The following is a 137,003-nucleotide window of genomic DNA, read 5'->3' as shown; positions in this document are numbered from 1 at the left end:
TCTTGGAAACCTTAAAATTCGTTTAGCTCTATTGACACAAAAATTTTGAATTTTACTAATCTATATAATTACATATTTATTTTTCTCATAATGTAACAAATAATAATGACACAAGTTCTCAACCATTCATAATCCTCTTTTAAAAGCAGCTCCAAATGAGATGTTCAAATTAACAATAACAGTAACAAAAAATAATATTAATGTTTTCCAACCAATAAGCCAAATCTGATGTGGTATGATATGGATTGACATTTCTTCCTTTTGCAACCAAATTTGACAGCACATTCAAAATTTTTTAATTAATTATTAAATGCTTTTTATTTATTTTTTATTGGTTTAAACAATTATCTCTTTGTTTCTTTTCATTTCCAATGCAAAGAAAATACATATGAATTATTATTTTATGTTTAAAAATTGACATATCGGTTGGAGATCAAAAGTTTCAAAGATGCCAAAATGCCAAGTAAGCCATCAAATTTAAATTTTAGGTTTAAAGCTTGACATCTCCTTTAAAATGTTGTAAGTCTTCAAAATATTATCTAACAAAACCAGATTTTGTCCCAAATTCTGCAGCATAACCAGAGCCCACAAATATTCAACTTCCCGCAGCCCCAAGAGCCACGAAGAAATTTTCAATGAACGCTCCTATATTAAAACTAAAAGCAAATGACTTGGAAAAGTTGATATTTTGCTTCAGTCCATTTGGACAACTATGCCAAAAACAAACCGATCACATCCGCTCAAGAGTTGGACATGATAAGGCACTATGAATGTAGTATTATTATAAATTAGTACTCACAAAATTTGAGGTGATACTTACTTTAGTTGTAAAAATATGATAACCTAAATTAATTTTTAACCTACTGCTGCTGTCTATCCAAAAGAAAATTTTAAACTTGAATTTTAAATTTAACAGTTACGTGACATATTTTAATATCTTTTAAAATTTTACTCGTAAAATTTTATGCACAAATTTTAAATTATAACAAATGTTGTGAACCAATAAAAAGTATGGTCAGTCAACACGTTTTAAACCAATAAAAAAACTAATAAACAAACTTTAATAATTAATTAAAATTAATTTGAAGCTGCCGTGAAATTTGACAATAACTATTTTTGTTGTTAATCTACCTCATGCTAAATAAGAATTGGTATTCCGAATTGAAAAAAATACTAATATTGTGTTGGTTTTACTTTTCTTGCTAATATGTACTATTTAACATTATATTTGGAGACACTCTTGGTAATTATCATAAACTTTCGTTATAACTTAAAGTAGTTAATGATCTACAGTAATTTTGCCTTTAAACCGGATATTTTTATCTTTCGAAGTAGACGAACATGAACCGACTAGTTTAGGAATAAAATACTTCAAACAGATATTACAACCAAAATTAAAAACTTCAAACAGATAATAAGGAGCTGGGTCCTACTAGTTTGGTGAGCTATGACCTGGTGCATCCAATGTTCCATCCACAACTGTGACCAAATGCAAATTCTAACAAATTTGAGAATGATTATTTTATTTAAAAGTTTAAACAACTTTCTGGCCGGTAGATCGGGTGACTTGAGCCCGTGGTTCAGTCTTCGTCAACCAATAAATTTTTGGGTTTGCATGAATGAAGGAGACCTATTTGTCGCTTTCTTTTCCCGAAATTGTATTGAGCTACCAAATTTTTCCTTTTAAATTTTATTTTAAAATGATTATCTATCTGAACTTTTATAATTAATATTTTCATTGACAATAAATTTTGAATTTTTTTATCCAATTTTCAATTCATCTAGGTTAGGCAGACATCACATGATAATTGTATGAAGACAAAATTGTTGTTTTGTTTTGATAATTTGGGCACAAAACCAATACTTTGCAGTTGCTAATTGGACTACCATGGCCAATTCAAACATAAACTGTACGGAGTCAACTAGCGGAAGAGAAGTTCGACAAAAAAAATTAGTGGAAGAGAATATGTTGTCAACATCAAAAATAAAATTACTTTATTGCCCTCAAGCATTTTCCAAGTGACCAAAATGAATAGAAAATTGGATAATTTTTTTTTAAAATTAAATATTAGAGGAAATTAGCTAATTATAAAAGTTCACCGGAATAATCAGTTAAAATTAAAGTTTAGGGCATGAATCGAAAAATACCTGATAAAGAATGATGGACAAGATCATACAAAAGGCAAGTCGACATTAGGGGTAATTTTTGGTCGAATCGGATTGGAAGTAAGCATTCCAATGCGAATTCAAAAATGTTTCGGAATCAAATATTATTTCCAATTTTGAAATTTTGGATTGCCGAAATTATCAAAAATTTTGGAATCAGTTTTATATTGAAATTTTCAGAATATAATGCGGATTTTCTAAATTTTGTAAGACTTCGAAACTTTTCAAACTTTTATGTAACCACCATTCAATATATTTGTCTGAATTTTTACTATATTTGTAAGCCAGTATGTGTGTATATGACATAAAATCATATTAGACAAGATAAAATAAGGGAAGTGTTATTAGGACTCCAAAAATCTCATTCTACACTCCTGACAAGTGTATTTTTCTTCCCAAATATAGAAAGTTTGGAGTGTAGAATAAAATAAAAAGCATATACATAAGTCGTTGGTTGCTAGACTTTTCCCTTGGAGTACATTTGGGTTTTTTTTTTTTTTTTTTTTTAAACGAATGATATTATCTGCAGGGAGGGGAGTGGGTTTAGCCTCACAATAAGCTAGCAATAATGTGATTAAAATTCGTCTTTGGCAAGAATCAAACCTAAGACTTCTCACTTACAAGTGAAAAGGAATACCACTAGACTGTTTTATTAAGTGGCACGTTTGGATTATTAAGGGTTTGTTTGTAAGTGCTTTTAAAATGATTGAAAATGCTTTTGGTGAAATATTTTTGAAACTAATCCTTAGTAAAAATCCAAGTAGATCTTGGAAAAGCATATAGCTGATGCTTCTTCCAAAAGGCACTTAAAAGTGCTTTTGAAATCCAAAATCAATTTCATCAAAAATATTTTCACTTATTGTAAAAATACACTTCCAAACGAGCCCTGAATCATTTAAATGTCGTGCCAAAGGACCTACATATTCAGAATTCAAAGAGCAAGACACACACACACACACATATACATATGTGATAAATAACCTTGCTTAACCAATTTAGAATGTACATGACTATTGCAGGGTTAAAATCCTACGTTTTCAGTGAAGATAGGATTATAAAATAATACCATCGTGATGTTGACATGACTTACTTTTAACTTTAGATACTGTAATTTTAAAATACGTCAAACTATTAATTTTATAATTAAAACCTAAAGGGAGTTGGACGTTGGAAGCAACTTGGAAATATATAATGCAAGTTGATCTGGAGCAATCTGATCTACATAAATTTCTTCTATATATATATATTTGGGTAGAGAATATATATTTTTGATGTGATCAAATGTCTAGCCTATTTTTTTGAAAGGAAATAAGAAATCGTCCAAATTAGTGGAAGCCCAACTAGGATTAAGGCTTTTGTTTTATTTTTCAGTGAGAAATTTAAGATAAAAGTTGTTGGGAGTACTAAATACATATTCCATCTGTGTCACATACACATAGTACACAGTACTACACAAGGTTTCTAAAAGTCTTAATATTGATTTTTTTTTATTTGCATTAATATACTCCTAAATTTAACAAAATAAAATAAAATGTAGACCAACGATGCAACACATTGTTAAGTTTGAGAATTAAAAAAACTAATACGAGGATTCGAAAACTAAAATTAAACTAAAAATAAAGTTCATGAGACTATTACTACAATTAAGTCTGTTAGAACTTTAGACTGTCAATTTCATTACAAGTTGGAAGTACTTGTACCTTATCCATATTCAATATTGATGCAAATTAAAGCAAAAGTGCAAACAACTTTACATATGCCTTAATTTTTGTCCCAAATTCTGCAGACCCAAGAGCCACGAAGAAATTTTCAATGATCGCTCCCTATATTAAAACTAAAAGCAAATGACTTGGAAAAGTTGATATTTTGCTTCAGTCCATTTCGACAACTATGCCAAAAACAAACCGATCACATCCGCTCAAGAGTTGGACATGATAAGGCACTATGAATGTAGTATTATTATAAATTAGTACTCACAAAATTTGAGGTGATACTTACTTTAGTTGTAAAAATATGATAACGTAAATTAATTTTAACCTACTGCTGCTGTGTATCCCAAAAGAAAATTTTATACTTGAATTTTAAATTTAACAGTTATTTGACATATTTTAATATCTTTTAAAATTTTACTCGTAAAATTTTATACACAAAATTTAAATTATAAAAAATGTTGTGAACCAATAAAAAGTATGGTCAGTCAACACGTTTTAAACCAATAAAAAAACTAATAAACAAACTTTAATAATTAATTAAAATTAATTTGAAGCTGCCGTCAAATTTGACAATAACTGTTTTTGCTGTTAATCTACCTCATGCTAAATAAGAATTGGTATTCCGAATTGAAAAAATACTAATATTGTGTTGGTTTTACTTTTCTTGCTAATATGTACTATTTAACATTATATTTGGAGATACTCTTGGTAATTATCATAAACTTTCGTTATAACTTAGTTAATGATCTACAGTAATTTTGCCTTTAAACCGGATATTTTTATCTTTCGAAGTAGACGAACATGAACCGACTAGTTTAGGAATAAAATACTTCAAACAGATATTACAACCAAAATTAAAAACTTCAAACAGATAATAAGGAGCTGGGTCCTACTAGTTTGGTGAGCTATGACCTGGTGCATCCAATGTTCCATCCACAACTGTGACCAAATGCAAATTCTAACAAATTTGAGAATGATTATTTTATTTAAAAGTTTAAACGACTTTCTGGCCGGCAGATCGGGTGACTTGAACCCGTGGTTCAGTCTTCGTCAACCATTAAATTTTTGGGTTTAATGAATGAAGGAGACCTATTTGTCGCTTTCTTCTCCCGAAATTGTATTGAGCTACCAAATTTTTCCTTTTAAATTTTGTTTTTAACTGATTATCTATCTGAACTTTTATAATTAATATTTTCATTGATAATAAATTTTGAATTTTTTATCCACTTTTCAATTCATCTAGGTCAGGTAGACATCACATGGTAACTGTATGAAGGTAAAAAGGTTGTTTTTTTTTTGATAATTTGGGCACAAAACCAATACTTTGCAATTGCTAATTGGACTACCATGGCCAATTCAAACATAAATTGTACGGAGTCAACTAGCGGAAGAGAAGTTCGACAAAAAAAAAAAAATTAGTGGAAGAGAATATGTTATCAACATCAGAAATAAAATTACTTTATTGCCCTTAAGCATTTTCCATGTGACCAAAATAAATAGAGAATTGGATAAATTTTTTTTCAAAATTAAATGTTAGAGGAAATTAGCTAATTATAAAAGTCCACAGGAATAATCGGTTAAAATTAAAATTCAGGGCATGAATCGAAAAATACCTGATAAAGAATAATGGACAAGATCATACAAAAGGCAAGTCCACATTAGGGGTCAATTTTGGTCGAATCGGATTGGAAATAAGCATTCCAATGCAAATTAAAAAATGATTGGAAATCAAATATTATTTCCAATTTCGAAATTTTGGATTGTCGAAATTATCAAACATTTTTTAATCAGTTTTATATTGAAATTTTCGGAATATAATGCGGATCTCCTAAATTTTGCAAGACTTTGAAAGTTTTCAAACTTTTATGTACCCACCATTCAATATATTTTTCTGAATTTTTGCAATATTTGTAAGCCATTACGCGTATATATGACATAAAATCATATTAGAAGCCATTACGTGTGTGTCACATCCCGACCCGGGGCAGACCACTTCCAGGGCCTGCGCCACCACCGTAGCACGATATTGTCCGCTTTGGGCCCCGACCACGCCCTCACGGTTTTGTTTCTGGGAACTCACACGAGAACTTCCCAGTGGGTCACCCATCATGGGATTGCTCTCGCGCGCTACTCGCTTAACTTCGGAGTTCCCATGGAACCCGAAGCCAGTGAGCTCCCAAAAGGCCTCGCGCTAGGTAGGGATGGGAATATACATTTAAGGATCACTCCCCTAGGCGATGTGGGATGTCACAATCCACCCCCCTTAAGGGCCCGACGTCCTCGTCGGCACACTACGACCAAGGTTAGGCTCTGATACCAAATTGTCACATCCCCGCCCGGGGCGGACCACTTCCCGGGCCCGCTCCACCACCGTAGCACAATATTGTCCGCTTTGGGCCCCGACCACGCCCTCACGGTTTTGTTTCTGGGAACTCACACGAGAACTTCCCAGTGGGTCACCCATCATGGGATTGCTCTCGCGCGCTACTCGCTTAACTTCGGAGTTCCCATGGAACCCGAAGCCAGTGAGCTCCCAAAAGGCCTCGTGCTAGGTAGGGATGAGAATATACATTTAAGGATCACTCTCCTGGGCGATGTGGGATGTCACATGTGTATATAACATAAAATCATATTAGACAAGATAAAATAATACCAATTACCATCCAAATTTTTTGAAAATTTTCAGAATCAGAAATGTAGAGACTCGGAACGAAAATCGTTGGTTCATATTAGAAGTTCCAATCCAATTAAGTTGCACCCGTAGTCTACACTAACAAATATGAAGATATATATACTTATATATTGCACATGAGAAGAAATAATATCGAAAAGTTAAAATTTAGGGTAAAGTACAAAAAACTACGTCAACTGTTGGTGTCACGACACTTTTATACCTCATCTTTTAAAATTGACAATGTCATGCCTCATCTTTAGAATTTGGTCCAATGTTATACCTTCCGTTACTTGGCAGTTTACTTTTCAGTTAAATGCTGACGTGGCTTGATCCGGGTCCCACTTTCTATTAAAAAATTAATAAATATTACTAAAAAAATCATTTAATAATTTTTAAATATTAAAATAATAAAGAAAAGTTGAAAAAAAAAAGAACCTTTTGTTTGTACCCAGAAAAAAAAGGAGGAGGAAAAAGAAGAAGAAAAAAAAAAAAACCGAATCTGCAACCCAGAAGAAGAAGAAGGGGGAAGAAGAAGAAGAAGGAGGAGGAAGAAGAAGAAGAAGAAGAAGGAGGAGGAAGAAGGAGGAGGAGGAAGAAGAAGAAGGAAAAAAAAAAAACCCAAATTTGCAAAAGAAGGAGGAGGAGGAAGAAGAAGAAGAAGAAGAAGAAAAAAAAACCCTAAATCTGCAAAAGAAGAAGGAGGAAGAAGGAGGAGGAGGAAGAAGAAGAAGAAGAAAAAAAAAATTAAATAAATAAAAAACCCAAATCTGCAAAAGAAAAAGAAGGAAGAAGGAGGAGGAAAAAAAAAAAACCCCAGATCCCGTTGAGGTGGAATCGAGAAACCTTCGTGACCTTCTTCTTCTTCTTCTTCTTCTTCCTCTTCCTCCTTCTTCCTCTTCTTCTTTGGGGGGTTACTAAGGGGCTTTTTTTTTTTTTTTTTTTTTTTGTACTTTTCTTTTAATATTTAAAAATTATTAAATAATTTTTTTTTAGTTTTTAATAATATTTTATTAATTTTTTAATAGAAAGTGGGATCCGGATCAAGCCACATCAGCATTTAACTGAAAAGTAAACGGCCAGACCAAATTCTAAAAATGAGATATGAAAATGTCGTGACACCAATAGTTAAGGTAGTTTTTTGTACTTTATCCTAAAATTTATGTAGGTTACTTACCCAAACAAAATGGTGATAAAGATAGTGGTTGCTTGCTTCAAAGTTCAAACAAGGTCTTCTGGTTTTAGGGGATATATCCAAATTAAAAAGCATATAGAAAAGTCGTTGGTTGCTAGACTTTTCCCGTGGAGTACATTTGGGTTTTTTTTTTTTAAACAAATGATATTATCTGCAGGAAGGGGAGTGAGTTTAACCTCATAATAGGTTAGCAATAATGTGATTCAAATTCGTTTTTGGCGAGAATCAAATCTAAGACTCTCACTTACAAGTAAAAATGAATAACGTTAGATTGTTTTATTAAGTGGCACTTTTGGATTATTAAGGGCTCGCTTGAAAGTGCTTTTAAAATGATTGAAAATACTTTTGGTGAAATATTTTTGAAATTAATCCTTAGTAAAAATCCAAGTGGATAATGGAAAAGCACATAGCTAGTGCTTCTTCCAAAAGGCACTTAAAGGTACTTTTGAAATCCAAAATCAATTTCACCAAAAATATTTTCAATCATTGTAAAAGTACACTTTCAAACAAGCCCTGAGTCATTTAGATGTTGTGCCAAAGGACCTACATATTCAGAATTTGAAGAGCAAGACTAACACACACACACACACACACACACACACACACACACACACACACATATATATATATATATATATATATATGTAGATAAATAACCTTACTTCACCAATTTAGAATGTACATGACTATTGCAGGGTTAAAATCCTACGTTTTCAGTGAAGATAGGATGATAAACTAAAACCATCGTGATGTTGACATGACTTACTTATAACTGTAGATACTGTCGTTTGTTAAGAAAAGAAAAAAAAAAAAAAAAAAATAGAGTATGTATATTGAGTATGGACCACTCAACCTTCCTTAATTGCAACTTCAGTCATCTATGTAACTATTGAGTATTCATATTTGACAGGCTAATCTGTAATTTTAAAATACATCAAACTATTAATTTTAAGCACAGTCATCATGTTTGTATATTGAGTATTGACCACTCAACCTTCCTTAATTGCAACTTCAGTCATCTAAGTAACTCTTGAGTATTCATATTTGACAGGCTAATCTGTAATTTTAAAATACGTCAAACTATTAATTTTATAATTAAGACCTAAAGGGAGTTGGACGTTAGAAGCTACTTGGAAATGTATAATGCAAGTTGATCTGGAGCAATCTGATCTACATAAATTTCTTTTATATATATTTGGGTAGAGAATATATTTTTTTAATGTGATCAAATGTCTAGCCTTTTTTAAAGGAAATAAGAAATCGTCCAAATTTGTGGAAGCCCAACTAGGATTAAGGCTTTTGTTTTATTTTTCAGTGAGAAATTTAAGATAAAAGTTGTTGGGAGTACTAAATACATATTCCATCACTATCACATACACATAGTACACAGTACTACACAAGATTTCTAAAAGTCTTAATATTGAATTTTTTTGTTTTATTTGCATTAATATACTCCTAAATTTAACGAAAAAAATAAACTATAGACCAACGATGCAACACATTGTTAAGTTTGAGAGTTAAAAAAAATTAATATGAGGGTTCAACAACTAAAATTAAACTAAAAGTGAAGTTCATGAGACCATTACTACAATTAAGTATGTTAGAACTTTAGACTGTCAATTTCATTACAAGTTGGAAATACTCGTACCTCATCCATATTCAATATTGATGCAAATTAAAGCGAAGTGCACACAACTTCACATTTGCCTTTATTTTTTCCCCTAGGATTCTCCCATACCGAAACCCTCTTTCAAAAAAAGTCGCAATGAGAAGGGAAGAAGGAGAAGCACCTCTGCGGTTCCTCCTCTCCTCCACTCTCTCATTTCCTTTGTCTCATTTGTGGTAAATAATAATTTGAAAACTTTGGATACAGTCTCTAACCACTAATACTCATTGATTAAAATTTTAGTGGTTTTCAATTTTTTATCAGAGTTTTTTGACTTTGTACACCTCAACATATTAATATTAATGTATTTCCATGTCAACAATAAGACTTGAGATTTTATGGTATTTAAAATCTGACATCTAATGAGCTATTAAAAAAAGGGCCAACAAAAAATATGGAAATTTTTTCAAAATTTTGATTGAATAAAAAATAAATATAACAATATAATTCCTTTTGAAAATGTATATTAATAGATGTTAAGTACATGTACGCAAATATATATATATATATATATATATATATATATTATATGTAACAATCAATTGGAAATAGTGCTAAAAAAAATGCCAAAAGAATGTATCCAACATTGTTATGAATTCAACCAAAAGAAAACATTGTTATGAATGATACAATAGTTGTCACATGTCAAAAGAATGTACCCGTACATTCGCCATATATAATTATCTATGGGGTACCATTTCAACATTGTTCCAAAAGTAAAATGTTTTAATATGTAACCCAAAAAAATGTTTAAAAAGAATGTACCGATATAATTATATGAGTACAATGGTGCACGTAATTATAAATTTAAAAAATGTGGGTTCATTTTATACAAAAAATGGGGAAGTTTTATATTAAAAAAATGGGTACATTTTATATAGAAAACAATGCGTACATTTTATATAAACAATAATGTATACATTTTAGATATAAACAAATAAATAGATTTACATTAAAAATGGGTAAATTTTACATATAACAAGTGGTAATTTATATAAAAGAATACGCTAGCTAGCGCGCTAGAACTAGCATCGCCTCAAACAACCACCCCTTCCTCCTTTGGTGGCTCTGCAGCCTGTGCCTGCCTCCCTGAGCTCCAATTGCTTACAAAGCAACATCGATTGATGAGTTTGGAGCCCGCCCTTCTCCTTGACTTATATTACCCTCCTCAACCACTGCCAACCTGTAAGGTCGCTCTCAAAGAAGTCTCGCCTCACCTACACAATTATGCTATGCCTTGAGCTGACCTGGTACGACCGAAGTGAATGTAGGAAGTGCAGACAATGGATTGGGTGTGAACATTCAACCAAAGGCGTCTTGGGTATCGGCAATAGCTAAGCATTGTGGCCATCACAGTTCAAGCTACATATGGCTGGCGTACAACCTACGGGCTTCTTAGCCAAAAGAAAAACAACAAAAAAGGATGCCCGGTTTGGTACCTTTAGTCTAAGATTAGACAAAGAGCAAGGAGGATATGAAGCACTGCCGAGTAGACCATGGCTCCAACATGGGTACATTGTAAATAAATTATGGGTACAAATAAAATGAGAAAAATTTATGAGTACAAATAAAAAATTTTAAAATATGGGAACAAAAAAAATAATATATGGGTACAAATTAAAACTGGAAAGAAAATTAGTACAAATTAAAAAAAGAGTTGCAAATTAAAAATAGGTACAAACTAAAAATAAAAATATATGATACAAAGTTTAGTAATAATATAAATATACCAAATGTAATGTTTCTAACACTAAATGAATATATTACTACATGAATATATTTATTAATAAAATTTAATTATCTTGACATGTAAATATTTTATTATTGAAATAATGACATTCATTAAAACCTAAGGACCTTGATCAAAGGTTGAAAATGAATAAGGTTTTAATCAATGAAATAAGGGAAAAAAGGATGGAAACCTAATTTCTCCATAATATTTCTTTTGTGATGCCTTAGCCATTGTCCAGCCAAGCCTCCTTTGGAAGATCCACTCATCAATATATGAATCACACTGATGTATCATTTCATGTGAAGTGAATACAACTAATTGGCATGATATGCACAAATCATTTGCCACATAAAATTAAACTATACACCAATATGGTACACAAATGTGGTCTCAATAACATTTGAATATGAAATTCGCCATTATAGTTTCACTCATGTTATTTAGTCAATTGATAACCATTTCCTTTTCATTTTTTAAAACTAAAAACTTGTTTAATAACTTTGCTTTCAAAAAAAAAAAAAAAATATCCAAATCTAAAAGCTACATTTATCATATTTCAAATTATAGCTTTTTAATGCCAGTTAGTATCATGATATAACAATATTCTTCATTACTGGTAAATGAGAAGTCTTAGAGTCAAATCTCATGGATGACGAATTCGAAACCAATTTATCCTACCACTAAGTAGGTTAATTACACTAACATCCACTGAGGTTTTTCATGTTCCACAAAAACCCCTCACGTTTGATAAATATCACTAATACCCCTGAGGTTTTAATTCACTTTCACTTATCCCCTCTAAACACGTATATACCCTTGTAGTTAATTACTTAAAATAAAAATTCTTTAAAAATAAATAGAAAAAGAAACCAAATTAAAAAGAATCACATTAAACATTAAAAATGGCCAACTTGTAGAATTCTTATTGGCTTTGAATTCTGGGGTGCGTGTGTGTTGGGGTTTTGGTTCTAGTATTTGACTATTGGAGGCTTCCTTCAATATTTTCAAGTTTCATAATTATTCTCTTTATATTTTTTGGGTCTAATCTAATTTCATACTTACTTTGAGAGAATAGAAGTAGAAGGAAGAAGAACATATACTACGACAATGAAAAATTCTCCTAATATTGTTTATAATTTACCGGAAACAAAGATTTCATTTGATCATTTTTAATTTCTAGAAATAAAAAATCCACCAAAATACATAACAAAAAAAAAAAGGGAATTGCAAAGACAAGTGTTTTCCACTTTGATATGACGACAGTGGCCAAAGTGGTGGTGTTGAAGAAGCAATTGCAGAGGCTGGCGAGGGAAATCTTCCACAATAAAGAACAACGAGTTGAATGGTGTATTTATATAAAAATGGTTTGTGCATTGGGTCTGCGGGTTTTCTTCACTAAATGAGGGTGATTCTGATCGAATCGTGGGTAAGAAACAATGGATAATTTGGCTGACCGCCTTACAAATGTGTCAGACTGCCAATGGTCTGTGCGGCATCATTATAGTTAAATATCAGAGTGCGGAACAAACAAGATTACAAAATAATAAGAATATTATTAAACAAACTAGAATGCCAAAACAGCTACAAAATCCCAAAAAGCTATATCGTGACTAACTTGTTCTTGACTGAATAACAAGCATGCTATTTATAATAAACCAACCATAATCCTAAAAGGTAAGAAATCAAAATTCTAATGCTAACGGGCTAAGCCCAGAAAACTAAACATTCAATTAAACCAAAATACTAATATTTTCCAACAGTTGTTGGGTTTTTGGAATGTTCTTGTGATCCATTTGCGGTGATGACTTAATGACGGGGACCAGATCCTTTGAAAAGAATGCCGATCTTGAAGCATCTCATAAGAAGATGACTTCCTAGGGTTTCTTTTGTTTTATTTAATGGTGTTTCATGTAATTTTATTTAATTTAACATTTTTCTAGACTTATTTCATTTGTTTATAAAGATTTTTTTATTTTAAGTAATTAATTACAAGTGTATATTTGTCTTTAAAGGGGGTTATGTGAGAGTGAATTAAAACATCAGGGGATGTTAGTGATATTTCTCAAACGTAAGGGGTTCTTGTGAAAACACAAAAAATCTCAGAGGGTGCTGGTGTAATTAACCGTATAAATATATCATTGTTTCAAAAAAAAAAAAAAAAAAAGGCTTTCAATATTCAAAGTAGTAACTAAATAGGTTTTCAATTTCATAAAAAATAAAAAATAAAAACAAAACTGATTATTAAATGGACTCATAAAAGACACTCTATAAAGACGAAAACTGGCCGCACAATATACGATAAACGGACACGATTTGAAGATTCCCGGAATAAGGATCCTCATTCAATCCAAACACCTCCTTCTTGCTTTTTTTTTTTTTTTTTTTTTTCCTTCCTTTAAGTCCTTTGTGGAGCCAAAAATAATCAAGAGACGACACGTGGATTCTAGGATAAAAATGACAAAATTACCCTCGAGGAACACTGGAATTCCTGCGCGCGAGCAGTAGACAATCATCCCACAATCAAGTCAAAAGTTCCCAAAATAGGTATTTATTCACAACCTATTTCATCCATCCTCATCAAATCTTCTCCACAAGGTAACCCTCAAAATATTCCTTTCAAATTATATTACTTAGCTAATTAATTGATTTATTACCTAATTAATCTATTAATTGGCTAATTAACTACCAATTACACCCAAAAATGCCAACAGAGGGCCGATTACCATCTCTCCAAAGGGGGCCGGCCATGCTCTATATATACTACCCATTTTCCTCTAAAAATCTAAGTCCAACTCTCTTGCAAAATTCTCTAAATTCTTCAAACACTTTTCCCTCAAAATTCTAACTTTGGCATCGAAGGTTCTTCTGCCAAAACCCCCCTTCATCGTGGGTGCGTGAGGCTTTTGACCTTGACCTAAGGTGTTATTTGTTTTGCAGGTACAATTTTGAATAAGAACAAGGAGGAAGAAATTTGCATCCACAAATTGGTGCTTTCATTGAGAGTTGAGTCACACGCTCATAGAAGACTCTTGCATCTAAAGTTTCTTATTTCTTTGCCCATTTGTAGATTTTTCGTACGTTCTTATTCTAGGAATTTTTATTTCTAAAAATCCTTTGATAAAATGTAAAAGAAAAGTACAATGGCAAGAGATTTGAAAACCTCGACAAACGGAAATTCCAACATTCAAGGATTAGGACCGCAGCAATCTACAAGGCTTAACATAGCGGTGAGTAGAGCAGCACCTCCACGAGGCACCATCGTGGCAACCACCATGATAACCACCACAACAACCATATTTGGCAAATCCCATGGCTCTAAAGCCATGGCCCAAGCCGTGCCATTTCAATTTTCCAGGGCCCAAGCCCAAGTCAAGCCGGCTCGTGCCGTCCAAACCCAACGTGAGCCCAATGTGTTACCAAGCCGAGCCCTAGCCTCGCACCCACGTGCGCCATAAGCTGAGCAACCAACTTTCATGGTCCAGCTTGCTCCTAACAAGCAGCCCACTCCCGTGGCCCAGCCTGCTCCTGTGGACTTCCAAGCAGCCCAAATCGGTCTAAAATTAGTTCCACCGTCCCGGTTTTAAGTTTCTGGGCCTACGATTGAACCAGGGGCATTTTCACCATACTTATCCGTGGATTTGACATTCCCCAATTCGAATCTCGCACCCAGAGTCTACCACACTTCCACTGCTCAAGGAGATGCATTCTTTCCAAGCTCTTCCAATCCGAATGGCAAACAACACTTGTCCCGACAAGTCATAGAGTTGACGAGCACCCTCACATAACAAACGACCTTGGTGAATCAGCTCTTGCAACGCATTGAGATGTAACGTGCCCCAGACGAGGTGTCCCGAAGTAGGACAAGGGCAGACGAAGAACCTCTCCAGCAGCGTCCCGACAAGCAGTTACTCGACTAGTCACGAACTGAGCGTTCCGATAGAGTACACTCCCGACTGGGCCCCCAAGATAACGTATATTCCCGTTTTAGCACGTGGATGAGTGTGTACTCTCTGTTAGGCCCACGGACAAGCATACACTCATGGTTGAGACCACACTCTGATGAACAACATGGACAACCTTCCAGGCAAAGTGTTCATTCGCGGTTAGGCCCGCAAGAAGCATCCTCCACCTCACATTGGAGTAGGCAGAACGACGGACAGAGAGAAGCAGTCACTTAATCCAGCTCAAGTTCAACCGGTAGCTTGCGAAGAATTATCTCGCCTACTAGGAACGAACCACATGCACCGCAGCCACGGCATAGACGAGCCGAGCATGTAGAAGAGTAGCCTAGACCAACATGTCATGATAAGGGGCAGCCGAGAACTCCACTACCCCCAACAAAGGCAAATTTAGGAAGAAGTAGAAACATTATTGACCGAGCGATTGTGCGATTTCTAACGCAATGAGGTCACCGACGAGGCACTACGACAAAACATAACCCACATACGTAGGTCACCCTTCACGGACAAGATCGAGTAGGCAGAGCCTCTACACAAGTTTAGCATGCCACATTTCACATCCTTCAAAGAAGATAGAGACCTGGAGAGACACTTGAACCACTACCGAAGCGCAATGATTCTCTATCAAAACAATGACGATCTCATGTGCAAGATATTCGCCACCACTCTACAAGGCAAGGCGCAAGATTGGTTCTACACCCTGCTACCATAATACATCTGGACTTTTGACGAACTTTCTTTGGTTTTCACCAAATAATATTCATCCTATCACTTGATTAAGAAGAAGTTTGACCACTTGTTCAACGTCAGGAAGAACCCAAAGGAGTCGCTTTTCGACTATATGAAGAGGTTCAATGTAAAGAAGGCAAGGATAGTCGGATGCAATGACTCGATAGCTAGAGCAGCCTTCCAAAAAGAACTTCCAGCAGACCACCCGCTGTTCAGAAAATTGATCATGAAAAAAAATCTAACTCTGGCAGACTTTTTAGCTGTAGCAGAGAAGCATGCACTTTGGGATGAGGCTCGCTGATGCACATTCAAAAACTTGAAGAAGTACCTGACATCACCTCCTTACTATCCAAACAAGAAGCAGCGGAGGACTTATTTGCATGTTTGACGGTATTTTAAGCAGCAATACCATCATACGAAAAGAGTTGGGGGCCCGACTACCTGTATTTCACAGTTCAAAAGCTATCTTTGATGCTGCCAGAAATTCAAAAGCTAACTTTGGCGACAGTTGTTGCAACTCAGAAGCTCAAGTTTTACCTTCAGACGCACACAATCATCTTCATGACGCACTATTCTGCCCAATCCAGAAGCGCAACAATAAAAGCATAGACACTGGCGGATGCAAATTTTTTTGACGAACGCAACAAACTCAGCCCAAAATGCGCGCCAAGGGAAGATGAACACTAGAATGACATACTTGGAAGCAGGTTTTGTCCTCGTTGCCCCAAAATCTACATAGGAGCAACATTTACCAGTAGTTAAGCATCTCTTGCTGGGTGTAACAGGGCGACCCAACGATGGCTCCACGGCTCCCTACAGCACCTTTACGCCTAGCCTAGGCGACGCAACAAAGCAACCCAACAACACCCCAGAGGTAGCTGAACACGCCCTAGCCACACCTGATGGAGATTTCTGGCATTTGCATGTCGACAGCGCATCCAACTACAAAGGTTTGGGAGCAGACGTGGTCTTTGTCACCCTAGACGGTTTGATGCCCGAGCAGTCAATCACTCTAGGCTTCAAAGCATCCAACAAGACGATTCTCAACTGCCTCAAGAAATCCCTCACCTACAAGAAGGGAAAATGGCCAAACGATTTCCCCAGATGTGTATAGGCATATCACACCACTAAAAGACAATCAACTGATGAGATTCATTTCTCTTTGGCATTTGATTCAGAAACAATCATTCCTCCCAAATGTCACCGTGCCAAGTATCAACACTCTACTGCCAAGCATTAAGCAGAACAATAAGTAGTTGGCCATAAGCTTAAATCTGGCAAAAGCGCGAGTAGACCATCGTAGCCTACCAATAGCAGCTCATCTCCAGCTACAACAAAAGGGCTAAGATCTGATAGTTCCAACATGGAGATCTAGTCCTAAGAAAAGCTTTCATCACTACCTGTAGAGAAGGCTCCAAAAGACGGATCCCATCTGGGAATGTCTGTATAAGATTAGCAGAATAAGAGGCAAGAGTAGCTACACCTATGCCACCACGAATGACAAAGAGATCGAAAAGCATTGGAACACCTACAATCTGAGGAAATGCCATGTGTGACCTCTCGCAACACCAAAGCCCGAAGACTCAGGTAGCTCGACGGGCACCATCTTACCAGCCGAGGACTATCCAGTTGTTATGCAATTCCTACCTTACAATTAAGTTCTCGTTCGTTTCACTAGTTTTTTCGATGAGGAATTCAGAAGTAATCTACAATTAGCTTAGCTACATGCTTACAACAATTAATCACTCATGCACTTCAAAAGAAGATCACGCCCTTCTTAGGGACACATCGTAGGAATTGCGCCCCTCAATGAACCAACCATGCTCTCCAGTACGAGAGGGTAAGCCAATTCCCCAACACCCATATGGGTATGCTCTCCAGTGTGAGAGGACAAACTAATTGCTCTCCAGTGTGAGAGGGTAAACCAATTCCCTGACACTCACATGGGTCTGATCTCCAAGGTGGTAGGATAAACTTACACTTTGAATATCCAGACGTGGATGAGCCGGGCTGCCCTAGTATAACTAGGTGCACGATGGCTTACGCCGGGATTCCTAGAAGTAGCCACAATAGTCTTTTTTCAAGGCTTAGCTAACAGAAGAATTTTGGGTCTCTTAGCCTAATCCGCGGGGAACCGGGCCTCAGAGACTGAAGAGGCACATTATGCAATACGCCCCATGAATGGCTGCCCTGGAACCCTAAAGCTGCTACCAAGTGCACTAAGTTAGCCTATGGTTTCCAAAAGACTGCCTATGGCTTGCCCTTCGAGTAGTAAAGTCATACTAGACTTATACAACCGCACATTCTTGTGAAAGGTTTTAAGCAAAAGAAAAACACTTTACATCAACTTTAGTGGCGACGAAGTCGCCTGAGAGGAATGTTTGAATAGCATAATTATAAAGGCAAAAAATGATGATCGACATGCCACCTCGGATCCCCAATATCGTGAATGAAACAAGACTTCATCGCTTTGATGATTTCCCTTACTCTTGAACGTTATTGCTGGCAGAATTCAGCATGCAAATGTTTAAGGCACAACAACTATGGGTGCCACACTAACCTGCGTATATACTACAGTCCTTTTTTTTTATTATTATTAGGATGCTTGCTTATGAATTGCATGATTTATTATGAACTGATGTTCATTAATTTGAGACCAAACATTGAAAATATAAAATTAAGCTAGGTTTATGAATTAAGATCGAGAACCCAAGATCACATGGGTTAAGACCGAATTAAGATCAAAAGCCCCAGATCAAATAGGTTAAGACCGAATTAAGATCGAGAACCCAAGATCAATCAAATGGGTTAAGACTGAATTAAGATCGAAAGCCCCAGATCGAACAGGTTAAGACCAAATTAAGATCGAGAACCCATGATCCAATGAGTTAAGACCAAATTAAGATTGAAAACCCAAGATGGAATGGGTTAAGACTGAGTTAAGATCGAGAACCCAAGATCAAATGAGTTAAGACCAAATTAAGATCGAGAACCCAAGATCAAATGGGTTAAGACCGAATTAAGATCGAAAGCCCCAGATCAAATGGGTTAAAACCAAATTAAGATCAATAAACCAAGATCAAATGGGTTAAGACCGAATTTAAATCAAAATCCAAGAAGGAATGGGGTCAAAAGGCTCAAGACATAACATAAATATAGGTTGCAAAACCCAAAGATTAAAAAGGCCAAAGACGAGGGTTCAAGTCCCTAGACCGAATTATGGCCGAAGCCCAGGATTGACTGCGAAGACCATATGATCGTAGCCGAAGGCTAAACTATTGATGAAATCTTAAGTCGAATGAATTTTTACAAAGAATTATTTTTCCTCTACAAACCCTAAACGATATATGTTTGTAAAGAAAAAAGTGGGGCAATGTGGGAGCCAAAAATGATTCCTCCACTACATAAGCTGTAACATCCCACATCGCCTAGGGGAGTGGATCTTGTAAGCTTTATATGTATATTCCCATCTTTACCTAGCACAACGCATTTTGGGAGCTCACTGGCTTCGGGTTCCATCGAAACTCCGAAGTTAAGCGAGTTCGCGTGAGAGCAATCCCAGGATGGGTGACCCACTGGGAAGTTTTAATGTGAGTTCCCATAAACAAAATCGTGAAGGCATGGTCGAGGCCCAAAGCAGACAATATCGTGCTACGGTGGAATCGAGCCCGGGATGTGGTGGGGCCCGGGCTTGGATATGACATAAGCCACCAGCACACCAAACATGAGGAGTGGAGCTACAATGAAGCAACATAATACCCACTACATGGAACATGGAGAAATAGAAGGAGAGTGGAACTTGGAGCCCAAGACTTGAATGCCTATAAAAGGGCAATAATCCCATCAGCATGAGGGGAGAAAAGAAAGGTATAAGATAGTTTTATATTTTATAAGCATTTTGAACAAATACTGACTTGAGCGTTGGAGTGTTTTTTTTTTTAAGGTCCCCTCCTCCCTCATTGATGGCGAGCGAAGATGGTGTTGTGGGCTTCTCAACATGATTACAAGGTTTACTACTCGGAGGATTGGAGGAACCAAAATTTTCCGTTCCAACAGAGCCAAATGAAAAAAAATGATGGAAGGGAATGATAAAATAAGGATGGAGGACACAGATGATTGGGGATTAGGGCTCAAAATGGTGAGATCACAGGCAAGGAGAGGAAGATAGAGAGAGAGAGAGCAGAGGAAATCGTGATGATCAGTGATGGTGAAAAGTGTAGGCAATAGGAAGAGAAGAAAAGGGGAAAAACCAAAGGAAAAACATGGTGAAAAGTGATAGAGCTGCCACCGACTCTAGCCACAACTAGAGCTGGCGGTGATACGAATCAATGGAAATGAAAACCACTCAACCAGAGATGAATCTCTCACAGAAGGAGAGAAAACTTTTTTTGTTTAAAACCCTAATTTTCTCACTCCATTGTGTTTGAACAAACAGTCCCTGCTTTTCTATTAGAGGATATCATTGTAAGTTATGGGGGTTTTTGAAAGTAATTAGTTGTCTAGTACAAGGTAGATTATTAGGGGCCACACATATATTTTGCATGAAGTTTGAATAGTATATTGCCCTCAATTTTAAAGTTCGTTGTTAGATTTTTTTTTTTTTCTCTGTTTTTAAATGTTAATAATGTGTGAAATGTGATTGATATTATTTTAGTTTCCACCTTCTAATCAAAACCACCACTGAGTTTTTTTTTTTTTTTTTTTTTTTTTTTTTTTTTTAAACAAAAAACAAAAAACAAAAAAATCTCTAGCCTGCATGGTGATGCGATCCGGTCTGTGTAACAGAAAGCCCAATCGTCACAAATGGGTCTGATTTGGGCTTGAATCTGACCGATCTAGACCCACATCGTCACTTCGCGTTTCAAGCTTCGAAGCTCAAAAGTTTGAAACAAGGAAAAGGGAGCAAACCACCAACAAGAACACACACTCTGAATACACAAACGTCCTTGGCTTTAGCAAGGTGTCGGGAACAACAGGACCGCCGGGGTCATAGCTACTTTTCAGAAACTTCGGCGGCGGTGTTATATGATTTTTGGCTTTGTTATCAGTCCCAATACGATCACAAAATTATGCATAATATCATGCAAGTTCTATATTAACGATGCAAACGCATGCTTCATAGAATTCCGTTCTCTTGCTCTCGTTAGTGTCATAAGATAAGCCAAACAAGGTAATCGTCATTTCGACATGCACATACATATAGGGGAAACTCGGATTATTCTTATTCATGTACCGAAAAACCTAAAACCCTAATCTAATCAAAACTGACTTTGATGTAAATTGAATATTAAAATCGTTATAAGGTTGCCATCAAAAATCAAGAAACTTCATAAATTAACATGTCATATGCAGATTCGGCAATACTTTATTGTTGAATCAAAAACTCAAATACTGATAAAGTAGCCAACATCATGATATAGCTGACATGCATATTTGATTCCATCAAAATTCAGTCTTAAAATGGAAAATTATGAGAGTTCTCAATCTTGCTCTGATACCACATGTAAATTTAAAATTGGGTAAACTTACAAGACCCAATTCATGAACCAAAATCTTGAACTTCATGATCTTCGCAAACAATAATTGCGGAATGCGTAATTCACATACGTACATAGATAATTAGTTGTTACTTGAGTCATCTATAGATGAGGCGTCAGTATGGAGGAAATTAGGTTTCTATCTATAGCATTGCTTGCACGTTAGAATCCTAATACATGTTTTGTATTAGTATACACATTAGATGGGTATAGGCATTATTATGGGTAGAGAGAGGACCCGTTTGGTAATGAAGCCCATAACTAATTACTACCCAATACAGTAATAAAATAGGAAACCAATTCTCATAATTTGACCAATAGAATTGTTTCCAAAACAATATTCATTAAACCGTATATATAACAGAGGGACCAAATCATGTAGGGCACATCAAAATATTGAAGTATTTTTACAAGCAAGGTATGGTGTTGTGATGTCATCTCGTAATACGGTCTAATAATATTTCTCTTCACTTGAAAGGGAGAGTTATTAGGTTCGATTGTATCCAAAGTTGAATTTGAATCACATTATAACTAGTTTATTGTGAGGCTTAGCCCACTCCCCCACCCTCTTAGAAGTGTGGATAATATTGTTTTTTCAAAGAAAAAAACAAAAGAAAATGTGTGGTGTTGTGATGGAAATTTTATTTAAACCCATAAACATTTCTCTACACCCAACTTAAACTTTAAATGTGAAATGTCTTTATTACCCTATTACATAATTACCATCAACTACAAGATGAAATTAACAATAAAAATAAGATTTATCAATAAACCCACACCCAAATTTTTTCTTTTTGTTTTTGAACAAACAATAGTATTTACACTAAGAGAGTGGGGGAGTGGGCTAAACCTTACAATAGGCTTGTCATAATTATGTGGTTCAAATTCGCCTTTGTCGATCATCGAATTTAAGACTTCTCACTTATAAGTGAAGAAAAATATCACTAGACCGCAGTACTAAAACCTCTTACTTACAAGTGAATAGGAATATCATTAAACCCTAAAAAAAAATGACAGCACCCAGTACAAGTCATGTTATTAAAAAATTGATCAGCAATACAATTTTGATGTTTATGTTCTTACTTCTTTCTGTTATAACAAAAATGACAGCACCCAGTACAAATGAACAAGAAGTTTTCTCACCAAATGGAGTTGCTTTCAACTATCCTTTCTTCTACCTTCCTTCGAACTGCTTCTAGGTGCAAATATATGCATACACCGATGAGTGTGCTAGAGAAGCCAAAATAAATATATGCAAGAGGGTAGTTTAGAAGGGACAACTTGTTTGACATGGGTACGCCAAGTAACTTGGGGTTTATCGAGAGCAAGAGAAGAGAATACTTTGATTTTGATTTTGATTTTTTATTTTTCAAATGGGTGTAAAGATAGAATTACATATTATATTAGGTTTGCGAGAGTAGTTTAAGTAATAAATTTAAGTTTATACAGATGTTGATGATGTATGAATTTGCTGAGTCACGCATAAAAACCTGTAATTGAATAGTCGTTGAGTATTTGGATCTGGTAAAATGAAAAGAGTTTGAAAACTTTGAGTTTTAACGATAAGGACAAAATAAAAGGTAAAGTGAATAGTATTACCAGGTTTGACTTTTTAATATAAAAATGTGGTTTTTCGTTAAAGTGAATAATACCACAAACTTTTCGTTAAAACTCTCAAAAACTTATTGGTGTTTATTTGAACATAGGGGGCCTGAAGGATAATTTCTCGGCCTGAAGCTCCAGGGCAGCTGTATCTCCTCCTTTACGCTTTCAGAGAGCTCGTCCTGCTGCGAGTCATCCTTACCCATCTGCAGGAGTCCATAGGTAACAACCCCTGTAATTGTAAATTCATTATTCTGCGTTTTACTTGGTGTGATGTTTTTTACCTTTGCTATCAGTCTCAATGCCGTAACAAAATTCTTTTGGTGTAAGTTTAATCCATATGAATAGGAACTTTAACGAAAAGCTTTCGATACTGTTTACTTTAATGAAAAATTACATTTTTACATTAAAAAGTCAATTCTGATACTATTCCCTTTACCCTTTATTTTATCGTTACCGTTAAAACTTAAAGTTTTTTCTTGTATGAATATGCCATAGTAAAATGTGGTGTTGCTAAATATGATTAACGTGTGTATGTGTTGAGTCGTGCATAAAAACCAATACTAATAGACTCGTTGAGTACCTTGGTCGTGTATATACTGTTCTGTTACATGCTCAGACCTTAATGAATAGCAACATTGATTTTATGCGCCTTGAAAGATGACAAAGGTCAATAATCACCTTTTGATGGGTCTTATGCTACTGGTCGAATTTTTCCTCAGAAACATGACATTGGTCGAGTCCTGAAATGAACATGTTTAAGAATAACCTTGTCTAGGTGATAGCCTTACAATATATAAAATTATTATAATACTTATATACTACTTAGGTAAAAGAATCAAGCAAGCATGTCAAGCAATCAATTATATACTACGTAAAATTAGCAAAATTTTATAAAATAAAAAAAAAAACCTATACAAAACAACGCCCTTTTTTGGTTTGGAAAGTTTTTTTTTTTTTTTTTTTTTTTTTTATAATTCAGATATCTAGGCCACCTAGGCGCCTGAGGCCATAGCCTAGGCACCTGAGGCCATAGCCTAGGCTGGTCTATAGCCCACCTTTGCGGGGTCAAAAATTCAACATGGTTATTAGATTAAGTCAAGTATTATATTGTTTCCACTTTTATTTCTTTTATACTTTTTTTTTTTAAATATTAGAGATAAATTAAAATCTACTTAATCTATTGTAACAACAACCTAATATGCCAATACAAATCTATCTGCACATACGACCCTACTCAAATAACAAATATATGAATGTATATCTATGAGCGAGATTTTAAACCTAACTAAAAGGTAGAAAAAACATAATATATCTACAAATAAGACACATTAATCTGTGATACAGGTTGATTATAAAAAGAAGAATAAATATAAGTAGATAAATATAATTAACTTGTGATATAGGTTGATTATAAATATTAAAAATAAAACCTATAAATGGGGTTTAATGCGGGAGGAAGAACAAGAAATAACCAAAAAAAAGAAAATAATTGAAGAGATAATTAGAACAAAATTTAATTTTTATAGTAGATCTTATCTTTAAAGAGATCTTTATTAATAATAAAATAATTAAATTTAATGAATTGAACTTATTTTAATAAACTGGACTATTTCTACTTACTGTCTAAAAGAATTGGACTTATATCAAATTTCCTCTTTTTTAAAACACGGACTAAGACTAATGAAGTTGTCCAAGAAAATTCACATTTTCCTTGAGATGACTATAAAACTTAAAGACTTAATAAGAAAGTGTTATTACTGTACTGGCTAGATTATAGCCACTTCGATAAATTATTTCCGATTTTGCAAGGGCTTCTTGCCAACCTTTCAAATCTTTATGCAGATGTTTGAACCTACTCGACATAGATGGCTCAGTTCGGGATGTTCCTTGACTCTGCTCGACAAATTGTGCATGAACTTCTTTCACATTTGTTGCACTTTCATCTCATTCTGTGATCGGGTAATGAGTAACAAGCACCCAAGCATGAAGCAAAGTAACGTCTTCCTCTATCAATCAATTTGCCTTCTCACTCATTTTTGTTGGTAACAAAAGGATTTGGGAAGTAGAAAACAAATATAGAAAATTGTAGTGAAAATAAATATTGAGTTGTGGTGTGGTGAATGAATAAGATGGCTGAGTATTTATAAAAAAAAATTAAAAAAATAAAAAATTTTGAGTATTCTTTCGTTTTTTTTATTTTTTATTTTTTTGGTAATTTTAAGATTTTTTACTGTTGGATAATCTTGGTCGTTGATTTTTATGGCACATCATAATGGTTTTGAAAATTAGCCCAGGAAAAACGAGTTGTGGCTCAGTTAGGTGCACACGGAGAAATTTTTCTAGATGACCGGAACACTTGCTGACCTGGAGTTTCACTTATTAACATTTGACACCTAAGTTGACAACTTGACATCATCTTTTATAGTGACAACTAATATTTATTTTAAGAATATAATTTAAATTAATTAAATGAAGAACACAGATTCCTCTCTACTCCATCGTGTCTTCTATTACGCCTCCGCGCCCATACCCATTCCACCCTTTTCCATCATCTGTTCATGTTTTTTTTTTCTTTCTCAAATAAAACTTGTGAATTTGATTGTTTTTGTTGGGGTGTGATTTGGTTTTTTGATTAATTGGTGGTTAATCACTGAATTTTGATGGGTTTTTTTTTATCAAATTTAGTATCACGCCGTATTTAAAAAAAATTAAGGCTATCTTATCGTAGCAACTCAATCTTAAACAAAAATCAATCAGCTGGCCCATAACACTTCAAACTTTTTTCCTTTGAGTAAAGAAATAAAACTATATTTAGATCTTTGCCCAACTAAGAAATAATAGCCCAGCCTCCTAAAATTTCTAGTTCTGCCCTTGTTAATGGAGATGAATGATAATAATATAGGTGTTTCATCACAAATAGGTGTTACAAAAGTTGAAGAGGTAGGCTTAATATCAGTAGGGAAACATAATTGGTCACTGGTGGTCAGTACCAAATTATTTCCAAAGCTTGAACAAACTCTACTAGCAGCAAATTAAACTCGAACAAAGCAAGGGAAGTAATGTGTGACACGATAATATAAACTCTAATTTGATACTAATTTGACAAAGTTAGATTTGATTATTGTTTAAAGTAAGAAGAATTAGATGATCAAATTTCCATGTCACTGCAAGCCTAACATTACATGCAGACTCAGTTTGGGATTGAGATGATTAAAAAAAAAGTTAGGATGAAAAAAAGCTGGTAAGGATTTTGGTGTTTGGTAAACATCCCAAAACTACTTTATTTCAAAGTTTCACATGAAAAAAAGCCAAAAAGTGGAAGCTGCATTTTGCAGCTTCCAAGAAGCCGCTTATTTTTCCAAAACACGGAGCTATAGTACCCAATTAATGAATTTTTTCAATTTACCAAAACTGCCCCCTCCTTTCTCCTTTCTCCTTCTCCCGATCCTACACTCTGCACTCTCTCTTTCTCTCTCGCAAAAAACTCCTACGCCCCTCTTCCCTCCCGCCGCTGCACCTCTTCCTCCTCCTCCTTTTCGTTTCTCTCCGTCACTCTCAACGCCACACCGCCGTCGCCTTCCAGGTACCAGCTACTCGACTTGCTTTCAATTTTTGCTATAATTAATTAATTTAATTTTTAGGTTAGGGTTTGGCTGCTCTCTGATGAGAACCCATGTTTTGGGGTTTTCTGAAATAGGGTTTTGTGTGGCAACCAACAAACGAGCTCGATCTCATTGATTAGGTAAACATAACTCTTTCTGAAACAAGGTTTGGTGTTTGAATTAATGTTCTAATTTTCAGTTTTGGGGTTATGTTCTAATTTTCAATTTTGGGGTTTGAATTAATTCTCTAAATTTCAGTTTTGGGGTTTGAATTAAGGTTATTATCATGAGATCCATGAAGCAATTTCAGTTCTTAGGGTTTGATTGGCAACGATGGTGTTGCTTTATTTGTTGGAGTTTTAACTTTGTTTGTTAGTTGTAACTTTGCGTTAGATTGATGTGACTAGTTTTTCTTCACGGAAACACCAGACAAACTTAAATCTTGGAGAAGAGCCTTATAAACCACATGTTATAGCAAAGAGGGCAAACAGCCCCTACATTCCAAGTGGGTGTTAACTGTTAATAGAACCAGACTATGACAAAAGCACACAATCACAAACATACACATCATTTTGAAATGTACATGGTGCAGAGATAAAATTGTTAAGAGAAAATTATAGATGAGAAGAAGAGACTTCAATTGCGTAGCTACATAAATTCTTACTTACAAGGACGTCGGAATTTGGATATGATGATATGGTTTCTCATAGCATTTGTTAAGTCAGGAATACATCATTTTATTAATCAGATGTTGCTATGGCTTCCTCTGCAAAGCTTGTAATTTGTAGGGTAAAACTTTTTATTTTTAGCGTCTGACTAAGCTTGTATACTAGCCTGTGTTTTCTCTTGGTATGCAGAAATTTGGCTACTGCATTTTCGGTTAGATCACAAAAGCTTTTTGAAATAATTTGAAGGTGCAATGATCATATTTTCTTTTGCAAGTCTAATCAATTATATTACATGTTAGTTAAAGGTCCAAAAGTCAAACAATTTTTTTAATTTTCGGGGAATCCAAACTTAATCGTTTAATTGGCTTGTTTGTTATCCTGTAAAATAGATATGCATGGCTTTGTAGTTCCATAGAAAACATGCTGCTAACTGGCCTTCTCTCTTTAACCTTGTTCTGGCTTTCTAGTTTCATATATATATACTGAAGTTGGCTTCTAGAAATAGTTGGGGAGAGAAGAGAAAGGAAAAAGAAAATTTGAGAACTAGTGATTGGTCTTCTTGTGGAATACGAGCACTTTAGCTTAAGCTGGACAGTTGTATAGGCTCGTACTTTTTTTCTCAAATTGTTACATGTGGGATCCCTACCTAAAATTAAAAAAAGGCAAAAGAAAATGTCAAAATCTGATCCCCAGTTGAAGCAAAAGCTTGTCATTTGCACCTTTCACTCACTCTTTTGGCTCCAGTTTCATGTGACCGTTCACGTTCACTTCACTCCAACAAAACAAGAGAAAAAAATAAGCAAATATATGAAAATTTAGAACCTTCCCCTCCCCCCTCCAATCTTCTTCTTCTTCCTCCTCCTCTCTCTCTCTCTCTCTCTCTCTCTCTCTCTCTCTCTAGTTCACTTCCAAAAATCTCTCAAGCCCTCAAGTTAGTTTGACCTAAATCTTGACCAAGTAGTTGTATGAAACCGTTGAGATGTGAGGAAAAGGCTTTTTAATGGCTGATATGTATTGTGTGCCACCTAATGCAGAAACAGGATATACCTGCTCACCAATATAAGACAGTTGATTCCACAAGTCTTGTACAGAGCTGAACAAGCATGCATAAGAAATTGAACTTTATGGGGCTTCAATACACAATTAGCCATGGAAAGTTCACTACACTCTACAAATCATTTTTCAACTGAAAAGAAACATTTCGTTCACTAAGCTCAGTGAAGCTACTAAAAGACGCTTATAATTGACTTATGACCTCGGATGTTTAATTTGGTTTTGTTTTTTTTAATTAAAGTTGTGCCACAATGTTGGTGGACATCTTTTTCGCTGAGTCTTTATACCGTGTTTTATAATGATTATTCACTAATATTTGGTTCTCATATTCCTAGTTTTTATCTGAGTAGGACTCCAAACTAATAGTCTATGATAAAGATGTCTGTCATGATGCAACTTCCATGTGAAAATGATGAATGCAAAGAATTACCTTGACAATCTTGGCACCAGTGTTATATGCAGACAATATCTGCAAGTAGCAAATTGGTTAAGGAAAAGTTGATCAGTCTTTGCAATGTCCATCACAATACCATGATATGTAAAATGCATTTAGATTTTCAAGTATAATGACAAGAGTAGAGATTTTAAAAATTAAAATAGGTCAAACAGGTTCAACTGTAAATCCATGAAGCTTCAGAGATTGAAGCGAGTTACAGTTTTAAGTATAAGAAATGGCTTTACCTCTATTGGGGTCATAACACTAGGTATGTATAAAACTTCACTATACCGTAAATCATCCACAATATCCTGATGCAAATTTTTTGAGTTATTAAAAGCAATATGAGATAGATATTTGAAGACATGAACATGCAATATAACTGATAACAAATGGAAATAGTTACAAGTTACATGAGACGATGATAAGGAAAACAAAGACTGTGGTGTCTGTTAGGTTTAATACCTGTTTTCTGCTTGCGAGTTACTTCTGCTTATGTTAGGTTTACTACCTTTTTTTGCTTGGTTATATTACAATATTATTTGTTCTTGTTTTAATATATATATATATATATATATATATATATATATATATATATGTATATATACAAATCACTAGCTGGTATCAATGGCAAATAAGGGAGCATCTTCGTCAAATCCTACTGCTACATGGAATGCCCACAATATATCTATATTTTGTGATGTATGCATCAAGGAGGTTGAGGCCGGACATCGTCCGGGCACTCACTTTGACAAAGAAGGATATGCAAATATTAGAGCTAACTTCAAGGCAGAGACAGGGCATGATTATGAAAGAAAGCAACTGAAAAATAAGTGGGATGTACTTAAAAATGAGTGGAAGTTGTGGAAAGAGCTAGTTGGTAAAGAAACTGGCCTAGGGTGGAATTCGAACAAGGGTATTGTTGATGCCTCTGAGGAGTGGTGGAATAATAAAATTCAGGTTTGTGTATTTATCTTTTAATATGTATTATGATATCATGCAATATGTATTAACTATATTCTTTCTTTACTTGTAGATAAACAAAGAATATGAAAAATTGCGAAAAAATGGCATTAGTCCTGAGATGGAGGAAAAGTTAGATAGGATGTTCTCGAACACAGTTGCTACCGGTGAACATGCCTGGACACCTTCATCTGGAGTACTACCACCAGAGACAAGAGAGGAATTCATAGGACAGATTGATTTAGATGATGAGGAAGAAAGTGAGACTATGCAGGATCTAAGACAAGCTACTAGGAAGGGAAAAAAAAGAGCGGCTAACCAAGGAGAATTGCAAAAGAAGGTTGATAAGAAAGGGAAAAAAATTGGAGGCGCTGCAAAACTTTGTGGTCAAATTGACCGTCTTGTTAAAGTTTATGAAAGTAAAAGTTCTGCAAACTCATTGATGAGGCCGCTACATTTAGGCAGTAGTATTGCGGAAGTGATAGCGTCTGTTGCAAAATTGCCTGGTTGTGAGCCACCTAGCGAGTTATGGTTGTTTGCTACATGTTTATTTTGTAGTGCAGAGAAGCAAGAGATGTTTGCCACTATGAAAGATCCTGAAGTGCAGTTAACTTGGTTGAAATATATGTTCAACAAAGAACAATAAGGAGCTAAAACTATGCATTAGGACTGTGTGGTTTGTATTTATTGAATGTTGCTTGTACTTTGTGTTTATTGAATGTTGGATTATGATTTCTTATTAAACGTTGGATTATTCATGAATGTCGGATTATGATTTCTTAGTGATCGTTGGATTATGACTTGTGGAATGTTGAATTATGTGTTATGTTACAGGTGTATGTTCAATATGAACACCTATGATGATGATGATGTTGAGGATTTGGAGGATGGTCTAATTATATGTGTTGTAGCGAAAGCTGTTGAAACATATTATTTAAAATATGTCCACAAAACTCCGTGTATGAATTCTTTCCAAACAGGTAATATTTGGTTGATGGAAGTACTACAAGAACATCATGTGCGATGCTATAGAATGTTTAGGATGAACAAAGATGTCTTTTATAGATTATCCAATGACTTGCAAACTAATTATGGATTGAAAGGTTCAAGGAGAATGAGTGCAATTGAAATAATGTTCTTGCATGTGTTGGGACATGGTGTGAAAAATACATTAGCGCAAGAGAGATTTCAACATTCTGGTGAGACTGTTAGTAGATATTTTGGTGCTATGTTGGATATCGTATGTAAGATGGCAATAGATATTATCAAACCGATGGATTCGGAGTTTCGTGGCATTCCCCAAGAAATAAGGAGAGATACAAGATACATGCCTTATTTTAAGGTAAAATTTGACTCGTCTTCTAACTTATTTGCAAACTAGAAGTGTAGGTTGACGGTTTTCTTCTATGTTATTATTTTTAGGATTGTATTGGTGCTATAGATGGAGTACATGTTGAGGCTTCAATACCACCTCCGGATCAAGTTCCATACATTGGTAGGAAAGGAATACCGACTCAAAATGTTATGGCTGCATGTAATTTTGACATGCAATTCACATTTGCTTGTGCCGAATGGGAAGGCACTGCACATGATACAAGGGTTTTTCTATCCGTGCTATGGAATCCAAATTTAAACTTTTCTAAGCCTCCAAATGGTAATCTTCATACTTGCTTTGTATTATTATAACATTTTACATACTTGCTTTGTATAATTATTACAATACAAAACAAAATTTTCAATTGTCAGGAAAATATTACTTCGTAGATGCGGGTACCCACAAATGAGAGGTTATTTGGGACCATATAAAGGTGAAAGATATCATCTCCCGGACTTTCGTAGGGGTGCTGAACCAACGGGTCATAAAGAGGTATTCAACGGCATGCATTCTTCTCTTAGGAGCATCATTGAACGAACTTTTGGCGTATGGAAGAAAAGATGGGCAATTTTAAGGGATATGCCTAATTACCCGTTCAATAAGCAAGTGAAGATTGTCATTGCTACAATGGCTCTTCATAACTACATACGGAGGTATTCTGAAAGTGATCGTCATTTTGATGACCCTAGGGACTATTGTGAAGAGAGCGATAGTAGTGATGATGATGATGAAGAATACCAAAATTATGAAGTTGAAGGATCACATGAGATAGAAGCATTAAGAAATAGAATAGCGGCAAGTTTGATGAATGCATCTAATTAGATTACTTTTAAGTACATTAACAATATTGTACTAATGAATTCTAACTATTCAGTCTAAAATATTTCAATTGAAGTAGTTTGTCATACTAATTAATATTTAAGATAAAGTTTATAAATATGTTTCTTTTACAAATAAAGTATATTTAGTAATTCACCTTTATTGGTTAAGAAAATTAAATTAATGGCACATCTAGTATTATACCCTTTTTGGTCATTTTACACAGTCACAGCTGTTTTACATAAAAGTTTACCAAACACTGTCATACTGCTTTTTTTTCCAAAAGCACTTTCACAAAAAAGTTTGCCAAACACTCTGCTGCTTTTTTTCACAGCCGCTTTTTTTCACAGCACAACAGAAGCAGCTTTTTTTCAAAGCACATCAATACCAAACCAACCCGTAATCTTCCTCCTGAATATAAAACATACAGTGTACCTTCCAGAGCATGGAAGTTCCATGTCAATACAAGTCATCCAGTTGATCATTTTTAAAGAGGAACCATCCAATTCCATCCCCTTGTTGAAAAGTACGCACTAGGTTACATTTGGTCCAACTTATACATCGGGTTCCACCATTACAGAGTTTATTAGGACTTCAAAAATATTATTCAGACCAACAACTTCCAAGCTAAAAAGCAGCAGCCCACTACCTAAAGTTCTGTCTCCATTATTCACATCCTAAAATTATTAATCTGATAAAATTTGCTCCTCCCTCCCTCTTTGATATTTTCACAAATCAAAACCTTTATTTATTTATTTATTTATTTTTATTGTTTCTTTGATCCCAACTCCCCAAGTGTTCATCAAGCAAAAGAAAACATGGGAATCACCAAGATCAGCCAGAAGTTTGTGACTCAGGTGACGCCACAGAGGATGTTCAACGCCTTGATCTTGGACTCCCACAACCTCTGCCCCAAGCTCATGTTCTCATCAATTAAAAGTATTGAATTCCTTAGTGGTTCAGGAGAAGTTGGAACCATCAAACAGATCAACTTCACTGAAGGTAAATTGTTAAGCACATAAAAAGTCAAATTAGCTAAAATTAATGATCACAATCAAATCTCAATTGTCTAATTTTTGTGTTGGTTTTGTTGGGGATGTGCAGCTAGTCCTATGAAATATGTTAAGCACAGGATTGATGCTTTGGACAAGGAGGCCCTCAGCTGCAGCTACACCTTCATCGAAAGCGACGCGTCGGATCACTTGATGGACAAGCTTGAATACATAACTTATGATGTCAAGTTTGAGGGGTATGGAAGAGGAGGATGCATCTGTCATTTGACCAGCACATACAAAGCCAAAGACGATATTCAGATCAAAGAAGAAGACATTGAGCTTGGCAAGGATAGAGCTATTGGGATGTATGAAGTTTTGGAAGCCTACCTCATGGCACACCCTCGCGCCTACATCTGAAATTTTTCAATAAAAATTTTATCGATTTTTGGGAATTCTGCTGTGGACAATATATCTAAAATATTGTTCATGTTGTTTTTCTTTTTTCCCAGAAGTGCTTTTCCAGTTCTTCTTTCCTAGACTTTCTTCTTGTTGTACAAGATTGTGATTAAGATAAATATTTAATTTTGATTCTAAATCAGGGGCTGGGCTGTGTACAAGTAGTTAATCCATTTTTCTTTTTTCTTTGTTTTTTATCAAGATAGTTCAACCAAAATATCTCAGCAGCATCCATCCTAAGCAAAGTGGAGAGGCAAATCTCAGATGATAAACAGATTGGAATTCTAACCTGAAATTCTTAATTGGACTCTGTCAGTTATTTTATTTTAGTAAATTACTTGTTTTGATTTACTGGAGAGGAAAGGATTTAAAACACTTGAAAATAAGGAAATAGTTGCAGAAACACCATAAATTTGCAGCTGATTTAAGAACATGGTTATATATACCTCTGTTACTATATTTCTCTTTTTTGGATGAGATACAAAGCTAATTCCCATAAAGAAAATAATGACATGAGGCCTAGAAACACGTAGTAAATTGTCATCCAAAAAGGACCTAATACAATTAGGAGGGTCATGAAACACAGTAATTAAGCCCCAACTCAAGGCTATTTCCTAGATTAACAAGGTGGTTCACTACCATATCACGCTCTCTGTAAATATGTTATGTACTGCAGGTCTATCTAGGTAACCCTTAGACAATGGAAAAGAGAGAGAAATTGGGTTAACAGAGCCCATTAAAGATGCTTGAACTTTGTTCCAACAGAAATTTACAATGCGGAGAAAACTTGGACCTCATAAGGATCCAAAGGATGCTACAGTTACTGAGAGATTTTGTAAGCGCCGCCCATATGTTTAAAAGCATGTACTTCTGAGTTGAATCTTTAAAGTTTGAAACCGAAGTCTACATAGCGACCAATATACTTTGAAACTTTGACAGGCATTCAAAGACTGCAGCTACAACCCTACCCTACAACCTAATTTTTCATGTTTTCCACATTGATTTCACCAACCTAGCTACATACACACGCATCTCAAACTTAAGCTCTATATGTGCATGATGCCAATGGTTTCCAACTACAGCTGCTATTACAACTAATCTACAAATTATGGGTGTGACAAGTATAACACAGGAGTTCCTCTGCCCAATCGCCCCGGCGCGCATGTTCAAGGCTTTGATCATAGACTCAAAAAATCTGATACCAAAGCTGTTGCCTCAGTTCATCGCAAGCGTCGATGTAAAACAGGGAGATGGAGGAGCAGGAAGCATTGAACAGGTCAATTTCACAGAAGGTTTGCAATCTGACATACAATTCACAAACAGATAAACTTTTGTTTTAGCAGTTCTGCAACGTTTCTTATATGTCTTCCCTTAGTGAATATTTCGTTTGGTTTACGATGTAGGTAGCCATTTCAGATACGTGAAGCACCGGATTGATGAACTTGACATAGAGAATTTTGTGTGCAAGTACACTATGATTGAAGGGGATGCATTAGGTGAGAAGCTTGAGTCTATTGCTTATGAGGTGAAGTTTGAGGCAGCTAGTGATGGGAGCTCAATCTGCAAGATGACAAGTAAATACAACACCATTGGGGAGTTTGAGGTCAAAGAAGAGGAAATCATAGCAGGCAAGAACAGTGCTATCGGGATATACAAAGTTGTGGAAGCCTACCTCTTGGAGAACCCAAATGTTTATTCTTGAGGTCATGGAGTCTTCGTAGTCGATTGATCCTCCTATATTTATGCAATTAATTACGAATTATTTAATAATTCTATATATACGTGGGAACAAACCATAAATAGTATTGCTGCAATTTCATTGTTTAGGATTCTTGTGAACCCTTCAACAAGGGTTGACATCATGCATGGTTAATAAAACAAGAATAATGTTTGGATTTACTTAACGTATTGTAAGAGATCGAAGGATCTGCTGGTCTTCCCCAATTACCAAATTAACATTCAGATACTTTGGATATGTTCCAAATATAGGTGGATTTCTTGAGTATTTGTGCCCATATCTTTCATCTTGGCAGATTTGGGCTTAGCTAAGTTGGCTAGAGCAGTGCGCTCTTTCTCTTTACCCAAGTTTGAATCTCCCCTCCCATTGTTTAGGTTAATTTAGTGTAGGGCCATAAAAATATGAATTCATGGTGCCAGTAACTCACATAATCTGTTTTAGTACAAAACTGTAATCCAGTTTTTGGTCACTAATGGGAAATCATCAGCTAAAAATTGCATTAAGCAAAAGCATAGCCACCACACCAGCCTGTATATTCCTTAGGTTTGACGTCACAAAAGCTAGTCAATTTTCTTCAATCTTTGGGGAAATGGACTTTGTTTTCAACACATTACTGCATGCAATCTCAAAAACGTTGTCAACGACGCAATGGAAAGCTAGTCAATATTGTTAACAAACTTTAGCCAGCCAGCGTGCCTTTATATTCCTTCTGATCCCCCAATATTTCCAGCTGCTTCAATCTTTTTGTTCAATCAGAAAGATCTCAAAGAACACATGCAGTGTTTGGCTGAGTCTGTTTTGACCCTTTTGGGATATAAAGTTACACTAGCAATCATGGAGTCTGTGTACAGAAACGAAATTATCTTCAGCTTTAGGATTTGGGTTAAGCAGCTTAAGCTGCTTCTTGAGATTCTTATTGTTTGCACGCTTAAGTTGGTCCTTTAGAACATAAAAGATGGCCTCAAATACGTAACCCAAATATCTGCACAAAGTAGCAATTAAGTGGATTCTCGCTCAAATGGTTAAGAGTTCAACCTGGCACCCGACATATCGCGTCTGCTTCCCTCCCCCAACGTCGCTCGTAGGAAAAAGAAAGAAATGTACTTAAGGATGAGCTAGGACCACCAAGAAACGTTTAAAACAACAATACCATTTCCTTTTTGCTTTGTTTTGTTTTGTTTTGTTTTTCACACAGCTGAGAGAGGCCTAAATCTACCATGCTCGTCCAAGAATAAACAGTAATCGACTTTACATGCCAAACCCTAAAAGTCCCACGTCCACACTTCATGAGATCACAGCCTCATAATAACACACAATTAGCCGACAACCAGCTTTTTGGTCAAAATGCAGTCCTAAGAAAACTAGGGTTTTTTCACATTAATCTAACAGCAATCATTTAAGAAATAATAATACATCTGTTATATGATTCCCAACCGACACTTGGTTGGTGTTGGATGGTTGAAACTGGCCACTATATATCATATGTCACTTCCAGCCCCAATACACAATACAATTGCACTCTTTTTTTCTAAAAGAATTTAGTTAGATACCAAGGAGCACCAAGTAATCTAAATAGCAGAAAGCCGTACGTCTTGAGGAAAGTCGACTGGATGTACTAGAAAACTTACAAATGCAAAACTCGTTCCAATTTCCAACAGAAATATCAGCCATGAGTGAAAACTATGTGTTCTTTGGTATCTTTCTCACAATGACCAAAGTCAAACAACTTTCAAAACTGGTAGGTCTAGGTGCCATGCCGCCTAAGATTCTTATCAATCCTAAGAAACATAAAAAGAACTAGGGTATGGTACTAAAACACTTGCATGTGGTATTACTACTCCAAGAGTTATAATATAGGTGGGTGACGGTTTGATGATGAAGCGAATAGTGTTAATAACCAATTTGCATGTTATAATGTATAAATGAATTGATTATACTACGTGACAATATTTAAATGAATTGGTTATACTACGTGACAGTGTTTAGCCAGAATAGAAGATAGTTACACTCATTCCAGATGACACTCAATTAGGTAGCATAAAAAATGTTAGTGTATGCTACTAAACACAATTGCATGTATAATCAACAGACGTGTTGTTATACTGATTGATTCTTTTTATAATGATAGAAGTCATATGACCTCAAGTTTTTATTAATCCTGAGAAGAATGAAAAACTTATACTGAAACACAATCATGCAATATTCCGTATGCGATTGAAACACAATCATGCAATATTTGTTGCCCATGGTTTAGATCTCTCTCCCGAGAAGAATGAAAATCTTATATTTCCTTTAACTAGAATATACTATAAGATGGTTAAGCTCATCGAAAACTAGGCTGACACTGGTATTACACCCTTTAAAACGATTGGCCTGTGAAAGAATCTGCAACTCTCCAATCTCCATCAAACTTTGCGACTAAAATGAAAGGAGGTTTATGCTTTCCAACCCTAATTTTTTTGTCATTTGCATGTGTGTGAACGTCGATCTTTGCTTGTGCCAAAAGGATTCCATAAGATTAGTGGAACTCCAATTCAATGCTCAAAAGCTATGACTTGATGAAAATGTAAACAAGATCATCCGATCATCTTCCTTTCAATTTTTTTTCTCCATGGACGGTTTTGGATATCCTAATAACATTCAAAAGACAGACGTCCCTCAATCGCACACAGCCATCCATTCCATCACACACAAAAGGAAAATTCTCTTTGGCTCAGCATTCCGTCGTCCATACAAACCCCAGCCCTTTCTTCCATCCTTTTAACACATTTGAAAATGAAGTTTGCAGGCTAAATTAATCAATTCGAAAAAGGAGATTCCTTGCATGTCCCACATATTTGCTTTCTATTATTCCTTACCCTTTTTTCTCGATGTGCACAAATAAAATGCCACCTATTAATTCATTCTTCATTCATCCTCTACCTCTCTCCCTCCCTCCACCCTCTTCATTGCATCTCATGGAGGTATGCCCCTAAACTAATTGCAATCACATGCTTCCAGATTACACATATTAGTCCATGCTTACGTTAATTTTTTCATTTGTCAAATGCAGAAACCTCGAGTGACGGAGATTCATGTCCGGATGGATTGTAACGGATGTGTGCAGAAGATAAAGAAAGCGCTACATGGCATCAATGGTGAGAAATTAAGAGTTCCATGTTTTTTTGTTTTTGGTTGTTGGTATGTTTCTTACACTAAGAACGCAGCTTTTATTAGCTTCTAGTTTTTCAGTGAAGAATCATTTTTCTTTTTCTGCAGGTATATATGAGCTTTACATTGACTTCCCACAACAAAAGTTGACAATAATTGGGTGGGCGGATCCGGAGAAGATAGTAAAAGCTATTAAGAAGACGAGGAAGATTGCCACCATATGTTCCCACACAGAACAACAAACAGACCCTGCTGCTCAGCCGCCAGAACAAGCACCAGAGAATGGTGCGCCAGCTCCTGAGGTGGCAAATCCTCCTCCGGCAGAAGCACCACCACCGGCTGATGCAGCTCCACCAGCTGAAGCTGCCTCGCTAGCAGAGCCACCGAGAGAATCACCACCGCCTCAACAGCCAGCACCGGAGCCAGCAACGCCAACACCTGTAGCTGCTGAGACTAACCCCGGGCAACAAATACACCACCAGAGACCAAGAGACGTTGGAGAAGTTCATACAATTGACCACCACGGTCACCACCCACCGGGACAATCACCACCGCCTCAACAGCCAGCGCCAGAGCCAGCAGCACCAACACCTGTAGCTACTGAGACTAACCCTGGGCAACAAATACACCACCAGAGACCAAGAGACGTTGGAGAAGTTCATACCATATACCACCACGGTCACCACCCACCTGATTATGGCTACAGATATGCCTACTCTCAAGGCTACAATGGCTACTGGAACGGATACCATAACAGCCAAGGACCTCCAACGGAGACTGCCCCTATCCCCACCCCAATGGGCCCTTCCCCGATGACCCCCGCCGCAATGGGCCCTCCTCCGATGAGCCCCAGCACAATGAGTCACACCCCAGCTCCACCTATGTATGTAACACACAGCTACAACACATACAGGCCATCACCTTATGTTACAGAATATCAATACATCCAGCCGCCCCCACAACCCACACATTTGAGCAGGACGAACCATTACAACGAGGAGCAGCACTATGTCAACGGGAACGGCAACGGAAACATCACATCAATTTTTAGCGACGAAAATCCGAATGCGTGCACTGTAATGTAGAGAGAGAGAGAGACACACACACACACACAACGGTGCAAAAGGAGGGCTACTGTTTATCCCCAAAAGAATCACGGCAAGAAAGTTAATGGAGAATATATTAGCAGGAAAATATATTTTTCTAATAACCATGTGATGTTACGGGAAGAAAGAATGAGATTCCAAGCTTGTAGGTGAAGAAAGAATTGATCTTAAATCCCTCTCCAACAGGGCTATAATACATATTGCCTGCAACCTGGAGTTTCCAAAACCGTGTTTCGCCTAAAATTTTATCTGAAAAACCATTGTTTCCGGTCTCTCCTCACAAAATCTACAACACTGACATTGTCCAAGATCAAACTTCTGCCCTAGAGAGGAGGGTCCTGGTTTAATATTCATCGGAGAATTCATACTTGAGATTTATATGCATAAAAATTAGCGTCAAGATAAATAGTATGCGGTAACACAATTTATAAAAAAATCGCTTGTGCTTTTTGCAAGTCGCAGAAAATATACAGTGATACACTTGTGTTCATGCTATTGCAGAGAAAATGTAGGAAGAAAAAGAAAAATAAACCATATGCCATGAAATCCAATAACAAAACCGTGTTACATGTCATCATATATTCAATATCAACTAAAATGTTTCAAATCCTTAAGAAAAACTAAGCATGGACCTGCTGGACATAATAGACACCACATTAAAAAGAATAAATCTACTCCACAATGTAGCAGAAACCACATGATGAGACTTCATTGACCTGATTGTGGTGGTGATTAAATTTAAGCAATGTAGTGTAATAATCAATCAAACAGTAGACAAATAGTGTAGGTACACTAAGTCATCTCCATACAAACACTTTTTTTCTACAAAGAATGAAAGCATCATAACAAGTAAAACAGAAGACAAAAGAATGAATGTATAACGGTAAAGTTTTGAATACCTCCTATCACAAAATCCATCTACTAGTCCTCATCACTGCTTATCTCAGAATCATTGCCTTCTTCCCCATAGTGAATTTCGTTTACATCTTCATCCTCATCTTCGCTTTCATCCATTTCGTGCTTCTGCGATGAAATTTGAGTTTTTGTGTGGGTTGCCTTGTCAATCTATTCAAACAGAACAAAAACAATAATCAAAGATTAAAAAAAAAAGGAACTTTAACGAAAAGCTCCCGGTACTATTCACTTTAACGAAAAACCACATTTTTACACTAAAAAGTCAATTATGGTACTATTCACTTTACCCTTTAATTTGTCCTTATCGTTAAAACTCAAAGTTTTCAAACCCTTTTCATTAGTTTTCCTTAAAAAAAAAAAACCAAAAGACTTGGTCAACAAAATTACTGAATTCAAGTTAGAATGTGAGGTTTTATATACCTGTGCCATCGCAAGTTGCAAACGACCTGATAATTGTAATAAAGGCTGAATAGCTGCCCCTCTGGACTTGGTAACCTGCAAGGAGAACAACATCAATTAAACGCTTCATCCATATTATTACTTAAGATCAAGTCTAGTTTCTTTAAGAGGTATTGAGAGTTTTAGATTATGTCCCCATAAGGCAGATAATAAATCCAAAAACTATTATGCCCAGGTGGAATTTGTGGAAAGTCATTTTATTAGAGGTAACACTTTAAGACTTGAGGGTAGTCTAACCAAAGATTCATCTAGGCATTGGCTTTGCCTGTCAAGGGGTAGTGGGTAATGGTGTATCATATGTATAAGCCCAAAGCAGGCACCTAGCATCACTGTGGGGAATAGTAAGAAACTGCAAGTCAAACATGAAAGTAAGTCATAGGCTACCATATTCCTCAACAGGGAACATTTCAACGGAAGATCTTCGTCGACCACAAATTTTATAATGAAATTGTAAGTCGAGTCTTCCATATTGATTTTCAGAATTAGTGTTTAGAACTTATACACAGTGAAAGAGGACAGAAGGCTGAAATTTGCTTTAATATGCAACATGTCATCTCAAGCGCTCATTCTAACTAAAATGAAAGAAAGGAAAAAAATAAAAAAAAGGGAGCATGAAATAAGGGAGCAAATAGTGACTGGTAATAAACTAGTATAAATCGGTCACAAAATTTTACCTTCAACAAAGAGCTAAGCATCTGGGTTTCAGACTTTTGAGACATGATATCATGACTGTGATTTACCAATATGCTGTAAATCCAAGGAAGAACATTATTCCCGCTGCTAGACCTGTTAGAGATAATCAAAGATTAAAATTCAAGTCATACCTAACTTATACTGTAATGCTTTCTAAAACAGATAAAAAAAAATATTGAAGCAAACTATCACTATATCGCATAAATTGTCAATAACAGTCATAAAAACCAAATCGTGGACCAGGTTCAGATACACATTAGCGCATCAGATATTATGGAATTCAGAATTCTTCCATCCTTCAAAAAACATACACGGAAGAAAATACATATATTCTTGATACATGCATAAGTTAACTTAAAGCATTTAACGCACAAATTGTCTGTATAAAACCAAACTAACAATTCACTGTTCTAAAAAAATGCATAAAGAATAAATCTACACCTTCAAAATGACATATAACTCTACATGCATGCATGCATGTAATGAAAACCCAAAGAAGACCAAAACAGCAAGAACAAACCTTGTTTGCCACATGGCTACAAGGACTCCCAATAATTTGCATGCGTCACCAGGTTCTAATGACAGCACAGCTGCCCTCATCTGGCAGACCATATGTATTTAGATCAGGACAAAATAAAGGGAGGGAGAAATCAGGAAGTGCACATAATAATATAAAAATACAACATCAAGCCAATATTCACACATAAGTAAATACTAAACAAACCAACCTTCTTCTGTGGCATATTAGTCTGAAGATCAATACTCTTAAATGTTGCAGAATTGAGTGTAGAGTTGAATGTATGGTCATCTACTTTACTAATTATCCCTAATGATCTCAGTCTGTCCTCCATGCAAATTGCCGCAGTGTCAGCTTCAAGTTCTGCCATGCCATCTGCGCATACCAACATAACATATGAAACAGGTAAAACCACCATCAGGATATCTTCTGCGCTACTTCCAATAGGAAAGTAAATAAACATATGACGACCAAAGGTCAAATAACATTTAGTAAGCCGCGTTGACGCTCAAAATAGAGTATTGTATGGTGGAAACAGATATTGCAGCCATCACTACATAAGCCTTGGTAGCTATATAAGATTACTTTTAATACATACAGAAAAGTTTCAAATGCATTCATGAGTGACTATAACACCCACCTTTGCTCTTCACAAGGCCAGTGTGACCCCTACTGTCATCCAAATCAACCATTTCTTCATCTTGGTCAAAACTCAATTTATCGTGTCTTTTCTTTTTCCCATGTGAATCAAAAATCCTTGGCATTGGATGCAAGGCTTCTTCTGCATTTGCACGATCTAATGCAATAACTGTTGGATCATTGCACAAATAGTCAGCTGACCGCCAAAAATCAAGAATCAGAATAAAATGTAGGGGTTATCAGCAGCAACAAATCCTAGCAGGCATACAAAATTTATAAACGAACAATAATGCTAATGCAAGGTGCGCCATCTAAAGAAGAAAAATAAAATATGGTTTTGATTCCTCTCAGCAGGGTCCCTAATGTATCAGTCAGTATCTCATACTATATATCCCAGGGAATCAACAAGAAATGAGACTAAATGTGGTTAAGAGGGAAAACTTGTTGTGAGAAAGTCTTACCTCTATTTTGTACATTTTGTCCTTTCTTAGATTTGACAAGGGACTGACTCATTGGTAGAAGAACCCCATCATGGGAACTACTCAACTTTATGTCTGTTCCAGAATGCACCAAAATTTTCTGGAATGATGGTTTCACTGGCGACCCATAAGCGACAAATAACTGACCAGAAGCAGCTTTCGCAATTCCTTGAAAAACCGCAGCAAATATTGTGGGTAATGCGCCCTTGTATGTTGTAGACAAAATGTCATCAGAAGATAGTGAAATTTTTGTAGGCTTCGCATTCCGTATTTCTTCAGTATTCTGTCCAAACCAAAAGTAACAAATGCCAACTTCTGAAATTGCTAAAACATATAGACCTACATCACTAACTTCCCCACTGTCTATGCACCTGCTATCTACGAAGACAGCAGGGTGCTCCATTTTAAGGACAGCACTTGCAGACTGCTTTTTTCCACCAGCTATACTCCACACTGAAATATACCTTTCACCAACTGCAGATGAGAGGATATACTTCCCATCTTCACTGAAGATCAGACAGCGAACAGCACCCTAATGAATGGTTGAGAAAATATTATTAAATTAAAAAAGAACGGCTGAAGAAAACGCTACAATATAAAACGAAGGTTAGCCCTCCTGATAGCTGGAACATTTTGGACACAAACGATAAAATAAAACATTTTTCCAGGTATCAAATATCTTAAGTTCAAAGTCATACAAATGCAACCCCTACACATGTTGATTTACACATGTTGGCCTCCCTAATGGTGGAAAGAGGCCTGCATGTGAGGAGGAAGTGTCAAACTATAGAAGGCATTGATTGGAGTCCAATCAAGGAAGGGGAAGCAATATGGCTGGAGAGGGATTTTGAAGAAGAGGAAATAAAAAAAGGTAGTGTTCGATTGTGGGGGTGATAAATCACCAGCTCCTGATGGTCTTACTGTGGAATTATTTCAGCAACATTGGGAGGTGGTAAAATCAGATACTGTGAGGGTTTTCAATGATTTTCATAGCAGTGGAATCATCAATTCAATCACAAATGAAACATACATCTGTCTCATACCAAAGAAAGCAATTTCAATTAGTGTTGCTGATTATAGGCCTATAAGGTTGACAACGAGTTTATACAAGATTTTGTCAGAAGTGTTAGCCTCTTGACTAAAGGAGGTAATTAGTGGCACAATCTCACAGGCTCAAGGAGCTTTTGTGAAAGGAAGGCAGATTCTTGATACAATTTTAGTGGCCAATGAAGTGGTTGAGGAGACAAGGGTGAAAAAGAAGGAAGGTCTTGTGTTCAAATTTGATTTTGAAAAAGCTTATGATCACATTGATTGGGATTTCTTAGTTAATGTGTTGGAAAGAAAAGGGTTTGGTGATAGCTGGAGAAAATGGATATTGGGCTGGCTTGAAATCCACCAACTTTTCCATCATAATAAATGGCCGACCAAGGGGTAAGTTTGGAGCATCAAGAGGACTTAGACAAGGCGATTCTTTTTCGCCTTTATTGTTTAATATAGCAGTAGACATCATTAATAGATTACTGGGAAGAGCCATTGAGGGTGGATTGATTGAGGGGTTGCGTGTTGGTTATGAGGATGTGGAAGTTTCTCACTTGCAATTTGCCGATGACACAATCTTTTTTCTATCTGGCAGTCAGCAAGGTTGGACTATCTTTTATCAGTAATAAATTGTTTTTGTTCTATCTCTGGATTGAAGTTGAATAAGGGCAAATGCTCTTTAATGGGTATTAATGTAGATGAAGAAAATTTTGAGAGTTTGGCTGGTTTGTGGGGATTCAAAGTGGGCTCTTGGCCTGTCAAGTATTTGGGTCTTCCTTTAGGAGGTAATCCTAGACTAGAGCTATCTCCTTCTGGAACCCAATTGTGGAAAAAGTCGAAAAAAGAATGCTGAGCTGGAAGTGTGCCTTTCTTTCAAGAGGGGGAAGATTAACTTTAATTTAATAGGTGTTAGGAAGTTTACGAATTTATTTTCTATCTTCGTTCAAGATTCCTAAAGGAGAAATCACGAATCTGGAAAGCTTAATGCGGAAATTCTTATGGGCTGGTGTTGGTGAAGATAAGAAAGATCACCTCATTAAATGGGACACAGTTTCAAAAACCTAAAGAGGAAGGGGGTTTAGGTATTGGCAATCTATTGGTGAGAAACAAAGCTTTGTTAGCTAAATGGTTATGGCGTTTTCCAGTCGAAAGTGATTCCATCTGGCGTAAAGTGATTAGAAGCAAGTATGGTCTCAGTGACAATGGTTGAGATTCCAAGATAGTTCGGTTTGGAACAAGTAGAAGTCCTTGGAAGGATATTTCCCAAGGGTATAGTTCTTTTCTCTTTGTTCTTGGCAAAGGAGATTGAATTAGATTTTGGGAAGACATTTGGCTAGGCGAAAGAAATTTACAAGTCTCATTTCCTAGGTTGTTCAACTTATCCAAGTTTCATAGCAAGAGTATTTCTAGTGTGGCTAGTTTTGCTGAACTTTCTTTGAATTGGGACTTTGGGTTTCGAAGGAATTTGCGTGATGTAGAATTAGACGAATTGTCATCTTTCCTGACAAGTTCAGATCAGGTTTGCATTCACCCCTCAAGGGTTGATGCAAGAAATCGGATACTTGATTCTTCAGGAAGTTTCTCTGTTAAATCTTATTGCGATTATCTTCTCAAAAGCTGTGCTGATAGGGCTTTTCAGGCTTATGGCCTGGTTTGGAAATCTAAAGTTCCTAATAAAGTGAAGGTCTTTACTTGGTTAGTGGCTCATGGGAAAATTAACACTTGTGACATGCTCCACAAAGGGCAACCTAGCTCATGTCTACAACCTGATTGGTGCATTTTATGCAAGAAAAGTTCAGAGTATGTTGACCATCTGTTTCTTCACTATCCAGTGGCTTTAAATCTCTAGTTGAAGTTGTTTAAGGAGTTCGGTATCAGTTGGGTTTTACCCAGGCATTGTTATTCTCTTATGGTTGAGGAACATAAATTATCAGGAAAGGGGAAGAAAATCAAGGTCTTATGGGGATGTATAGTTTCAGCTATTTTTTGAGTCATTTGGATGGAAAGAAACAAGCAGATTTTTAAGAACAACGAAGGCAGTAGAAGGAAGGATATGTGGGATAATGTTCGGTTATGGTCATGGGCTTCAGTTACTACAGAATTTAGAGATGCGTCTATTTCAGAAATTTGGGGTAACTGGAATGCGGCTATTAGTTAGTTTTGTATTGTTTTTATAGTTTCTAAATGTATGGGTGATGGTGCTATTTATCTTGTTTTGTTTGTGTCTTTGTGGACTTCTCGTCCGCTTTTGTATTTTTATTGTTTCTTTGCAATAAAAATTTATTTCTTCATCAAAAAAAAAAAAAAAATGTTTCCTTACTAATCACATTCTAACAATGGTAAACCAACAAAGATCATTTGAAGATAAGCAGACTGTTAACATGTACACATGTTTAGGCACCCAAAGAGGCAAAAAGTGTAATAGAAAAAAGGAGAATATAATAAATTCATAAAACTCACAGGATGGCCAGAAAACTTCTGTATCTTTTTGTGGTTAGGCAAATTGAAAATCTTCACTTGTGCAGCCGCAGTTGCTAATATTTTCCCATCTGGTGCAGAGAAAAGGCCATCCACAATGTACTATCAGAAAAATACCAAATGGCACAATCTAACAATATGGTTTAATTTGGACGCACATGAAGCTGGTCCTTGACAAATATTGCAAAATTTTACTTTTTTTTAGCATTAACTACTATACACTTGGATGTTGGAACTACAATTTGCTTTAACATACAACAGACAGAATATGAGAGGTATTACATGCACTATAAATATCTGACCGAAACCTAATAACTAAGACCCTCTCCACCTATATATATATATATATATATATATATATTGAATGGCCAACTCTACACCTCCACAGGAACCGCAACTAGAACTAATTTCACCACCGGAATTCCTTTTCTCTATTTGTGACTTATGACAAATCAGCTCTTGGCCAGCATTAGTTACCAACTTGCCATGCATAACCATCATTAGTTATCATTTCTCAACTTAATTAGCTACTGAGACAACATAAAGGCATAGCTAATAATCCAGTCAAGACAGTTCTCAGTGATGGTTATCCAATTACATAAGCAACCCTGCTTTCACTTTCGCATCTCTCTTAAACTACAATCCTGGTAAAATCTTGGTTTATGGAAGAGAATGCTCATTGGCTTGGCATAAATATTGGCAGTCGATCATGAAATCTTGAATCCAGATGGTATTATTCGTAAAGTAATTTTAACTGAGCAGTATCAAACACAAACCTTAAGCAGAATAATGCACTAAGCAATAGTAACAGAAGATGTAGGGTGATGAATATATACATATGTAACATACCTGATGAAACAGACATCGAGGAGATTGCCTTAGTGGAAGCTTTGAACTTCCCTGACAGGTTTCCCGTCAAAGAGTCAATTTCACAAATCATACCATCAGCACCAGCAGTGTAAATACACGATGCATTTCTTGCAAATGATATGGAGCTAACACCACTGCAACAACAGAACATGCAAGAGAAAGATTAATTAGGCGGCCCGAGAAGTCAAAAACATACATGAACACAAGGCATTTATATACATTAACATAATATGTAGACAAATAATAAAGTATAAGCGGGGAGCTAACCCAGCATGGCAATCGTTAACTCTCCACTTCAAATGCCCAGCAGCCACATCAAGCGCCAAAACATCGCCGCCACCGGTTCCTAAAACCAAAAATGAGGAACCAAGCTTCCTCTTCTTCTGCAACAATGGACGGCATTGCACAAAAATAAAATTAATTTCACAAAAAAAGTTTACTACAGCTTACTTGTTAATCTAAAACGAAAGCAAATTCACAACCTTTCGTTCAGAAGAGAACCATTTCATGCAAGTGTAATCAACTGAGAGGTGCCCTCTTTCTCGTTTAGCACATATGCTTGTATCTTCCGATGCTACAATGTCTGTAAACTCAGTCTGGACCTGCCCCTTCACAGTATCCCAAATCTAACGCATACCCAGAAACTGAAAATTAGGGTTTCATAAGAAATAGAGAAATAAATCAACCAAATTCCATAAAATTACAGAAGTACCTTGATTCGACCGTCGCCGGAGCTGATGGCGAACAAGTACAGAGACGGACTGAACGCCGTCAGGAGGTCTCTGATGTTTGACGAGGCCATGCCGGAAGTTGGGGATTGGTCGTAGAGGACAAGGATGAGCTGCGTACAGGTGCAGAGCTTAAACCATAAACCCTAGAACGAGGAGAAGAGGAGAGAAGAGGGTTAGGGCAGCTGAAGAGTGATGGCGGCAAAGGCTCTGCTTTTCGTTTAGGGCGTTATTCGTTGTCAATGTGGGCTGTTTTCAAATGTTGGGCTTTGTTTGTCTACCGGCCCATTTTTATTTTTTTCAATTTGGATCCAACGTTTACTTTTTTATTTTTTTATTTTCTTTTTTTCGGTCGAAAGATTGGATTTTATCCCGTAAAGTCTAATTGATAAGTTTACATCCTCAGCATAATATTAAAAATAAAATCGGGACCAATACAATCCCAAATAAAAAAACCTATTGCCGATTGCATGAAATATACTATAGCGTGCGCTGCTTTGTTGGTTTCTCGATGAGAAAACACAAACTCCACGTATCCCTTGCAACTTGCAGGGTGCCATATATCATGTAAAATACCTTCCAAAATCTATTTTATCTTTAAAACACAGGGAAAATAACTTTATGGAAGGGTGGAATTATTGCATAGTTCACAATGTCGATTCCCAATGATGATATGTTGATCAGCTATTGTGAGACAACGATTGTGTGTAAAAAAATTCTCTAAAATTACTTGACGTCCAAAATTGAGAGGTGATGTTTTTCAAACAATTAGAATAACACAACATACGTGTATTTTACTTTCCAAAATACAAACTAATGTGTGTCCAATTAGCATTCCCTAATTCACTCCTTAAAAAGAAGACAATATCATTTGTGTGTTTGAACTTGTGATTATTATGGCTTCGGACCAAATCATATTGCTAAAACATGTTACATTCTTAGTAAACCAATTTTGTTGGCAGGTACTAGATATTATGGTTATGACTTGTGACTTACGGCAGACAATCATAACTTACAACTTGTTTTTATTTTCTTTTCTTTTTTAAGAGTGAAAAGAGGCACAGACTTGGATAAAAAATTAAAAAAAAAGGGTATAGACAAATTTTCGTGACGTCTTCACGTGTTATGAATTCATGTGACATGAAAAGAGTGTGATAGTACAGCTTAAACCTCCAGATTTAGTGACTAAAATTCTAAGATTTTGGAAACATTTTGATCATAAAACATAAATAAGAGATCATACAAGAAAGAAGAAAAGTACAACAAGAGTTGACGCTTAGGAAATAATTAGATTTCAACTTAAAACTCTATTAAATGTTGAAAAGAGAACTTTCGCTATACTCAGATATAGTATATTCCACACGACAGTATTTTATCATCCATATTTTTTCTTGGAGAAGTATAACAAGGGTCAACACTTGGACATCGTTTCCCTCATTCCGACAATCGATCAAAACCCTAAACCACGAGCCTCATGAAATTCACTAACAAGGACATAACACACCCCATAGAGCTAGAGTTTGGCAAAACAGTCCCCACATGAAACTTATAGGGCATCCCTTTTGTCTTAACTTAAGCGACAAATACCCATTTTTTATAAAAACACATCAATATCAAACCAGTACTAACAATAACGGGATTTTCTTGAGCGTAGGACAGAGCATAGTAAAAACTCGCACACAAGGACACCACACGCACCCGCATTTTGGGTAAAAAAAGTATTAAAATTTAAACAGAAAAATACTAACAAAAAGCCGAGTTCCCTTACATCATCACTACCAAAAATTTGCTTACACATGAATGAAGAAATGAAGCTGTACAAATAATCTGCAGAATATAAAAGAACATGCGTGACTGCAAATCTACAGGATGAAAAAGAAGATGAAACAAGTAATCTGAACATGTGTCTTATTTAAAAGAATGTGGTCTAATTTTGAATGGCAATGGTAGAAAATCTTTGGTTCTTTCCCTCATTGTAGATTTTGGCCGAAAAGTATAACCGGAGTTCGGCGGAATTGGTATCATAAGACCGCGGCTTTTCCATTCACGGTGAGCAGCGAAATGTGGGCGGAGGAAGGATTTGAATACGAGGTATTGAGGTCGGAACATGGTTCTGGAAAGACAGACTCAGAAGAGCCGGAAACATACGAACAATCCCAAGTAGTGGGAGAAGCAGAATTTAATGATAAGGAGATGTTGGATAGAAAGAAAGAAGTGAATGGTGATTCTTCGATGCCAGTGAAGCGTCCGGCAATGGTGATGTTTGTGCCAACAACGTCTTGCAATGTGATGTGATCCAAAACAGGGAGAGCGTTAGGATCATATTTGTCATCAGGATGAGAACCAAACTGGCCAGAGGCACCAAATGCCATGTAGATGTTTTCTACTTCTACATCTGATATGATGATGTCTGTGATGTAACCGCCTCTACCCTTTGTTGTTCGGAACTGAATGCCGCTAAAGGAGTTGTGGAGGCGGACCTGCTCAACAAGTACGTTAGAAATGCCACCGGACATCTCACTACCAAAGGCAAGAGAAGAACCAGTAGCTGATTGTAAGGTGACATGCCGGATGTGTACATTTGTGGTCGGTCTTCCATAGGCAATACCGTACTCATCCCAACCACTCTTGAGGGCAATGGCATCATACCCCATGCCAATGATGCAATCTTCTATGCACACAGTATCAGAAGAATCTGAAAGCACAGAAAAAATTGTTTGAGTTTCGCCAAAAAGTTTCTTCCAATTCAGTTATTTCCAACAACGGAAAATTCAGGATGCACATAGAAAATATGTTTGTAAAAGTGGGGAGGGAGCTCAAATTTTATCCAACATTTCTACTTCCATTTTTCGGGATAAGAACAATACTTAAACGTAAATTCATAGCAGGAAGTCAAGAGATGTCACAAACCTGGGACTATTCCGACAGTATGAGGGGAGTCCGGAGGAGCAGATACAGATATGTTGAGAACATGTACATTACTGCATTGCATTCGATTATAAACATAACATTAATATCTTCTATAACCGAAAAACGAATAAAAATGAAAGAACAAGTGCGCAATCATCAGTGGCCTTAGCTCACAGACCTGCAATAGACTGGATGGATGTTGTAAGCGGGAGCATTTATAAATGTGAGGTTCGAAACCACCACGTATTTAGACATAACGAATTCCACAAGATGCGGGCGGCTGTAGTTCAGAGATTGGGAGCTAAACCAATCCCACCAAACCGATCCCTGGCCATTGATGGTTCCATTATCACCTATGCATTCACGAGCAAATGAGAATCAGGCCGCGCGGATAAAGAACATGTTAAAAGCAGCAAACGAAATGCAGAGAGATTCTTCATACCTGTTATGACCACATCATGTAACATATATCCATTTATCAAGCTACGATATCTCCTCCCGGGGAGTTCAATCCCTCGACCGTACGAGGGTAAAGGCTCAACAATTTCCCAATGGGACGGATCCTAAACAAGCAATACCACAAACATTTCAACAAAGCGAAAGACGAAAGCATCTCCAACTGATTTAAGCGTTCACCAGCATCTCATTGCAGTGTAAAGCAATACCTGAGATCCAAGAATGACAGCATCCTTTTCCAAAAACAGTGTGAGGTGGCTGGTGAGGTTGAAGCTTCCGGTAAGCCACCTCCCCGGCGGCACATAGAGCTGAGCACCGCCCTTATCGGCGAAAGACTTGAGATAGAAGATGGCATTCTGAAAGGCAAGAGTGTTCAATGTCTCGCCATCTCCAACAGCGCCAAATTCTAAGATGGACACACTGTGCGGCCTTGGCTCTAATGTCAGTTTATTATCACACGGTTTCTCATCGTCTTCTCCGTCAACTTTGACGGCATTACTCACGGCCAGCAGCAGGAGAAGCACCACCTGAAAACGGTGGAAATTTAGAAAAAGCCACTGGTTCTCAGAACACTTCAGAAAAAAATACAAATTCATTGGACAAACAAATAAATCAAATTAAATTCAAGTACAAATAACGAGAATTTGAACAATTCAGCAGCAATCATGGGATTTTTCGAGAACATTTGACAGGTTATGAGTTGATCAATGCAAGCTACAGAGTGAACTATAATTAAACTCAAAGGTAGATTCAAAAAAACAAAACAAAACCCAATTGAAAAACAAATCCAAACATCACACAGATCAACTGTTTTTTTACCAGACAAAAAAAAAACAAAAAACAAAAAACCCACCCAGAGAAATGAAAATTGAATCAGAAAAATCAAGACTTTGGATTCGAGATTGGCACAGAAACGCAGAGAGTAAAAACCCCAGAAAAAAAGAAACGTACTTACTAGCATCTTCATGAGTGAAAGCTCTCTCTCTCTGCAGCAGGAGAGAAAGCAGTAGAACTGCAGAGCAGAGAATGAAAAGGAACAAGAAGAAGAAGCAGAGCAACCAAAGAGCAAGGGCAGCCCTATAGAGGCATTAATTGTTGAACGACACAAAGCAAAAATACTTATATATGGTAAGGAAAACTAAAATTAAAATTAAAATCGGAAAATGGAAAATTAATACATGGTGAAAAATGGATTACAGAAAATGTAGCCACTGCAGAATGCCAGCTCTGGCATGCACATAATCAGAATAAAAAGGGAATAAACTAATCTCATTTATTGCCACTAATTGATATTTACCGTCCTTAATCAATTATGATTAGTAACGTCTCTCGCCGACAGAATGTTTGAAACGGCCCTCCATTTGTGACACTGTAATTTTCACAGAAAAAAAAAAAAAAAAACCATAAATTTCCTAGTAGTTAGGGCTATCATTTTAGTTAGAATAGTGATATCCACATTCCTATTTTTTATTCCTAACGCATCTTTTTAATTTTTGGTAATTGGATTGAATAAATTGAAGAATGTCAATAATAAAATATAAATAAGAATGTGTTATCAAATTTAAAATAGGTGTATAAATAACACTATCATTTAATTATAGTGTTTCGTGTTCAAACTCTTTTTCTTTTTCTAATATATATTAGTGTAAATTCTTGATGTAAAAAAAAAAAAAAAAAAAAAAAAAAAGCATTCTACCCTAAAGTGCGAAAAAAATTGGACTGCAACACACAAAGTATCATGCTTTAATAATTTAATATCCAAAATAACCATTCATAAAAAGTAAATCTAAAACATCTGATTTCGTCTAAAATGAAATTAAGCATTTGACTTAAAAGTACAGAATTGCGAAATTGAACTATTAGTGGCAAAAAATTACTATTTTCAATTGTAAAACGTTATAGAATCATATTTTTCGGACTATATTTTGTGAACCGTGGTAATTTATAGTTACATACTGTAATTGTGAACCGTCGTATCATGTGACTTATATATTAAATTTAAGTAAACAATTGCTATACAATTTAAGTAAATAATCGCTTTAGCATATCTAGTTTTGTAATAGCGTCCTTGTTTGCTTACATTTGTTGAAAAGTCATTAGTTCAAAGTCCAAAAATAAAATCGGCGGTGATAAAATTACCGGAGTTACACGAACATATTGCGCCAGGTAAGCGAATTTGGGATGGTGGTAGGGGAGGAATGGTGAGACGGCGGGTGAGAGAGGGAATAAAATAAGTGAAGGAGTGCATGGGGCATTGAGACCGCATGTGGGTTGACAGAGCAGAGAGGGGAGAGGGGGAGGGGGAGTGGGGCCCGCAAGTCAATCATGCAAAGGTGCTAGCCTGGCCTCAATTACTCGACTGGACACTCGACAGAACATAACACAAACACAAGGGGCCCAACTTCTGTGTGACACGTCATTTTATTAATTTAATTTTTTAATAGGGTGTGCATTTTGTTTTGCTTTGTTTTCGGAAAATATATTCCGTCACTCAGTACTACGGTTTAGTGGTATTCATCTTTACTTATAAGTGAGATTTTAGATTCAATTTTTTCCAAAATGTGAGTTTGAATCACATCATTGCTAATTTATTATGAGGCTAAGCTCATCTCCTTCTTTTTATTGTAGATGATATATTTTGTTAAAAAAAATATATTCTGAAAAAGTATGAAATTATATTATTATGTAGAAGGTGATGTGAAAATTACTGATTGGTTGGTTGCTTAAGGGATCTTCAATCTCCAGATGGCATAGAAATGGGCAAAAATTTCAAATGTTCATACTGATGAAGTTGTGGGTGTTCATACTTTATAATTGACGTTGGTTGTTAACTTACCGGCTAATACTGTCATCAAGGAAATAAACGTTGACAGTCTCTGAGTCTTTTTTTCACGATATATTTTAGTATATTTTAAAAAAAATTAGCTGTTAAATAATTGGAGGAGCATCATAGTATTTTCATTTTTTCACAATATAAACGATCAATTCTTTTATTTATACAACAAGATCATGGGACAGAATTTAAGATACACAATGAACTATTCATAATTTGGTATAGAACTCATTGTTTATGAGATTTAAATCTATATTCTCTTATTTACAAGTGAAAAAAAATACTAGTAGACTGTAAATCTTGTAAATATAACTAATTGTGTTCACGACCTACTTATGTCTAACTTAGTTATATAACGTTGTACATCCTCTTACTTACATAAGCTTGTTTAACTTGTGTCTAGCTAGCACGATCCAAAGACATGTTTGCACCAAGCGTATCCATCAAACAATGCCGTGTTTAGTCGCAGAATTATGATTAGAATATGTGATGGGATGAAGAAGTAAGGTTGAATAAATCGTTAACTAACTTCGGCTTTACTAAGATTAGAGTTTAGGTGTCTAGCTAAAAACCTATGTGCCTGTCGAAAATCGTATGAAGTTAAATTCTTTTTATATTGAATGGTTCAACTACTAATTGTACTGATTTCTTTTTTTATTTATGATAATACTCAAAACTAATCAAACTATGTAAGTAATCAAGTTGTAACAGTATTGATGTGATTAGTAGTGCGACACTAATCCCTGAAACTTTAACTTTTCTAAAATTTGTAAAAAATGGTTGGTCAAATGACTCAAATGTGTCCGATAAGGTACAAAATGTCAGAGAAGTTTCATTGGGAAGCATCTAATTAATGTAGAAGTTTGGTTATGATGATCATTCTTTTTCTCTTGTGCTCGGAGGATGCTCTTCCTTTTGCAAACCAGTAGCATTTGTAAGACATATTGTAATAAAGATCAAATTACTCCCAAGGGAGTGAGGTGGCCCTAATATTGTTCCTTCTTTAGGGTTTCGCTATATAACCCAGAGACCCCTTTTTAGCATTGCCTCTTTTGATCATCCAACTTTTTGACCTACAAGTTTTGATCTATTTTTTTCCCAAATCTCCCATCTCCAAACTGATAAATAAATAAATAAATAATAATCTAAAAAGCACGTGCACCAAAGATTTCCAACTTTCAGATTTCTCAGTCTTTGAGTTTTATATAAAGAAGAAGAAGAACATGCACCAATCTTGTAGCTTTACTAGATCGGCAAAAGGCATCCATATATTCTTCTTCGTCGCCGTAAAGTTGAGCTTAGGAAATGTCGATGTGGGGCAGTGAGAATATCTTCATGCATGCAGCCGCAGTTTTTTTAGGTTAAAGATTTGAAATGTATATATTGAACAAAGGTAAAGGAAGACTTTGAAATATAGTTCACAGTTGGCAACACAAAAAGGTTTTCAATGTTTATCTTCTTTCTTCTATTTTGATAAAATAGAAGATAAAATTGAACTCGAATCATTTAAAATTGAACCAAATTTATTACGACTATCAATTAAATTTTAATTTGAAATAAAGTACAAATTTAATTGGTGACACATTATTTGGTACTGTATCTAGAATTATTCTTTTACTATTGGGACCCTTTAGTATATAATTAAGGTGCTTTCTTTTTAGCACTCTTTTTAACTAAACGTATTTGTTGGCATTTTGAAACCCTCGCCGAACTCCACGCTCCATCTATAGGTCTAGATAGACACAAAAAAATTACTATAATAATTAACTAGCAAGCACCAAAAGAACGTACAAATATAAAAAGGCAGTGTTACCATCAATAAGATGACCTTGACGTATGCAATAAATTATATAATGCATCAATAATTCATAATTAATTACATGTTCGTACACCACTGATGCTGATACAGCTTAAACTTATGATCGTGAGATGCAAACTCTAAACTATTTGTGATGATCAAGCTACGACATCTCACATCATATAATACTTAGGGTCTAAGTTTTGTACGTATATGATACAACCGCAACGACTAAGCAATAAACACCACTCAAATCGAATGGGAACTCAGATAAATTCCCATGCATGACAAATAACAAATGTCCACGTTCCCCTACTTAGGGTCCAAATGTCACCCTAGCTAGGCCCGCAAACTAGATTTTTGTCCCGGTCAACCGTTCATTATATTTGGTCAAGATCCACGTGGCATGATGGGAACACGTCGTTGGCCACTGTCCAATTAGGACCCTTCAAACAGTGCGCCTTGTGGTTAGGTTAGCCGACCTAATTTAAGTCCAAACCTTCGCGAAAGAGATTTTTGAATGTGATTGGTACACGAGGTAGTACATCACGTGTCATTATATAAATAGTAAAATATGTGTGTTAAAAAGTTAATAACCTAAAAAGTAAAATTTGTTATCACTTACATATAAACACGTGGTATACCATCTGTATTCCGATCATAATTAAAATTTTATCTTCCTCAACGTTGGCTGTCTTTTGTTTTTTCTCCAATTATAATGTAATTGTAAACTTGGACTGGTTGCTGTCTCCTCTTATTAAATTGACATGAAACTACAAGTCTAAATCTACCAAGTTATACCATTTATAGATCGTTTTATAAGGCACATGCCACATGGTGACCTAATAGTACAAATAATAAAGTTGGATTAAATTCCATTTTTGATGACTAGATTCTCTTAAATTCCAATTATATCTGTGACGAGTTTTATATAAGAAAAGTACGAAAATATTTGTAGTTCACGTGGTTAAAAACTTTTGCTCCTGCACATGAGGCATCGAGTTCGAACCCCTCATTCCGCTGGTATAAAAAAGGAACAGCGGAAGTATTCTAGTTGATGGGCCACGTTCAAACTCATCCGCATTTTTTCAATCTGAAAGCTGTATTCTTGAGCAAGTTTCATACGAATACAAAATATACAAGTTTCCAGTTTTTATGCATTGGACATTCATAAGTAGGCAAAAGCAAAAGGGGAAAGTAATATTGCAGCAGAGGGAGAAGGAACCACCACATTTGAAGAAATAATTAAACACATTTCTCTGATATTCATATAAATATACATGAATTTTTGCTATAACCTTAGATCTCTCTGCTTCACACATTCGGCGAGGCACATAACATACCCCCTACTAGTCTGCTGTGGTAGTACATGAATACAATACAATTACAACACAAATCAACTCTAGGAAATGGATGTCCACCCGTTCTGTGTTCCGTTATCAACAGGCACCAAAACTCCCCACTTCCCCTCGGATTCCGAGGGCTCTATAACTTTAACAGATCCATCTGTCAGTCCAACAGCGAATTGGTACGGCTCCTGCAAATGTGCTGTAAGAGCCAGCGGGTACGCAGATGGGCTGTCGCAGGGCAGGAAGAAACTAGTTTAGACAATCAATAACTATACAATGGAAGGTTCTAGTGATAACAGAAGGTAAATTTTTCTTCTTCTTTATCGTTTTTCAACTTAATCAAGAGGTGATGCACAACTTTTTCTTCCTTTTACTTCAACTAATTCATTTTTCAAACTTACAAAGGGGAAAATCTAGGTAAACTAATCAGATATAATGCTTGATAGAATGAGATCGCCCCCTCATAAACTAGTCATAGTTCAATGCTCCAAATACCTGTTTGATGATGCTTGTGGTAAGTACACCGACACGGCAATACGGCATCTTAGTTTCAGACTATCAGCATCAAATACTCCAATGTTACCATCAGTAAATGCCGCATAAACTAGTTGACCACTTGAAGAATATGCTGCACAAGAAATGGACGCAGGCGGAACATCTTGTGGCGTCCACTGCAATATTTAAAAAAAAAGAGGGGATTTGTTGTGCTCGCAAACAAAAGTACCTCATCCAAGGAGTTCTATTACCTGCCGAATGCACTCTGATTTGGCCGCATCATATAATGCTAGTTGAGTCTCATGGTATACCAACAATCGGACTTGATCGGAATAGAATTGCACATGCGTGTCACCGACAGGCGCCGTTCCAGCGGGCAACTGAAGTGGAACCGATTTCCTCTTATCCCATGTATCCATGTTCCAAAAGCATAGCTGCAAAATCATTTTCTTTACATATCCAATCACTGGTAAACATTAACTTGCATATCAAAAGTAGAAGAAGAGCCGTCGCATACTTGAGCATCGGCACCTGATGAAACCATGATTTTAAGGTTGACAGAAAACGCTAAACCAGTAATGTGCTTCTGGTGGCCTTTCAGTTTTGCTTTGACCTAACAGCAGAGCAGCACGATTCATATTGGCAATCAAGAAGAGCAATTCAATCAGATGTTAATAGATATAGAGATTCTTAAATCAATCACCTCATCAAGTCGAACACTGTAAATGTGGATAGTTGAATCTTCCATTCCTATTGCTATGATATTATTATCCAGAGGATGAAATGACAAGTAGGTTGACACTGGTGGAGGCGGCATCAAAGTTGTCATTACCTGCAAACCAAAATTTTTTCATCCCAAACACGCTCGTCATTCCAATGCATGCAGAATCATGCAAACTGTAGTAGTTGATAGAAACCGTCATAGGATAGATCTGCACTATATACACATTAAATTACCTTAAAAGTCATCATATTGAACAGAGACACTTTTCCTCCACAGGCTGACATCACATAAGAGTCATTTTTTGAGAGTGCAATGCATGGAACCGCTTCTTCAACATTTTCTGAGACATCATTAGTCATTAAAAGACCACTGTTGGGTTGCCAATGTTGGGGAACAACACTTGCTGTGGCCTTTTAACCCACAAAAAGTCAGATACATTTTCATGAAAGTTGCTAACACATTATATGTTCATGTAACTGAAATACATGCAGCTGAACGAAGAGAGAAATATGTATTTCATGAGGGTGTTGACTATCACCTTCCCACTTGGATTTTGTTCATTGCGGCTCCACTTCCATAGCTTCTGCACCCCATTTGAAACGAGAGCCAGAATGCCAGAACCAGAATTTGTGTACAGAAGTCGAGCAACCTTTTATAAAAGTAAGACCATCTTAATAAAATTATCCATGAACAACAAAAGAGTGAACTAGAAAACAAAACCAACCTTGTTAGCAGGATCTTTACTTTCTGGCATAGTAGCCACTCGACACTGAACGGGATCTACAATCTCCGCCAGTTCCCAACGTTTAATCTTGACAGATACATCATCTAAGCTTCTTTTTTCCAGGCTTCTTGCCATAGAATCGGCTCCATTCTACAACAAATATGCAGCAGAATGTGATGCTAGAGCAGAAATAAGGATAAATCACAATACACACATTAAACTGAGTACGGTGACAATGGCTACCAAAATTCAGTACTAACAAGCTACAATCGCACTTTCGTTTTTCAAGCTGATGCTAACCAGTCAATCATAATTAAGTTTAAAATATATATATATGACAAAACAATTTGAATGTGAATTATATAACTTAAATGACGTACAAGAATATGAGTCGGTATGGCAGGAGAGCTTGTATCCATACGGTTCACTTTATTAATGGTTGGGTTGACATTCGGAACCATGGAAGAACCAGATACCTGATCAATGAACATGAACACATCAAGTTCTCAACAATGAGCAAATCAAATTTTCTAGAAACAGAAATGTACAAATGAATGAAAGGGGTAGCATATCATGGAAACAGAAATAAGAACCTTCATCTCAATACGTCCTCTGGATGCTTCATAAGATCGAGTTTCAATTGCTCTTAAGGATCTTAGACCCTCAGCATTAGCAAGAATTTTGATTCCGTTGTCAGACGTGGTAGCAGCAAGCAAATTTCCTTCCTTATTGAATCTCAAGCGGGGAAGAGTCTGAAGCAATCCCAACGTTCATAATCAATGAATGAAATCTCAAAAAAATAGATTCTTTTATTCAACTTATAATATTTGGAAACAGATGTCTGAATAATGGGGACTTTTACCAGAAGTCCACCCTCAGCATCTGTACCAGTAAGAACATTTGTATTATCCATATCCCAAAACTTTATCTGATTATCTTCACCAACAGCCAAAAACTGATTTTTTGTTGTATCAAATTGCACTATGCCAGAAGATTTTTTTCTGAATCCATTATATGTCCTCTTTATTGCCCTTTCACTTTCATTCCATTCAACGAGGAAAGAATCACCATCTTTACTAGTCCCACAAGAGAATAATCTGAGATTTAAAGGATCAGTTATAACTCATACATCGTCACACAAACAGAAAATATGCAACAAATGTAATTTATAGCATAAACCATGTGGATCTTCTTTTGTACCTATTTCCGTCATCACTGTAGAGAATTGTGGTGCACCACTGCCCAGGAGCATTATAGTCAACCCTGGAGCCCACATTGTCATACAGCCAAGCTGTTATGCTCCCATCAACAGCAGTTGAAAATACGAACTGCAAAGACAAAAAAGTAGAATTACGACAACGGCAAGAGCAGCTTGATGCGACACCTTTGCCTCACTCATTTTCGGTTAGTAATTATAATAACAGCAATCATCATAATTAGTTATCATATCATCAGAACTTTTGTGAAATTCCACTGGCATAACAGGAAATATAACAACTGAAATGTACAAGTAACCAGGAATTTCAAGGTAAACAAACCAATATCATACTAAATGAGAAAGTCTACCACTTCGAGCTATTTAGTTCTTTGAACATTCACAAATGAACTCTAGCACCACTGAACAGGCCATGTAACGTATAAATAAAATTAGAGTGCCCACATTCAACCAGTCATTTGAGAACTAGTAACATTAAGTGGTCATAACACATATGCAGAATTCAGCAAATGGACATGACTTGCCTGAATATTCTCCTTCTGGTGGGGGCAAATTGAGTAAACAGGCGCTTCATGACCTTCAAGGCGGTATAGATTTCTTCCAACCAAATCCCAAACCTATTATGTGTTCAAACAAATAATCCATTTAAAATTGATCAAGTTAAAGTTAAACAAAAACAGAAAGCTGCAATATAACCCCACCTTTATCAGCTTATCCTCCCCACAAGTTATAATACATAATTGCTTGTTTGGATGAGAAAAGGCTAAGTCATTCACACTGCCACTGAGCATCAATCTATAAGAAAACCAAATCCAAACATCAGTGTAAAACGGCAAACAATATCTTCTTGATCTTGAATTAGCACAAAGAGACTCAAAACATACCTCCAAATGTTGCCGTAGATCAGTTGGTCCTTGATAAGAGTACAAATGAACCAAGTGCTTGGTAAATGCAACACCTGTACACAAAAAAATACCCAGAATTATATCCAAATTTGCATTCAAATTATGCTAGAGATGCGCTGCACCTCCACTTACCAATTAAGCTTCCATCTTGATTCCATGATACACGGCTTACAGACATCGACGTATCTTTGACCATAGCAACCTATAAGAGACTAAAAGTTGAACTTACAGAAGTGGTAAATGCTCAATAATCATAAGTAGTGCAGGCCTCTGATATTAACCTAAACTAAATATCATGAAGACACCATTACTTTGAAAACAGATGGAACCTACTAAGCACACATAAATATGATGTTTAATGACGGGATAAAGAATACTGATAGGACGTATAAGGTTCCAACTGAGTAATGATACACACCTGAAATGCATTAGAACAAGCAGTCATATTCCATACTTTGAATGGCCTTGACACTAGCTTCTCTCGTATCCCAACTTCCCACAGTGTAATTTCGCCATTACTACATCCAACTATTTACAAACATAAATCTTAAGTCAGCTCTTAGATTAAAGCTGCTTAAGAGCAAAATTTTAAAGACAACGCTTTCAATCTAAGACGGGTCAAGCACAATTTACGTTACGCTAAAGTCCTCGGTAGGTCATCTAGTGACCAGGAAGCATGCTGGGGAGGGGGAGGATAACTGACCTGAATAAATGAAGTAGGAAGCTCCATAATAGTTCGTAACAGTGGAACATCCAGATGCAGAACCATAAAATGCAAGAAAGAGGTATCCATAACTTATGCAGAAACTTTAATCTGTCCAATAATACCTCATCAACAGATTGTGCAGGCAGCTGGCGTTTCATTAGTTGCTCGTGATCTGAGCTTTGATAATCACTCATTCCAAGAGCATTTGAGGGTGTTGTTGGATGCTTTAAACCAGAAACTGTTCAGGCAGCAAAATTGTTTTCAATAACCAAATAGCTTGAAAATTATGAACTATATTCTGTTATCTTATACTTTACGCAAGTAAAACAATGATAATCAAGCTCAACAGTAAATACTTCTGGTTGGACATTAGATAACTGAATTAATTCTTCTTACAAGTATGACAATGCTCAACAAACAGGCGGAATGACCCAGCACAAAGAACTAATCTAGAAGAGTTTCTTTAACCTCCCTACTCCTTACTGACACAAATAAGTAGTGACTATATTTTCTTCTTAATTCTACATTGTCACCTTATTAAAATTGTGTTTTGAAACAAAGAAAACGGAAAGTGAATAAACAATAACCTGGATCTAAAAAATCAACTTTTGTTAAGCTGTTGTAGCCTAAATTTCAGAAGAATGAAAACCACACCTTGACTGGGTTGAACAGGGAAGGGTGGAGCGGCAACAACAGCTGATTGCACAGATAAGGAAGGATTAGTATTCAACACCAATCCTGCTAAATTTGCATTAGCTGCAGCTGCAGCAGCCGGCGGAAAAGGCTGTACATGACAGTAACACACAAAACATATTGATATATCAGAACGTCAGTTGAAATTCGATAAAATTATGACTAAGGATATGATCATACTCCACCATGTGCTCCTAGAGGAGCATAAGTTGGCTTTGCAAGAGCTGCAACCGGAAGAGTAACTGGTGTGGATGCACGAGCCCCATTTGTTGGAGAACACGAGTGGTCCATGAATAAGGTCTTAATATCAGGATTTGGCCTTGGGTTCTTGCACTGCTGGTGCTGCCAATTTAGACTGCACAAACCATAATTTAATGCTTCACAACTTTTACGAACCGTAATCATTGATATTGACTGCAAGGTCTACCTTCATACAAAATTCAAAAGTGGAAAGGCATTACAAACACCGGCATACCTTTGATTAATTAGAGTTCGCAAGCGTGAAGCCTTCAGAGTGGGTAAAGCAAGCTTATCTTGGAAAAGCGGATTTGCTTCCATCAACTTTTTAAGATCTACTAGCATCACGCTTCTAGCCGACTTAGTATCACCATAATTCGATAACTGCTCATTTTCTCTGCATCACATTAAAATTAAAGTTTTATTCCCCACTTTTCATGTTCCCAAATTCGACGAGTTTTAACCCACAGATAAACTCATTAACATGTTATGGAACCCAACTTACATATACGTTAAAAATGAACTAAAACATAATTCACCTGAAGTTTTCGAGATTCAAAAGAAGCGTAATTTCCTTGTACAACTCTTCGTCAACCTTCGAGAACACTTTCAAATCCTTCACCACTATCTCAACAGCCTTAGCTTTGTCATTCCTGACCGCATTTCCAAATTGCAACAAAGACCCCATCACCAAAACACAATCAATTAATACATTCCATAAAACAATCGTACACGTAGACACACACAGAGAAACAGAAGTGATCAAAATCGGAACCTGTCGAGCGCCTCGAGATACTTCTGCTTTCGAACCTCAAAGAAAATCTTCGTCGAGTAGCGATTCTCATCGACCTTGGTGAACCCAGAGAGGTACCTCTCGACCGCGTCCCACTCTCCAGCCAGAGCCTTCTCCTCAAAGTACTTCATGTTGAAGAAGTACCCCGATTCCTGCTCCAGCCTGAGCTTCCAACGAATTCAAATTTCCAACCATAAACCCCTAAAATTAAATAAAAAACCCCCTAAAATTGAAAACTAAAAAAAAATGCCCACCTGTGTGCGGACTCCTTGAACTTCTCTTCCTCCAGAAATTGGAGGATCAGGAACACCAGTTCTCTTCTCAAAGACGACATCTTCGCTTCTCTTGTCCTCGATTTCAAATCTCAAGTTCGAATCTTTCCGTCCGGGGCGGAGGAGAAATGGGAGGAAGGGGCGGAGGAGAAATGGGAGGAAACGGCGGCGTTTTGGGTAGATTACTTTAAATTGCAGAGACTCCAAAGGAATACCGAACTTATTCGGCTACATAATTAAAAAAAAATTGAATAATGGTAAAAAAATAAAAAAAGGATTCATCAGGACATAAAATTCTCACATGAAATTCTTAAGTTGCCCAATTAGACCAAGCAAGAAAAACCAATCGTTAATCAAGAATTCACCAAATAAAACAGTGTAATAATTGACCACATAAACGATGAAAAATTGATTGCAATAATTGGAACAAAGTAACAAACAGAGGGTAGGATTTGTGGCCCCACTGCAACAGATCTAGCATTTATGCAAAAGAAATTCGATTACGAATTTTAAAAAACAAAGTGAGAGATAGAGAGACGAACCTTCGTGCGGAGGCTAGAGGTTCCAGGATTGAGAAACAGATTGAGAGATCTGTACTTGAGTTATCCACTGTGCTTAAGCCAGCGGAGAACTCCAGCTACATTGTTAATTCCTGGGTACCTACAAAGTTAGCATCTTAATTAAAATTTAATTAGTATTTCATGCATTAATAAAAGCAAAGTCCTTGCATATAAATCAAACCCATCAAATTAAATGTACAATTAAATCCAATCCAGACTTGAAAATCCAAACTTTATATCAAATTGAGATTTTTTTTTTTTTTTTTGAGCTCACCAGTAGGCAGTTTTTGGGTGCCTGGAACCTCAAAAGTGGAAGCTAAATGCATCCCTTTGTACTTCTTTTTGTCTCCTCATCTTCCTATTTGTAAAGTCCAAAAAGCTGAAATCAGAATTGCTTCAAATAATTTGCCAGATTTTACAATTCAAAAGGACACGTTTTCAAACTAACATACCAAGATATCATTAGTGGACACAAATGATTAAAATTAGTAATAAAAAACCGAAATCAAAGCAAGAAAAATAAAAATTGAAGATTGATAGGACTTACAAACGGTAACTTGTTTGGAGACTTAAATTGAGAAGAAGTAAACAGAGAGTGAGCAATAACGGAGTAAAATAAAATTAAAACCTTTATTTCTGCTATGAGATGGTATGAAGTTATGTCTACCAATTTTATGATAAATGGGTGAAATCGTAGTGATGAAATTCTAATGTTTAGGTTTCAATTTGTTGGTAGAAGCAGGCGAAGCAATGAAGAATGTTTATTCTTATTATTGGCTGCAGCAAAGATGAAAAGAGTTAAAATCTCAATCCTCTTGCGAATAAGAGTTAATATATCAATGACTTGGTGAATGGAATGTAATACTTGTAACTCCTAGCTTTTAGCACTAAATCTTCAACAAAATAAGAGTTAATAGATCAATGACTTGTTCATTGGAATGAAATATTTTTATAAACGCTTAAAACCAAAATGCTATCAAACTAATTCCAAGTTCAAGAAGGTAGTGGAAAAGGTAATTATCAAAATGAGAAGAATTAAACTAAATTAGGCATTGTTCTCAACACTATTAGCACACCTATGACTGGTAGGAAAAAGAAGCAGTGCTAACCTGAAGACAAAAAGTTTATCCTCTGTGTGTTGTGCCTCTCCGTGTTTTTCTTTTTCCAATAAACATGCAACCAAACCTATGCTATGAACTATCTATCCAACTCACTACACAAAAACCCAATTAAAAACCAAGAAGCATAATTCAAGCATTATCAAAATAGGTAAAATCATAGACATTGGTCATATGTAGAGTAAAGCACAATTTGTTCCACCAACTTCTCCAACACAAAAATAAAGAGATTTGAGCTTTTACCTCATGGATGAATTATGCTCCCACCTATTTCAAAAGGCCACAAAGTTTGAACATCACACTGCAGTTTGGTATTCACTTTAAAGGAAATCTGATCAAAAGACAATTATGCACTTGATAATCACAAATGAGGTCATAAGGTAAAAAAAACTCACCGCTCAAATTTTAGTGAGTAAAACTACAATGATGCAGGAAATCATTTAGAAGCTTGAGATGAAGAAAAAATTAAATTAATTGACTAACAAAATCGGAGCCATTCCCCTAATTTTAACCAACATCCAAATATCCAAATTTGCACAAAAAATTCATTTCCACATCCGAATTTACAGTTCTAGAAATCATAATATATTAAGAAAAATAACAATGAACTTGTGAAGTAGAGCATGATGCACAACCCGGAGAACTCACCAAGAAACCCTAGCTCTTCTGCGCAAGAAATTCCTTCAAATCAAACCGAAAAACAGAACATGGGTACCTGAATTCAATAAAAATTAAAATACAATCAATTTACTGTTAACCATTTACTTTCACCGTTGAAAAAAAAAACTCCAAATCAACCCAAACGATCTCAAACTCTAAAAGTCGTTCAAACCAACTTACCATAAAATCAAAGCCACTTCACAAATCCTCTTCAAATCCACACCAAAAATGATGAAAAAGATGTGGAATGTGCGGAAGAAACAAAAGATCAGCGGAAACAAACTGAGAAAATCAAGTATCCGTGAGAAAGAAATGAAAACCCCAAGAAAATTCGAGAGAAGGATAGACGCGAAGCAAACTGAGAAAATGAGGGTTGAGAGAAGCAAATGGAAAGGCGAAAGAAAATTGGAGCGATCGAATCGAAAAGGAAGATCGACACATGGAAGACACATGAGGATATGAAACCCCAGACTACAAAATGAACACCCAAAATAAGAAAGAAAGCAAAATTTCAACATGAAACCAATTTGCAACAAAACAAACTTGTACCTATAATTCCAAACAACACAACCTGCTCCGTTAACAATTTGCAAGAAAAACACCACGACGCAGAGAGTCGAGAGAAAACCAAAGCTGAAAATGAAAGAAAGAAAGCATAAAACAAGACAACGTGCTCCGTTAACAATTTGATAATAATAAGATAATATATATGTGTGTGTATATATATATATATTTTTTTTTTTTCTCCCACTACGCATCATGATCTCTCATTTTTAGATTGGACTATCTTTTCTACCCTGCACAATATATATATATATATATATATATATTTCGCATTTATTATCTCTTTTTCGAGAAATGGGTCTTGGTTACTGCAATGGCAATGGCATCCCTCTCTTTTGCTCTGTCTTGCTCTCAAATGGAAAGGGATGATCAACACGTGGGTCTTTGCATTTATTATCTCTTTGGTGGATAGCTTTTTTTCAAAAGCTTCGGATGTAGCATAGGTGACTACATGCTGATGAGAGACGCAAGGCCGCCAAGGACAAAATGGACGGAAAAGTCGAGAAGGTGCAAGCTGGTTAGACGATGACCGACGTGTGGCCAAGATCTGTAAAAGCGTCATCTCGCTGTACCAAACGGGCAAGACAACGGGCAACAAAGAAGATATCAAGGGGTATTTTAGCCATTACACTGCTCGTGAACAATGCTTTTCTACCAGGTTTTAGTATATAGATAATTAGGGGTGTGATATGCACAAACCCCATTTTACTTCTCACATACCTTTTTAATTTTCGACCGTCGGATCGGATGAATTGAAGAAAATCAACGGACAGAAATTATCAAGGGGTATGTGAGAAGTAAAAGAGGGTGTGTGAATAGCACATCCCTATAATTAAGGTGTTTTCTCTTCAGCACTCTTTTTAACTAAAAGTATTTGTTGGTATTTTGAAACCCTCACCGAACTCCATGCTCCATCTATAGGTCTAGATAGACACTAAAAAATTACTAGAATAATTAACTAGCAAGCACCAAAAGAATGTACAAATATAAAAAGGTAGTGTTACGATCAGTGGGATGATTATGACGTATGCAATGAATTCTATAATGTACCAATAGCCACCGGACTGTGCTGACTATTTCTGTCGGATAGGATAAATAGCCACCAGATAGTACTGACTAAATTAGTCAGGCGTTTGGTGAAGTATTGGACTGATGACCGTATTATTTATACTATGTTTGGTACTGAACCGGATAGGACAAAGGAAAAAAAATTTTTGACAAAACTTTATTTGTTTGTTAAACTTTTCTCATATTTATACCTATTGAAAACCACACAAATTTTCAAATAACAAAGAAAAATAGTAAATTCCATACATCAAATTCAAAATATTTTCCAATAACATAAAAGAAGGTTCACAAAAAACAACTACAGTCGTTACGTTATATATATTAATCCAACCACATATCCAAGTTCATAAAATATGCAAATGCTTTAATAGCTTGGGAGCTCCAAGTTCAAACTGAGCCATTGTTCCGGGTTTGAAACAACCATTATCACATCGCAAATTCTTAACAACTGCCTCCTCAAGTATGGACAACAATGCATGTTCTTCATATTGTTTCCAAACCCTTCTACTTCCTTCTGGTTGACTACTTTGTTCACTTTCCATTTCTATAATTATGTACACAATAAGATATCATATAGTCAATTGTGCATATAATTAATAGTACATGATAAAAACCATAAGCAAATTATCACACTCATCTGCAGTAGTATGATACAAAATGGATACAAGCATACATGGGTATTGCCCAATGTAGAGCTATCAATTCCAATCCTACATCAAGGTGGATCAAACTTAGCTTCGTAATAAGTTCCTTATACTATGACTTATTTTTTTTCAACTTCTATGCACTTTATGAGTGACTTTTGCTTGGTTTTACTTTTGGGAGTAAAATTTAAAGAGAATTGTGGATAATGAATTGAGTTTATATCTATTTAGCCCCAAAACTAAACTATATGTCCATCTAAATTATCACTTGGTCATAACTCTACCTTTTTTTTCTGGGGTAGGGTGGAATAAAAACCCAACCAGTTTTTTTTATCCAAATAAAAGCTTAATTAAAGTGGGAAAAGCAAAATTCAGCAATCTAACTGTCTATATTTAGCAAAACTAGTGAAATATCATAACTTGATCTGCCAACCATTTAGCCCAAATCAAATTAAACTGAGATCCCATATGATACCAAGAGATGCTACCAATGAAATTTCCAGATGATAGAAAATCTAGGAAATTGGGTTAACCACAAAACCAAAATGCTTTGTTTGGTTGCTCAGAAAATAAGCAAAAGAAAGTACAACATAGTCATAAGATACGAAAATCCAGTTAGCCAAATGAAAGTGTATGGGACCAAGGTAGAGTTATTTCCATTTTTCTTTCCTTTTATTAAACTCAAACAATTGTATGAGAAACACAGAAGTCAAAGAGGGCCATGTCAATGCAGCTCATCCCCACCTTCCCAAACAAGGAATGAAAGTCAAGGATGACCCCCACATTCATTGGGATCGTTGTGTTTTGTGCCATGGCTAAGAAAATCCTAAAGAATAACAAGAAGAAGAAGAAGATAGAAGAGACAGGGAAATTGGTAATCTTGGTCATGTTTGAATATCTTGGATGTTTTGCAATTCACGGCATGAAAGATTACGTAGATACTAACTTATATGATGATTATGGACGATGAGATTTGGAAAATTGGAAGAAACCTTGCTTGAATAGCTTGGGAGCTTCAAGTTAAGAAAATTTCATGTTTTGCAAACAATGACAATAATGTTCAAGAAAGTCCAATTGAAAACCGCCAAAATATAGAAACATATTCAGGGGTGTAGCTATAAATACCCCAAGATTGCTATATGATTTGCTATAAAAAGATGGAAAATTCGAAGAAACCTTGCTTGAATTGCTTGGGAGCTTCATGTTAAGAAGACGAACCTGGACTTCAGCCGGGAGAGCAAGCGCGAGAGGCAGAGAGAGGATCTGGCAAATCTACAATTCGACCCCAACAACAAACCCTAAAATTCAAAATTTGTAATTAAAACACAAAATTACATAATCAATTTCATAATTACAGAGAAAACAATAACTAGATTCATCAATTGAAAGAAAATTGCAACAACGAGACAGGCGCAACTTAGGAATAAGAGGAAAACTGGTGGGATTCAAACGAAGAAGAAGATGAAGATGAACCTGGACTTCAGCCAAAAGAGCAAGCGCCAGCGGAGAGCATCTGGAGAGGACCACGGCCAATCGTGAAAGGACACTGTGTCTGGAGAGGAAGGTGACAGCGCTCTGACTAAATTGTACAAAGGTTTTGGACGGTATAAGCAGTCGGGTAACAAGCGTACTAAGTAGGTGGGCTTAGATTATTTAATCCGGTAACTATTTAATACGAACGGACACCAGACACCGTACTCCGTATTATTAGTTCTATCCGATGTCCTATCCGGTGTACCAAACACGGCCTTAGGATCCAAATATAACCCTAACTAGGTCTGCAAACTAGATTTTTGTCCCAGTCAAACATTCATTATATTTGGTCAAGACCCACATGGCATGATGGGAACACATCGTTGGCCACTATCCAATTAGGACCCTTCAAACAGTGCACGCTTAGGTGAGGTTAGCCGACCTAATTTAAGTCCCAACCCCGACAACGTTGCCTGTCTTTTGTTTTTAGGAAAATTAATAAAAAAAACTTGAAAATTTTGAGTTTTAACCATAAAGACAAAATAAAGGGTAAAGTGAATAGCATCATGATTGAATTTTTAGTGTAAAAATATAGTTTTTCGTTAAAGTTAGCAGTACCGAGAGTTTTTCATTAAAGTTCCCGTTGTTTTTTCTTCAATTATAATGTAATTGTAAATTGGAACTGGTTGCTATCTCTTCCTATTAAATTGACATGAAATTACGAGTCTAGATCTACTAAGTTTTACCATTTATAGATCGTTTTATAAGACCATCCACATGGTGACCTAATAGTACAAATAATAAAGTTGGATAAAATTCCAACCACCTAGGTAAGTTTAGTTTTTGTAATTGTTGATGACTAGATTCTCTTGAATTCCAATCAACTGAAGGTCTCTGATTCTACTCACATGCATAACGATGATTCTATATATGTATATATATTTGTGACGAGTTCTATGCAAGGAAACTACAAAAGCATTTGTAGTTCAAATGGTTAAAAAATTTTGCTCATGCACATGAGGTATCGTGTTCGTACCCCTCATTCCGCTGGTACAAAAAGGGAACAGCGGAAGTAGATGGACCACGCATCTGCATTTTTCAATCTGAACCCTGTATTCTTGAGCAAGTTTCATACGAATACAAAATATACAGTTTCCAGTGTTTATGTATTGGACATTCATAAATAGGCAAAAGCGAAGGGGAAAGTAATATTGCAGCAGAGGGAGAAGGAGCTACTACATTTGAAGAAATAACTAAACACATTTATCTGATAAACATATAAATATACATGAATTTTTGCTATTACCTTAGATCTCTCTGTGCTTCACACATTCGGTGAGGCACATAACATACCCCCTACTAGTCTGCTGTGGTAGTACATGAATACAATACAATTACAACACAAATCAACTCTAGGAAATGGATATAGAAATCGCTACATGAAGCTGCTACGATGCTGGATTGTTACTCGAAGATGTTGCTGTCCACCCGTTCTGTGTTCCGTTATCAACAGGCACCAAAACTCCCCACCTCCCCTCAGATTCCGAGGGCTCTATAACTTTAACAGATCCATCTGTCAGTCCAACAGCGAATTGGTACGGCTCCTGCAAATGTGCTGTAAGAGCCAGCGGGTACACAGATGGGCTGTCGCAGGGCAGGAAGAAACTAGTTTAGATAATCAATAACTATACAACGGAAGATTCTAGTGATAACAGAAGGCAAATTTTTCTTCTTCTTTTTTGTTTTTCAACTTAATCAAGAGGTGATGCACAACTTTTTCTTCCTTTTACTTCAACTAATTCATTTTTCATACTAACACGGGGGAAAATCTAGGTAAATCAGACATAATGTTTGATAGAATGAGATCGCCGCCTCATAAACCAGTCATAGTTCAATGCTCTAAATACCTGTTTGATGATGCTTGTGGTAAGTACACCGACATGGCAATACGGCATCTTAGTTTCAGACTATCAGCATCAAATACTCCAATGTTACCATCAGTAAATGCTGCATAAACTAGTTGACTACTTGAAGAATATGCTGCACAAGAAATGGGCGCAGGCAGAACATCTTGTGGCATCCACTGCAATATTTAAAAAAAAAATGAGGGGATTTGTTGTGCACACAAACAAAAGTAACTCATCCAAGAAGTTCTATTACCTGCCGAATGCACTCTGATTTGGCCGCATCATATAATGCTAGTTGAGTCTCATGGTATACCAACAATCGGACTTGATCAGAATAAAATTGCACATGCGTGTCACCGACAGGCGCCTTTCCAGCGGGCAACTGAAGTGGAACCGATTTCCTCTTATCCCATGTATCCATGTTCCAAAAGCATAGCTGCAAAATCATTTTCTTTACATATCCAATCACTGGTAAACATTAACTTGCATATCAAAAGGAGAAGAAGAGCCGTCGCATACTTGAGCATCGGCACCTGATGAAACCATGAGTTTATGGTTGACAGAAAATGCTAAACCAGTAATGTGCTTCTGGTGGCCTTTCAGTTTTGCTTTGACCTAACAGAAGAGCAGCACGATTCATATTGGCAATCAAGAATAGCAATTCAATCACATGTTAATAGAATCATAGATATAGAGATTCTTAAATCAATCACCTCATCAAGTCGAACATTGTAAATGTGGATAGTTGAATCTTCCATTCCTATTGCTATGATATTATTATCCAGAGGATGAAATGACAAGTAGGTTGACACTGGTGGAGGTGGCATGAAAGTTGTCATTACCTGCAAACCAAAATTTTTTCATCCCAAACACGCTTGTCATTCCAATGCATGCAGAATCATGCAAACTGTAGTAGTTGATAGAAACTGTCGTAGGATAGATCTGCACTATATACACATTAAATTACCTTAAAAGTCATCATATTGAACAGAGACACTTTTCCTCCACAGGCTGACATCACATAAGAGTCATTTTTTGAGAGTGCAATGCATGGAACCGCTTCTTCAACATTTTCTGAGACATCATTAGTCATTAAAAGACCACTGTTGGGTTGCCAATGTTGGGGAACAACACTTGCTGTGGCCTTTTAACCCACAAAAAGTCAGATACATTTTCATGAAAGTTGCTAACACATTATATGCTCATGTAACTGAAATACATGCAGCTGAACGAAGAGAGAAATATGTATTTCATGTGGGTGTTGACTATCACCTTCCCACTTAGATTTTGTTCATTGCGGCTCCACTTCCATAGCTTCTGCACCCCATTTGAACCGAGAGCCAGAATGCCAGAACCAGAATTTGTATACAGAAGTCGAGCAACCTTTTATAAAAGTAAGACCATCTTAATAAAATTATCCATGAACAACAAAAGAGGGAACTAGAAAACAAAACCAACCTTGTTAGCAGGATCTTTACTTTCTGGCATAGTAGCCACTCGACACTGAACGGGATCTACAATCTCCGCCAGTTCCCAACGTTTAATCTTGTCAGATACATCATCTAAGCTTCTTCTCTTTTCCAGGCTTCTTGCCATATCGGCTCTTGCCATAGAATCGGCTCTTGCCATTGAATCAGCTCCATTCTACAACAAATATGCAGCAGAATGAGATGCTAGAGCAGAAATAAGGATAAGGATAAATCACAATCCACCTAGTTAATATATTAAACTGAGTATGGTGACATTGGCTACCACGTTTCAGTACTAACAAGCTACAATTGTACTTTCGTTTTTCAAGCTGATGCTAACCAGTCAATCATAATTAATTAAAAAAAAAAAATACATGCCAAAACAATTTGAATGAGAATTATATAACTTAAATGACGTACAAGAATATGGGTCGGTCTGGCAGGAGAGCTTGTATCCATACGGTCCACTTTATTAATGGTTGGGTTGACATTCGGAACCATGGAAGAACCAGATACCTGATCAATGAACATGAGCACATCAAATTCTCAACAAAGAGCAAATCAAATTTTCTAGAAACAGAAATGTACAAATGAATGAAAGGGGTAGCATATCATGGAAACAGAAATAAGAACCTTCATCTCAATAGGTCCTCTGGATGCCTCATAAGATCGAGTTTCAATTGCTCTTAAGGATCTTAGACCCTCAGCATTAGCAAGAATTTTGATTCCGTTGTCAGACGTGGTAGCAGCAAGCAAATTTCCTTCCTTATTGAATCTCAAGCGGGGAAGAGTCTGAAGATATCCCAACGTTCATAATCAATGAATGAAATCTCAAAACAATAGATTCTTTTATTCAACTTATAATATTTGGAAATAGATGTCTGAATAATGAGGACTTTTACCAGAAGTCCACCCTCAGCATCTGTACCAGTAAGAACATTTGTATTATCCATATCCCAAAACTTTATCTGATTATCTTCACCAACAGCCAAAAAGTGATTTTTTGTTGTATCAAATTGCACTATGCCAGAAGATTTTTTTCTGAATCCATTATATGTCCTCTTTATTGCCCCTTCACTTTCATTCCATTCAACGAGGAAAGAATCACCATCTTTACTAGTCCCACAAGAGAATAATCTGAGATTTAAGATGATCAGTTATAACTCATACATCGTCACACAAACAGAAAATATGTGACAAAGGTAATTTATAGCATAAAATTATAGCATAAACCATGTGGATATTCTTTTGTACCTATTTCCGTCATCACTGTAGAGCATTGTGGTGCACCACTGCCCAGGAGCATCATAGTCAACCCTGGAGCCCACATTGTCATACAGCCAAGCTTTTATTTTCCCATCAACAGCAGTTGAAAATATGAACTGCAAAGATAAAAAAAGTAAAATTACGACAACAGCAAGAGCAGCTTGATGCGACACCATTGTCTCACTCACTTTCGGTTAGTTATTATAATAACAGTAATCATCATAATTAGTTATTTTATAAGAAGGAACTTTTGTGAAATTCCACCGGCATAACAGGATATATAAGAATTGAAATCTACAAGTAACAAGGAATTTCAAGGTAAACAAACAAATATCATACTAAATAAGAAGGTCTACCACTTCGAGCTATTTAGTTCTTTGAACATTCACAAATGAACTCTAGCGCCACTGAACAGGCCATGTAACGTATAAATAAAATTTGAGTGCCCACATTCAACCAGTCATTTGAGAACTAGTAACATTAAGTGGTCATAACACATATGCAGACTTCAGCAAATGGACATGACTTGCCTGAATATTCTCCTTCTGGTGGGGGCAAATTGAGTAAACAGGCGCTTCATGACCTTCAAAGCTGAATAGAATTCTTCCACCCAAATCCCAAACCTATTATGGTTTTAAACAAATAATCCACTTAATATTGATCAAGTTAAACAAAAACAGAAAGCTGCAATATTTAGTCCCCCACCTTTATCAGCTTATCCTCCCCACAAGTTATAAGACATAATTGCTTGTTTGGATGAGAAAAGGCTAAGTCATTCACACTGCCACTGTGAGCATCAATCTATAAGAAAACCAAATCCAAACATCAGTGTAAAGCGGCAAAAAATATCTTCTTGATCTTGAATTAGCACAAAGTGAATCAAAACATACCTCCAAATGTTGCCGTAGATCAGTTGGTCCTTGATAAGCGTACAAATGAACCAAGTGTTTGGTAAATGCAACACCTGTACACAAAAAAATACCCAGAATTATATCCAACTTTGCATTCAAATTATGCTAGAGATCCACTGCAGCTCCACATACCAATTAAGCTTCCATCTTGATTCCATGATACACGGCTTACAGATATTGACGGATCTTTGACCATAGCAACCTATAAGAGACTAAAAGTCAACTTACAGAAGTGGTAAATGCTCAAGAATCATAAGTAGTGCAGGCCTCTGATATTAAACTTTAACAAAATATCATGACGACACCATTACTTTGAAAACAGATGGAACCTACTAAGCACACATAAATATGATGTTTTTAATGACGGGATAAAGAATACTGATAGGACGTATAAGGTTCCAACTGAGTAATGATACACACCTGAAATGCATTAGAACAAGCAGTCATATTCCATACTTTGAATGGCTTTGACACTAGCTTCTCTCGTATCCCAACTTCCCACAGTGTAATTTCGCCATTACTACATCCAACTATTTACAAACATAAATCTTAAGTCAGCTCTTAGATTAAAGCTGCTTAAGAGCAAAATTTTAAAGACAACGCTTTCAATCTAAGACGGGTCAAGCACAATTTACGTTACGCGATAAATAAAACCTACCAGCAAGTAATGTGTGATGAGAAGGGTGGAAATCCATGCTCATCACATTGAATCCCTGACGAAGAGTGCACGCTAAAGTCCTCGGTAGGTCATCTAGTGACCAGGAAGCATGCTGGGGAGGGGGAGGATAACTGACCTGAATAAATGAAGTAGGAAGCTCCATAATAGTTCATAACAGTGGAACATCCAGATGCAGAACCATAAAATGCAAGAAAGAGGTATCCATAACTTATGCAGAAACTTGAATCTGTCCAATAATACCTCATCAACAGATTGTGCAGGCCGCAGGCGTTTCATTAGTTGCTCGTGATCTGAGCTTTGATAATCGCTCATTCCAAGAGCATTTGAGGGTGTTCTTGGATGCTTTAAAACAGAAACTGTTCATGCAGCAAAATTGTTGTCAATAACCAAATAGCTTGAAAAATATGAACTATATTCTGTTATCTTATACTTCAAGCAAGTAAAACAATGATAATCAAGCTCAACAGTAAATACTTCTGGTTGGACATTAGATAACTGAATTAATTCTTCTTACAAGTATGATAATGCTCAATAAACTGGTGGAATGACCCAGCACAAAGAACTAATCTAGAAGAGTTTCTTTAACCTCCCTACTCGTTACTGACACAAATAAGTAGTGACTATATTTTCTTCTTAATTCTACTTTGTCACCTTATTAAAATTGTGTTTCGAAACAAAGAAAACGGAAAGTGAGCAAACAATAACCTGGATCTAAAAAATCAACTTTTGTTAAGCTGTTGTAACCTAAATTTCAGAAGAATGAAAACCACACCTTGACTGGGTTGAACAGGGAAGGGTGAAGCGGCAACAACAGCTGATTGCACAGACAAGGAAGGATTAGCATTCGACATCCATCCTGCTAAATTTGCATTAGCTGCAGCTGCAGCAGCCGGCGGAAAAGCCTGTACATGACAGTAACAAACAAAACATATTGATATATCAGAACGTCAGCTTAGTTGAAATTCGATAAAATTATTACGAAGGATATGATCATACTCCACCATGTGCTCCTAGAGGAGCATAAGTTGGCTTTGCAAGAGCTGCAACCGGAAGAGTAACTGGCGTGGATGCACGAGCCCCATTTGTTGGAGAACACGAGTGGTCCATGAATAAGGTCTTAATATCAGGATTTGGCCTTGGGTTCTTGCACAGCTGGTGTTGCCAATTTAGACTGCACAAACCATAATTTAATGCTTCACAACTTTTACAAACCGTAATCAATGATATTGACTGTGAGGACTACCTTCATACAAAATTCAAAAGTGGAAAGGCATTACAAACACCAGCATACCTTTGATTAATTAGAGTTCGCAAGCGTGAAGCCTTCAAAGTGGGTAAAGCAAGCTTATCTCGGAAAAGCGGATTTGCTTCTATCAACTTTTTAAGCTCTACTAGCATTATGCTTCTAGCCGACTTAGTATCACCATATTTCGATAACTGCTCATTTTCTCTGCATTACATTGAAATTAAAGTTTTATTCCCCACTTTTCATGTTCCCAAATTGCACAAGTTTTAACCCACATATAAACCCATTAACATGTTATGGAACCCAACTTACATATACATTAAAAATGAACTAAAACATAATTCACCTGAAGTTTTCGAGGGTCAAAAGATGCGTAATTTCCTTGTACAACTCTTCGTTAAACGTCGAGAACACTTTCAAATCCTTCACCAGTATCTCAACAGCCTTAGCTCTGTCATTCCTGAGCTCATTTCCAAATTGCAACAAAGACCCCATCACCAAAACACAATCAATTAACACATTCCATAAAACAATCATACATGTAGACACAAACAGAGAAACAGAAGTGATCAAAATCGGAACCTGTCGAGCGCCTCGAGATACTTCTGCTTTCGAACCTCGAAGAAAATCTTCATCGAATAGCGATTCTCATCGACCTTGGTGAACCCAGAGAGGTACTTCTCGACCTCGTCCCACTCTCCAGCCAGTGCCTTCTCCTCAAAGTACTTCATGTTGAAGAAGTACCCCGATTCCTGCTCCAGCCTGAGCTCCATCGAATTCAAATTTCAAACCATAAACCCCTAAAATTAAATAAAAACCCCCAAAAATTGAAAAAATAAATAAAATTGCCCACCTGTGTACGGACTCCTTGAACTTCTCTTCCTCCAGAAATTGGAGGATCAGGAACACCAGTTCTCTGCTCAAAGACGACATCTTCGGTTCTCTTCCCCTCGATTTCAAATCTTTCCGTCCGCGGCGGAGGAGAAATGGGAGGAAACGGCGGCGTTTTGGGTGGGGGCGGGGGGTTTCAATCGGTTTTCTAGGGCGAGTGGAAAGGGTCTAGGGTTTCAGGTCCCATGATTTTGCTTTCAACGACAACAGTGCAGAAGCACCAACGAGAGAAAGGTAGAAAAAGATAAAGAGGAGAGAGAGAGAGTCTTTATTTGGCAATTGGCACACACACATCAGCCATCGCTGATAAGCTCTCACTGAAAGTGAGCGATTGATATGCCCATAGGTGATAAGCCCGTGAGCTTATCTACTGAGTGGGGAACCGAGAGAGAACTGCGAGGCGCAGTGGGTCATCATTCGTAAAAGGAGGAGATTCCATTTGGTTAGGGCTGTTATCCGGTACGACGCCTGCAATCGTGAGGACAAGTCTAGGTCGTTGAAGTTTAACGTGTTGTGAACACGCGTCGGTATTTGATGGGTTGGGGAGATGTGGGAGGTGGGAGATGGGAGTAGGTGACTGGAGTCCTGAAAGGGAGTCCGGGTAACCGGAATGGAAGCTGAAAATTAAATGGGATTGAATATACGGGGTAACGTCCACCGCATCCCATTTCATTGTCGGGTGTCTGCGTGCAAGCTCTCCCACTTGGATCTCCTGCCAGCAACACATGATTGCATCTTCTTAATTTTTATTTTTTTTCCCGGAGCATGTGGCATCCCACCCCGAAAAGGACAAATCCCCAGCCAAGCCCGAAAGGTTAAATGCATTTTAACTTATTTTAGAAATAATTTTTTATTATAATCGGAACACGAATAGTACATAATTTAAATAGTAAAATATGTGTGTTAAAAAATTAATAACACATATGTGTGTTAAAAGGTATTCTTAAAAGAATAAAAATTTTCACTATTTATATAAAAACACATGATGTACACCCGTTTTCCGTTTAAGGTAAAAAATTTCTCCAACTTTTTTTTTTGGTACAAAATTTCTCCAATTTTGACTATGATCAAATAACACACGTCTTTTTAAAGTTTTCAAACAGAAAATTACAGTATTAAAAAAAATAAAAAATATCTAGGTTCCCAAAATACCAACTCGCTACTGATCCAATGGGCATCAAACACATGGACCCTCTCTTTTCTATTGACAGCTGGATTAATTTGTTTTCTTTAACTCCTTATTTTACGAGAGATTTTCAGTATGCCCAGAACACTATCACACATATCGTATGTCGTTATACAAGTAAATAGACACTTGAAAAAAAAAAAAAAAAAACTTCTCCACTTGTATAATAACATGTAGTATAGCGTAGTCTAGTGTTTCCGATAGATTGAAAAATCTCTCCTATTTTAGCCCAAACATTTTTTTGTAAGAAAAAAGTAAGTTCAGGTAATAATTAATTTTGGGAAATGTTATTGGCATTCCAAAAATCTCATTCTACACTCCTCATAAGTGTATTTTTCTTTCCTAATATAGAAAGTTTAAAGTGTATAATAAGATTTTTAGAGTGCTAATAATAATTCTCTTAATTTGTCTAAATTCACACCTTATTGGTAACCCTATATGGGCTGCGAGCTGGGAAACCCATATACTATTCAAGCAAACCCGTCTCGGCCCATACCCGAAATCCAAAACCCTGAAAAAACCCTTCAATAGAACGCAAGACACAGAAGAATTTGAAAGCTCCAGAGTACTCCAATGGCGGCCAAGAAGCAGGAGAAGAGCTCGCCGAAGAAGAGGAAGCAAATCCCAGGCAATAAGCTGGAGACCCACAGCTCCTCTTCCAAGAAGCCCAAGCTCCTCGACTCCAAGCGCTCAAATCCTCGAAGCACCGACTTCAAGAAACCCTCCAAACCTTTCAAGCCCCGAGAACCAGGACTCGATCATGAGAAACAAGTTCCGCTGTCGAAGCGAGAGGGCCGCCTCCGTGCCAAGGTCGATATCTGATCAATTTAACAAAGAAATTGGGATTTTTGATTCCTGCAATAAGAATATGTTGCTGAAGTTTTGTTTTTTAATGGTAAATCAACAATTTTGATTTGCGGCTTTTGTTGCAGGAACTTGCGGAGGCTAGGAAGAAGAAGCGGAAGCGTCATTACAATTTAGAGCAAGTGAGTTTTGTTCACTCCAATTTTTTTCTTTTTATAAGCATTTCAATTTGCAAATGATTCATAGGGAAAGGAAAATATCAATAGGTATTGGTGGTGCTTGTGCGACATAATTTGAATGTTAATCGGTTGATGAAACTCCGCCTTGTATGATAACATGCAAAAATGTGCACCAGGCGTTCAAAACTAGTACCGCCTCGTTAATTCATGCTTTGTTAATCCCATTTAAATGCTTGAACTACGAGCTTATTGTGGCAATGGGACGAACCTTGTTTTTTGCCCCTTATTTTAATAGGAGCTTGCACATCTGTGGGAGAAGATGCGGCAACGAAATATATCCAAAGAAGATCGATCCAAGTATGTAGTTTGAAATGAGTTATATTGCAATTCTACCTCAATCATCTCTCTGTAAAGCCATGTTCTTCATTTACTTATTCTTGTTATCTATGAACTTTGGTAAGGTTGGTGAGTGAAGCGTTAGAGAAAATGAAGGGGAAAATTCCTGAAATTGCAAGTTCCCATGTGTCTTCTCGTGTTCTGCAGGTTTTTATCTTCATTTATCAAATGATTTGAAGTTTTAAGTCTTTGTTTTCTTTTAGTAGCCTGTACTTATGTGCTCCTTTTACCTTAGACTTGCGTTAAGTACTGTTCACAAGCGGAAAAGGATGCAGTCTTTGAGGAGCTTCAGCCGCATCTTCTTACTCTTGCATGCAACACATATGCTGTTCATCTGGTGACCAAAATGTTAGACAATGGTAAGGTTGAGCTGGGAAGTAGATATGTATAAAGTTGTACTCTTTGACTTTCGTACAAAACTATTATAGTTTGAATATCATTGGTAGCGCACACCCTTTTGTTTTCTGAGAATTTATTAAGTTGTTACCTATGCTTTATTTGGCAGCCTCCAAAAAGCAGCTAGCGGCATTTATCTCCTCTCTCCGAGGACATGTTGCTTCCCTTCTTCGTCACATGGTTGGTTCTGTAGGTATGTTAGATGCTCTCTGCAGTCCTTGGAGATATATCTCACAATATCCAACCAACCTTTTTTGTTTCCTTTATCACTCTCTAAGCGGTTATAATATTATTGCTACTTTTCTATATCCTCCTATAGTCGTTGAGCACGCATACCAATTGGGAAATGCAACTCAAAAGCAAGAGCTTTTGGTGGAACTATATTCTACAGAGCTTCAGTTGTTTAAGGACTTGGTCTCGAAGAATGAGGGCAGGTAAAGGAACAGCTGTGTATATTCATTTTACATGAATGTAATGTTATCACATTCTCATTGCACTTTGTATCAAATTCAGGTTACTAGATATAATTTCAAAGCTAGATCTGCAGAAATCTTCTGTCTTCCGGCACATGACTTCGGTGATTCAACCAATTTTAGAGAAAGGAATAATTGATCACTCTATAGTACATAGGGTGTTAATAGAGTACTTCACAATAGCTGAGCAGGTGTGGTTTAGATATTAATTGTAAATTATCATTTTCTGAATCTTGCCTACAATTACAATATAGGCCTTTACTTGTCATTTTGTCTCTCCTTTCTAAACATCACGTTTTTGGTTTTAAGTTCTCTGCTGCAGATGTAATTAAACAGTTGTCGGGTCCACTTCTTGTTCGGGTGATACACACAAGGGATGGATCCAAGGTTGGGATGCTCTGTGTCAAGCATGGTAGTTCAAAGGTAGATTGTTATCATATCAAGTGCAAATTGATGTCAGTTGACCAAATGTGTTGGAATTTTGGCTACTAATCTACTTTATCTTTTAATTTTATGACTTGTTTTTAGGAAAGAAAGAAGATAATTAAAGGAATGAAAGGCCACGTTCATAAAATAGCTCTTGATCAAGGTGGAAGCATGGTAAGCTTAGGAGACTTTATATTTTTTTTTTCCTTTATGTTATTTTAGCACTTACCTGTGAATAGTGTATTCATTTTTTTAATTTCGATATTTCTTTCTGTATTGTTTCAGTTGTCTTCATACAGCTTACTCTAATGTTTTGCATATCTGAAAATGAATGAATTCTATACTTCCCAGGTGCTTGTTTGCCTTGTTTCAACTGTTGATGACACAAAGCTTACTACAAAGGTTTGCTTTTCTTGTGGTGTTTGTTGCAGATAGGGTTTTATTTATTTATTTTTGTCACCAGGGGGTGGAGGGGGTTGTGGTATATGCAGATTTCTGGTGACCCTTTCTAATTCAGATACTACTTATTACAGGTTGTCATTAATGAGCTTCAAGAAAACCTAAAGGATCTTGTTCTCGATAAGGTTGTCATTTCTTTCTACTGCAGAAAGGCTTGATCAAGTTTTCATATCTACAGTCTATAGTGGTCCCATTTCAACTATTCCCTACATTCCTAAAAGATGTTTTTCTATTGCAATCTTTCAGAATGGAAGGCGCCCATTACTGCAGCTACTTCATCCAAATTGTTCACGTTATTTGACTCCCGATGACCTGGCTTCCCTCAGTTTGTCTATCCCTTCTCTTTCCAGCAAGGTAGATTTCATATTCTCTTTTTGTAGAAAATAGAAATGTGTTTGGCCAGTAATTCATTATGCATGGGAACTTACTCTGTTTCTATGTATTCTCAGGTTGAACCAGACAATTCTGAAACAAAATCTTCAAAGGTTAACAAATCTGGTGAAGAGGCCAATAGTGATTTGGAATTGGATGAAGCTGATATGAATCCTGATGATGGCCTCCACTCAGTTGAGGGAGGAAAAAAGGATCCTGCCGTTCGAAGGCAAGAGTTGTTAGTCCAGAGTGGGTTGGCCGAGGTTTGTTGCTTTTAACACAAAACAGATTCCAATTTGAACGTAGACATTATTAGTGAAATTGATTTAAATTAAACTTGACTGTCTTTTATACTAAGACATTGACTTTGATCGGGTATGCCTTGCAGAAGCTAGTTGATGTATGCATTACAAGTGCAGGGGAATTACTTAGATCAAATTTTGGCAAAGAAGTCATATATGAGGTACCTATTTCACTATTTCCATTTAATGCAGATATATTAACCATGGAAAACGTTTTAGCATTCCATCCAATTCCCGTGCTTTGTTTGTCAAATGTGGATTGTGAAATGTTCAAGAATTTTCAACACTTCCGTGTGTTCTTACGTTTGAATGCTTTGCAGGTTGCAACTGGGGGTGCTGGCGGCATTCTCCACCCAACTTTGGATGACAAGTTGAATGAACTATATGAAGCTATAGCATCTCTTGTCGCAGAACCTAAATCCCAAGAATCCAAAGAGGACTCAAAAGAGGAACACATCCTTGAAAATTTCCATTCCAGTCGGACCATTAGAAAACTAATCTTGGACTGCCCCACATTTGCTTCCACTTTGTGGAACAAAGCACTTAAAGGAAAGTGTGATTTGTGGGCCCAAGGTCACAGGTCAGCCTCGTTGTCTTGTTTCCCTGTATTATGATATGTGCATAAGAAAGCATGTGATTCTTTCTTTTGTACTTAGTTGTAATTTTCTGTTCTTCAACTTTTCACGCCTAAGTTCTCAATAATATTACACTTCAAAGAAAAACATTTCAAACTCAATATTTTAGGGAAAAAAAAACCCAACCGACCTGATAGTGAGAGGAGGATTACTTTCATGTTTTTACTCTAATTTGAGCTCCTGAAGTGTTTTTGTATAAGATTTATAGTTATCGGGGCGTTTTATCTAATTTATTTTTTTCTTTCTCTGTGATTGCAGTGGGAAGGTGATTGCTGCATTCTTAGAATCTTCGGACTCTAAGGTCAATCAACTGGCAAATAAAGAGTTGAAGAAGTTGATAGATGGTGGCATTCTCAAAGTTCCTGAGCCAAAAGTAGTTACCGGAAAGAAAGAATGAGGAAATTGTGGTAAAGTCCCTGAGCTGAAACACCAAGTGACACCACCTCCGTTCCGGCAGCCTGCCTTCAGCGTAACTCTTTTGATTGAACGTAGTTAAGGGCCAGCTTAAAATTTTGCATAATCCACTTTATATTTATACAGTTTGTAATGCGGTTGGTACAATCTCAAACTTTTATAGAATTTCTCTGATTAACAAGTTATTGTTGTGCGTTCAACACATTGGGAGGGCTACTATTTGAGATGCTTATTTTATTTTATTCAAGTAATGTTAGGAAGGTTGGATTCAAACACAGAACTTCGGGCATTAATAAGTTGAGTTACGAGTGCATTACGCGATGCTTATTTTGTTGACAAGCAATGTTGCTAGATCGTGATGCTTGAAAACGAAAACCAAATACTCCATACAATCAACTTCTTACCTACTAGTTCTCATGAGATACTTGAAATGTCTTGCACTCAAGTTAGGTAGAGCACAATCTCCGCTTTGGGGGTTATCTTACGTACGTCTTGTTGACCAGATATCTGATTGATTATACCATGCCATGTATCATCCTCTCTTTCGATGGAGGAGAGAGAAAAAGAAACGATAAAATTGTGCTCAATTTCACATGTGGCAATTCCGCCAAGATCTCTTTAGTTGGGGGAATAATCAAATACTTGGAATAATTCTCCCACTTTTACTAGCTTGCCGTTGGCCTTTATGAATTTGATCTGGACCAAAATAGGTGCAGGAAGCTTTACCGCCTCACCCATCATTGAAGCAGATTCGGAATTGTCTTTCATTCCAAGGCATAAATTGTATCCATGCGCTTCGTATTTGCATGGAGCTCTATGATTCGGATTAGGTTTATCATTGGGTGATCAGTAATGGAAGCAATCGTCTCTATCGTCTTAAAATAAGAGCATTTATGACCTAGTGACCCCTGTCCTTCTTAGTTTCTATATTTGCGCAATTTCGAAATCTCTTTCTTGTAATTTAGATTAATTTAGTGTAGACTATTTGTTGAATCGAAAACAGAAACCAATCATCTAGCAATTAAAACAATGCAGGAAGAAAAAGTTGAACGAGCCTAAAAAGAGACCTGTCATCGTTTTTTAGAATTAATCAATGGAAGTCATGAACGAACACAAGTTGACCTACTCTTAAACATTCCACTATCTGATCTGACCTCATACACCGGAGAATCATAACCACCTCTACCCTGCTCATAATTCAGTACATGATGCCCAGTTCTCAACTGCCAAAAGTTCTTCGGCTTCTCGTAAATTCGAGCCCGAAGATGAGGGTATCCCTGAACCTTATGGTCAGATGGGTTGAAGACAGGGGATTCCTTAGGGAGCCTGCTCTGCAACGCATCAAAAGCAGCAGGTGGAGTACATAGTGAGGAGGAGGATTGCTTTCCTGGTGTTCCTGCAGCTGCATTGGCCTTCAAGCAGCTTTCTATCACCCTTACCTCCTCTCTGAATCTGTTTCTGATATCTTTCAGTCCCTTGGTTACTTTGCAAGGTCTTGAATTTGTGGGATTGTAAGGCTTGTGATGTGAAGAAGGATTGGGATTGGCAGTGCTTGGGGAGTTGTGGTGGGTTGTTGTGTAGGGGATTGTGCCGCACTCAGAGCAGAACCTCCTCCATCTCTCCAAGTCAAAAACTCTTCTTTTTGCATCATCTGAGAGACATGAATATGCCTGCAAAAAAATTTGAGTTGGTTCATAAATTGAAATTGAATGCAGTCACACCATAACACATGAATATGTTGTTGGGCGTCCAATCTGTGCTGTCAGGTTGTCACATGGGACTCACCCTTCACCAAAGTGCTTGTACGGTTGTACCCCAATTAAAGTGAGGCATAATATTACCAAAATAAAGCTTTAGGAAAATGCTGTCAAATAGACTATAGCAAATAGTCTCTTTATATTGATATGATCTCGGTATTGTGTCCATACTGTCTTATTATATCGGTGGCAAATACTCTTAAATAGTTTGACATGAAACAAATAAAATATGAATACGTTGTCTTATTGTCAATGTGCTACAATAATGGCGTTATTTGAGAGGTGATTTCACAATCTCGTTTTCTCGTTTTGCACTTCTCCTATCATGTCCTTCCTCTTTGATGTATTCAATCTAAAGACTAAAAAAACAACATAGGATAATATGGTTATAGAGTAACAACACACAATCAAAATGGTGGAAATTGTAAGGAGAACAATTCTAACCTCAGAAACAAGCTTGAATGCAATTTCAGCTTTTGGGTGTTTGTTCTTATCTGGATGAAGTTGTAAAGCTGCACAAGAAATAATAATCCCAACCAAAATTACCAATCCAGCAATAATACATGATATCTTGGAAATATGTAAAATGCCAATCTTTTTGCCCAAAACCTACCAAGTTCAAGATATCTCTTTCTTATAACATCTGCCCCAGCATTTTCCTCCACCTATGAATTTCCAAATTCCCACAAACATTTACAAGCAATCTCGAAATTTATAAAACAAGGGAAGAAAGAACAAGAATTCCAAAAATGGGTTCACATTTTGAATCCAAATGGTGCAAGAAAACGTACTCGAAGGAGGCGATACCAATCGACGAAAGACGAATGAACAGGGCTGCTGCTGCTGCCATGCCTGTGAGAGCAGGCAATGGAGCGCGTGGAAACGGAGCAAATCTCAGTCACCAGCTGGGATTTCAAATCAGAATCCTGCCCCATTTTTTTCTCTCCAACGGAGAAAATGGAAAAGAATGAGAAAATGCTTGAAATTGAATTGTTGTGATCGGTTTGGAGAGAGAGAGAGAGGGAGGGAAGAGAGAGAGGGAGGAGTGATGACAGGGAGGTGGAGCGGTTAAGAAAAAAGAGCAAAATTTGCGGGTGTAAATTTTGAAAGTGGATATCAGTTGGTGCCCCTCCTCCCTTGGGTTGGTGGGAAAACGAGGGAATAAGAAGGGGTCGTCCGTTAATCTTGCCACGTGGATCAATTTTGAGGTGGTCTAGCCCGACATTAGACCATCTCCAAATGAGATGTTAAATTTTAAACCTAAAATTTGAATTTGAAGGCTTATATGTCATTTTGGCATCTTTTAAATTTTTGCTCTTCAACCAATATGTCAAATTTTAAACATACGATAATAATTCATATGTATTTTCTTTGCATTAGGAATGAAAATAAATAAAAGGATAATGCTTTAAACCAATACAAAATTAATAAAAAGCATTTAATAATTAATTAAAAAAATCTGAAGGTGTTGTCAAATTTGGTAGAAAGGGAGAGAGATGTCAATCCATGTCATGCCACATCAGATTTGGCCTCTTGGTTGGAAAACATTAATGTTATCTTTTGTTACCGTTATTACTGATTTGGACAATTTGATATCTCCTTTGGAAATGCTCTTATGGTCCCTGTATTTTCCTTAGCTTAGTATTTGAGGTTCAAATTTAAATCAAAAGTAATTGGTAGGGTCTCTCCATAAATTTCAAGCAATTCAGAAATTGGGGCAACGTATGTAGCCTCTCAATATTTAAGTTCGAATTTCTTTTTCTATATTTAATTGTCGAGATTTTTACTATATGGTGTGTGTGTGTGTATTTTTGTTGTTGTTTTTCATACCTTGTAATTAAATGGTATATTTATTTCCAATAATGTATTTGATTTTTTTTGTTGGGAGAAGAAAAAAATGGAAATATTGATTGAATATTTGAATATGACCTCTTTAAATTAATCGTGTATGAATGAAATTAAAATCTCAACCAAAAATATAAGATGTTTAATGAACATATATGTAGGACAATATGATCCATGTAGCTAAGTCTAAGAACCAGTTGAAAAGACAGGGATCATGGCAACTCCAATGCAAGGCTGTAAAATTGGAGATGCAAATGCATCTTTTACAACTGTTGTGGCATCACTATTAGAATTTTCCAACATGTAAACAGTTTTTGCTTCAGGTGGTAAGTTGCAAAATCTTGAGATGTTATTTGCATTTTTAATTTTTTTTTTTTTTTTTTTTTTTTTTTAATTTGGATCGTTAGATTAAAGAGATAACTTTAAGATGAAAATTGTCCATTTCAAAACAGTTTACATCTTTCATTGGAAATCACTTGAGATTAAGAGTTAGTTAATGACCATATACATATCTCACTGCTTTTAAAACATCAGATAAAATTGAAACGACCATCATGATACTTCTCACTTGTCAGTAATATGGTACAAGAATTAGAACATGTTCCAAAGCATGAATTTAAGATGAACAAAATGGTTGGTGGAGATTGTGGCTACAATGAAACTACGTTGGTAATTGTTGGTGTCTTGGTAGAAGAAGTTAGCAATGAGCATTTTACAAATGTCAGTGTGTCTAAAATAAACTCATCCAACCGAAGGTGCTGTATATATTATAAACGGATGGTCCCGAAGATTGGTTGTTTGCAGTAGTAGATGGCAACTACAAAAGGTGCAGCCGGTTATAAGTTGAAACTAATGATGAACAGTCCCAGAGAGTGAATGAATTCTCTATCTTTTAATTGGTATGTAGGCAGCAAAAAACTACACAACTTAGTTAGTTAAGAACATTCACACACTTTTTTGCTCAAGTTTTATTATTTCCTTTTGTACTATTTATTTATACTACACATAAATGCATCATGTGATGTGTCAATTAAGGGTAATTTTAGAAAGACTAAATTTGTAAACAAAATTTTATAAATTAAACGACATGAGAATTGATGATTGGATTCTTACTTAAGTGTTGATTAACATGTTTATTCTTTATCGGTAACAGATCATTTGGTTTATAAATTTAGTCTACAAATGTAATTTACCTAGCATTATTCGTCAAATAATGCATCCAACTAACGTATAATAATGTAATTTTCATAGCATTTTTCTTTTCAATATACAGGAGCCATACAAGTTAATATTGATATTGAATGTAATGAGAAGTAAATTGCACGTGAAGAAAGGAGGCGAGTAGGTGGAAGAATATGTAGTCAACTGCATGTATAATGCCCAGCCGAAACTAATTTGGTATTAGTAGGTAATCAATAGTAGGTAAAAAAGAGCTACCTGCAACTCTACGTCTAGGGTCCTTAATTATATCGCAATCTTGTACCAGCATTTTCCTTAGACTTTAATCTCAATTTTCTTTTCTTTTGTTATGAGTTTTAAAGAAAAGCTTAGGCTCATCTACGTTGCAACCACATCGAAAAGTTTTGACCATGCATGCATGGCGCCAACCGGTAAATGTAAAAAGATATTTGTTCAAGCATTTATAGTAGAACTCAGAGTAGAAGAATATTTATTTACGTCTGCATGAATGACTGTTAAATATATGATTAGAATTTTAGCCTTCGTTTAACAATTTAATAAAGAGTAGTCATTCAGTACTATGATTCAGTGGCATTATTCTTCACTTGGAAGTGAGAAGTGAGAAGTTTCGAATCTCGTGGATGACGAATTCGATATCAAATTAGGTTGTTCATTGTGTGGTTTAGCAGCAATTTCTCTATCCTTGGTGTAAAAACATATCATTGTACTAAAAAAACAATTTAATAAGGAGTAGTTTATGGTGTGGTAGGGTATGAATCCGCATTTGAAAAGGCGCCCCGTTTTCGTTGGCCGATATCAAATTGCCAGTAGTTTCTTTCTCCACCCTCCCTCCTAGAATCTTTCTTAACATGAGCAATCTTGGCGTTTGGAATTTGACCTTTGCCCTTCTTCTTTTGCCAATTAAATCATCAAAAGTCTTGGATTTGGAGCTTTTGTTTTGAGATTGGCGAGCCTCTTTGTGAATTGGATCATGTAGTTGTTTTATTTGGAGGAAATTCCAATCCCATTAGGGCTAATACATAGGTCAATACCAAGTGCATTGGTTTTATCTTTTTTGGGAATATTTCAATGCATTTTATGTTGCTCAATGTCATTTTATATAAGTTTCCTTCAAATATCCAAACAATGAAACTAATAAAGTAGTTGGATGTAGACCCAAAATTTGACCATGGTCCATGGCTAAGGCTTACTAAAAATGATCCATCATTCAGCTAATTCCTTTGTTGTGATGGAAATAAAATCATGGAAAAAGTTTTCTCCGGACACAAGTTCTGCAAAATATTGTAGCCACACTCCGAGCTTTGAATACAGTTGCTTAAATTAGAAAGTTTGTATTAGTTAAAGTTTGAAGTTTTGAAGAAAACATGCATATACGAATTTTTCAATGACACATGCATTGACAAAGTTCCTTATAGTGATTCTTTTTTTTTTTTTTTTTTTTTTTTTCAAGATTGAAAACAAAAAGTTAGGTATTTGGGCGATGTTATATTGGGTTAATTTCTTCCTTCAAATAACTCAGCTTCTTCTCAAATTGGTTAAACTTAAGTGTAGTACCAAATTAGGTAAAAAGGACAACCACCTCAAATTGACATTAATAAAAACGACCAATTAGTTCTCATGTTGCTAAAACTCAAGGATAGTACCAAATTGGATAAAAAGAAGAGAGTTTTAACGAAAAATTCACGGTATTGTTCACTTTAATAAAAAACCACATTTTTACATTAAAAAGGCAATCGTGGTACTATTCACTTTATCCTTTATTTTGTCATTTTCATTAAAACTCAAAGTTTTCAAGCTTTTTTCATTAGTTTTCCTTAAAAAGAACTTATGGCCTACCTTTTACTGACAGTTAATTAAATACTAGTATTTATCTACACACCCTGTGTGTATGAACATATTTTTTTAGAAAATGAGAAGGGGGAGAGAGAGAGAGAGAGAGAGAGAGAGAGAGAGAGAGAGAGAGAGAGAGAGAGAGAGAGAGAGAACGTGGGGGAGTGGGAGGTTTTTGTTATTGAGTTTTTTTTTTTAATTTAAATATTAGAGGTATTTTAACATCACTTGTAGATGAGCCTTCAATAAAAAGCAGTAAAATTTTGACCTGTGAAATTACATTAGTGCCCATCATTTGTTTTGAGTGATAGAAGACTAAATAGTCTTTTCACCATCTTTTGGTTGGCAAAGATGTTTCATTAATTAATAGTGATTAAAATTAAGGTAAATTACACTTTCATACCTCAGGTTTGGGGTCTATTTCAATTCCTTACAACATCTTCAAAACATTTCATTTTCATACCTTAAATACTATCTTATTTCAAAATAATACATCCATTACATTTTCCATCCATTGATCCGTTAAATGCTGACGTGGCTGCCACATATCTACCACGTGGCTGCCAAATGTCTGCCATGTGGCAAATAAAATAATTTTTTAAAAATTTTCTCAAAAAAAAAAAAAAAATTGAAACCCATTTCTGCAAGAAGAAGAAGAAGAGGGAGGAAGAAAGGAAAAGAAAAAAAAAATTGTCCATCCCCACCCCCCCCAGCGACCCAGAAGAAGAAGAAAAGGGTTTCAAATTCCCAGAACCCCCCTCCCCCGGACCCCGGCGACCCTCCTCCCTTCCCCCCACCCACCCTGACCCATCTCCCTTCCTCCCTCTTCTTCTTCTTCTTGTTTCAAATTCCTAGAACCCCCTCCCCCTCCGCGACCTTCCTCCCGTCCCCACACCCCCCCCCGGGCCCGGCAACCCTCCTCCCATCCCCCCACCCACCCCGACCCATCTCCCCATTTTTTTGAAAAAATTCAGGTTTTTTGTAAAAAATTAAAAAAATATTTTTATTTGCCACGTGACAGACATTTGGCAGTCACGTGGCATATATGTGGCAGTCACGTTAGCATTTAACGGATCAATGGATGAAAAATGTAACGGAGGTATTATTTTGAAATAAAATAGTACTTAAAGGTATGAAAGTGAAATATTTTGAAGATGTTGTAAGGAATTGAAATAGACCCCAAACCTGAGGTATGAAAGTGTAATTTACCCTTTAAATTATTATTGTTTTTTTCAATTACATGAAATAAATACACGGGACAACCACAATTAGAATAAAACAAGTCTACAACAAAAAGTGATAAAGACCCATCAAAGCACAGACTAGGATTGTTGGTAAAAAAAAAAAAATTCATGCCAAAATTATGAAGAAAAGAGAAAAGTTTTGGGGTTTTTGTTATGACCATTTTGTTACCGGAAGGCTGCAAATCATGTCTTGAACTTCAAAAGAAGTTCAAGTACGAAAAACGACCGGAGGAAGAAAAGAGTTCAAAACCAAAGGTTTGGTATTTTGGGATGTTATTTTGGGTTCTCTTTCCTTCAAATAACTAAGAGCTTGTTTGATATCTTACTTGAGCTTAACTTTTTTAACTGAAAAACACTTTTTGAGTTTTAGGCGTTGAATTCTTGTTTGGTAGGACTCTTTTTAAAAATTGGATTCAAAACTAACTTAAAAATATAGACTATTTCTTAAAAACACTAAAAATGAGTTTTTAAAATTTTTTTGCTCCTCACCGTCTTTTTTTTGCTCTCTCTCCCAACCCTTTCTTTTTTCTCTCCTAACCCTCTCTTTCCTCTCTCCCCACGTCACACCCTGTTTTCTTTCTCCCTCCTCACCCACTCCCTGTCTTTCTCTCTCCTCGCCAACCATTTCCTCTCTCATCTTTCCCAATTCTCTCTCTCCTCCAATTTCTGCTCAAGGTAGTTTGAATTCAAACTAAAAAAATTATTTTTAAAAATCAACCAAATAGATTTTTGAAATTTTGAGATTTAAAAGAAAACTGTTTTTAAGTGATGTTATTTGAAAATTATTTTTAGGAACAATCAAAGTTTCTGGATAGAATACCAAACGAGCCCTAAGATTCTTAATTTAAGTCTAATTGCAAATTAGTTGAGAAAGGACAAGAACTCAAAAAGAATCAGTTAAAATGACTAATTAGCTCTCATGTGTTCAGAAATTTTTATATTTCAGGCACAAATCAATGACCATTTCATTTTTTTAGCATACGTCAATCGAAATAATTTTCTGCTTCAGCTAAGGTCAATAAAAATAATTTTCCCTTCAACTATGATCAGTGATTCCTTCTTGAGATTTTTCTTTATTGGCTTCTCCTCAACACTACAAAATGTCAATTGACTCAATCCTTTTGTTGAAAATATTTTTGCGACCTGGAAGGCTAAAACAAATTAGCTATTTGCGAGTTATTTCATGTTGGTGATTTAGGCATTCTTTTTAGAATGCACTACTTAACTAACACGACAAGTTTTTGGCCTTGATTTGTGTTTGTTAAGTTCGCTGAAACTTGAAGTTGGAGGACATGCGAGTGGTATATCACCATGATGAGGCTGATGAGAATCGTGTTGCCAATTCATGTCATCACTACATAGAAATTGAAATTTCAGTTTGAGAACATTAGTTTGGTCTTTTTTTTACTGTTATAACTTATGTGAATATTTTGACATCTTCTTTGGACTCCTTTGGAGATGCTCTAAAGGACATGGAAGTTGATGATTGTTTTATCACTTAAGCGTTAATAAACGCGCTCATTCATATTAGTGACACGTCATTTAGTTTATAAATTTTGTCTCCAAGTTTAATCTCCCTAACATTATCCTTTTATTTACATATGGTACTCATTATTGGATAATAACTAAATAAGAGCATCTCTAATGCAAATACTTAAATTCTAGACATATATTCTTAAATTTGGGTTCCAAAAAGATGGTGGATTTATGTATTTTGGTTTCATTCTCCAATGCAAAGACTAAAATTTTAAAACTCATTTTGAATTTTAAGATTTGAATGTTTGAATTGTACGAGAAAACACAATCAAATGGTCTTCATATTATTTGTTTTGTAAAATGATAGATTTTGTTAGATTAGATGTTAAATTAGTCACTGACGGAGTTCAAACCCATGCCGTCATACAATAACTCAACACATTTCGACCACTGTGGTGTATTGGAAAACTTTACACTCAAATATAAGATTTGAATCCAAATTTTTCGGTGGTGCATTGGAGATGCTATAATAATGTATAATGGAATCTCGAAGCTATTGAACGTAACGATGTAATGTATTAGTTGCTGAACTTTGAAGTTTGATGACACGCTGAATTGTAGGATGACTTCACGTGTTGGAAATGCAACAAATGTGTAGCAAGTATGAATTATTGAACCCCAATCGTCAGTAATTGATTTGACATGGTAAAGTGGTTCGATTTCCTCAATGATTTTTGTTAGAAATGAATCAAAATCAAATCGTTCTATTGTATTAGTTCTACACGTAAGTTACTGTCTATCAAAGTAGGACCAAATTGGGTGACCAAACCTATCAACATTTGGGCCTTGTCACCTCATAAAACAGACATTCACCTCCATGGCGCACCAAATTATACACACATGAGAACTGAGATGGGTTGGATCCAGCCATCTCCTTCCTCAATCCGTGGGCCCCATTATCCTTTTATCCCTACCCCGCCCATCTTAACGAGAGATTTTTAAGAGTAGTACTACATTTACTTTTTATTTTACCATTTTTTTCTAACAAGGGTAAAGTCATCAACACATATGACATAAATGAAACAAACAATGATACAAATAAATAAATAAAGTAAAATTTTTATTTTTCTAAATATCGAGTGTTTAATTAGTACTCCACACGTAAAAATACAACTTTGAAAAAAAAATTTCTCCATCTAAACCAACACGCACTGTTGTCACTTAATACTACTATCTAGTTGTATTTCTCTTTATTTCTAAGTGAAATGTGTAAATGCAAATTTCCGTCATCTTCTTATTTGATGAAAATGCATATGCAAAATAATAACACTTAAGATTCAGTGTTTTGGAATTTTTGGGTAGAGAATGACTAGGAATTTTAGTAGGAGAATAAGACTATTTATAGGGGAGTGATCGGCCTTATTTGGAAAACAGGGGCCGACCATATATGGTCAAATTGCAAGATATTATGTGAAATAATATCTTGCAATTAACTTGACAATTAATCCCAAATTAAATAGGAAAATTGGGAGTTATATTTTGAATAAGGATTTGATGAGGAGTGATGAGAGGAATTTAAATAAATATCATTTTGATCATATTTGACTCTTCCTTTATTGAGCCGTTATTGTCCGTTGCATGCGCGTGGGAATCCTGGTGTGCCTCGAGGGTAATTTTGTCTTTTTACCCAAAAGTCCACGTGTCACCTCCATAATTTTCTTAATTATTTTTTGCTCTACAAATGCCCCCACACCTGTTGGGCTGCTCACAGGAAAGTGTAGTAGGTGTAGAGATTTTCCCTTACTTTAGGAAACGTAAGATTGTTTCATATTTTGATGTAGATTCCTACATTAATTGGAAATTATATTCTTCTAGGAAAGGGAAATAAATTACTTCCAAAGTCTATTTAAGCCTACCTTAAGTAGATGATTAAATCAACTTCAGGGAGCAATTTATTCTACCCTACAAGAGAGAAAGTTAGAAGATATTTGTTCCCTTTTCCCTAGCAATCTTCTACACTTGTCTGTGCAAAGGATTGTCTTTCGTTGCTTTCTTCATTTTCACGTCGCACCAGGGTAAGAAAAAAAAAATTAATTTTTCATTGTCTTTGTAATTTTTTAGAGCCTCGGGCCTTGAAATTTGGCTTAACAGGGGTCGAGGATGAGTGAAAAGGTGGCTTGAAGGGTAACGACACTGTTGCTGGGGGTGGTATGGTGCGGTGGCGGCTCGTTGTGGGCTGAGGTTTGGGTGCAGTGGCGTGGGCCGTATGGGCGAGCATGGGCTCGGCTCGGGTTAGGACTTCTCAGCTTAGGCCAAGGCTGTGAGGTGTTGGGGCGCTAAGCTTTGGGCCACTGGGCTTAGGCCAGTGTGGGAGAGGTGAGAGAGATAGAGGCACGGGGGTGCCAACCCCCTTCCTTTTGGATTAGGGCAAAAGAATGCATGACGCACTAGGTTGCTTGGCGTGTTGGGCCGAGAGGTAGAGATGGGAGCCAGTGCCGGCTGGGCTCCTTTGACTGCTGTCCTTGGGCCGTGGGCTCGATGTTTCTTTTGTGTGTGTGTGTGTGTGTGCAGCTGTCTAACAATTCTTCCTTGAAGCATATATGCATGCAACAAGAGATGATAGTGTACCGCCCTTGTATCGCCAAGGCAGGTATTTGAGTAAAGTGGGCTACTTCAAGGCTCCTCACTTCAAAATTAGCTTCGATGATTCATTCAGAGATTTCCTTGAAGCATATAGGCATGCCATTCCATATAGGGTGTGTGTGAATCATGTCAAGAAGGGTAGTAGTCATGAGCCATGTAGTGGGGCTCGGAGAACCATTAAGTTTCACCCTTACTACTTCATGTTGAGATTTACTTTTCCTATGCCGCGTTTCTTCCAATAAGTGATTTGCCCCATGAAGTGTGCCTCCGCTCAATGTTCTCCAAATGCGGTCTGTGTAATGGTGGGATTCCTCAATCTAAGCTAATTCTTTGACTTGGATCTAATCGTCAACGAATTCTAGTACTTCTTTGACATAGGCCATATTGATGGAGGTGGGCAGTTGCGATCCTGCCATAGGTTATTCGATCATTCGAGTAAGGGAGATCACGATTGGGCCAAGGAAACTTTGGAGATAAATGGAGAATAGGAGTTCGATTCTTCCCATGAGCTACACGTTCCGATGATTTTCATCACCGGTAAGTAAACTGCTTAGTCTCTAGGCTGTTTTGTGCTTTTGCTAAGCTGCTATCTGATTTGTTGATTGTTCTTCTCTGCTTATATAGATTCGGAGTTCGACTCAACTCCCAAGACTTTTTCAGATATGAAAAAGGTGCATGTTGCTTTAGGTATCCTCGTTAAGTACCGTGAGTGGCGTTGGCTGCTTAGTCCTCTTTGCTGGGAGAAAGATGGGTTGCCTCTGAAAGAAGAGATAAGTTGGAGGCACTAGCTCGTCTGATCGCTGTCGTGGAGCCTGTTGTGAATGAAGGTGGTAAAAAGAGATATTCCTTGCTTGTTCAAGAAATGCTGTTTAAGAAAAAGTCAAAGGCTTCTTCCACTACTCGTGAGGGTTCGCCTGCTGCCGATAAGCTTGTGATTGACTTGAATTCTTCCAAAGGGAAGAAAGATGAGGCTGCTATATCTAATCCGGTAATGTCTGCCATGTCGAATGTAGCTAGTACAATTGCTGATAGGATTGCTCAACGTAGAGTTTCTGTCGTGCCCCCAGTTTCGAAATCCATGCCAAGACATCAGTTAGGAGCTAAGTTTTGTTCACCTTTGGATAGGTTTGCTACTATGAAGAGCAATAAGGTAGACTTTGTTGCTAAAATGGTGCCAATGCCTATTCCTCTTACTGCTGAGACTGGTTCGCATGTTAAGAAAGATGAGGCTGCTCGCGTGCACAACTATAAGAAATCCAATAAGCTTGTTTCTGGAAAGGCTACTAAGATCTATGCACTTTTGAAGCTAGATTTGCTTGAAGACATGGATGCATGTGCCAAGCTTGTTGATGACGTTAGATAAGTTATTTGCCTAAGTTCATTTATGAAACATACAACCCAATATAAAATGACTGCTTTGCTTGCTATAATGTAGAAAACGGTGATTCTGGTAGCTGAGTCTATGCTCTTTGATCAAAAGAATACCAAGGCTGCCAAGGAAATGGCAACGACTATGGAAGCTGAGGCTTATTCTTCTACCAAGAAGATCAAGAGGTTGGAGTCTGAGCTTGTCGCATTGAGGGGGTCCAATATCTCTGCCCTCACTTCTCTGTAGCTTGAGACAACTCGCCAGAAGATCCTTGACTAGAAGACTAAGCTTGACGCGATCCAAGTAAGAAAGTGCAGAGAAGAAGATTAGATGTTACATACATCAGATTCAAGATCTTGAGCGTGCCATTTCTGAACTTTGTTCTGTTGTTTACGTAAAGGATAAAGAGTTGATTGCTGCTTATAATCAAGTGATCCATTTCAAGAAGGTCGTTGATCGGCTTAAACACCAAGTGTTGGAACTCTAAGATGTATTGAAGATCAACAAAAATCTAAAGATGGAAGTGGATGAGCTGTTGTGCGTTCGTGTGGTCTGCTCGAGGAGAACAAACAGCTAAAGAATGAGAAGGTTGGGCTCGAGGCTTCGCTTGTTCAGAGTCCGACCAATTTCTACAAGTTGGGTTATGTAGATCATCTTTTTGGTAGGCCGTCTGACTTTAAGTTTGTTGGGAAAGACTTTGAGACTTTCAATATTTCTCCGGAAGACTTGTTTGCCTTTACTTTTGAGGCTTCCATTAGTGAAGTGGTCTGAGAAGTTGGTGCCCAGGCTGGGGTAGCCGGGGGTGAAACGCTGGATGATGCCGATGCTGAGAGTGTCGCGGCTGCTGAAAGTATGACGACCGAGTAGTCGTGGGATGTCCAAACTGCTTAAGAGTAGTCTTCTAGGTAGCCTTTAGGATTTTCTTTGTTTTTCTTGTTGCTTTTTTCTTTGCTTGAACTCATTCGGCCTTTACTATTTGTTTATCAATTTTGCTAGAAAATTTAATAAACTTGCTTCATTCACTTCTTTTGTTTATGCACAACCTTTGACCTTTAGACCAGCGGCAAACGTGTTGCTTTTCATAAACAGACAGGCCCACGTAGCCTATGCAGCCGTAGATGTTGGTGTAGAACTTTTGCAAAGTTATTAACCATAGGGTTGCAGCCGGATGCCTTACTTATAGAAGTAGATGAAGCAGCGTGACCACTTGCCTTTCTTTAATCCTTTGAGCTGTGTGGCCTACATCACAACATACTAAAGATTTTTGGGTCATGAAATTCGCTTACCTTTCATATCAAAAGTACGCGGTTGTATGGAATTTTGTAAGCAAAGGTTCGAGAGAACTCCTTGCTCTTTATGTAACTGTAGACATCAACTTTTCGTGTTTACAGTAACCAATTTCGTAGGTTGTGTAGCAAGTATCACAACACTTTAGGAATTAATGTAGATCAAAACAATCATTCTACGCTTGGCAAAGGTGAAGCTTATTGACTGCGTAGCATGTCGGTAATGGACATAGCTTCGTATGCGCACGTTAACTGTTTAACCTTTCACAAAAAATATACAGTTGTATAAGTTTAACGTGGCTTACTGCTCGAAGGGTAAGCCGTAGATAGTTTTCTGAAAATTGTAGGATACCTTAGTGCTCGGTAGTAGCTTTAGGGTTCCAAGAAAACCGTTCATAGGGCATATTGCGTAATGTGCCTTATCTGTCTCTTAGGCCCGGTTCCTCACGGAATAGGCCAAGAGACTCATCATTCAGTTAGCTAAGCCTTGAAAAAGATCATTGTGGCTTCTTCTTTGAATCCCGGCGCAAGCCATTGTGCACTTAGTTACACCAAGGCAGCTCGACTCATCCATATCTGGATATTTGGACTGTATAGTTTATCCTCCTGAATTAGAGAGCAAAGCCATATGGGTGTCAGGGAATTGGTTTACCCTATCGCATTAGAGAGCAATTAGTTTATCCTCCCGCATTGGAGAACTGACCATATGGATGTTGGAGAATTGGTTTACCCTCTCACATTGGAGAGCAAACCCAGATAGGTGCGGGGGAATTAGTTTACCCTGTCACACTGGAGAGCTGACTCATATGGGTGTTGGGGAATTGGTTTATCTTCTTACACTAGAAAGTATGGAAGTCGTTATCGTGAGCGTAGCTGAGGAAAACTGGACAACTGAAATAAACCTCAGCCTGTTAGGTCTTGTTCGACGATCTGTTTGAGACTTTGAACTGCTTGTGAAACCCGTGTAAGGGTGTAAGTGGGAAGCACAGTAAGTTGTTCTTGGACATTCTCCAACTATTACGCCATATTCGGGTGCTTTGCCGTGTACTCCCAAGTAGTCTGGCTGGTAATTAGTCGGGAATCAAAATGAATTACAAGTTTTTTTATCGCCAAGTCTTTTGCCATTTAGAGGCCTTCTAGTAGGGTTTCATACTTTATTTCGTTGTTAGATGCTTTGAAGCCTAGAGTGATTGTCTGCTCGAGCATTGAATCTTCTGGGGTAATAAAGACCACCCCTGCTTCGGAGCCCTTAGAGTTAGTTGCATTGTCGACGTGCAAATGCCAGAAGTATCTATCGGGTGAAACAGACGCGGCTAGGGCGTGCTCAGTTGCCTCCGAGGGGTCATTGGGTCGCTCTATTGCGTCGCCTTGGTTAGGCGTGAATTCTACTATGAAGTCCGCCAAGGCTTGGGCCTTTATTGTAGTGCAAGGTTGGAAAACTAAGCGATATTGGCTAAGTTCCAACGTTCATTTCATTACTCGTTAAGAAGCATTTGTACCATGTAAGATTGATCGTAGAAGATACTGAGTCATAATGATGATTGTATGAGCTTGAAAATATGGTATAAGTTTCTGAGCCACAACAACTAACGGCAAAATTAATTTCTTGATCTTTGGATATCTGGTTTTGGCATCGAGAAGAGCTTTAGAAGTATATAATACTGGTAGTTGAGCCCTCAACTCTTTTCGTATTAGGGCAGAACTCACTGCTACTTCTGAGATTGCCAAGTAGATGTATAAGTCCCTCGCTAGTAAAATAGGTGATGTTAGATACTTTTTCAGGTTTTGGAAAGCTCTTTTGCACTTGTCATCTCATTTGTCTCGTTGTGCCCTCTTAATTGCTTTGAAAAAAGGCTTGCATCGATCGGTGGACCGCGAGAGGAAACGATTGAGTGTGGCTGCTCATCTGGTCAGACCTTGAATCTCATTCAGAGTAGTAGTGGACTTCATATTCAAGATCGCTCGGATTTTCCTTGAATGTGCATCAGCGGGGTTGGGCTTTGTTGCCTTCGCCAAGTTGTTAATATAATCCGATCACTGCTTTGGGTCAAGAAATATGTGATCGACGTCTCTTGACTCGTCTTCGGTTAAGGTAGAGTTGTCTTTCTACACTTCAATATCTTTTATGAAAGTAAATGACTTTTTCTTTGACACCTTTAGTACTTGCACAGTGTATTGTTGAGATGTGGCTTGGTTTGACTTGATATCTTCGACTCTTCCCACCGGGATGCGAAATCATATTTTCTTAACTCAATAAAGGTTATCGCGCTCAGTCTCATTAGCCAGTGTTGACCTAGAATCCCATTATAGGGAGATGGGTCGCTAGCTATTATGAACGTCTGCTTTGAGACCACTGGAGGTGTTTTCATATCGAATGTTATTTTACCGATGGCAGTCGAGGTGTGATCGTTGAATCTGGTGTATACCTTTGCTCGTTGTATGATCAAGTTTTCCATGCCCATCTGCTGAATGGCTGAGAGTAGGAGTAGGTTGACTGCGCTATTGTTGTTCACCATCATTTTGTCGACTATGATGTTGGCTAGTTAGACAGATATCACTAGTGCATCGTCGTGTGAGAAGTCGACACCTTCGGCATCCTACTTGGTTTGCAGCTCTTCATTGGCGTCTGCGTTCCTTCTAGGCTACGCAGCAAGCTTGTCCAAGTATCTGTCGACCTTGCCTTATTTCACCAACTTTTCTAGATAGTTCCTCAAAGTGTAGCAGTCGTTGGTTGTGTAATTGGGACCTCGATGGAATACGCAGTACTTAGTGTGGTCTAACTTGGAGGTATCTCCCTTTGATTGCTTCGGCAGCTTGAACTATGGTTCGTTCTTGATGTCGTGGAAGATTTGGTGGATCGAGATCAAGAACTTAGAGTAGTTCTTGGATGCCGGGCCTTGTTTAGTTAAGGATTAGTCCTTGCGCTTGGCTTTTTGCTTGCTTTTGTTGTTGTACCGTTTCCCATCCCCTTTATTTTGAGCTACTGCCAATTCTTTTCGAGGTTACTCAGGTGCCTTGTCTACTCGCCAAGCTTCTTCCTAGAGTGCATGCTTCTTTGTTAGAGCAAAAGAATCTGCTAGAGTTAAATTTTTTTTCATGATCAATTCTTTAAACAATGGGTGGTTTTCTAAGAGTTATTTTTGGAAGGTTACACTAGCTATCAAGTCATCGCATTCGACTATCTTTGCCTTATCTGCTTTGAACCTCTTCACATAGTCGCGAAACGACTTCTTTGGGTTGTTTTTAACGTTGAACAAATGATCAGACTTCTTTTTGATCGAGCAGTAAGATGAATACTCCTTGGTGAAAACCAAAGAAAGCTCATTGAAACTTCAGATGAATTATGACTGTAGGTTGTGGAATTAATCTTGCGTTTTACCTTGTAAAGTGGTGGTGAATATCTTACACATGAGAGTGTCGTTGTTCCGATAAAGGATCATTGTGCTTCGGTAGTGCTTCAGGTGTCTCTCCGGGTCTCTATCCTATTTGAATAATGTGAAATTTGGTATGCTGCACTTGTGTGGGGGCTCTGCCTGCTCGATCTCGTCCGTGAATAATGACCTGCTTATGTTAGTCATGTCCCGTTGTAGTGCATCATCAATGACTTTGTTGCGCTGGAAATCACGCAAGCACTCAGTTAGGAGCGTCTATACTTTTTCTTAAATTTACCTTTGTTGGGGGTAGCGGAGCTCTTGGCTGCCCCCGATTGTCACCTGCTGGTCTAGGTTGTTCTTCCATGTGTTCAACTCGTCTATGTATGATTGTGGTGCACATGGTACGTTCTTAGCATGCGAGCAAATTTCTTGCAAGCTGACTGTTGAACTTGAGCCGGATTGAGTGACTGATTTTCTCCGTTCGTCATGCTGCCTACTCCGATGTGAGGTGGAGGATGCTTATTGCGAGCCTAGCCACGAATGAACACTTCGCTTGGAAGGTTGCTCATGTTGATTATCAGAGTGTGGTCCCAACCCTGAATGTATGCTTATCCGTGGGCCTAATCGAGAATGTACGTTCCTCCGCGCACTAAGATAAGAGTATACGCTATCTCGGGGGCCTAGTTAGTAGTGTACACTACCAGAACGCTCGGTTTGTATTTAGTCGAGAAGATGCTTGTTGGGACGTTGCTGGAAAGGTTCGTCGTCTGCCCTAGTCCTACTTCGGTACATCTCGTCCGGGGCACATTGCAAGAGTTGATTCCCCAAGGTCGTCTGCTGCGTGAAGGCGTTTGTTAACTCTATGACTTGTCAGGACAAGTGTTGTTTGCCATTTGGGTTAGAAGAGCTTAGACTGTATGCGTCTCCTTGTGTAGTGGAAGTGTAATGGGCTCCGGGCGTGAGATTTGAGTTGGGATATGTCAAATCTGCAGAGAAATGAGGTGAAAATACCCCCGGTTCAATCGTTGGCCCAGAAATATGAAGTTGGAACGGTTGAACTGGTCATGGACCGGTTTGGATTGTTTTGAGGGCCACAAGAGTGGGTTGGACCGTGGATTGGTCCATGGAAGTGCGTGTGCGTTGGGCCTCCTTTCTCCTCAGTGCGACTTGGGCCTGTTGATCTTGGGTTTAGCTTTGGAGCGCACTGGGCTCGCGTTGGCCTTGGGCCCGCGAGTGCTAGGCTGCTTCAATTGTTGCAGCTGCTTGGGCCTCTGCTGCCATTGCAGCGCTATAAACCTGTTGAATGTGGGCTGCTTTGTGCTAGGCTGGCTGCCTTGTGGCGTAGGCCTGGGCGGCCTGCTGCGATGTGGCCTGCTCACTATAGGTAGCCAAGGGTCGCTGCCGTGGTAGCTATCATAGTGGTGCCCTGTGGGGGTGGTGCCACTGCACTCGTTGTCGCGTTGAGCTTCGTGGATCGTCATGGTCCAAATCCTTGAATGTAGGAAATTTCGTTCATTGTAGTTTCTGAATTTCTAGTCATTGTACTTTTTTTTTTTTTTACCTTTATTCAAAGAATTTTATAAAAAAAATTCTAGGAATAAGAATGTATGAAAAATCTACAAATGAATGAGAACTTAGAAACTTTGAATGCGAGAGTCTTCTTCGATCGTGTGAATCAAGCTCTCAATGAAAGTACCAATTTGTGGATGTAAATTTCCGCCATCTTCTCATTTGACGAAAATGCACTTGCAAAATAATAACACCAAGATTAAGGCCAAAAGCCTTACGCGCCCACGATGAATGGGGGACTTTGGCCGAAGAATCTCTGATGTCAAAGTTAGAAGTTGAAAGAGAATGTGTTGAGGAATTTTTGGGTAGAGAATGACTTAGAATTTTAGTGGGAGAATAAAACTATTTATAGGGGAGTGACCATCCCTATTTGATAAAATAAGGGCTGGTCATATATGGTCAAATTATGAGTGTAATTGCAAAATATTATGTGAAATAATATCTTGCAATTAACTTGGTAATTAATCCCAAATTAAATAGGAAAATTAGGAGTTACCTTTTGAATAAGGATTTGATGTGGAGTGATAAGAGAGATTTGAATAAATATCATTTTGATCACCTTTAACTCTTCTTTGATTGAGCTGTTATTATCCGTTGCATGCACGTGGAAATCTCTGTGTACCTCGAGAGTAATTTCGTCATTTTCATCCAAAAGTTCATGTGTCACCTTCATAATTTTTTTGATTATTTTTTTAGGAAAACTAATGAAAATGGCTTGAAAGCTTTGAGTTTTAACGATAAAGACAAAATAAAAGGTAAATTGAATAGTACCAGGTTTGACTTTTTAGTGTAAAAATGTGGTTTTTCGTTAAAGTGAACAGTATCGTGGGCGGCTTTTCGTTAAAACTCCTTATTTTTTTCTCTACAAAAGGACTTAGGTTCGATTCACGTCAAAGACGAATTTAAACCGTATTATTACTAACGCATTGTAAAACTAAGTTCACATCTTATTTTTAATGTAGATAATATTATTTGTTAATAACAAAAAAAAAAAAAAAAAAAAAAAAAAAAAAAAAAAAAACCCAACGCGTACTATCCTCAAATCCTCCGATGCTTTGCCTTTTGTCTTAATTGTTAAATCTACCCACCCCAGACAAATCCCAAATTATTCCGTTATCCATAAAGTGCGCGCGGCGTGCCCTTCCTCCGCCCAAAATCGTAAAACTTCTCGTGACGAAAATACCCCTATTCAAAAGAATATGTTACCCGCACCACCCCACCAATTATTATACGTCGAGGCCTAAAATCGTGATTTCATCGTCGCAGTTCTTTCTTTATTCCCTCGCATTCCTCTGTACTGGTCTGTAGCTCTATCGGAGGGTGGCAACGATTCCCAATCTTCCCTGATTTGATTTCCCCTTTTTCTTTTTTCAATTTAATTAGACAATTTAAATCTCTCTCTCTTTTTTGTTTTTGTTTTTTCTGATCAATTTATTGGAATTTTAGCAATTTTGGTTTCTCCGGAGTTAATTTGCTAGTGCTGTCGCTCTTTTAAGCTTTCGATCTCGACCGTTGGATTCAATGGCGGCGGGAACAATGGCGACCGCCGCCGGAGCCGCCGTGATTCTTTACTACGTGCTCAATCGGAGGGTGGCAACGAACGAGGGCGGGGTGGAAGACGGGGATGACGACGGCGATCTGAGTGGAAATCTCTCGAGGATGAGATCGGCGAGGAAACGGCTTTCTCGGCGACCGGCTCAAGCGCCCGCCACGTGGGTCGAGTCGCTTACCACCTTGTCCGATACGCTCCGGTTCACCTACTCCGAAACGCTCGGGAAGTGGCCGATCGGCGACTTGGCCTTCGGGATTAACTACCTCATGCGGCGGCAGGTGAGTAATTCGCTCAAAATTGGAGTCCTTTTCTGCAAATTTTCGCTCTTTTGTGGCCTGTGCTTGTAAAAGTTTCGTTATTTGAGTATTAAGTCCTTGAATTTTTGGTTAATTCGCAGGGTAACTTACAAGTTGCGAGTGTGTATGCTGGTAGTGGTAGTGTGCAGCTCAAAGGGTCTGAAATCGTTGAGGAGTTAAATTATTACTTGAAGTTGCTGACGCTTTGTATGCTCTTTTCGAAGAAACCGTTTCCGGTGTTTTTAGAGTCCGGGGGTTTTTCTCAGGAAGATGTTCTTCTCCAGAAGCCCAAGGCCGGGGTTAGTAAGCTCATAACTTATCTACATTTGCTTATGTTTTTGTTCAAAATTGTTCTACTGGTAATCGGACTGATGTGGATCGATCGCATTCCTTTTGGTACCGCGAGTAGTGGCAGATTGGCTCCGTAAATTCGAGCTACAGATCCTATATTCTGAGACATTTTTGTGTAGATATTTAGTACCGCAGAACTGTCTAAGCGCTCAAATTTGTGGCTAAGCAAATAACACATACAAACAAATCCTTGGATTATAGAATTCCAAAATAGTATACTCTGCAAATCCGTAGATTCAAACAAGAGCTGCCCACATTCTCAAAATCCACCATTTCCCACTTTGTCATCCAAAATCATCATAGACTCATAGCAATACCATATTCACAAGCCCTTAGTTTGATCACAACCGAGTTTTCCAACTTCATAAGTAAGAATGAAACAGGTTCAAGAGTCTAAGTTGATGCAGAAAATGAGAGAAGGATATCTGTGATAATGGAGTTATGATGTTAAAAACTCAAAAAAGATGGACATTTATTTAGTGGTCGATTAATGAGAATTGAGTTATGTCCTAGAATTTATTCATATTAACCACTGTGTTTGGAGTATAGTAGTCATGTTGCAAACAATGGTGCTCACAATTCTATGTTTCTGTGAGAAAGCAGCTTTTGGTTTTATTGTTCTTCTTAAAATTTGTGATTGATTCATCTATTAATTAGAACAAATATGCTTGCAGCTTCTGAAGCCTGCCTTCACAATTATACGTGATAAGAATTCAAAATGCTTCCTTCTATTAATACGTGGTACACATAGCATCAAAGATACACTAACTGCCGCAACTGGTGCAGTGGCCCCTTTCCACCATTCGGTATTGCATGATGGTGGAATAAGCAACTTAATCCTAGGGTATGCTCACTGTGGGATGGTTGCTGCAGCCCGTTGGATTGCTAAGATTAGTACTCCTTGCTTGCTTAAGGCTGTTGGTGAATATCCTGATTACAAAGTGAAGGTAAATGCCATTTCTTTAATTTAAATAAAGCATGCCACTTGTTCATTGATTTTCCATTTCAAAATTGATCAAAAGCTGTATTATCGCTTTCCTGCTTATACATGTTTTATGCCTAACTAATGTTGATTTGTGCATATCAGGTTATTGGGCATTCACTGGGTGGCGGTACAGCTGCGTTATTAACATATATTCTTCGAGAACAAAAAGAGTTCTCTTCAAGCACTTGCATTACATTTGCTCCAGGTATGTCTGCTGAATTTATCTTTGTTAATGGTTCTAATTTCATATCCATTTGTTCATGGAAATGCACATATAAATTCAATAGATAGAAGGTATTAAATATGAGTCGTTACTTTTGAAGAACAGATAATGTGTGTGGGTAGGGGTGTCGTTTTATGCTTATAGGTTGGCGTATTGGTATCTGTGCTTTGCTTCAGAAAAGTGTTTCCTAAGGTCTCTTTTTGTCTGCTTTGGTAGAAAATGCTCATGTACCTACCTAATTTTCATTCTCCAGCTGCGTGTATAACATGGGAGTTGGCAGAATCTGGCAAGCACTTCATCACTACTATAATCAATGGCTCCGACCTGGTTCCTACTTTCTCAGCAGCTTCTGTTGATGACCTCCGCTCTGAGGTATTTTATTTTTACCATATTTGAATGGATGCATATAGCATTTGTTCTTTGTAATCATGAATATAGTTTGATTCTCGTCTGTTAGACATTTCCAGAGTTCTTATGAGAATTTGTCATTATCAGGTCACAGCTTCCTCATGGTTAAATGATTTGCGGGATCAAGTTGAGCGTACAAGAGTTTTGAATGTTGTTTATCGCTCTGCAACTGCTCTGGGTTCTCGTCTACCTTCTATTGCCAGTGCAAAAGCGAGGGTTGCTGGTGCAGGTGCACTATTGCGACCAGTATCCAGCAGCACACAGGTAAAGCTATGTTTCCTCTCTTGTAATGTAGTAATTTGTACAGTGTACTTGTGAACAGTTACTGAATTGTTGCTAATTGGCTCATTTGAATTATATTATACTGGTCTATTTGTTTAATAATCATTATCGAACATCAAATACTACTGTCCAGTGTCCACCCTGCATCCTTTGTATCCCAATCTTGCTCATACTTTGTGTTATAACAGACTATGCTTTGTAACCTGTAGGTTGTGATGAAGCGTGCACAGAATGTTGTTGTGAGAACGCATTCATCCATATCATCATGGTCTTGCATGGGTGCACGTCGCCGTAATGTGGGCCAATTACCTAACTCTAAAGCAGACGATTTGCAAGAATCTTCTATTATATGTGAAAAGGATTCTGAATCTCACGATGGAGTAATCGTAGACCCAATGCTGAATAACTCAGACTCTAGTTCTAGTGGTGGATCAGGCCATGATGATACCGATGAAGAGGAGCAGCTTTTGCCAGTGGATGGAAATACTGCTACATCTTCTGTTGAAGACATCACTGAAGGCGAGTTGTGGTATGAACTGGAGAAGGAGCTTAAGAGGCAGGAGCATGAAGTCAATGTCGAGGCCCGAGAGGAAGAAGCCGCCGCAGTGAAAGAAATAACCGAGGAAGAAGATATGCTAGTTGACGTTGCAGAAAGCAACACGCCTATCTCTTCCTCGGATGTTTCAGAGAACCATCGTTTCTATCCCCCTGGCAGAATCATGCACATTATATCAGTCCCTTCATCCTATCCTACTAATTTAGATGACAACGGGCCGACGGCTGAAGAGCGAGTGGGTATATACGAGACGCGTAGAGAACTGTACAGTAAGCTCCGACTTTCTAGAACGATGATTAATGATCACTACATGCCTATGTATAAGAAAATGATGGAATTGTTGATCAGGGAACTGGAAAATGACGATTCCAGTAATTGTATAATGTGAAAAGATTAAATCAATACAAGATCATTTATGTTGCATGCCCTATCTGAGTGCACACTGCACAGTTGGATTTTATATCTGTGTTTCTTGTTCTATGGGTAAAACTGCTTATATCCAAATCCAAGATAAGTTAAAATGACAGAAGCACTTTTGGAATCAGGCATTTTACTTTAAGCTGTTAATGATGTTATTGGGGGCCAAGCGGTCGCACATGCTTGGTATAGACCCAACTTGGATGCTTATTCGGTATCCAAAGAATCCACCACCACAAAATTTGCAAGTTGAAAATCATCTGGATTCGGCATTATAAATCCCCAGCCAGCCCCACCATTATCCTTCTTTCTATTGGAGGATAAGGTCCCGTCATTTTCAGATTTTTAAGGTCCCGTCAATTTCAGATTTTTTTATACAACAGGTTTGCTAAAGCATAGTTTGCCCCAAAAAAAAAAAAAAAAAAAAAAAAAAAAGAAAAAAAAAGAAGAAGAGGTTTGCTAAAGCATAAGAACACTTCCCAGTGTAGTAAGGCTCTCCTGAACAATAGACATCTTAATTATTTTAAATGAACAGTAAAAATAGCTGCTCAAGTGCATTTTCACTTCTAAATTAAATAGTCTAGACAATTTTTATTAAAATATTCGTATTTTTTTATTTTATAAAATAATAAAAGATAACTTTTATTTTTAATTTCGGATAATAATAAAAGATTGATTGAAAGTATTTGAAATATTGAAATGTAGTGTAAAGCGGAAGAACATGGTTAGGTACTTATAGAAAATAATTATAATTTTTTATACTTTAATTAGTTTCTCTATAAATTTTTATATAATTTTCTAATAATTTTTTTATAATTTTTTTAAATAATTTAAATTGTGGCTGATGTCATATTGACTTCAACCTTGCGTCACATAAGCAGGGTGCTGGGCTAGATGATTCTTGCCTAACTTCTCCATCGAGCTTGCCTTGAGCCCAATTGCTCGAGCGAGTTGGAGTGTTTTGGGGAGGGGGTGTGGATTGGGTTTGCCTATCCCCAAGGCAATAAGCAACAATAGAGTTGCTCTAAGTATATTGAATTTTGTATCGGATTTTTGATTTCTTTCCTTTTACTAAAATTGTGTAGATATCAAATTTTTTATTGGATTTTTGTCACGTGACTTCCCTTTTGTTAGGTGTAGGCACTTGAAATTGAAAACCAAAACCAATACATGTATCAAACAGAACCGCAAGCTTAAGAAACTGTTTGATTTCGATTCTTAATATCCGGAACCGAACGGAAAACTAACCGCACCATATAATATTAAAAAATATTTATTTTAATAATAAATTAGGTGTCATAATATAATTGGTTATTTGGTTGAGTCTATACATTTAGTATGGACTCAACCACATCGTAACCTAGCCTTGACTCATTTGAATTCAAGCATCGCCTCTCTTACTCTTAATCCACAACCAGACATCACCTCTCTTACTCTTAATCCACAACCAGAATAACAAGTTCCAAGGTAATCTTAAACTTTTGGTTCACAACGTAAGGTTCAATGGTTTCTCATCCATTGGTTTCACTTTCACAAGGTCTATCAATGGTTTCTCATCCATTGGTTTCACTTTCACAAGGTCTAAGGTCTTCCCAAGTATTGCTTTCTCAAACTTGAATGTCTTCTCAAGCCCGTTCACAAACTTAAAGGCCTCCTAAGCCTTCATAGAGTAAAGTCTCTAAAAGGAAAGGGAAAAAGAAAGGGTTGAGCGATTTAAAGCATCAAAACTTTGTTGGTGAATTGCATGAGCAATTTATTTTTTCATTGTACTAATATTTATGCCATAATACATTTTGATGTTGAACTTTGTTTGAACTTTAATTTAAGTATGGTAGTTTACTTTTTCAATTGGGTTGTATTAAAGTAATGAATAAGGCATTTTGTTGTTGAACTTTGTTTGAATTTTAGTATGGTGATGGTGATCTTGAATTGTTTTTAATTGGGTTGTATTAATGTTATAAAGCATTTAGTTTGCAAATGACTAGGTTTTGAACTTTTTAATTTGTTTGAATGTTGTATACTTGTATTAATGCAAATCTTTTAATGGGCCTACCGATGAGGCACAAATCAAAACCAAAATCGTTTGAAATCGAATTGAACTGAACCAAAACCAAATGGTTTGGTTTTATTTCAGTTCTTACCCCAAAACCGCACCAACCCAAACCGAAATAAATTTTAGTTTCGATTTCGATTTTACCCTAAAAGTGCACTTCACCAAACCGTAACCACCACTACTGCTGTTTACTAATGCATGGAATAAAAAAAGTGTGTATTATGCATTAAAATTTGTAATTCAATACTTGAAAAATTAAGAAATCAGATTAATTAGAATGACTAGTTGGTGCACACCAATTCCTTCTTTTCCTTCAAGATTTGTGATTTCTTCAATTCCACATAGGTAGCATGGAATTAAATCCCAAAATAAGCTTGTATTTCATTTTTGCTGTGATGAATTAGTCATTTTATATTGCAATTAACTGGACTTCAGTCGAGTTCGTAAACAATACTCGATAATCATTTTAAGATAAAAATATCAACAATATCAATAATATCGACTAGCATGCACCATATATTCTTATATCGTGAAAAATTGTAGTTGACCGGATTGGAGAAAATATGACGAATAATTTGATCTTACACTTGCCATGAAAAAGCAATCTCACCACTCCCTGGTTTCATCGAACATTACAGATTTGTCTACAAGAAGAATCTAGCATGCACATATCCACTCTCCCATAAATAACTTTTTTTTTCCCTAAAGAAAACCACTTTTTGTAGGTGTTAACATCTTTATATGTTGATTGTATTGTATGATCACGATTATGCAATTCGTTTGACCACTGACTTTGACGTGTAAATTTGGTCCCCCAGCACAAGTGGCTCTCTAATAGCCTTGGATTTGGTTTGATATTTTTTTTGTTTCTTAATCACTTGCATAATCATATATAGAGTCATATAGTCTAATCTCATTGGACGGTTTAGGCATTTTAAGCCACCACACCACCTAATCTCTTTGATTAATAAACTTACTTTCGCAATCACAACTTTGTAATGAACTCTTGCACTTAAATAATCTTCAAGATAATACATCTTTAATCACAATCTAATCTCTTCCACAGCAATATTGATTTCTTTTAATCACAGCGGCGAACAGGTCTTTTTCCATTTGTTTAAGACCGACTTTGTGTAGAATATTGCTGATTAGCTAATGATAATCTTGCGAGTGCTTCCAAACCCACATAGCCACACGTATGCAGTATATATTTATTTATTTGTTTGTGATAGCTTAAACTAAAAGCATATCCTATGGCTGAAGTGGGCAGGCAAATGATGTATGTGAATACGTTGATGTAACACCCTCTCTCCCTCTCCCTCTCTCTCCCTTCTTTCTCTCTCTCTCTCTCTCTAGAATGTCCAAAAGAGCCATGACAACTGCATGACATGGCGGCCAAGGTATTGGCGTTATAGTAATTTTGCACTCAAAGCATGCTTTTGCGTAGGTCTACTTAGAGCTTGCAAACAGAAGAAGGTGAAGTACATGAAAATGGAGTATAAGCAAGAGGAAGTGTTTGTTTGATTGTTTCGTCGTGGACCATCGCCTTTTGCAAGTGTTTGTTTGATTGTTTCGTTGTGGACCATCGCCGGACGGAAATCATATTCCAGCAACTCATACCGTACAAAGTAAGAACTTATCGATATTGAAGGCTTTGTTTCTCTTTCTTCTTTGCCAAGGAATGTTGAAGAAAGATTTTTATTTTTTCGGATTTTATTGGTATATATTTGCAACATCACTTGTATCTTTCCAAATCCTTTGCATGTCTCTTAAACACAGCATGATGATTGATGAGAGCCTAGAGTTGTTGTACCTTAGTCTATTCAAGCTATAGAATTACATATACTTTGTTTTCAAGTGTGTAATTATCGATCTGGACTTAGGGCTATGGTGTTATTTCCATCTCTTCTTGAGGGGTTGGGAAGAACAAAATCGGGCAAGAAAACGAAGAATTGCCCTAGCGATGTTGCGAGGAAAACTGCAAAAGCATTGGAAAAGGAAGCCAAAAAGAATGAACGCGTTTCGAGTTCTTCCAGCATGGTTATGTCTGAGAGGTCCAACACTCTCTCCTCCGTTTGCTCCAAGAGAGGCCGGAAGGGGATCAATCAGGATTGCTTAACCATTTGGAAGGTAGGTCCAAAGTCACGTGACATTATTTTCGCAGATGCGGTCATAGCTGCATCAGCTAGAGCGGATGTGCTCCCCATATGCACTCGAGCTGGAGTCCCCTCCTTTAGTTTAGATGAGTTTAAAGTAGTATATCGTTTGTATCCATAAGACGTATCATTTTCAGTATTTTCGAAAAGTTGGATTTTTTGTTGCAGGAATTTGGATGCCAAGAAGACATGATATTTTGTGGGATATTTGATGGCCATGGCCAATGGGGTCATCTTGTTAGCAAAAGGGTCAGGGAATCCTTGCCTGCTTCCTTGTTGTGCAATTGGCAAGAGACTCTCACTTCAACATCACTTGACCTGGATTTTGAAATGGAGATGGACAGAAACCTCCATGGTTTTGATATGTGGAAGCAATCCTTTCTGAAAACCTACGCTGCCATTGACAAGGAGCTCAAGCATTCTTCCAAACTCGATTCCTACTGGAGTGGCGCTACGGCTCTGACAATTATTAAGCAGGTAATCAGAAGATTCCGATTCTCTCTTCACGGTAGCACATCTTCACAAACATGTCTATATTTCATCGAGCATCTCTACGAGATATCCTTGGATCTCCAACTAGGGCTGAAGCTAGTGTCAAATATAGGAACTTTGTATATCTGAGTAGTTTGGTACTGTTTTTAGGAAGAGAAAAAAGCATGTACCGGTGGTTTAGCTAGACACGAGAGACTACAATGCTTTCTCAACATTGTATTTAGATTAATGCCATCTCGATTACAGGAATTCAATTAGAAGTAACCCAAAAATGTCCCGATCAATGATCTTTCAGGGTGAAAATCTCGTCGTTGCAAACATCGGTGATTCTCGGGCTGTTTTAGCCTCCGTTTCTGAAGATGGCAGTTTGGCAGCCCTCCAGCTTACAGTGGACTTTAAACCCAATTTACCTCGTCAGCTCTCTTTTTCTCTATTTGTCTCATGGATATACAAATGAGCATCATATTCTTAATATTCGAGGGTCCTTTTCCATTACAGAGGAGGCTGAGCGAATAAATAGGTCGAACGGGCGAGTGTTTTGCTTACAGGATGAACCAGGGACTTACAGGGTGTGGATGCCAAATGGTAAAACACCAGGACTGGCAATATCAAGAGCATTTGGTGACTACTGTGTGAAGGACTTCGGGCTCATCTCAATGCCTGACGTGACTCAAAGACGCATAACCAGCAGCGACCAGTTTGTCATTCTAGCAACAGATGGGGTATGCATTTCCTCGTTAACTTTGTTCAAATTGATTAAGAATAACAAGACCAAATTGCTAGATGGAATTATTGGTTTCAAATATGCCAGAAAAACTTAACTATCCCGGATTCATAACCCCCTTGTCCTCTATCTCCCTACGCACGAGTAACGGTCGCAGATTCATACCGTACTCTTGTGAGTAGGGAGATGCGAATAGAAAGCGAGTGCCTTGAACAAATCTGCAATCAATTAAACAAAACAGTAGTATTTTCTGTCAAGCGTTGCACAAATGACAAGTAATTGTATGGTTGGTGGTCTCAGAAGTTTGATAAAATCGCATGGCATAGATGAGTAGAAAAAACTATATATATATATGTACACACACACACACACACATACATGAAAGTTTCATCTCATTTTGCGTTTCCCGATTTCAGGTATGGGATGTCATCTCCAACCAAGAAGCTGTTAAAATAGTTTCCTCATGTCCAGATAGGAAAAAAACAGCTAAAAGACTGGTGGGATGTGCCGCTCTTGCATGGAAGACTAAGAAACGAGGCATTGCGATGGACGACATCTCAGCTATTTGCCTGTTCTTTCACGCTTCATCCCCGCCACAAGCCAACCATTTGGTCTCAAAATACTCTGGAGTGAAGGAATCTGGGTAAATAAGGATTTTTGTATCCTCAGTTCCTATCACCGCTGTGTGTATATATATAAGTGTATGCCCTCCTAGTTGATGTAGAGTGCTATCAGCCACATAATATGACAGCCTAATACAGTTGTGCTAATCAAATTCTTAGATCAAATCCTGAAACACGCGTAAATCAAAGCATCAAGCACCATGAATTAAGCCAATAAAATCCAGCTCAAAGGTTTCCAACCAACCTGGGCAATACGAATCTCATACAGAAATGTACTTTCCATTTTTTGGCCCAACAAGGAAACGAGAAGCAATAAAACCACCAATGAGGCATCAAAGTAGTGAGGCAATCATAACTGGTGCATCAAAATGATTGAAGCGGCCCATTACTAATAATAAACGAGGCAGGTTTGTGAGCAAGCACATGACCATGAATTCAAGGCATCAAGATAAACGAGGTATCCATCCACTAAGAGCATCTCCAGCAGTAGGGAAACTGCCCTCCCAATTGGTTTAACAGTCTTTAGGCTGAAGAAATAAGCTCCAGCAGTTCCAAAACAACGGGGCGATTGGGCAAAGGGCTTGTTCTTAGAAATATATCTTTCATTGATTGAAATGAATTTACATTGGCATATTTACACATTTCGGAATAAATGATTAGTAAGCTAAACAAATGTAACTAATTAACTTTTAACTATGATTAGTTACATTTCTGTTAAAACAGACTAATTGCACTAAGCTATGAAAATGCTGCTAACATGGACTGCTGACTAGGCTACTTATCTGTGTCCTTATAACCCCTCAAGCTGAACGGAGGGAAACCAAGAGAAAGTTTGGATTGAAGATACAAAAATCTAGCCTTGGACAAAGATTTAGTATGAATGTCTACAATTTGGTTGTGACTAGGAACAAACTAAACCTTCATAAGTTAAGCAAGTACAAGTTCCATGTGATAGTGTTAATTGATCTCAACATATTTGGTACAAGCATGAAAAACAAGATTCAATGCCAAAGAGATAGTTGAGCCATTGTCACACCACAAGACTTGAACCTTAGAAAGAGGAAAGCCAATGTCCTTGAAAATTTTGCATATCCAAATGAGTTCTACTAAAAGTGTGGGCAAGAGATCTATGTTCAGCCTCAGTAGATGAACAAGCAACAGTATGTTGCTTCTTTGCACTCCAGCTGATAAGCTTGCTGCCCAAATAAACACAATAGCCATTAGTACTTATTCTGTAAAAAAACACATCCTACCCAATCTACATCTAAGAAAGCAGTGACATGAAGATTGTTTTTTTTTTTTTTTTTTTTTTTTTTAACCACATACCTTTATGAGTAGAGCCTTTTAAAAATCCTAACATTTTTTTCACAACTCGAAAATGAGTGTCCCTTGGACAATGAAGAAACTAACATAGTTGATTAACTGCGAAAGAGATGTCAGGTCTAGTCCATGTCAAATATTGGAAAGCCCCAACTATAGACCTATATTTATGTGGATTAGACAACAAGGTATCACTATGATCAAGTTTCTGAGTGCCAAGAGGTGTAGTACAAGGCTTACTCCCTTCCATATGTGTCTTGATAAGAAGATCTTGTGCATACTTGTTTTGAGAAAGAAAATTTCCATCTAAAGTCCTATGTACTTCTAAGCCTAAGAAGTAATGTAGAGCACCCAAGTCTTTTTATTGGAAAAGTTGGCTAAGCTTAGTTACGAAAGATTTGCAAACGTAGGATTAGGACCAGTAACTAGTATGTCATTAACATACACTAGTACAATTACCAGAAATGGTTGAAACTTCACAAACAATGAGCAGTCATATTGAGAATTTGGAAACCCAAGAGACAACAAAGTGTGGAATAACTTGTCATACCAAGCTTTGGGGTTTAGGGGTTAGGGTTTAAGGTTTAGGTTTAGGGTTTAGGATTTTAGGGTTTAAGGTTTAGGGTTTAGGATTTAGGTTTAGGGGTTAAGGGTTAGGGTTTAGTGTTTAGGTTAGGGTTTAGGGTTTAGAAACCACACATCAAATAATTTGTCCAACCCTAAATCGTAAACCCTAAACCCTAACCCTAAACCCTAAATCTAAACCCTAAACCCTAACCCTAAGACCTAAACCCAGCCTTGTCTAATGCTTCTGAACTTGAAACTGATACATCGATTCTTCGAAAGCAGGAATTTGTATCAATTTGTATATGAAAGAAGCATAAGGATTTAATGCCTAGGAGTTTTCCTTGTGATCCTGTTAAGTTGTGTTATATGAATTTCATGGCTTAGAATGAGCAACATTTTTGTTGCACTTCCACCTTTTTGAAAATGGTACCCATAAGGATAAAGATTGAGGAATCTTATTACATAATTTGATTTTTTTTAATTATTGAATGGGGTGAGTTAGATACTGAGCTTGAGACATCTTCTAACATTGAGAAGAGAAATAATACTAGACAAAGAGCTAGTTGGTCAGTCAATTATCCACTTGGCGTAGGATTTGCCTCATTTCTTGGCATCACAGATTGCAATTTTTCAACAATCAGTGTTCTAAAAATTGGCCTAGGTGGCTGCCTAGGCGCTGGGCAGTCGAGTGTCACTGGGATTTATGCTAAAATGTTCATCAAATTGGGTAGGAGTTAGTCGGCCACCTATGCGCTATTTAGGCGGTCTTGGAGGTGGTAGACAGCGGTCTAGGCGGCCTTTCGGAGCCTCGTCGGTTCTCTGTTTCGATGCAATCTGACGAGAAGAAAGAGAGTAAACTGGAAATCTCAACAACACATACAAACCCCACTTTATTGTTAAAAGAATCTACCTCAGATTTCTTCAAATGTTGCTTGTTCGTTGGGATTTTTGGAATTCTTTTGGGCTTTTGGAATGAAAATTGGAGGTTTGGAGGAGCTTGTGGAGGCGGTCGGAGAGGTCTAATGGGGATAACAACCTGGTTCTAAGAGAGGGAGAGGAGAAGAACAAGCAGGATCTTTGTCAAAGAGAGAGAAGGCGATGGAAACGAGGATGCTTATAATACCAAAAAGAAATAGAGGGAGAGGTATGATAGCATAAAAGAAATAGAGGGAGAGGTATGATAGCATAAAACAGCCCATGTGGTTATAATTAGTCGATGGAAACGAGGCACTCATAATAAAAGCAAGAGAGAGGTAAAGTAAATAAGCTGCATGATTTGGCTTTTTTAATTAAGAGATGGAAATGATGTGCAGAAGAGAGAGAGGAGAAGAGGAAAAAAAGGGGTGGGGTGGGCCGTTATATATGCTTACCATCTTATTAAAATTTTAATTTGAGTTAATGAAACACTCCATCTTATTAAGTATAACTAGTTTTTGTTATAATAAATTTAATTAAATTCTGAAAAATTATAAATCCACCTAGTTTGTCTAGATGCATGGGCGCTTGGCCCCAGCCGGCTGCCTAACTAATGCCTAGCGTCATTTAGAACCATGTCTACAATACCCTAGAAAATGAATGACCATATTTGAACATTGAGATCTAATTACTTTAGTCTAAAGTAGGGGGGAGGTGGCACTGTGCAATTTTGGAGTACATTTCACTTTATTTACGAAAGTGCCACTGACTCTCTCTGCCCCTTGCTTTTGTTGGATTTAACTTTATTAACAAAATTGCCTTTGGGCTTCAGAAATGGTTTTGGGTCTTTGGGCTGGATGTGGCCTTTCACTCGGGGAAAGAGACGAAAGGGGGACAGAAGGGTTGATGTGTTGGAGGGAGAGGATCGTTGGGATTTTCGGCTCGGGGCGGGTGGGTATGGCTAGAGGTGATGTATCGGTCATAGGGTTGTTGGGGGAGGAGAGGAGTGGGACAAAGGGACTGACAGATTGGAGAGAGAGAGAGAGAGAGAGAGAGAGAGAGAGAGAGATGGGAGCTACAGGTTTCGACTGAGTGAGAGAGAGATTTAGGGATTTTGTCCAATTTTTGAGAAAATGATGGACAAGGAGACAGAGAGAGGGCATAAAGCATGGTTGTGTGCATTCTATTATAAGGATAAAATCATATGGCTGCAAATTTGAGGCATTCAATACTGCGGGACGTTGTAACCACACCCCACAGTTTTAGAATAGTCACCAGCCCTTGTCAACGTTTTTGTTTTTGAAGTACGCACATTATAACACACCAAACAGAAACAGTTGCAACTCCAAACTCTGTCCCACATCGGGGGGTGATGTAGTGGAAGGTTAACAAGTTGGCTATAAGTAAAGCGATACGCCTGATGTAACCCCATACCTGTCCTGTCAGGGGTGAAGGATGACTCGTCAATGATCGAAAGTGACGGCGAGTCGTGCCAACACCTATTATTTCGAACACACAATCTGGGCGTGCTAGTTCCACCCTACTTTGGTGGACGTGCTCGTCAATTTTTGAAAGCCTCGCCCTCTGCGGTGGGGCTCCAATAACTCTAAATGGACAATATAACCAAATGAACGTGCGCGTAATTTAATATTAGGGAGTTTTTGTATTCTATCACAGGTTTGGGGCAAGTCGTACATCTTTTGCGCGTAATTTAATAGTAGGATTTTAACGAAAAATTACTGTTTATTTTAACAAAAAATCAAATCTGGTACTATTCACTTTACTTTTTATTTTGTCCTTATTGTTAAAATTCAAAGTTTTCAAATATTTTTCATTAGTTTTCCTTTAAAACCAGTAAAAGTGATTCCTGCTAAATTGGTAAAAATTCTGATTTGTTTTCACATGTGAATTAAAGAGCCAAGTATTTCAAATCAAAAGACGAGAAACTGCGGAAAGAATGAATTGATTTTATTTGACTTTTGTTCCTAACTACATTCTTTAAACAGTGACATATGCAGGGCTTCAGCCTCCTCTTTTTTCTATAACTTTAATCTACAAATTTGCTGGACGAGTATTTTCCTTGCACAAAACAATATGTGCACACATCCAATGTTGGAGGGCCGCCCGAGATAGTAAAAGCTCGAATTACTTGAAAATCGTGTTCAATGAAATACTTGAGGAGACGCATAATACTCACTTTCATTGAACACAGGTCTTAGATCTTCCTTCAACATGAAATCCAAAGGAAAAGAAACCAGATGGCCCTTCACAGATTCTAACCTCTCCATGGGATCTGCCGTCTTCACATCTCCATTTTGATATGATTCTAACTTCTCGGGAGCAATTCCCAAGTCGATAGTTGTGTGCCCAATTTTCTCCTTGCAGAAGGCTATACTTTGCCTGAATGCAGCCCTGCGTGAAGTCACCCGTGGCCGGATGGGGCAAACAATTTGTTAGCAAGTGAGAAAATGTAAGGGATTAGGAGGAAGACTAAAGATGCATATACCTGGAATGTATAAAATCGTTTGGTATGCAAGAAAACACATCTTGGTAGATTGTGGTATTTGTCTGTAAACAAAGAAACAAAAAAGCACATATTGTTATTACTTGCAGATACAAAGCAATATATGACTTCAACAAAATTAAACTCCAAAATATTAATTATTTATTCATCTGCTCATCAAGATATTTTTCTCCTTGTTTTTTTCACCTTTGCAGTTGCCATCCAGATGTCCTTATAAGTTGAATCGACAATTGGGTCGATTATTTGATTCATCTGACAACATAATGAAAAACGTACAAAGACAATCAGACAAGTGACACTAGGTATCTTACGATTCACAATATCATTATTGTTACAGCTGTGAATTAACGACGACAAAGAAGAAATGGAAGAAGTGAACAAAACAAGATTTACTAACCTCTGTGGCACGAATACCGAGATGTTCAGACCACAGTGACATGCGAAGACTCAATGAAAACTTTCCAGCCTTCCATGGCTTTCCTCCCATAAATGAATTAATCATCTCTCTATCTTCAATAAGTAGACCAATCTAAGATACAAAATAATGACGGTTAATGGAAGCAACCATGCATGTAGAAGAGGAGCACAAGAAAAGTCAAGTTTACGCAACAGACAGTATATACTGAAATCGTACTACATTTACAATTCTGTGTTTATACGCTCAGTCAGCATTATGTTGCATTTTATTCAGAATAAATACTTTATCAAGTCATTTTGTGCGCTTAGGCCATGCATAACTTCCATAGCATAACAAACACGCTCTGCATCTTTAAGGTTTAAAGCACCATCAAATGTATAATAAGATAATGCAGGAGAAACCAGAGCGGAAGAGATACCTCAGAATCTCTTGAACCAAGCAAACTCCTATCATTGATGTTAGCTGATCCAATCAGAGTTGTGCAATCATCGACAATCATAATTTTACTATGCACATAGATCTGCAGTGCCAATAATAATATAATGATGATGTATTCATGAGGTGGAAGCTATAAAATTTGACAAACATGTTACCAATATCTTTAGATTGGAAAGAGATGCATAGGCAGGCACAAAGTTACATTGATGATAGGGAAATACCTGACTACAGGCCACAGGACCGCCTTCAAAGAGTTTACCATAAGATCTAAGGCCGTAGAAGGAAATATAATCATGCATCTTTGCACCAAGAATTTCATTAAGATTGTGCAATATTGAATTAGGTCCTCTGCAAATGGTTCGATATTGCCAATGCATAACAGCTCTTACAGATGCTGCACCAGTATCATCCAGACCCCCCTGTTCAACCACAAAATCAGCACAAGGAATATATGGGCAGATATATACAATATGTTATGGACTTTGACAAGAACTGGAACCTGGAAGCCGGGTATAAGTGGTATCACAATTATAACTCTAAAAGGCTTTTTATCATTGTATGCTCGCATAATACGTCGAAATAATGCTTCTAAAACACGATTCCGTATAATTTCATCTCCTGAAAGACCTGATATGAAAAATTGATTCTGGGAAGAAGTTGCAAAAAAGTAAAAGGATGTCAGAAAAAATAGTTATCACCAAAGTCCCTTGCAGGATATCCAGAAAGATCAGAAAGCAGAGACTGCATAGTGCAAAAATGTATCCACAAAGAAAGAGAAGTTCTCAATATGGACTAAACGCTGACGAATGGACAAGAAATATCATACATGACTACTAGCAAATTCAACTCAAGCAGAACTTTTCTTTTTGAAATAAAAATCAAAAGCAGCAATAATGCTTGTCAAATTGTCGAGAAAGCTTGAAATGCTCTTTATTTTGAGCATATACTTCCTGAAATATATGATATATATAAGTAAGTCTAAATTATTACATAAGACTAACTTACATAAGAACATTGAAATACATTAGGTATGGGTTTCGTTACTTTCGTATCATCGCAAAGTGAAGAAAATTGAGAAAGAAATTTACCTCAATGTAAATAAAGTGCTCTGATTTGTCGATAAGAGAGCAATAAGCATTGTGAATGCTCTCTTCAACTTGGCTTGTTCCTGCTGACCACTGACTGACACTTCTAATAACCTAAAAGTGAGATGTTGTTAGGAACATGCAGGATGCAAAGTCCATTATCACAATCAAACGGTAAGAAAACAGAAACATTTACTACACATTAAATGATTAAACCCTCTGACATTTCTGAATATCACCTCCTCTGGAGGTTTATAGAGTACACGTCCCCTTGGAAACTCAACTTTGATTAAAATTCTATAGTCCTTGTTTCCCCTGGTTCAATTCCTACAACATTGTTCTAAGCAGTATGTTCTTCAAGGTTACTTAACTTGACACTTATAACAGATATATCACTACATAAATAACATCAAAATAGGAAGATGGCAAATAAGAAATTAGAAGCCAAATCAGAAATGACATTTGCAATAATATGGAATTTCAAAAAGACAAAGGAGTTTTGGTTCACCTGACATCGACATGAGCAACAAGGGCCAACTTGTCCCGATTCATCTGTGAAACCACCCTTGTTGCCCCGTTCTTGTGTTTCCCACCACTCTGGATCTTTCATGCCAGACTGTGCCACCCCGTCAGAAGCCATTTTTCCATGTCGAGACAGAGAATCAAGGTCATCTACAAAGCCTCTCATTGGCGTATCAGGACCTACTGGTGCAATTTTTAACTTCCGGAAAGGGAAAGCAAGGTTGTTGCTAATCCTGCTTGGCTGATCAAGGAGATCATGTGGAGAGTCCGACCCGTTTAGTTGCGTGTGTTCATTTGGAGAATCCAGCCCATCAGCTTCTTGGGGTATAAGAAGTGGAATATCTTGACAGGATGATATCGATGAGAAGGAATCCGTCCTTTTATGCTCTTTGTGATTACTAGCGTTCTTACTTTCAATCTCCACCTCTTGGCTTCTTCCCATGTAATGAGGAATGACCATGTGGTGCTGCGGCATAAGTAGTGGAATTGCTTGTTCGTTTGGAGCCTTATTTCTCTGAAAGAATATATACCGACTTAGCACATAACTTATTGTAAATCAAAATTATACCATCCTAGCAGGATATCAACCTTTGCATAGTTCCAGCGCTGAACAAAATGTCTAGCCACGTCACGGCAGGGTGGTCCCCAAAGGGCACAGTGAACGTCATGCCAAGGCATACGAGGATATTTTCCACGATCCAACTCATCTTTCATTGTATCCTCCCACGAATTTGGTTCAGATTCCCTGACAGGGTTATATTTCAAAAACCATATTTCACGACAATGAAATCATTTCAGAAAAGATCTAGAGCTAGGTAACATATAAATTTAAACCCTTAATAAAAGATACAAAGCAAAGAAAAATAAATATGTATAAATACGGATATCATGTTTCTGTCATTATCTGCGGATAGTTGTCAATGCATAATCCCAGAGTAGACAAGAAGCTCACCTTGGGTTGTAATAGTCCTTTCCAGGCCATATAGAAGGAGGGCAATCACCCACTTTATGCTCAGCAGTATCGTAACGACCAAAGCATAAATCCAGTCCTCCAAGAAAGCAAATCTGATAATCAACAATGACAAGTTTTTCATGGTGGGACCTATATGTAACAAGTATTTAATATCAGAAGCAGAACAAGATTACATGATAGGGGAGTTCCAAGAGACTTTCTGAATAAGTAATACAAAATCTACAAATTGATTTGCAAATACAGCGCGTACCATAAGTAAACACCACTTGAGAAGTGGTCAGGATAACGTAGTACCCTCACATTCTCGTGAATCCCGAGTAGTTTTCTCTTGCTATAAACACTGTTGATTTTCAGAGCAAGGGCTACCTCTTTATAGAGAAGAATGTATATCTGCAGACATGTTTCAGTATCAAAAAATAAGAAATAACGTCTAAATCTTATTTCAATGAACTGTGTTTAAGTCAATTCGCAGATGATGGACATGCAAAGAATTAGAGTTTAAAGTATATTCATAGATGACGATCCTGTAAAGAATTAGAGTTAAAGTTTGCTTGAAAGTAAGGTTCACCTGAACCCCTTCCTTAGCTTTTTCTTCCAGTAAAGAATCAAGTCTAGAAGAAGCATGAGCATGAAATGGACGCCGCAGGTACAGTTCTGGACACAGCCACCAGCCACAAATAAATATCTGCATGGAACTTTCATTCATCAAACAGAAGAAAAATGAAGAATGATACTTATGATAAACATCTGAAAGGTACCCAGCAAACTGAGAAGAACACACCTCTGATTTTGCATCCTCAATTGCAGAAGCAATAGCTTCAAATGCTGACTGACCATCTATAAACCATTGAGCCTGACTACCATCTTCAGTCAAGCCTCTCGGAGGTGCAAAAGAGCCAAAGCGGTGAGGATGACACCAGCCCTCTGGAGGCCTGAGTCCAGCATCATTGATTGAAGCAACCCAATCTTTCACTTTGGAACCACTCTTGACTCTCAAATTAATGCTCCGGCTTCCACAAGCCACCTTTTCAAGTTTCACTTTACTTATCAAAAGATTGTCTGGATATTCATTATTAGGCAGATAGTGCCCGCAACAACAGGCTACAAAATTGAGGGAAAGGTCTACTTGCAAACATAGAAATTCGTCAGCCACCAGCAACTTGTGCATTTCATTTATAATTAACTAAGACCAATATTCTTACAGGGGTAAAGTTAGCAGTCAAAGTTCCTAGTTTATTTTTAAGTTTTTAACCCTAACTCACATGGTTGCATTCTACTAGAGAATTCACATCCAAATGAACATAAACCATAATATATAGACTTCCCAGAGTAAAAGCAATATGCATGACCATCTGATAGAATCATTTATACACAGACCTAACTGGAATTTCAGGGAAGAAATCACAGGAACTGCAGTTTAACAAATCTGGAGCACCAGATATAACATCAGAAAGGGAAAAAAAAAAAGAAAAAAAAAAAAGAAGCCAAGTAACACTAACCTTAAATGTATGCCTTAAAGGATTCCGCTCTTTTATTTCTTTTGCCAGTGAGACGCGGCCATCCCCATTGCCATCTGAGGTTGGTAGTACATCAAATACTATTATATCCAAAGGTTGGGTATCAAAAGGATGTGCCAGCAAGGCCAAGAATCCTGGTTTTAATACAGCCCAAACCTGCACAGGATCAATTAGACGGTAATACGAAGATAACAAGTGAGAAAAATACCTTAAACTAAAGACTTAAAAAGGATGAGGAGATTATGCATGTGATATCTCTTAGCTTGTATATCTGTTGTCCAAAAATAATAGAATCTTCTGTCACTTGATTCCATTCTACATTTGGACTCCTACCAACAAAAAACCTATATTTTGTCGAGTATCTAAGAAATCACAGGTCTCTTTGAGTTAATTAAACTTTCACAGACAGATTACTAATATGACTGGAGAGTTGACCGCCATAACTTTGTCACCAATGTGCTCAAGTTACAAGTGAATATAAAAGAGAGCTTATCAAAAGGACTTCTTACCTTTTGCCAATTGTCATTACAGCAATTGAACCAACGACATGCACAACATTTCCTGGTAGTATCATCCTTTGGAATTTTCGGAAGATGCTTGACCATCACATAGTCTTCTTTTAGCTTAGGGCCATATTCTGGAGAAAATGATAACATGGAGACTTCCAAGAACTTGCAGACCTACAATCCATAATCATTGAGGCTTAGACATTTAATAAGCAAACTGAAAATAGCTAAAGGCAGAGGACGTTCAAAAAACACCGTTAATTATAGCTAATTTCAATTCCAAAACTAGTTATTTAAATCGACACATGTGATTGACATTTAGAAAGAACAGCACCAAGCACACCTCTCGAGAGTTCACAATGTCCATGTTTCCTAGAAAGTGGTTTAGATACCCTTGCATTGCGACCTTAGATCTCTCCGAAATGGATTGCTCCCTACCCAGCGCAGGCCGGATGATTGGCAGAGCAGCGCTAGATGGAACATCTCTGAACAAAAGATGCAACTATAAGATTTATGACAGTAATTCCAGAAAAACGTACACAACAAATATAAATTTAACAAGTAGTGACCTGTTTTTAGCACTTTCATCGTGCTGCAGGGGAACAGTCTCATCATCCTCATCATCTTGCACCACATCTGTGTGATCTCCTATTCCTAGATTTTGAAGCCATTCTTTAACCTTTAATATAATGTCACAAACGAGATTAAATCCCAAACTTTCCGAGATAAGCGGTTAACTGCCACGTGCATACAAGAGTAATGCAAACTGGCTTTCCGCTCACAAACTCAGACGGTAAGATAAAAAAACACAGACCTGCTCTTGCTTCTCTTGAATTTCCTCAAAAAATGCACGCTTCTTCAATGCGAAATGCAAGTAGAATACATGTGATGGTTTCTTCACTAATCGCCACTTAAACTAATGTTTAAAAGAAAATTAAAACACATAATCAGTCCATGAGAATCTTAAACAGTAATCTACAAAGCTAAAGCTAGCAACTTCACAACTTGATATTAAAGCCAAAATTCGAAAAGAGTGGACCCAATTAGGAAACAACACCTCAATTTTACAAAGTAAACAGAAATGCAATGATTCTAGAAGATTCTCTATCGTTAAAAGTTAAAGACTTTCTCTTGACTTAACATCCTGATATCGGACTTTCTCTGCACTTATCCAAATTTTCTCGGCATCCAAACACACAATTCAGATTGAAAACTGAAATTCAGAAACAGAGAATCAGGCAAAAGCGTGGAGAAAAAGAGAGAGATCGGAGTTGCGTGCCTGCTTGTATTGGAACTCGATGGTGTAAGAGAGAAGCACGGGGCTGATATCGCCGGCGTCGGGACGGGAGACGGAGACGATGGTGGCGCTGGGCAACTCGTCGAAAATCCGGGCGGGCTCGAAGGACGAGAGACGGCAGAGAAAGGAGGAGGGCGATATGGCCGACTCCGATCGCATTTGGAGGTAGCGGGATCCGCCCCTGGAGATTAACTGCTCCGATTCCATTTTCCGGTTTCGATCACTTGGAGATTGATCTTAAAAATTTGATCCACTTTTGTTGTAATTTGTTTGTTGCAGGATATAATTTGAATAATAAAACGAAAAGTAAAACAAAATAACGAGACGGAATTCGGGGGAGTCACCGCTCGCCACAAGCAAACGACGTCAAAGGAGTATTTATTTTGGTCAGAAAAAGGAGGGAGGGAGTCGAATTCTCCTCAAAAGTGGAAACTTCGAGTTTTATTGGTTTATATACGTGGAGTTGTAGGGAGTCGACTTTAAAAATAGGACAATAAGACCTGGTTTGATATTGAGGTGATTCTGAAAAAAGTTGGTATAAAAAAAAGTTGGGAGCTGTTTTTGTGTTTGGTAACCATTCAGCTTCAGCTTCTTTTCACAGTTTTGGATGAAAAAAAAAGCCAAAAACAAGAAGCTGCAAAACCCAACTTTGAAAAACTGGTTTTTTTTCACATATGTTTTACATAAAAGTTTACCAAACACTATAACACTGCTTTTTTTTTTTTTCAAAAGCACTATTACAAAAAAGTTTACCAAACACTTTGCTGCTTTATTTCACAACTGTTTATTCTCACAGCACACCAGAAGCAGCTTTTTTTCAAAGCGCAGCAATACCAAACCAGCTCTAAAAAGCATGTTTTGTATACGCTTCCAACGCTCCCGACGAACTTATGTGTGCCGTGTCCTATCTTAATTAATTGCAGTCCATAGTTTATATCAAATTAAATTTGTTTGGAAGTGATTTAGAAATAATTGACAGCACATCCAAATCACCAAAACCACCTCTATGATTCTATCTATATTGGGAATAGAGCATTTTTCCCAGTAAAACACTTTTCGTTTTATTATTCAAATTATATCCAAATTTCTAATATGCAAGTTATGTTATAAACTTCAAAGTACATAAGAGCACAAGTGCTAAAAAGAGTACAAAACGAGCATGCTGGTTCATCACGTAATCCAATCTTATCCTTACCATGAAATTTATCAGATAACCCAAATCTTTTAGTGATTTGGTTTGGGATTTATATCTAACAGTCCAAAATGAATTATAAAAGACTGGTTGGTCCAGATTGTTGGTCAAATTATTGGTGCGACTAGAATGTTGTGCATGTTTCAGAAACAAATGTGGGTACTGCAGTCCTATCAATGTTCAACCATTTTCAAGATACGGTGCCAAGAAATGCGCTTTTGTTTTCTTAACTTCGGAATATCGGAATCAGCGGTAAAAGTAGTTTAGAAATCGCAGGCGAATTTAACAAGGAACAAAAAGGGAAGTTATTGTGTAATCTCATAAAAATTGCTGAGTTTACCAAACAAAGCACAGAAACACACGTCTTACCCACTAACATTCAACCACAACATGGGCATCGGTCCCTCGTTCCAGACAGCATCGACGCTGAGGATGTCCGCCCGCTTTCCTCGACTCACATGAGATGTCATTTGTATCTAGATCGCTTACATGTAACTAGAAAGAATGACATCTATTCTTTAGCCCGGAAAGAGGACCATTCTCAATCAAATTGCATTCTGTAAATTAGCACAAACATACGCCTTGACTGATATATTCAACAAAGTTACCAACACTGCAATCAACATATAAGAAAATGTGCTACTCGATCTCAAAAGGTTTAACAGTTTCTTTAAAGTAGCTCACGAAATAAAACTTCTGTATATATAAATAAAACTTAACAGCAATAACGTCTAGACTTCTGGTTCTTCAGTGCTCGGAGTAAAGGTCCGTCGCTACTCACTTCTTTGCTTTCTTCGCACCTCCCCTGCAGAAACGAACAGAAATGTTTCATTTCATGATCCTTGTGTCCAACAAATGTAACACAAGATTTCAAGTAAACTTACTCAGACTGTTGGGGTGCGGCTGCTGGTGCTGCCTTCTCTACAGGTCCCTGCAACATCCAGACACAAAAATAAAAATGAATGTCCAAAAACATATGTTACAAACGATCAACGTGAATTCAGCACAAAAAAGGGCAATCAAAAGATTTTCTTAATGTCTAAGCCTACTTGTGCCAATCGTTCTTCACGGCGAGCATGCTTCCTCTCTCTGCTAGCCTTGTTCTTCGCACGCTTGGCCTCAAACTGGTCAGCTAGAGTCTTTTCTCTGGCCTTCTCGGCCTTTGACTTGTGGATACTCTCCATCAACACACGCTTGTTCTTGAAGACATTACCTTTCACCTTCATGTACATGTCATGGTACATGTGCTTGTCAATTTTCTTGGACTCTCGGTACTTACGGAGCAAGCGCCTCAATACTCGCATCCTCCTCATCCAGAGGATTTTGGTGGGCAGCCTTGCCTCCCTGGTACCCTTGCGCTTACCTGGAAAATTTAAAAAAACTTGTCATATCCTTTACAATGTCCTTCCTAGTAACAGTATGGGAAAAAGAAACCTAACTGAACTAAGATGGTTTGCAGAAAGAAATATGACCATAATATGACAAAAAAATTGCTGAATCAATTGAAGAATAACATACCATGACCAGAGTGACGACCCTTCCTCTTGGCCTCCTTCATTCTCCGAGCACGAGAACGGGAGTGGATCTTTGTTGGTTTCCTGATGATGAACCCATCCTTCACCAATTTCCTGATGTTTTGCCCTGAAAACCGGTTATTATTATCATCAATCACATCAAAGTCTATACCAAACCCCGAGGCAAAAGAAACTAGCGCAGATAAATGGAGAAATGGAAAAAACTAAGATGTATAAAGCACTACTTCGGTTGTGTATAGTATGGTGATAAAAGTGCAATCACAAATATAGCGGAACTCTTGCAGCTGGGACTTTAACTTATCAAGTAATCTCATAAAGTGCAGTGCCTTCGGAACATTACAGCAAAATATTATCAAACATTATGGTGCATAAAAAGCATGTTCTAGACTTTAACCAAAACCAATAATCAGATTTTAACTGCGAGAAGGCCAACCGCAACGCAAACTTTTTCGACAAATAACACGGAAGCACATTGGATAGTCTTAATCGATCGTTTCAAAAATCGACGATATGCAGTATATACTCGAATCATTTCTCTTGCTAAACTAAATCAATTAGTTATACTAATCAATTGGGTAAATTAATCAACTCAACACCGTGTTTATAACATAAATACTCTCCTATTAAATCCAATCGAAATAAACTCGGTGCAATACTAATCAATTGGGTAAATTAATCAACTCAACACCGTGTTTATAACATAACTACTCTCCTATTAAACCCAATCCAAATCAACTCGGTGCAACAATCCAAATTCGCACTAATCGTAATCCAAAATTTTCAGATCCAAACCCAAGAAAAAAGCAAAAAACCTCGAATTGAAACAATTGAAACGAATTGGAAGAAGCCCTAAAAATGAAATGAGGGGTACATACTGGAATTGGCCATGGAGATCTCGCTGACCTCATTGGGGTCGAGCCAGACCTTTCCTTGGCCGCACTTGAGGACGCTGGCGGAAAGCCGCTTCTGGAGCTTCAGCGACACCATTGCTGCTACCTCTAGGGTTTTACGAGAAAGAGGAGACTTGTAGGCTGTTTCAGAGGTCGGGGATGAGTATAAAAGGCTAGGGTTTTAAGAGGCTGAGTTGGTGGGTTGTTTACGATTTTGGAAGTGTGGGCTACCATCGACCCAAAACTACTTTCCCAAAAGCCCAATATATTGGCCCCAGTTCTTTGAGCCCATTAGCCCACAAAGCAAAGGTTCGGGTAAACCGTAATTTTGGTAGGTGTGTTTGTTAACTTTGCCTTGCAAAAAAGATCATCATGCACTCAATTTTTACGGAATGATAAGAGATAAATTACATTTCGAGGAGTCCATAATAACTTGATGAAGTGAAAACGACAAATCCCTTTTTTTTAAGGTAAGTTACTTTTATTTTATTCAATGTATCTAAGCAACCATTTTAATTTTCGACATTCTTTTGTATATCTTTAGCATTTCGGGTGCCTTTAATTTTTCTTGGTTCGAACCATCTATGTCGAGCCATTACTTATGCCCTTTTATCATGATTCAACAACAAATGCTCACTTTCGTTTCACGCTCACTATGATTCTTTTATAAGCTAATTTTTGTTTACTCTACATTCTTCTTATTCCAGTTATATGTATGTAAACATGCTATTAGTACATCTATTTTTTTTTTTTTTTTTTTTTTGTAAATTTCAAATAGAAATGAAGAAACTAGGGAATTAGAAATGTAAAGCCATCTCGAGTCGTAAAAAGCCAATATAAGTTGCAGATTATGTTTTAGTCTATTTTAAAAAGAGAAATGCTAAGAAAACTCTCTCAAATGTATGCTTGTATGCCACTTCATATTTTTGGCATGATATTTTACAATGTTCATACGTAAAACTATGAAATAACATAAAATTCATAAAAAATCACTTTTAAGAGAAAGATGTTAACGCTTCTCTTTTAGAGACCCAGTCTATTGTTCGGGCTTTTGTAATCAAACCCAATCCAAGTTGGATGCAATTGACTCAATTGAGATGTCCATCGCCGACGTCAAAATTGGACCGTAGCCACCCGCCAACGAATAACAACTTGGCCTTTTCACAGCTGTCGCCAATTTCTTCTACTCTTCATCAAGTTCCCGTCGTTTCCCTTTCACCGTCCTGATTTTCCCGCACTTTCCCGGAAAATTTCCCAACCGATTCCGCCAAATTCACTTTACCCACAAATCGAATTCATCGGCGATGGATATCTCTCTTCTATACGACACCGTTACAGTCGCAACCACCGCCCAGGGCCTAGGGTTCGCCAAGTTCCTAATTCGTCACCATGACCTCACCTCCAACAATCAAATCTCCATCACCTATACTCATGCCGATCAGCCTTCGCCTTCCAATGGAGTCCCCCAGATCTCCGCCGTTATTTTTTCCTTCGACGCTGTCGCTCCGCCGCGTGCCCGGCCCAACTCTACCAGAACCGCAACCCGAACCCTCCTCCGCAAAAAACGCCGCACCAGACGGAGACCTTCGAGCGGCGACGATTCTAACGACGGAGGCGAGGAAGACGGCGGGTTTTTCGGCGGGGATGGTCCGTTTTTCAACGGAGGATGGGGAGGCAGTGGAGGTGGCGGCGGCGGGGGTTGGAATTTCGATAGGTTTGGAGGGAATAGTTGGGATGAGTCATCGTCGTCTTCGCCGTCCGATCCGGCGTTCGATTTCGTCTACGAGGTGATGTGTTGGATTGCGCTTTCGAATTGCGTGCACTTCGCATTCAAGAGGGTGATTCGAATATTGGCGGATGGGTTGGGAGACGCCCACAGGGAGAAGGTGCCCATGAGATTGACTTCGGTCTGCTGATTTGGTACCGTTTCGTTCTCAATGCTTAATGTATGGATTGGGGAAAGAATTCGGGTCTAATTTGTGCGTTTAGTTTGGTTTTCTTCGATGCTCGAATTTGTATATATTGTACATAAATTGCCATTGGTGTTATGAATGGGTGGTCTGATTCTGTTAATAATTAATTTTCCTTTGAATAATATCTCTGCTCGAACTTGATGATTGTGTAAGTATGAGTTAATGCTAACTCTTAGGAATATGAAAAGAAGTTCTGTGTTCGAAATACGCGGAAACACACTGACTAGTACAATGTCAGAGGATTGGGACATAGATTACGCAGATTTTCTCGAAAAACATTGATTCATTGTAGGCATTTCAAAATGTGATTTTTTAGAGTAAGATATTGATGTTTAGACCTTCATCCCGAAGTGGAGCTTAGAAGCCAGAGGATTGTGATGATAAGTTATGCAGATATTCTTGGAAAGTATTGAGGGTAAGCACTTCAAAGTGTGACTTTTTAGGGTAAAAAGCTGTTGTTTGGAGCTTTAGACCCCTATCCAGAGGTGGAGATAGAACAAGTTACCGTGCTTATGGTAAACTTACGTCCAGTCTTGGTGATGTTTTTGTCTAGGTTTAGTTCTTAGGTTAGGTTCTCGACGATAGTCGTTCACTGTAACCTCTTTGTTTAAATTTGAATGGGCAAGTCTTGACAAGAGCAGCTTTGTGGTATTGGTATCTTAGGAGTTAGGTCTGATATGCACTATAAATTTATTCAAGTATCTACGATGTCATATGGGTTTGAAAGTGCGTAGTATTGGAGTGAAGTGTTGTTCTATCTGATTTTATGTATGGCTTTTGATATTGAAAACGATTACTCTTCCTGTATATTATGATTGCTGTGATTTAGAATGATGGAAATTTTAGAAATAGCAACACCGATCTTGCGTAGATTTATCATTTTCTTTTAGTAAAAGGAAAAGGGTAGGATAGGACAGTGAGGAAAAATCCATGTAGCAAGAGGAACAGTCTTAGAGCTTACAGGTCAAGAAAGCGAATGAATAGTTTAGTTTTATCATGACTTTAGAAGCATGATTGAAGTGTTAGTTTGTGGTTGAAATCGTTGGTAAGAAGTTGATTTCATTGATCTCACTAGGTGTAGGTGGATAATTAAGCCTACAGAGGGCAGAGGGGGATGAATGGGAGGCAAGTTGACGATCGCTTCTCGTCTTTATTTCTTTTTCTATGGTCCCTTATCTTGTTCTGTGGTGTTAGCTTTGTCATTGGAGCTTTCCTCGATGAAAAGTAGCAGCCCGCTTTTGCTGTTATTTGTTTAAGAACCTTTTGTAAAGAAATGATGCACACGTTGAAATTGAATGACATCGTGAAGGAAATTTTGTGTTGCTTTAGATTTTATATTTGTGGTTTTTTCGTGTTTCGTGGATGGTTTTTCTAAATTAACGATGCCGCTTCAACCGTTGGATAGGTTTTGAAATGTCTTACGTTGAGTTCTACATTGTTTCTGAATGTCACTACCTGCAATGGATACATGTTTACTGAGTTCCTGTTGCTTGTACTAAACAGTTTGAGCAATCATTCTTCATGCATTATAATGTAGTTTGTGGCAGTTTGTATCGTAGCTATCTCATGATTTCTATTCTTAACTCTAAACCTGATATAACAAGTCATTACGGCCCAATACCATTCAATAATCATTTCATTTTTAAGCTTCAGGTTACTTAGACCATCTTCAATGGTGATCTAAAATCTAAAAATATTTAGCTCAGAAAATTTAGGGCATGTTTGGTACTCTACTTGAATCCAACTTTTTAAACTCAAAAACAATTTTCAAGTTTTAGGCTTTAAAAACTTGTTTGGTAGGATTATTTTAAAAAACTGAACTCAAGATTAACTAAAAACATATAGTCTATTCTCTAAAAACATAAAAAGTGAGTTTTTAGAATTTTTAAACTTAAACTCACTCATTAGTTTTCTCTCCCTCCTTCCCTCTCACTCCAAAACTCTCTCTCTCTCTCTCTCCTTTTTTTTTTCTTCACCTTTTTCGTCTCTCTTCCAATTTGCTCTTTTCATTCTCTTGGTTCCTTCTCTTACTCCTCTTCCTCTCTATCTCGTCTGATCCTCTCTCTTCTTTCACTTTCCTTCAGTCATCTCTTACTTTCTTTCCTCCTCTCTCCTCTTTCTCCCTCTCTTGCGATCCCCTCTTTTTAGATCTTTTTGTCTAGTTTAAGTTGTAAGATTTAAAAATTTTAAATCGCAAACCAATCAAGTTTTTAAGTCTTAAAGAAAATTGTTTTTAAGAAATGTTTTGAGAAATGATAAAAATTTTCAAATAGGATACCAAATAGGCTCTTAGGTTTTAGCCCAAACACAGTTTTTCTGCTTCAACCCTTCTGACCTAAAATTTTAGCCCGAGATTATCAAAGAATGAATTAAGGCTATTTTTTTTAAAATTAACTTTTAAAAAAAATTATGTAGACTGTCCTAAATTAATTATATAAACATTTTAACCTAAAAATATTTAAATTCCGATAAATTTTGAAAAATCACTAAATCAATACATGAAAATCATGATAAACCACATAAACTTAATACAAACAACATTTAATAAACCACATAAACTTAATACAAATGACAATTAATAAACCACATAAACTTAGAAGAAGAAAAAAAGACAATTAATAAACCACATGAACTTAATACAATCGAAAACTCATAAACTTAATAATGATATCCACCATCTTGACTTGGTGATGGACTTGGGTGATAGTCTTGAGATGAATCATCTTGAAATATACTTCTTGTGGCATTCCTTTGTAAAATGTCCTTTTGCTTACCACGTAAGTATTTCTTTCTCTCTGGAGTGTATTTGTCGAGGTCCTCCATCATCAAATTAATTTCGAACCTTTCTTGCTCCATATCCCCTTGTTCCTTCATGGCCAAACGCATTTGGGCCGATTCTTCTTGCCGAGAGATATGGTTTTCATTCATTCTTACCATTTCGCTAGCAAATTGTGCACTTTCTCGGATCTTGGGACTTCTCTTTTCTCTTTGCTTCATTTTGCTTATCTCTACCCGGGGGCCTTGCAAAAGAAGAAGTTGGGGTCATTTGTTCGACACCTTCATTGTCGGCAAAATTCACACCTTCATTGACATCATTTGGGGGTGGGGCTTCACTATGAAATAATCTTCCACATTGTTAGTTCGCATCGGTTCCCCACCTCGGACAATGCTTGAGGATGTTCCAAGCATGATGCAACTTAAAAGCTTGATTTTTTGGTATAGTTCTTGTCTTGTAAATTGCCATTGCTTTGTCACCCTATGCAACAAATACATAAAAACTATTAGTTGCAAAATACTATTATGTACATGACAACTAAAATATCAACAAAGAAACTCACAATTTCTGAGGAGCCCCTTCCATTAGGCATGTCAACCGTGGCTCTCTCCAAACTTCCCTTCCACAAAGTGCACGCTTTGTTGATAATCTTCCACCAATCATAAACATAACCAACTTCCCTTCGACTGGTGTTGGAGTTTTCATGGAACTTATCAACGATTTTACCCCACAAAACCTTTATATTTTGATTCGTGTCGACGACAACATCTTCGCTAACAGAAATCCATGCCAAACATGAAACAATATCTTCATCAAAGGTCCAATTAAGACCTCTAACATGCTCTTTTGCCATCTTGAAAAATTTGGAAATGAGAAGATATGGTAAAAAGAAAAATTGGAAGAATTGTAGGAGAAAAGTGAGTTTTGTGTGGATGTTTGAACAAATACATATGTATTTATAGAGTTTTTGCTTGAATTTTAAGTTAAATAATTTTTTTTTAATTATTTTAGCCATTGGATTTAAATTTGGACCGTTAGATCTTTTTTTTTTTTACCGTTAGATTTGATTATATTTGATCTAAGCCG

At 37.1% G+C, this 137,003-nt stretch overlaps 14 protein-coding genes and 1 pseudogene across 17 annotated transcripts; 8 read left to right on the top strand and 7 right to left on the bottom strand.

Moving 5' to 3' along the window:
• The first annotated feature begins 26,419 nt into the window (after window positions 1-26,419).
• On the top strand, window positions 26,420-30,574 carry LOC137736477 (L10-interacting MYB domain-containing protein-like). Of its 2 annotated transcripts, XR_011068753.1 has the most exons (3): window positions 26,420-26,555; window positions 26,670-26,714; window positions 29,768-29,905. XR_011068753.1 is itself a non-coding variant. In XM_068475741.1 (2 exons), exons 1-2 carry the CDS (start codon window positions 29,359-29,361, stop codon window positions 30,338-30,340), a joined length of 906 nt encoding a protein of 301 aa, XP_068331842.1. In that variant the 5' UTR covers window positions 29,306-29,358; the 3' UTR covers window positions 30,341-30,574. The 2 variants fall into 2 exon arrangements, 1 of the variants encoding a protein (XP_068331842.1); XM_068475741.1 differs by lacking the exons at window positions 26,420-26,555; window positions 26,670-26,714 and adding an exon at window positions 29,306-29,691 and having other exon boundaries at window positions 29,768-30,574.
• A 1,888-nt stretch (window positions 30,575-32,462) lies between these two features.
• Window positions 32,463-33,989, top strand: LOC137737857 (major allergen Pru ar 1-like). The gene is made up of 2 exons (XM_068477425.1): window positions 32,463-32,890; window positions 32,993-33,989. The coding sequence occupies exons 1-2, from the start codon at window positions 32,707-32,709 to the stop codon at window positions 33,298-33,300; spliced, it is 492 nt and encodes a 163-aa protein (XP_068333526.1). The 5' UTR covers window positions 32,463-32,706; the 3' UTR covers window positions 33,301-33,989.
• Window positions 33,990-34,309: 320 nt separating this feature from the next.
• On the top strand, window positions 34,310-35,238 carry LOC137737858 (major strawberry allergen Fra a 1.07-like). Its single transcript, XM_068477426.1, has 2 exons — window positions 34,310-34,631; window positions 34,743-35,238. The coding sequence occupies exons 1-2, from the start codon at window positions 34,448-34,450 to the stop codon at window positions 35,039-35,041; spliced, it is 483 nt and encodes a 160-aa protein (XP_068333527.1). The 5' UTR covers window positions 34,310-34,447; the 3' UTR covers window positions 35,042-35,238.
• A 2,695-nt stretch (window positions 35,239-37,933) lies between these two features.
• Window positions 37,934-39,746, top strand: LOC137737132 (leucine-rich repeat extensin-like protein 3). Of its 2 annotated transcripts, XM_068476517.1 has the most exons (3): window positions 37,934-38,040; window positions 38,130-38,214; window positions 38,336-39,743. In XM_068476517.1, exons 1-3 carry the CDS (start codon window positions 37,948-37,950, stop codon window positions 39,310-39,312), a joined length of 1,155 nt encoding a protein of 384 aa, XP_068332618.1. In that variant the 5' UTR covers window positions 37,934-37,947; the 3' UTR covers window positions 39,313-39,743. The 2 variants fall into 2 exon arrangements, with proteins under 2 accessions (XP_068332618.1, XP_068332619.1); XM_068476518.1 differs by lacking the exon at window positions 37,934-38,040 and having other exon boundaries at window positions 38,124-38,214; window positions 38,336-39,746.
• A 114-nt stretch (window positions 39,747-39,860) lies between these two features.
• On the bottom strand, window positions 39,861-48,344 carry LOC137737131 (uncharacterized). The gene is made up of 12 exons (XM_068476516.1): window positions 48,134-48,344; window positions 47,904-48,047; window positions 47,689-47,804; window positions 47,401-47,555; window positions 46,534-46,622; window positions 43,018-43,567; window positions 42,558-42,725; window positions 42,129-42,292; window positions 41,921-42,000; window positions 41,382-41,493; window positions 40,669-40,743; window positions 39,861-40,398 (listed from the first exon to the last, which is right to left on the bottom strand). The coding sequence occupies exons 1-12, from the start codon at window positions 48,221-48,223 to the stop codon at window positions 40,255-40,257; spliced, it is 1,887 nt and encodes a 628-aa protein (XP_068332617.1). The 5' UTR covers window positions 48,224-48,344; the 3' UTR covers window positions 39,861-40,254.
• Window positions 48,345-49,870: 1,526 nt separating this feature from the next.
• LOC137736690 (probable polygalacturonase) lies at window positions 49,871-52,727 on the bottom strand. The gene is made up of 6 exons (XM_068475923.1): window positions 52,471-52,727; window positions 51,725-52,042; window positions 51,502-51,622; window positions 51,238-51,412; window positions 51,060-51,130; window positions 49,871-50,844 (listed from the first exon to the last, which is right to left on the bottom strand). The coding sequence occupies exons 1-6, from the start codon at window positions 52,480-52,482 to the stop codon at window positions 50,171-50,173; spliced, it is 1,371 nt and encodes a 456-aa protein (XP_068332024.1). The 5' UTR covers window positions 52,483-52,727; the 3' UTR covers window positions 49,871-50,170.
• Window positions 52,728-57,127: 4,400 nt separating this feature from the next.
• On the bottom strand, window positions 57,128-67,399 carry LOC137736691 (topless-related protein 2-like; annotated as a pseudogene).
• Window positions 67,400-71,566: 4,167 nt separating this feature from the next.
• Window positions 71,567-79,086, bottom strand: LOC137736689 (topless-related protein 2-like). Its single transcript, XM_068475922.1, has 25 exons — window positions 78,679-79,086; window positions 78,408-78,587; window positions 78,172-78,285; window positions 77,871-78,029; window positions 77,576-77,750; window positions 77,352-77,481; window positions 76,820-76,935; window positions 76,559-76,694; window positions 76,321-76,430; window positions 76,033-76,102; window positions 75,880-75,953; window positions 75,695-75,790; window positions 75,520-75,612; window positions 74,978-75,105; window positions 74,626-74,860; window positions 74,357-74,515; window positions 74,144-74,239; window positions 73,713-73,898; window positions 73,527-73,637; window positions 73,222-73,398; window positions 72,968-73,096; window positions 72,774-72,869; window positions 72,508-72,690; window positions 72,255-72,430; window positions 71,567-71,991 (listed from the first exon to the last, which is right to left on the bottom strand). Exons 1-25 carry the CDS (start codon window positions 78,756-78,758, stop codon window positions 71,796-71,798), a joined length of 3,405 nt encoding a protein of 1,134 aa, XP_068332023.1. The 5' UTR covers window positions 78,759-79,086; the 3' UTR covers window positions 71,567-71,795.
• Window positions 79,087-80,453: 1,367 nt separating this feature from the next.
• Window positions 80,454-84,943, top strand: LOC137737259 (pumilio homolog 24-like). The gene is made up of 17 exons (XM_068476691.1): window positions 80,454-80,712; window positions 80,835-80,888; window positions 81,181-81,242; window positions 81,347-81,428; window positions 81,517-81,640; window positions 81,787-81,870; window positions 81,997-82,111; window positions 82,191-82,341; window positions 82,460-82,573; window positions 82,679-82,750; window positions 82,928-82,978; window positions 83,110-83,160; window positions 83,282-83,389; window positions 83,485-83,670; window positions 83,796-83,870; window positions 84,030-84,289; window positions 84,603-84,943. Exons 1-17 carry the CDS (start codon window positions 80,476-80,478, stop codon window positions 84,739-84,741), a joined length of 1,965 nt encoding a protein of 654 aa, XP_068332792.1. The 5' UTR covers window positions 80,454-80,475; the 3' UTR covers window positions 84,742-84,943.
• Window positions 84,944-85,858: 915 nt separating this feature from the next.
• LOC137736190 (uncharacterized) lies at window positions 85,859-87,529 on the bottom strand. The gene is made up of 4 exons (XM_068475512.1): window positions 87,307-87,529; window positions 87,129-87,180; window positions 86,960-87,027; window positions 85,859-86,428 (listed from the first exon to the last, which is right to left on the bottom strand). Exons 1-4 carry the CDS (start codon window positions 87,448-87,450, stop codon window positions 85,859-85,861), a joined length of 834 nt encoding a protein of 277 aa, XP_068331613.1. The 5' UTR covers window positions 87,451-87,529.
• A 17,940-nt stretch (window positions 87,530-105,469) lies between these two features.
• LOC137737069 (uncharacterized) lies at window positions 105,470-109,434 on the top strand. The gene is made up of 7 exons (XM_068476422.1): window positions 105,470-106,181; window positions 106,301-106,498; window positions 107,225-107,497; window positions 107,638-107,740; window positions 108,012-108,130; window positions 108,254-108,430; window positions 108,658-109,434. The coding sequence occupies exons 1-7, from the start codon at window positions 105,873-105,875 to the stop codon at window positions 109,390-109,392; spliced, it is 1,914 nt and encodes a 637-aa protein (XP_068332523.1). The 5' UTR covers window positions 105,470-105,872; the 3' UTR covers window positions 109,393-109,434.
• A 3,511-nt stretch (window positions 109,435-112,945) lies between these two features.
• LOC137738318 (probable protein phosphatase 2C 34) lies at window positions 112,946-115,642 on the top strand. The gene is made up of 6 exons (XM_068477955.1): window positions 112,946-113,102; window positions 113,358-113,604; window positions 113,799-114,107; window positions 114,418-114,535; window positions 114,621-114,844; window positions 115,263-115,642. The coding sequence occupies exons 2-6, from the start codon at window positions 113,362-113,364 to the stop codon at window positions 115,491-115,493; spliced, it is 1,125 nt and encodes a 374-aa protein (XP_068334056.1). The 5' UTR covers window positions 112,946-113,102; window positions 113,358-113,361; the 3' UTR covers window positions 115,494-115,642.
• A 4,576-nt stretch (window positions 115,643-120,218) lies between these two features.
• Window positions 120,219-127,971, bottom strand: LOC137737729 (phospholipase D zeta 1-like). 2 transcript variants are annotated; one of them, XM_068477278.1, is made up of 20 exons: window positions 127,534-127,971; window positions 127,069-127,170; window positions 126,824-126,933; window positions 126,598-126,739; window positions 126,258-126,428; window positions 125,731-125,904; window positions 125,013-125,255; window positions 124,800-124,916; window positions 124,482-124,621; window positions 124,211-124,360; window positions 123,847-124,003; window positions 123,245-123,772; window positions 122,740-122,850; window positions 122,151-122,297; window positions 121,873-122,070; window positions 121,632-121,733; window positions 121,193-121,324; window positions 120,982-121,047; window positions 120,778-120,839; window positions 120,219-120,683 (listed from the first exon to the last, which is right to left on the bottom strand). In XM_068477278.1, the coding sequence occupies exons 1-20, from the start codon at window positions 127,756-127,758 to the stop codon at window positions 120,434-120,436; spliced, it is 3,327 nt and encodes a 1,108-aa protein (XP_068333379.1). In that variant the 5' UTR covers window positions 127,759-127,971; the 3' UTR covers window positions 120,219-120,433. The 2 variants fall into 2 exon arrangements, with proteins under 2 accessions (XP_068333379.1, XP_068333380.1); XM_068477279.1 differs by lacking the exon at window positions 122,151-122,297.
• Window positions 127,972-129,307: 1,336 nt separating this feature from the next.
• Window positions 129,308-131,319, bottom strand: LOC137736588 (large ribosomal subunit protein eL19z-like). Its single transcript, XM_068475831.1, has 5 exons — window positions 131,154-131,319; window positions 130,262-130,384; window positions 129,793-130,106; window positions 129,628-129,674; window positions 129,308-129,548 (listed from the first exon to the last, which is right to left on the bottom strand). The coding sequence occupies exons 1-5, from the start codon at window positions 131,263-131,265 to the stop codon at window positions 129,521-129,523; spliced, it is 624 nt and encodes a 207-aa protein (XP_068331932.1). The 5' UTR covers window positions 131,266-131,319; the 3' UTR covers window positions 129,308-129,520.
• Window positions 131,320-132,211: 892 nt separating this feature from the next.
• On the top strand, window positions 132,212-133,293 carry LOC137738015 (uncharacterized). Its single transcript, XM_068477615.1, has one exon. The coding sequence runs from the start codon at window positions 132,473-132,475 to the stop codon at window positions 133,082-133,084; it is 612 nt and encodes a 203-aa protein (XP_068333716.1). The 5' UTR covers window positions 132,212-132,472; the 3' UTR covers window positions 133,085-133,293.
• The last annotated feature ends 3,710 nt before the right edge of the window (window positions 133,294-137,003 follow it).

Source organism: Pyrus communis, chromosome 6, assembly GCF_963583255.1.
Source record: "Pyrus communis chromosome 6, drPyrComm1.1, whole genome shotgun sequence".
Taxonomy (NCBI): Eukaryota; Viridiplantae; Streptophyta; class Magnoliopsida; order Rosales; family Rosaceae; genus Pyrus; species Pyrus communis.
The sequence above is the reverse complement of the archived record's forward strand: the minus strand, read 5'-3'. Positions and strand labels throughout refer to the sequence as shown.

Excerpts from the sequence above, each read along its gene's own strand:
- LOC137737857 (XM_068477425.1), top strand. The coding sequence starts at position 32,707 with ATGGGAATCACCAAGATCAGCCAGAAGTTTGTGACTCAGGTGACGCCA. Across the intron at positions 32,891-32,992 it reads ACAGATCAACTTCACTGAAG|CTAGTCCTATGAAATATGTT; the intron begins GTAAATTGTTAA and ends GGGGATGTGCAG.
- LOC137737259 (XM_068476691.1), top strand. The coding sequence starts at position 80,476 with ATGGCGGCCAAGAAGCAGGAGAAGAGCTCGCCGAAGAAGAGGAAGCAA. Across the intron at positions 81,871-81,996 it reads TCACATGGTTGGTTCTGTAG|TCGTTGAGCACGCATACCAA; the intron begins GTATGTTAGATG and ends ATCCTCCTATAG. Across the intron at positions 83,671-83,795 it reads TCCAGAGTGGGTTGGCCGAG|AAGCTAGTTGATGTATGCAT; the intron begins GTTTGTTGCTTT and ends TATGCCTTGCAG.
- LOC137736190 (XM_068475512.1), bottom strand. The coding sequence starts at position 87,450 with ATGGGGCAGGATTCTGATTTGAAATCCCAGCTGGTGACTGAGATTTGC. Across the intron at positions 87,181-87,306 it reads ATTGGTATCGCCTCCTTCGA|GTGGAGGAAAATGCTGGGGC; the intron begins GTACGTTTTCTT and ends GGAAATTCATAG. Across the intron at positions 87,028-87,128 it reads AAAGAGATATCTTGAACTTG|CTTTACAACTTCATCCAGAT; the intron begins GTAGGTTTTGGG and ends TTTCTTGTGCAG.
- LOC137737729 (XM_068477278.1), bottom strand. The coding sequence starts at position 127,758 with ATGGAATCGGAGCAGTTAATCTCCAGGGGCGGATCCCGCTACCTCCAA. Across the intron at positions 125,256-125,730 it reads CTTTAAGGCATACATTTAAG|GTGGCTTGTGGAAGCCGGAG; the intron begins GTTAGTGTTACT and ends AAACTTGAAAAG. Across the intron at positions 124,004-124,210 it reads AAGGACTATTACAACCCAAG|GGAATCTGAACCAAATTCGT; the intron begins GTGAGCTTCTTG and ends TAACCCTGTCAG.
- LOC137736477 (XM_068475741.1), top strand. The coding sequence starts at position 29,359 with ATGGCAAATAAGGGAGCATCTTCGTCAAATCCTACTGCTACATGGAAT. Across the intron at positions 29,692-29,767 it reads GGTGGAATAATAAAATTCAG|ATAAACAAAGAATATGAAAA; the intron begins GTTTGTGTATTT and ends CTTTACTTGTAG.
- LOC137737858 (XM_068477426.1), top strand. The coding sequence starts at position 34,448 with ATGGGTGTGACAAGTATAACACAGGAGTTCCTCTGCCCAATCGCCCCG. Across the intron at positions 34,632-34,742 it reads ACAGGTCAATTTCACAGAAG|GTAGCCATTTCAGATACGTG; the intron begins GTTTGCAATCTG and ends TTTACGATGTAG.
- LOC137737069 (XM_068476422.1), top strand. The coding sequence starts at position 105,873 with ATGGCGGCGGGAACAATGGCGACCGCCGCCGGAGCCGCCGTGATTCTT. Across the intron at positions 106,499-107,224 it reads TCCAGAAGCCCAAGGCCGGG|CTTCTGAAGCCTGCCTTCAC; the intron begins GTTAGTAAGCTC and ends ATATGCTTGCAG. Across the intron at positions 108,431-108,657 it reads CAGTATCCAGCAGCACACAG|GTTGTGATGAAGCGTGCACA; the intron begins GTAAAGCTATGT and ends TGTAACCTGTAG.
- LOC137736588 (XM_068475831.1), bottom strand. The coding sequence starts at position 131,265 with ATGGTGTCGCTGAAGCTCCAGAAGCGGCTTTCCGCCAGCGTCCTCAAG. Across the intron at positions 130,385-131,153 it reads GATCTCCATGGCCAATTCCA|GGCAAAACATCAGGAAATTG; the intron begins GTATGTACCCCT and ends ACCGGTTTTCAG. Across the intron at positions 130,107-130,261 it reads GGGTCGTCACTCTGGTCATG|GTAAGCGCAAGGGTACCAGG; the intron begins GTATGTTATTCT and ends TAAATTTTCCAG.
- LOC137738015 (XM_068477615.1), top strand. The coding sequence starts at position 132,473 with ATGGATATCTCTCTTCTATACGACACCGTTACAGTCGCAACCACCGCC.
- LOC137737131 (XM_068476516.1), bottom strand. The coding sequence starts at position 48,223 with ATGGCCTCGTCAAACATCAGAGACCTCCTGACGGCGTTCAGTCCGTCT. Across the intron at positions 47,805-47,903 it reads GGTTCTCTTCTGAACGAAAG|AAGAAGAGGAAGCTTGGTTC; the intron begins GTTGTGAATTTG and ends CCATTGTTGCAG. Across the intron at positions 47,556-47,688 it reads GTTAACGATTGCCATGCTGG|TGGTGTTAGCTCCATATCAT; the intron begins GTTAGCTCCCCG and ends CTGTTGTTGCAG.
- LOC137736689 (XM_068475922.1), bottom strand. The coding sequence starts at position 78,758 with ATGTCGTCTTTGAGCAGAGAACTGGTGTTCCTGATCCTCCAATTTCTG. Across the intron at positions 75,106-75,519 it reads ACCAGAAGGAGAATATTCAG|TTCATATTTTCAACTGCTGT; the intron begins GCAAGTCATGTC and ends TTATCTTTGCAG. Across the intron at positions 73,097-73,221 it reads TCAATATGATGACTTTTAAG|GTAATGACAACTTTCATGCC; the intron begins GTAATTTAATGT and ends TTTGGTTTGCAG.
- LOC137738318 (XM_068477955.1), top strand. The coding sequence starts at position 113,362 with ATGGTGTTATTTCCATCTCTTCTTGAGGGGTTGGGAAGAACAAAATCG. Across the intron at positions 113,605-113,798 it reads ATTGCTTAACCATTTGGAAG|GAATTTGGATGCCAAGAAGA; the intron begins GTAGGTCCAAAG and ends TTTTTGTTGCAG. Across the intron at positions 114,108-114,417 it reads CTCTGACAATTATTAAGCAG|GGTGAAAATCTCGTCGTTGC; the intron begins GTAATCAGAAGA and ends ATGATCTTTCAG.
- LOC137737132 (XM_068476517.1), top strand. The coding sequence starts at position 37,948 with ATGTGCACAAATAAAATGCCACCTATTAATTCATTCTTCATTCATCCT. Across the intron at positions 38,041-38,129 it reads CTTCATTGCATCTCATGGAG|AAACCTCGAGTGACGGAGAT; the intron begins GTATGCCCCTAA and ends TGTCAAATGCAG. Across the intron at positions 38,215-38,335 it reads AGCGCTACATGGCATCAATG|GTATATATGAGCTTTACATT; the intron begins GTGAGAAATTAA and ends CTTTTTCTGCAG.
- LOC137736690 (XM_068475923.1), bottom strand. Across the intron at positions 51,413-51,501 it reads ACATGATGTGGTCATAACAG|GTGATAATGGAACCATCAAT; the intron begins GTATGAAGAATC and ends GTGAATGCATAG. Across the intron at positions 50,845-51,059 it reads TACTGTCGGAATAGTCCCAG|ATTCTTCTGATACTGTGTGC; the intron begins GTTTGTGACATC and ends CTGTGCTTTCAG.